Source organism: Lithobates pipiens, unplaced genomic scaffold, assembly GCF_037356315.1.
Source record: "Lithobates pipiens isolate NorthernLeopardFrog02 unplaced genomic scaffold, aLitPip1_a1.2 Scaffold_27, whole genome shotgun sequence".
NCBI classification, from domain to species: Eukaryota; Metazoa; Chordata; class Amphibia; order Anura; family Ranidae; genus Lithobates; species Lithobates pipiens.
In genome coordinates, this window is record NW_027507788.1 from 28,740,145 (window position 1) to 28,884,323 (window position 144,179).

The window sequence follows — 144,179 nt, forward strand, 5'->3', positions numbered from 1 at the left end:
GTCTTTTAGGATCCTGGTAACACCGCTGACCCTTGGGTAGATAGTTACATGAGCTGCTGCCAAAAAAGTAGCTCATTGGCATGCCTTAGGTCTTTTTTATCCTAGCAATACCCGAAACCCTTAGATATACTACACGAGAAGCTACAAAAAAAAATAAAAAAAGAAAGTAGCTTATTGGGATGCTTTGGGTCTTTTAGGATCCTAGGCACACCCCTGGCCCTTGGGTAGAAATACTACATGAGCAGCTACAAAAAGGCCAAAAATGTAGGTCTTTTTGACCCTAGCAACACCCCTTTACCCTTGGGTAGATATACTACATGAGCAACTACACAAAAGTAAGCTCATTAGGATGCCTTGGGTCTTTTAGGACCCTATCAACACCCCTGACCCTTGAGTATACATACTACATTTAGCAACTACAAAAAAGGCCAAAAAGTAGCTCACAGGGCTGCTTACAACAGATGAGGAGAAGGATGATCTTCAGCCATGCTGGACCCTGCTCATAATGAAGGTGAAAGGCATTAGAAAACTGGTATTTATGACCAAGGAGTCAATTGCATCTGAAGATACAAAGCCTGGTATAGTTAATAACACAAAGGCAGCAATGCCAAGCCTGTAAGGCCTTGGTTTATGCAAGATGGGAAAGCTTGGCCCCTCCTGGACAGACATTGGCGCTCTGGATAATGTCTTAGATAGCCAGCAAGCTGGGCAAGTTGGATGCTCCGTTATTTGTGCCAACCCAGGGCTCGGTACATGTTTGTTTAATTAGGCAAAAATCTGCATATTATTATGTGTGTATGTGGTTTCCTCCAGAGTATAGTTGCTTACTCTGTTTGTACTACTGTTCTTGATATCTTTAAAAACAAGCTGGCATAGTTATTTCCAGAAACTTCTGTCCTGACAGGTTCCCTTTAAAAACTCAGTAAAAGAATAAAATGTGTTCTTGGCAGAGAACGAGAAATGCCTTATCATTAGCTTAATCAGATCCTAATCACAGCAAATTTCTGTCTCATTGCTGGGAATTAGATGCTGGGTATTTGTGCTGTTTTCTATATTTTAACTTCCTTGGCTGGTAACACCAGCTAAAATGTTTCATCTTCTTTTCTTTGGATAGAATTGGGAAGGATTAAAGCCTCTGTAGAGTTTTTATTATCCAATTGAAAAGATTTACCCTCGCTCCTTGTTAGGGTGGTGGAAATTGTACTGTACCCCAAAATCAGATTTTATCTGTAGGATTGGCATCATGTCTCCCTGTATACAGTTTTCTGTAGAACATTTTGTTTTTTGAATTTATTGCAAAGTTTCTATCCAGGTGCTTCTTTTTGCAGGCTGAACTACTGCCTCACAAGAAGAAGCAATGGCCTACTGTATGAGCGGCTATCAGATAGGCAGCCCAAAAGCCAAAACTGAAGGCGCTCACAAGGCGGGCCGACAACGCTGCTGCTAATTGTGATCTAATGGCTTAGTGTTGTCAGCCTGCAACAGGAAGTGCTATTATTGCCAGGATCAACAGGTCAAAGAAACATTGCAAGAGATTCAGAAAAACTAAAAAAAAATAATTGTATAAAGCTGAACTCTGGCCATTTGCTCTGTAAAATGAAATGAACACCAATGAAGCATGCAAAATGTGATCAATGCTGTGTTATTTAAAATGATACTAAACACACCCTGTTTGTCCCTTCTTTTTCTGTATGTGGATGAAGGCACTGTAATTATTTTGATAAAAAAATCTATAGTACCTTTTTCCTAATTGATATACAGCTGTCACATGACCCAGCTCTCTCCCAGCCTGTCTGCAGGGAAACATAAGCAGGAGGAGCTTCTATTCCTCTGCTGCTGGTCACATGTTCAAAAAAAAAAAATACTTATATGAAATCAAATCTTTACTATTTTTTTTTGGCAATAACATGGTGTGGGTGGATTTCTGCCAGTCACAGGCTATGTCACACCCCTCCAGCCTGCATCTTAGAATAAAAGAGAGGTGAAGCCTCCATCAATCTACATGTAATATCCCACCCCCATTGTGTTTAGCTGGTTAGTGGGCATGGAGGAGGAGGGAGGGAGTGGTCTGACATTTACCACTGTGTATACACCCACATGTGTGACTCTATAGACACATGGACTGCTCAGATTTGATAGGGAGGAAATGCTCAGCATAGAAATTCACTGAAAACTGAGCATGTGCAGAGCTGCCAACACTGCTCTGCAAAATCCCTCGCTGAATTTGGGACATGGACAGAAGGGGGAGACAGAGAGCAGTAGGATCAACCAGGTTTTTTTTTTGCAGAATACAGAAAACAAATCTCATAGTGACAGAGTATGAAAAGCATGTAATAATGTTGTGGGTTTAGTGACACTTTAAAGAGGAAGTAAACCCTGATGAGTTTACTTCCTCTTTCATTCCCTGCAAAGGTAAATCATAGTGGACAACAATGCATCGCATAGTAGTCCATTATGTGTCACTTACCTGACACAGGAGCCAGCGAAGTAACCGCTGTCCCCTGTAGTCCGGCGCATCCATCTTCTCGGTGGGTCTCGCTGCTCCGCCGCTGTCATTCGCACGGGAGCCGCCACGTGCATGCGCCGTAGACAGCGGTGCCTGTCTTTCGGCAAATATCTCCTAAACCGTGTAGGTTTAGGAGATATTTCTTGTACCTACAGGTAAGCCTTAATCTAGGCTTACCTGTAGGTCAAAGTGTGTTGTAAGGGTTTACAGCCACTTTAACACTCTTACTTTCATTCCCAACCATCCGATGCTGAAACTTAGTTCCAGCTGGAGTACACAGATCACAGCGGGTCACTTACTCTGCAGCTCGCCCATTTAGAAATTGTCCTGCATTGAAAAAAAAAAAACACAAACGCATTCTGTGGTTCAAGGAGGAGAGAACACGGTGTTAATCTTCTTCTCCAATCACAGAGAACCTTGCATTCACAGAAAAAATACAAGACAGTTTAAGAATAGAAGCGCTGCAATAAATGCAAGGCGTTCATTGATTGGAGAATGTTGTGTTTATTGCACTTCCTCCAATCACAGAATGCCTTGTATTTATTGAAAAGAATAGACTGCTTCAGAATGGGCAAGCTGGAGATCGAGTGACCTGCTGACTGTACTGTACAGGGTAAGTGAAAGTAAGAGTATATTACATAATACAGCAGTGCCCACACATTGAACACACTTCTTATGTCTTAATTTATTTTTACAGTGCAAATGGGCAAAAACAGTTTTTTGGCCAAAGTTCAGCTTTAACAAAATGGTATATAATGGGGCATGATGCCAAACATACTGAACAAGGCCTCTTGCATATGGACGCCTGAGCCTGTGCAACATACAGCCTCCAACGGACATGAATGGCTGTGCGTGGCTGTACTTGAGTAAACGCTGGTGCTATCGTTAACACAAGTAAATGCAAAAAATTGAATTTTTTTATTTTTTTGCATACACCCATGTCTATGTGAGCACTGGCATAGACCCGAGTACAGCCCTGTACAGTTATTCATGTTTAAGGACAGCTGTACGCAGTACCTGGGCGTTCCAAAGGGGGGATTTACCTTGCACGGGCCAAAAGGCCTAATAGATTTATGGTTAGAAGGTTCTGACCATGTTTTATTTTATTTGTTTAAGTATTTATTATTTTTGCCTTCCTATCTCAATACCAACTGCAGGTGCCATATCTTGTACAATCCTCACAAGGACAGGAAGTGAAGGGAAAAAGCTAACCAATGGGGTCAGAGAAATTACACCTGATATAAAAATACAACTTTTTCCCATTCTACCCCAAAATAAAAACAAACATTTTAAGAAGCTTCAAAGATTTGCAAATCCTTAACTAATTTTAGAATGTGGGCCTTGTTACATCTATGAATTGAATTAATTAGCTGCACAGTATTAAACAAACAATTGCCCCAACCATACAGAACCTCCCTCGCACATAGCCAGTTAATTTACAGCCTGCCTGAGGCCTACCAACCGCAGAGGCGGCCATTTTGACTGAGCCCAACGTCAGCGTTGACCTCATCCCATTGAGAACGGCTTCAGAAAAATGGCTGCCTCTATACAGCCCAGAAGGCGCTCGCGAACACCGAAGCTTGTAGTGAAGAAAAGATTTTGTTTTTTAAAGGTGTTTTCTTTTTTAAAAAGATTGTCACGTTCTGCCTCGCCCGTGAGCGGTTTATGTTTGTGGTGGCGTTTCTATTTATTGATGGGATATGATGCAGGTTATGTCCAGAGGATGAAATCGCAGTCTGATCCCACGCCTTCTTTATATAATTCATGATATTTATGAGACCGTTGGGAGCCAACAAAACTGCTTTGTAACAGCACTTCCTGTTTGGACAGGAAGTCAGTGACTGGGGCTGTGTTATATTGTCTGTTTCTTTTTAATTTTTTTTTCTTAGTGGGGGGTGGGGGACGGATGTTTTTTTTTTCTTTTTCTTTCCTTGTGCCGTGTTTTTTTTTAAATTAGCTTTCTTACGTTTTCTTTTTACTTGTCATTTTTCTTTTTTTAATTCTTCCTATTTTTAAATTTTTACACCCAGTTGTCTCTTGTTGTTTATTGTTAACTGTAAACCTTTAAAAAAGCCATGAACCTAGGGGAAATTATTATATAAATATATATATGTAAATAATAAATATAGCGTTGAAAAGTCAATTTCTGGAGGCGGGAGCACAGGGGCGCCGCCATCATGAAAGAAAACAAAAAAAGCACCCAGTTAGTGTAACTGTGCCATCTTATTTTATATATTTTTTTTGTTTTTTTTTCTGATCCGTGTATTGCTTTAACTCTTTTGCTGTTGGTAGAGTAACCCCCCCTGTCAGCAAAAGGGCTAACCCGCTTGTATCCGGCCTGAAAGCCATAATACGTTTAACAGCACAATGTCCGGTTCTACAGATCAGGAAACGCAAGGGAGAAGTGGCCATGATGGAACTCTTCAGCCAACCGAGCCTGTGATAGTACAGGACGTTTTGGCAGGAACTCTGAGACCCTTTTTCTTTTTTGTCCCCCCTTTTCTTACGCTGAATACTGTGTACAATCTCACTTGTTTTAAACAGATGTGGTCTCTCAGGGTTTTATTTGAAAAGTCGCTCCCTGTTTAAAAAAAAATAAAATGCAGTTACCGGCCTTGTTGTGGAGTTAGAGGCAGAGGGGATATTCCAGCCCTATTTACTCATTGTGTGTGCGTGCGTGCGTGTGTGCGTGGAGGGTTGGGATAAGGCAAAGTCGAGGGGGCTTTGTGTATTTTTTTTTTTTTTCATTTCTTTTTTTTGGATCCTTTGTGTCCCCTCTTTCCTCTCTCCACCTCTCCCCCTCCATGTTTCTGTCATCTCACAGCTTGTCCAGAGCACCAGTTTTTTGTACACCATGTACCAAAAAAAATAAATGTAAAAAAAAAAAAGGAAAAAAAACCCCACAACAAACGAGCGGACAGATTAAAAAAAAACTAATATGAAAATGGAAAAAAAAAAAATAAAGTTCATGTTTAGTTACATGGCTGTGTTTGAATGTTTTTGAATTTGTTGAAGTCTTCAATGGATGTTGTCACGGAATATGAGGTAAGCAGCCATTTTCTAATGGTGACCACAAGCTCCTGTGCCTAAAGGACTGGTGTTTTTTTGGGCACCCTAATATGATATAATTCTGATTTTGGAGTTGGCCGATTTTTTCTTTAACCAATCTGTGATCTTTGCAATTATGTTTTTGTTAAAAAAAAAATCTGAGGGTAAGCAATAATTTTCTAATGGAGACTACAAGCTCTAGTGCCTGAGGGCCTGTGTTCTTTGGGCACAAAGGTTGGCGTGGTTGGGCACCCCAGTATGGTATAATTCAGAACTCCCAGACCTCGGGGGAGCAGAGTTGAGGAATTGTTTAACCAATCTCTGATCTGTACAATTATGTTTTTGTCGAAAACTCTAAGGGTAAGCAATCATTTTCTAACGGAGACTGCAAGCTCCAGTGCCTGGGGACTGATGTTCTTTGGGTACAAAGATTGGCGTGGTTGGGCACTCCAGTGTGATATAATTATGAAAACCCAGATCTTGGGATATGAAGTTGAGGAATGTTTTAACCAATCTCTGCTCTCACTCCATGTTTTTGTCAAAATAAAATGAAGACATAGTTCTCTTATACCAAATGACCACCTATGCAAGTAAGGGGCTTCTGTAGATAAAAGCAAACTCCGCAGGTTTGACCAAAGTTGAATAATGCCCTTGCTATATAGATGTAGGCCATTTATTTACCTACCCCCTGAAGCCTAACTGATGAACTCCCAGAGATGGCATCTTCCCATCCCGCCTTGTAGGCCATTAACTTACCTCCTGAAGCCTTATAACCTTCCAGAGATGGCATCTTCCCATCCCACCTTGTAGGCCATTAACTTACCTCCTGAAGCCTTATAACCTTGCAGAGATGACATCCAATCCTTGTTGCTAAGACGTTTATAGCTGTTACTGTTCACCCCTACCATCACAAGAGCGAGCTCTCAGCCGCAAAGCTCAGAGCGGCTATGTCATGAGAGAGAGAGAGCGCTCGTGTGATGGTGGAAGTGAACTGTAACATCTGGCAGTCTCTTAGCAAAATCCTAGCATGGGATGATCTCTGGGAGTTTATCAAATAGGCTTCAGGAGGTACGTAGACAGCCTACACATATAGCAAGGACATTAATCAACTTTTTAATAAAAGCTACACTGCTTGTTTTTATCTACAGACACCCCATAGCTGCATAGGCAGTTTTTTGGTAAAGGTTTACTATGTCTAAGGCCAGATGGATCAAACACAAAGTAGAGCAGAATAAGAGCCCATTTATATGCTAGCATTGTGTAATGCACATTAAATAGGTTGCTATGATGATGTGCCATTTATTTGAACGCTAGCCCAACTTGATGATGCATATGTATTGCAGTGTAACACCAATGTGTTGCCCAAAAAATGGTGCATGCAATCATCCATTGCAAGGTGCGTTGTGGTACCTTTTGCAATGTATGGCACCCCATTGTACCAAAGCAGATAGCGTGTGAATGGGCTCTAAAACTTTGTCTTGAACATGCTTGGCATTAGACCTACCAGATCAGCGTTTCTTAGCACAAGTATCCTTTACAGAGGTCTCAAACTGGTGGCCCTCCAGCTGTTGCGAAACTACAAGTCCCATGAGGCATTGCAAGGCTGACAGTTACAAGCGTGACTACCACAGGCAGAGGCATGATGGGACATGTAGTTTCGCAACAGTTGGAGGGCCGAGAGTTTGAGACCCCCTGCTTTAAAGTGTATGTGAACCCAAAATCTATAAATAATAATTTTCCTTTGGGACTAATAAAATATTATAAATACGTTCTCGGTAGACACTGGAAACAGATTTGTGGCTCTGTTGCAAAGTTTCTTCCCTGTAGCTCCTGTAAGTATCATTGCTTTTTGCTACCTTGCCATTGGTATGTGCATTCCTCCTACAGACAGCTAGACAGCCCAATGGTCCACTAAAAGAGCTCACATGGCAAGCTGACCACATTGCTGCCACTTAAAAGGCAACAGAATTGTTGGCTTGCAACAGGAAGTGCTGTTTCTGGCAGATTCTATAGCAGCCGTCAATAAATTGAGGACCATGGTCTGGACACGGACCAAGTGACAGTTCCGTCCAGACCTCAGCCGCACCACTTAGCAGCTTAAGTGGACTCCTCTCCCTTCCGCTGTTAAAAGTCACAGCACAGTAGAGGGCGGAAGGCATGGCAGGGTGGACTTCTCTTTTGTATGTACGCGCCTGGCTGCCATCGATGCTGCTGCTGTTCTCACAGCAGGAAAGAGCGTAGGAGATACAGCAGGTCTACAGTGGGAGCGGGAACTGCCCAACCTTTCATATTAACAAGCCAGTGATGGGTTGCTAGAATGCAAGGTGGTTCAAGCAACCAATCACTCACTTTTTAACAAGACTAGTTGGGCAGCTCCAGCTCCCTCTGTAGACCTTTCATGCCTCCCGCCCTCAGTAGCAGCAGTGTCTATGGTAGGTAGGCAGGCAAGCGAGTACATACAGAAGAGGAGTTCACCCTGCCATGACTCCCACCCTCTGCTGCATTGCTGTGATGTGCAAGAGGGGACTAGGGACACTCATATAAAGGGGGCTGTGGTGTGAAGACCTTGAGTATTGAAAAATTTGATTTGGACCTTTGCAGAAAGACCTCCTTGAATTTTAATTCAGTACCCTTGTTCTAGAGGTAAGAAATTTTACAACAGACTCTGAAAAATAATTTGCTTAACATCACTTCCTGTTTCTGGCTGACCATGCTAAGCTGTTGTGTTTCAAGTTACAGGAATGTGGTAAGCTTGCCACCTTAAGTTGGCCTATTGGGCCTCATGCACACTGGAGTTTTTGCTTGAGCTGCTCCTAGTTGTGTCTGGTGTTTTCTTTTTTTCTTTTTTTTTTCCCCTGCCTCTTAAAAGGATTGTAAATCCTCATGGTTTTTCACCTTAATGCATTCTAGTGAAAGACCTTCTGTGGTGCTGCACCCCCCCCCCCCCCCAGCCCCGTTTTACTTACCTGACCCCGATCTCTCTCTGGCTGGGAACGTGCACAGCAGCACTAGCTGGTGTCTCGTGTTCTGATTGCATATTATTGGCTCCCGCTGCTGTCAATCACTTCCAATGATGTAGCACCAGGGGGCAGGGCTGAGTCCTGCATTCTGTGTGAGTGTCCACTGAGGAGAGCGCTTCTCCAACGTGGACACTCAATGCGGGGGAGGAGCCACCAGCACCGCTGAGGGACCCCTGAACAGGAGGATCGGGGCCACTCTGTGCAAAACGAGGATTTACAACCCCTTTAACTCCCCCCTGCATGTTAGCCTATGTGTCCATGCACATATCCTTTTTTTCTTTTTTTGAGAGACATTGGGGGTTATTCACTAAACCTGGAGAGTGCAAAATCTGGTGCAGCTCTGCATTGAAACCAATCAGCTTTCAGGTTTTATTGTCAAAGCTTAATTGAAGAAGCTAAAGTTAGAAGCTGATTGGCTACCATGCACAGCTGCACCACATTCCAGTTTTAGTAAATCTTCTCCATAGGAGGTAGGAAAAAAAAAACTGCTGCCAGTGCATTCTGGAGTAGCAGCATTTTGGCAGAAAAAAACCCGCAAAAACGTTTGGCGCGCAATAACGCTAGGCACGTTTACCGCTTGAGTGTTAATTCAGGTTGGTGGTCAGCATAAATGACTATTCCAGCCAATTAAATTAATGATTACCCCCCATGTGGTTTTCTGTTGTAACTGTGTCTGATTTAATATATGTATATTACTATGTGCGAAATAAAGCTTTTTGAAAAAAATAAAAAAATAATTATTATCCCAAATGCTTAATGCGCTTAAACACGTTTACAAGCGTTTTTTTTCCTGCCAAAATGCTGCTGCCAGAGGGAAAGGTGTCTAGAAGAGATAAAGAAACGTCCAAAGTGCGTAAAGCCTTGGGCTTTCTATCAGGTCTGTGGGAGGCATGTACATACCTAATACACATTCCAATGACCAACTCAAGGAGTGTCCCTAGCACGATGCAAGTGCTGACGTAACTTGCATGGCCGCGGGTTAATATTTTTAGCCTGAATCAGGATGTGGTGTTACCGGCAGAAGCTTCAAAGAAGAAACATTGCAACAAATTCATAAAAGTTTATACAGTGGGGCATGATGCCAAACACATTGAAAAAAAAAAAAAAGGATTTTGGGTTTACATTCACTTTACAGTCCATTTGCACTTCTGCAATTAAATGTCAGAAACCCCCAACTGTATGTTTGTGTGTTCCCATTCACGCCGTATGCCTAAAAATAATTGGAAAAAAAAATAATCTTACCTTCCTAGTTGTTTCTTTGGTGCAGGATTGATTATATAACAAGACTGCGAGCTACTCTGAACAATTTCAAAGGGCAAACATAGGGAAAGAGCATTACCCATACAATGTACCAACCAGCCTTTTGTTAGAACAGACATATAGTTTACAACTGATAATAAAGGTCTACCAGCACAGTACAGGCAGGGTTATCCAAGTAGTATTTAGAATAACTAAAGGCAAAACTTTTATTTACTTTTGGATAGAGTGGAGAGGGATTAGAATGCTTGCCAGTATATATCGCTCTCTGTGCCCCCCGCTAGGGAGATTCACCATCTCTATTTGTCCTCTTTACCATTAATATTGAAATTAAAAGAAAATCCCCAATTTTTGAGTTGTCCCCAGAAATGTAAGAGCGGAGATCTTCCAATGGGGACACTAGTTCTGGTAACCTGGAGGTCCCCAACGAATTACCTGAATTTGCAGGGATTTCCTCTCGCTTCCTGTTTGGCTATGAGACAGGAAGTAAAGGAAATCCCTGCAATGGGACACAGATGGGGGGAAACTTAATCTGAGGGTTATAACCCTCCCTTGCTCTATCTAAAATGGAAAAAAAAAAAGAAGAAGTTTTGCCTATAGTTCTACTTTAATTATAGTAAACCTAACTCCACAGGCCCCTCTTTTAGAGGGTCACTCCATGTTACAGTCATATTTAGGTGGCTAATTGCTCCCCTCCCCCCTTTGACAGCATGCAGGGGTTTAGCTCTCCTGCAGCAGCTGTCAGATTTAAAATCGGTGCAGCTTTTTGGTGCTCTGCCTGCACACCCATGTCAGTCATTGCACAGAGATCTGCCGCCATGGCAGACGGACTTGTAGTTCTCAATAGGACACAATTGCAATGATTATTGCCTCGTTTCCTCCAGCTCTCCAACAGAAAGCCCGTACCTCCCTACAGATAAGACCCCTTTCACACTGGAGGCATTTTTCAGGTGCTTTTGGGGTAAAAATAGCGCCTGAAAAACACCTCCTCTGCAACCCCAGTGTGAGAGCCAGAGGGCTTTCACATTGGGACGGTGCGCTTACAGGACATTAGAAAAAGGCCGGCAAGCAGCATCTTTGGGGTGGTGTATACCGCTACCACCCCTGCCTATTGAAATAAATTGAGGCACTTTTCGGGAGCTATTAACCCTTTCCTCGACCACTAGCAGGGTTTAAAGGCACCCCACTACTGGCTGAATAGCGCCGCTAAAGCCCCGCCCCAGCGTGAAAGGGGTCTTAGGATCTGGAGGAAGAGACTGCAGGAGCCTCGCATTGCACCTGCACTCCACTGATTGTGGTTGCAATATTATTTTTTTTTTCATTTGGTTTAACCATTACTTAGAGGGAAACTAGGTAAGACCTCTGTTGGATTATCAAATAAGGTAAGGAGAAATTTTCACTTTTTTTTTTTGAGGTATACTATTAGAACATGTAACAAACATCAAGTAGGCAGTATCCCAATTTGCCTACAAAAGCGGAAATACACTTTAATTATTTGTATTATATGCCTTATTTACACCATTGCACTATGATAAAGCATACATTAGCCTGTGTTATATTGCACCCTATTGTCTAAAAAACTGCACCTGGGAACACACCAATTGGTATTAAATGGCAGTAGGTTACCATGCACCGCAGTGAGCACTTAGGGCTCGTTCATAAAGTTTGTTAACAAAAAAAAGTAAACAGTGTGATGCGCCAGTATCGGCACATTAACACTTTGCTGGACTGGACAGCACACCAGCCCGCTGAGTGGCAATGCAGCAGATGGTGTACAGTTCTGCCAGAGTCGATGTTCCTTAGAGCAGTGCTTCTCAACTCCAGTCCCCAAGGTGCCCCAACAGGTCATGTTTTCAGGCTTTCCATTACTTTGCACAGGTGATTTGATCAGTTTCACCGCCTTAGTAATTACTACAGCCAAGGAAAATCCTGAAAACATTACCTGTTAGGGCGCCTTGAGGACTGGAGTTGAGAAGCACTGCCTTAGAGTTCTATTAGCCACCATGTGGTGACCCGCAAATTGCTGAAAAAAGAAAAAAAAGCACTGCATGCAGTACGTTTTTTAAGGCACACCACCCCCGTACACAACTCTAACACAATGCTGTGTATCGGCCACACCAGAGACCAGGCATTTTGCCTTGTTGTGTGGTAGGGGTGCGGTGTGACTGCGCTGGAATAGTCGCCAAACACAGTCCCACCATACTTGGTAAGAATGGACCCTAAGGCTTGATTCACACCTATGCTTTTTTTTTTTTGTGCATTTTGCAGCTTTGTACTACAGTCCATTTAACATGGTTTCCTATGGAACACGTTCTGTAGAGCAAATCTGCAAAAAACACTAAAAATGCCATAGGTGTGATACACATTTTACAATTTTCTTTAGATTTTTTTTTCCCTTTAAATTTACCAAAACCATATAATATGTGGTTCAAACCTAAACTCTTTCAATTTGTATGCAATCAGGCAGGCCCTTTCACTACATAGTTGAAGTCAAACAACAAAAGTTGTATAGTGTGTATCCAGCTTTAGGAGGAATGCATTAAAACTGGTGCGCACAGAATTTGGTGCAGCTGTGCATAGTAACCAATCAGCTTCTAACTACAGCTTGTTCATTGAACCTTTTGACAATTATCCACTAAGGTCTGATTCACACCTATGCATTTTTAGTGCTTTTTGCATTTTGCAGATTTACACTACAGTCCATTTAACTTGGTTTCCTATGGAACACGTTCTGGAGTTGAAATCTGCAAAATGCAAAAAGCACTAAAAATGCACAGGTGTGAATCCAGCCTTAAGCCCCGGACCATTTTGCAGGCCAAAGACCAGAGCTCTTTTTGCGATTTGGCACTACGTCGTTTAACTGACAATTGCGCAGTCATGCAACGTGGCTCCCAAACAAAATTGACGTCCTTTTTTCCCCACAAATAGAGCTTTCTTTTGGTGGTATTTGATCACCTCTGCGGTTTTTATTTTTTGCGCTATAAACAAAAAAAATTATTTACAAAATATTTTACATTTTGCTATAATACATACCCCCCAAAAATATATAAAAAAAGCTATTTTTTTCTCAGTTTAGGCCGATACGTATTCTTCTACATATTTTTGGTAAAAAAAACAAAAAAAAAATCGCAATAAGTGATTGGTTTGCGCAAAAGTTATAGCGTTTACAAAATAGGGGATAGTTTTATGGCATTTTCATAATTTTTTTTTTTACTAGTAATGGCGGCAAGCAGCAGACATTTTTGACACATTTTTGGGACCATTGTCATTTATACAGCAATCAGTGCTATACAAATGCACCGATTCCTGTGTAAATGACACTGGCAGTGAAGGGGTTAACCACTTGTTGGCAGTGTAGGGGTTAAGTGAGTCCTGGGGCGCGTTTCGAACTGTGGGGGGCGTGGCTGTGTATGTCACGTCACTGATTTCTGCTCCCGATCACAGAGAGCAGAGATCAGTGACACTGTCATTAGACAGAACGGGGAGATGCTTGTTTACATTAGCATCTCCCTGTTCTTCCTCCCCGTGAAACAATTGCGGGTATCCCTGCGGCGATCGAGTCCACGGGACCCGTGATCGGACTCACGGAGGTCTCAATCGGCGCGTGCACGTGATGGTATGGCAGCAAATTTAAAGGGACGTACCTGTACACCCATTTGCCTGTCCCTGCCATTCTGCCGACGTATATTGGTGTGCGCCGGTCGGCATGTGGTTAAACCTAAAAGCTGATTGGTTACTATGCACAGCTGCACCAGTTTTTGTAAATCTCCCCCTTAGGCTGGCTGTACATTATACAATTTTTTTTGTATAACATGAGGTCAAACCTAAACACTTTCAATTTGTATGCAGGCAGCACGCAGGCTTGCACTACAGAGTTGAAGGTAAATCTAAAGAAAATTGTATGGTGTGTCAAGGTGCTATTCAAATGGCACCTTCGTGTACCAACATGTGCATTACTAAAAAGCAAAGGTGTGATTCTGGCTTTTATTATATGTAAACCAGAATTTTAAGGATTCTTTCAAATATGACCTGGTGATTCTACAATGAAGGTCCTTGTTCAGGTGCTCCCTGTTATAGGGTGACTGTTATTTTCCAGTTAGACTCCTCCATTGTAAACTGTCACACAGGCTACCAATGGAGACTACAAGCAGCCACATGTAGGGTCCACGGTTGCTGCCATTAGGAAGCTGGCCCAGAGCAATGATGTGGGAGGAGTACAGGAAGTGGCTGAGAAAAACTGAAGGAGAACGGCAGCATCAAGTTGACAAAAGATTTAAAAAAAAAACAGTTTTCTTAAGAAGAAGAAAAGAAAACATGGAAATTGTTTTTGGCACACAGTAGCAAACAAAATTTTAGTGGTTTATATCCAATATGTCGCAAACCTTTGGTCCTGCAGCTCTTGAAGACCTATTTGCACCATGTCAATGGATGTCATGCACACTGGAATTATGACCAACTGTCATCGGACTAAAGCGATCAGATTGTTGTCATTGGATTATCTGTTGACAGACGGTTGTCCTAAAACCTGACCGTTAGTACGCTCCTTCTGACAACTGTTGTCCAACTTTCGGCCAACAAATGTTGGATGGCAGGCTAGAAAATTTTCAGCGGACAACTCTGTTGTATGATTTTCGTATAATCAGTACACAAGTCTGTCACACAAAAGTTGATAGTACAATCACAAATGATCGGAATCAATGCTCACCAAACACGAAATTAGCAGAAGGAGCCCAAAGGGTGGCGTTCAAGAGCTGAAATTCCTCGTAGTACGTCACTATGTTCGTGTTTGTTGAATGACAATTTTGTGCAGCTAGTATGCAAGACAAGTTCCTGGAACAGGCCCCTTAGCCAACAATCAGATCGTGTGTATGAGGCTTTAGCCTTGTTCTACAGGTCATGTATATGTCTTATAATAAGCAGGCTTAAATGTCCATTTTCACATTTATTAAGAAAACAACATTTCACACAAATCAATATGGATAAGAGGCAATCAGTACATTCTGTTTTTTCATTAAGCTTCTGTTGGCATTGCCAAACAAAGCAACGTGACTTAAAAAGCGAGAAAACATACAGTCAAAATTTCAATGGTAGCATATGATCAAACAGATAAAACAACATTACATAACCTGAACTCAATGCTTTTTCTTTATATGATTTTGTGTAAAATAAAATGAATCTCGTACATAAAGCCAATACACTTAAAGCAAAGTAGCCTGCCAACAGGACGGTTTAAAATGTTTTTTTTTACCAGAACCAGCGGCGTTGGGGGACCTCTTGTATTTTGTCTTCCTGGGGTGCTGTTGAATTGACAGGTTACAATCAGCATTTCTAAACTTTTTTTTACCCTAGAAGAACCCTTGAAATGTGTGTCAGGTCTCGAGGAACCCCTATTCATCGGGGGGTTACTGGAAAAAAAAATGTCCCTTTCATTGTTGGTCAGTGGGAAAAATGAATCTTACATTGGTGGTCGGTGAGAAAAATGTCAACCATACAAATACCAAAAAAAAAATGGTGTCATGTTGCTAATGCTGCCCTGGAACTATGCAGGAACCATCTACTGAGAGATCAATCAGCCACAGCTCAAGGAACCCCCCAGCAATCTCTGGAGGGACCCTGGTTGAGAATGGCCGGAATAAATCCTTGTGGGGTTTGCTTAAGCTCATTAAACGGACTGCATTATTTCAATATCCGTCAAATGAATAAAGTAAACCCTCTCGTAAAGTAAAACAGGTTGTGATCAAAGCAGCCACACTAACTCCCAGACTGTACTAGTACGGGAGCAGTGAACCTGAACTTACCCGAGCTTCACTTAAGGTGACATCACAACCATCCAGCATGCAAGACCGGGGGAGAAACAGCAGCTTCCACGTATCTCCTTTGAAACAATTCTGTTACAATTTAGAAAAAAAAAAACGAAAAAGAAGCTACCTGCCAATGGCAATTCTTATAATCTATCTCTGTGGTGGGTGTCAAGCCTAATCTCCACTATCTTCTGGAGCAGAGAGGGCCATACTGTGACCAACAGGAGTGGAAACTTTCCTTACATCAGTGGGAGTAAACATCAACACATTTGGTATTATGGGGAGGAATAATGCCCCGTTGTTGGTGTCATGCTATTGGCATCAGTGGGGGAAATGGTGCCCCATTGTTGGTGTCAGATGGCAGAATAGCATCTCCTATCAGTGGGAGACATAGTGCCCCAGGTTCAGCATAAAGGCAAGCAAAGAGCCGCAGTTTGGAGACCATTAGTCTAGGGCAGTGATGGCGAACCTTGGCACCCCAGATGTTTTGGAACTACATTTCCCATGATGCTCAAATACACTGCAGAGTGCATGAGAATCATGGGAAATGTAGTTCCAAAACATCTGGGGTGCCAAGGTTCGCCATCACTGGTCTAGGGCTACGACTGCCAAAGAGTCTTTAGCAACCAACACGTCAAGGCATGTTGGATGCCTATTCACCCCCTTAGTTCTTTGACTTCATCTACGCCTCCCCAAGCCACTACTGTATCCTGTAGTCAGGTAGGGGCCAGCAGATGGGACCATGGCACATGGTGGGGTAGACAAGAACCTGGCACACCCAGAAGTGCCATATGTTGAAGATTCTGCTGAAGGCCACAGCCCATGATTAAATCTAGGACCAAGAGGTAAGAATTAGAAGATATCTTTTACAGGGAGCTTTCATTTCAATGTTATTGGATAGTAATAGAGTTCCTTTAAGGCATTGTTTTACAACTCCAAGTCCTTGAGAAAACTTCACAGGTCATGTTTTCTTTGTTACTAGTGCACCAAGATGTCACTTGTTTGATTTATATGCCCACTGAAGCAAAGCCTGCAAATATAACATGTTTTGGGTTCTTGAGGGCTGCAGTTGGAAGGTTGGGAAAGGTAATAACTGACTGTATAGTTAGTGTTACCTGTCTTGTTCCCTTATACCTGCACAGTATTTTGAAGTATCCCTTGTGCCTTAAAGAAAAATTGTTTTTTCTGGTCGCCCAAAACCTTTAACTCCATGAAATTCACAGAACTACCAATTTACCCATTTGGCTGCAAATGCTGCTGTGGTCCCTCAGAGTGGTTGGCAAGGTGAACCCCAAGCTTTGGTAATGTTATGTTATCTCTGCTGAAGGCTAAAATCATAGTTGGGCAACGGCATTGACTAGCAGTTTTTGCCTGAAGGTAAGCCAAAGATCACATAAGCAACGCCTAGGCATCTGGCCACGCAGCCGGCTTTTGTGAGAGCCTAAAGCACTGTTTTATGGCAGATGGCAGTTTGAGGTCTTCTTCAAAGATCAAAGGATTCAAAAAATATTTTTTTTTGATACTTAAGGTCCACTTTAAGGGTAGTAAAATATAATAATTACTATTGGCAAAGCTGGTGACACTTGTTAGGATGGGTCAAGCACAAGGTTTTTCTGACTTCATATGCCTTCAACGTGTTATGGTACAAATGTATTAGTACCGATACTTGTTAGTGGCTTAGGCTCAGCTCTTCCAGACTCTGGTTATAGAGTTCTACTGCAGCAGACAGCTAGCGTATGTCCTATGCCAGGACAACTAAAAAACACAATCAAGCCTTTTTAAGAACTATTTGCAAAGCATCAATTCCTAAACAGGTGTCCATTACAGAAGCTGGCAACTCAGGGCAAGACAGATATTCTCATCACTGGTATCTATTGCACCTGGAAAAGGAAACTTTTTTTTGCGGTATGTACGCATTCAGAAACTCCAAAACTCGCTCTCACATTCCTTCTTGGGCTTTAACTGGTAATAAGACAAAAGAGGGATTTGTCTTGATATCAAGGAGGCAACCTTGAAACAACAACACGTCCAAGAAGGCCCAGATTAGGGAATAACTAGAGGGCTCCAGAAACTTCCCCCCATGGGCAGATGTGGCGACACATAACAGGACCAAACTGCAACTGGTACGCTAAAAAAACTAATCCAAAAGATGGTCACCATTATTGGACTCTACCCAGAACCATATAGGAGTTCTCCTGCTAAACGGGGGCTTTATGCAATCCATATCAAAATGAGTATGTCTTCTTAAAATAAAAGTGCCCACAGAGAACCACCGTAAAAGAACAGAACATCACAGTACAATGTTTGTCACCAATCCGAGGGCCATCAAAGGAGACTCTCTCTGCCGTATGCCACATTCAAGGGACATCCACTGAATACTGAGGTGACTGCATACAACCACATATGTTCAAACTGAAGCAGCACAGATCCCTCCAGGATCTAGGTACACCCCAGGTGTCTACATTGATATCAGGAACACCATTTTTAAAGTAGGAGGGGCAAAGCTTCCTAAGTGGTCAAGAGTGGAGCCAAGAAATGTAGCGGGAGACTTCCTATCTCAAACCCCTAAGAAATATAAGATGAGACACACTATAAATAATGCAGTAAATACAATCCAATTAATGCTCGTCTGATGCACTTCATGAGAACATCTACAATACAGATTAACGTTATTTGAAGCCGGAATCCCCATTTAACAAAACAGTTCTGCCCTTTAAGGCCCGTTGCCTGTAACATGGCAAGTGGTATTAATAGATCACAACGCTTTCTATGTCTGCCAAACACTCCATATTTATCATCTGCTGTTAAAAGAAACGGGCCAAGCTGTTCCAGTGTGCTTTTTTTACGCTGACATATTAGTGAGACAAAGGCTGCTATTCCTTATGTCACAGACAGGACTGGATGATAGCGGCTCGGGAAGAGCGTGCACACAGCTATTTAATAATGCAAATCTCAACAGCACAACAGAAAACGCTCTTAAATCTTTGCTACCCAGGCTACCGCTTTCATCCCTGGCCTTTGAAGTTGGCATTGTGAAAACAGCAATTTTCAAGCTATTACACCTGCCTTAAAATAGACATGTCACTACATGGGAGACCAAAATGCTGGAAAGGAGGACTGTAGGGGTAAAACAAGAAAAAAATATTGTTTTCAATAACACTGAATTGTGTTTAAGCAGTACCCTGAATAGATAAAGGTGCATAGGCACTCCTAAGCCTGCTGTAGCTGTATATCTGCATTGTGAGATCTAAGGCACTGTTGCCCCTGACTGCTAGTCTCGAGGGATTTGGAGTATGATTTGGCGGTGTCACTACTCCACTATTCTTGCTGGAGGCTTTGACTAGGGAATGTAAAGACCTACCTCTATACAGACACACTATATGGACCAAGACGCAGTAAATCAGTAAGCTGCTGGCAGACCATAGGCAAAACTGGCCACTAGTCTTTTGCCTTCTACTTCACTTTTTGGCAGACCATAGGCAAAACTAGTCTTCTGCCCTCTGCTTCACGTTTTTGGGCACGGCTTTCGGAGTTTAGCTCCTTTTTAAGCTCTGTTTAATCTTGATTTCATTCTAGGGGAGTAAAGTGATATTAAACCCCCAGTTTTTATGCACTTGCAGCTTCTTTATCCTTTGATCCTGACCTTTGTTTCTTTTTAAGCTGGTTCCATGAACACTGGCCCAGGTTACCTGTCTCAGGATGGCTCCTTTCTCTTGCAGTATTCTATGGAGCCACTCTATCCACGTAGGGGCTAGAGCTGTGCTTCCCTGCACTGTGCGCATCAATAGAAACATATTGTCTAAGATGGCAAGGCACTCCCCTCCTCCTCCCTTCTTCAATCAGACTGGCTTCAGACTGCACTGTCCCACTGTTAACTCTTTCCAGTTTAAACCAGACGTTCAGGGAAGCAGCACTGGGAGGGCCAGAAGCACTGAACATTTCAAACTACACATGCTGGGGTATTTTTACCAAATAATTTACTATTGTTGTGCAACTTTTGCAGTAAAAAACACTGATGGTTTACCTTTTGCTTTTAAAGGAGTTGTAAAGGCAGAAGATTTTTTATCTTTCTATGCATTAAGATAAAAAACCTTCTGTGTGCAGCAGCCTCCCCAGCACCCCATAAACACCTGAGCCCCTGATGAATACCTGATGTCCACAAGTATCTTAGACATCCAGGACTCTCCTCCTGATTGGCTGTAACACAGCATTGGCTCCCGCAGCTGTTGATCAAAGTGAGTGAGCCCATCAAAAAAGAGAGGGGGTGGGACCGGGTCAGGGCTCCGTGTCTGAATGGACATGCGGAGCTGTGCCTCGGCTCGGGTGCCCCCATAGCAAGCTGTGGGGGCACTCGACAGGAGGGAGGGTCCAGGAGAGCAGAAGAAGGACCCGAGAAGAGGAGGATTGGGGGCTGCTCTGTGCAAAACCAACTGCACAGAGCAGGTAAGTATAATATGTTTGTTATTTTTATTTTTTTTTAATAAAAAAAAAAAGGAGGCTTTACAATCACTTTAATTACAGCTTGATAGGAATATGGAAATATTTTAAAGTTTGTAGACTGGCCACATTTTCAATTTAAGGTCCCTTTGTCTTGAATGAAATGTTGTTGGTTTCAGATGGTATTAGAAGGTTAATTATTGGAGTACTGTAATCCTTTTCTGGAATTATGTAAGTCCAGCTTTCAGTAGCTGTAATTTTGCCCATTCAATTAATTCCAGTCAATGCAGCCCATTAATTTAGGTTTGACATTCCTGTCCTAAATCAACAAAAACACCACTAATTGTACTTATCTCATAGTGTGTGGAAACGGCTATGAGCAAATGTAAAAATTTTAAGAAAAAGAAAAAAAAAAAACATTAAAAAAGCATCCCTTTATTATTCTGTTCTCTTATCCAGCATTGTGTCTCCTCTGATAGGACAAGAACATTCCAGTGTACAGCCATATCCTCTAAAATGTAGGTAGCCGGGACCCCAAACGTTTTAATGCATCAGGCTGCTGCCAAAGTGACAACAACATGAGGTTCCAAGTAGCTCAAACTGCAATGATGCGGAGGGTTCACTGCTGGCTCAGCTAACAAAAAAAACAGTTCCATCATCTATAAAATAGCGACAGGTACACTTTAAAGAAAGAAAAAAAATTCTTAACAATTAAAATGATAAAAAATTAAGTTTATGTTCACCCCAAAACCAATTAATAACCTCTTAATCAAAGCGCTAAGCAATATTTGTCTCTGATCTTTGGAGCGTAACGTTCTTTGAATTCCCGTCATCAGATTCAGAAAGCAGGATGTGATATTTGGCGGAGGACGGTTTGGTTGTGTGCAGCACGCGAGCCTGAATAGGAGACAAAAGAGTGACAGATCAGATCACAGGCCGGCTGGAGAAAGATCACAGACGTATGGCAAAGCCAGTGCTAAGATCAGCGAGAATACGGCTTCCTTCCTACATCAAGTCTGGATTTCCAAAGGCTGGACATTCTTTCTGCAATTCTTTGACATCTTTATTACAAGCTGACCAATGTATAGAGGGCAGCCCTGTGCAAATTTCTACATGACTAAAAAAGAAAGAAAAAAATAAACAGCACAATTAACGTGTAGGTAGATATGACAGACCCATGTGGACTTCCTCTGACCATCCATGATGGGCATACAGCACCTCACATTGACTTTGTATACAGAAAAGATCATTGGAGGCTCTCCATCTCTCTGCTGATTTTTACAGCTTCTGTATATGTACCTACTATGTGACCCGCTCGCACAATATTCCTATATTATACAAAGTCGCGGTCTGTTTTGTGGCTTTTTTTTCTTGTGATCCCAGGGGCCCATAGGTTCTTTGCCGGTGTTCCGTCGAGAAGTGCCCAGGTTGTACTGCGCATGCTCCATACGGAACAGCACAACAGCTGATTTTACGATCAGCTGTTGTGACGGCGAGAATACATTTTTCTGTCAGATTGTGCCCCGCACGCCCGTGGTGAGTTTGTCGGTGAGGGGCGGATTTCTGCATATTGTGGCCGAAATGTATAAATGATGGGCAGTTGGGGGCAGAATTTTTTAAAGATGGGCAGTGCTGCAAAACAAATTTTTCTATGCTATTCTTCGAAGAAGATCATAAAAATCAGCTGTTGTGCCGTTCCGTACGGTGCTTGCGTGGAGCATGCGCCATTCGTCTCAGGCACTTCTCGACACAACACTGGTGTTTCGTCAAATATGGCGACCCATCACCTTTGGCCTACAGAAGTGACAATCCGCTGAGAAATTTTGCACCGCGAATGTGCAACTTGCCGATATACGTTCCAAAAGTTTTTACGACAATACAGAGCAGTGAAACCAGCAGATAATGTCACGGAAGTGACGTTACAAGACAAGCTTCTTTTGTATAATTAGACACCACTTTGCAACAGGGCCCCTCGTGGGCTCGCCACAATTTGTGCACGGCCTCGCTTTGCTTGGCATAATTATAATCTGACTCTATGTTGGCTTGGATGGTGGGGCTTGAACCTGGACTTAGGGGTGGAGCCACATAATAACTGCGCAAGCGCAGTTCAACGTCAGCTCCGTCACACTATCTGACGGTTTTAGTGTGCTGTTTTGTCGTAAAAGTGTTGGAACGCATATGGCGGCGGCGCGCATGTGCACTCCAGAGGGTAGCCAAATGTGATGGGTCGCCATATGTGACGATACACCGGCTCTCCCCGTTTCCCCCCGGTGGTCATTGAAGGATGTGTTTCATGATGTTATACATCAGGGATATGCATTTAGCGGTCCTCCAGCTGTTTCAAAACTACAAGTCCCATCATGCCTCTGGGTGTCATGCCTGTAGCTGTCAGTGTCTTGCTATGCCTCATGCGACTTGTAGTTCTGCAACAGCTGAAGGTCCGCTAATTGCATATCCCTGTTATACATAGTTCTATTATGGCTATTCTGACAGTATAGCCATACCACATTGTAATAGCAGGGGGTGGGCAACCTCGGCCCTCCAGCTGTTTTGAAACTACAAGTCCCACAAGACATTGCAAGACCCCTACATTTTGGGAACCATCTCAAGTTGTGACCCACATTTGGTGGAAATATTACATATCTAAAATAAACGATGAAAAGCCTTTGTATCTATGCCACATACACTATATTCCCAAAAGTATTGGGACGCCTGCCTTTACACGCACATGATAATGGTATCCCAGCCTTGGTCCGTAGGGCTCAATATTGAGTTGGCCCACCCTTTGCAGCTATAACAACTTCAACTCTTCTGGGGAGGCCGTCCACAAGGTTTAGGAGTGTGTCTATGGGAATGTTTGACCATTCTTCCAGAAGCACATTTGTGAGGTCAGGCACTGATGTTGGACGAGAAGGCCTGGCTTGCAGTCTCCACTCTAATTCATGCCAAAGGTGTTCTATGGGGTTGAGATCAGGACTCTGTGAGACCAGTCAAGTTCCTCCACCTCAAACTCGCTCATCCATGTCTTTATGGACCTTGCTTTGTGCACTGGTGTGCAGTCGTGTTGGAACAGGAAGGGGCCATCCCCAAACTGTTCCCACAAAGTTAGGAGCATGAAATTGTCCAAAATGTCTTGGTATGCTGACGCCTTAAGAGTTCCCTTCACTGGAACTAAGGGGCCAAGCCCAACCCCTGAAAAACAACCCCCACACCATAAACCCCCCTCCACCAAAGGATTTGGACCAGTACACAAAGAAAGGTCCATAAAGACATGGATGAGCGAATTTGGGGTGGAGGAATTTGTCTGGCCTGCACAGAGTCCTGACCTAAACCTGATAGAACACCTTTGGGATAAATTAGAGTGGAGACTGCAAGTCAGGCCTTCTCGTCCAACACTCGATGTCCGCAGGGATAACCGCGATCGTCTCACGGAGAGGAAGAATGGGGAAATGCTAATGTAAACAAGCATCTCCCCGTTCTGCCTAATGACACTGACACTGATCACAGCTCTCTGTTATCAGGATCGGGGATCAGTGATGTGTCACACACGCCCCCCCCACAGTTAGAATCACTCCCTAGGACACACTTAACCCCTACATTGCCACCTAGTGGTTAACCCCTTCACTGCCAGTCACATTTACACAATAATCAATGCATTTTTAATTGCATCGGTCGCTGTAAAAATATGAATGGTCCCATAATCACACCAAAAGTGTCCGACGTATCCGCGATAATGTCGCAGTTACAATAAAAATCGCAGATGTCCACCATTACTAGTAAAAAAATATATATATATATATCAATAAAAATGCCATAAAACTATCCCCCATTTTGTAGACGCTATATCTTTTGAGCAAACCAATGAAACGCTTATTGCAATTTTTTTTTTTTTTTTTTTTACAAAAAATATGTAGAAGAATACGTATCGGCCTAAACTGAGGGGGAAAAACGTTTTTTTATATATTTTTTGGGGGATATTTATTATAGCAAAAAGTAAACAAAGAATGCATTTTTTTTTCAAAATTGACGTTTTTCTTTTGTTTATAGCGCAAAAAATAAAAGCCACAGAGGTGATTAAATACCAACCAAAAGAAAGCTCTATTTGTGGGGGAAAAAAGAAAGTCAATTTTGTTTGGAAGCCACATCGCATGACCGTGCAATTGTCAGTTAAAGCGACGCAGTGCCGAATTGCAAAAAGTGCTCTGGTCTTTGGTCAGCCAAATGTTTCAGGGCTTAACTGGTTAAGGTTCATTTACGAACTGGTTAAAAAAAAAAAAAACCTTCAATGTATTTTCAGGCTATTTTCACACGGCGATTAGCACACCCTGCGAATTCCAGCAGCAAGAATCTGCTGTGGCAGCAATGACAGGTGTGTGCGACAAGATTTTAGATTCACATACACTTTAAAATGATACTAAACACACCCTGTCTGCCCCTTCTCTTTCTGTATATGGATGATGGCGCTGTAATTATTTTATTAAAAAAAAGTACCTTTTTCCTAATCAATATCCAGCTGTCACATGACCCAGCTCTCTCCCAGCCTGTCTGCAGGGAAACATAAGCAGGAGGAGCTTCTAGTCCTCTGCTGATGGTCACATGTTCAAAACAAAAAAAACAGCCTTTGGAATACAGAGTTAAAATAAATAAAACCAATAAACTGTTTTAAATTCTTATACAAATATATATTTGAAATCAAATTCTTATTATTTCTTGCCAATAACATGGAGTGGGTGGATTTCTGCCAGTCACAGGCTGTGTCACGGCCCTCCAGCCTGTGTCTTAGAATAGGAGGGAGGTGAAGCCTCCATTATTCTACATGTAATATCCCACCCCCATTGTGTTTGGCTGGTTAGTGGGCATGGAAGAGTGGGCTGTCATTGACCACTGGGTATACGCCCACATGTGTGACTCTATAGTCACATGGGCTGCTCAGATGTGATAGGGAGGAAATGCTCAGAATAGAAACTCACTGAAAACTGAGCATGTGCAGAGTTGACACCACAGCTGCAAAATCCCTCGCTGAATTGGGGACATGGACAGAAGGGAGAGAGAGAGAACAACAGGATCAACCAGAATACAGGGAATGAATCTCACAGTGAGTGAGTATAAATAGCATGTAATACACGGTTTATTGATAGGTTTTTATGATGTGGGTTTAGTGACACTTTAACACAGCTGTTTTACAAAAGTAAATTTACTTCTTATTTAATATGTAACTAAACCGTTCTATCCTGTACAGCCAAAGAAGCTGCTATCTTAGCCACTGTTTGATCTGCAGTTGCCGTGGTGCCACGCTTGTGATCAGTTAGGACAACAGCCATTTAATGGTTTGACAGTTCAGAATAGAATGCGAGTAACCGGGACAGTTATCATTCCCGGCATGCCTTGAATGTAACCGTTTTAGGAATACCCAAACCTGCCCGATGACCCTCGAAGCTGAAAATCACTGTAGTAGGAATCGCTACTCCAGTGATCAATACTAGCTTCCGGGCTGCCCTGCTGCATTCTGAACACAAGAGGATGACTGCTCAGCAGAATAGATATTACGAGTTGTAAGCATTTGATCGTCAGGTCGGACATTCCATTCCAAAAACCATGCCCATTAATAAAGCGGAGCTCTACCCAAAAGGGGAAGCTCCGCTTGTTTGCTCTCCCCCCCCCCCCTCCGCTGCCACATTTGGCATCTTTCGTGGGAGGGGGGAGCGGGTACCTGTTTTTGACAGGTACCTCTTCCCACTTCCTGGAGACCGCGTTGTGGCAAGGTGACCCGGAAGTTTGGCCCCCCTCCTCCTTTCCACCACCGCTGGGTTTTTCAGAAAGTGTAGCATGCTTTGCTCATGTGCAGTAGGGAACCAGCTGTGAACTTGCAGGGCTTCACTGCTGGTTTCCCTTGCAAGAAATGGCAGTGGCAGCACTAGAGAGTCAATTGAAAAATCGGCTGGGGTACCGACATTGGAGGATTCTTGGACAGGTAAGTGTCTTAATATTAAAAGTCAGCAGCTACAGTATTTGTAGCTTCTGACTTTTAATTTTTTTGTGGGGGCTGGAGCTCCCCTTAACCACTTCACACCCCGCCCACTATCACATGACGCCCGCAGGAGGGATCTCCCATTCTGGGTGGGTGTTATATGACATCCTGGGCTTTCCGGCCGTCTGGGGGGGGGGGGGTGCACGCTGCGTCACTCGAGACTCGATGTGCATGCCCGGCGACTGCAATGTCCGCCGGGCACCTGCAATTGCCAGTTAACAGAGCACACAGATCCACGTCCTGTCAGGTGAGAGGAGACTGATTGTGTGTTCCCAGTACAGAGGAACAGTGATTGGTCTCCTCCCCTTGTCAGTCCCCTCCCCCCTACAGTTAGAATCACTCCCTAGGTAACACAGTTAACCCCTTGATTGCCCCCTAGTGTTGACCCCTTCCCTGCCAGTGACATTTATACAGTAATCAATGCATTTTTATAGCACCGATCGCTGTATACATGTGAATGGTCCCAAAATGGTGTCAAAAGTGTCCAATCTGTCCGCCGCAATGTCACATAAAAAACGCAGCTCCCCGCCATTACTAGTAAAAAAAAAAAAAAAAAAAAAAATGCCATAAAACTATCCCCTATTTTGTAGACACTATAACTTTTGCGCAAACCAATCAATATACGCTTATTGCAATTTTTTTTACCAAAACTATGTAGAAGAATACATATCGGCCTAAACTGAGCAAAAAGTAAAAAATAGTTTTTTTTTTCAAACTTGTCGCTCTTTAGTTTAAAGCGCAAAAAATAAAAACCACAGAGATGATCAAATACCACCAAAATAAAGCTCTATTTATGGGGAAAAACCAGATAAAAATTTGGGTAGAGTGTTGCATGACCGCGCAATTGTCATTCAAACTGCAACAGTGCCCGAAAACTGGCTTGGAAGGAAGGGGGTGAAAATGCCCGGTATTGAAGTGGTTAAGGAGTCCCCCAAATTTTGTGGCTATAACAGCCTCCACCACTCCAAGAAGGCTTTCCATAAGATTATGGAGCGTCTCTCTGAGTGTGTCTTGTGCCCATTCAGCCCTTAAAAAAGCCTTAGTAAGGTCAGGTACCAACATTGGATGAGAAGACTGGCTGGTTGTCTCACAGGTGTTCAAAGGGGTTGAAGTCCGGGCTCTGTGCAGTTCCTCCATTTGATGGTTTGACACCCAATAGCTGCAAAAGTGGACCAATTCCATATTAATGGCCATGGTTTTGGAATAGGATGTCCAAAAAACTCATATAGGTGTGATGGTCAGGCTTCTGCAAACCTTTGGCCATATAGCCTAACCATTGAAGCGCTTCAGACTCTGACCAGTAGTATAAAATTAAAAATCAAACATGGACTGTAGGACATGGGGGAAGCTGGGAAATCAGATGCAGAGACTTCTTCATAAACAGCACCCTTTAAATTTAGACGGGATTCACTTGTACCGATCGCACTGATCGCCTACAGACACTCTGCATGGAATCGCTGTTGTAGCTAAGAGAGCTCACCAGGCTAAAAGCTTAATATAAACATTTTCCATTATTTATGTTTAGCTTACTTAATATAATTAATAGATGTTGTCTTTGATATTCGGATTTATTGAATGTTTAATTATTTAACATGCTTTATCTCGTGCAATGTAGGAAGGAACCATATAAATATTATATCAAGCAGAAAAACAGAATTAAACCGATTAGTGCTAAGAAACTGACCCGCTCTGGCGATCACATGACCAGCGGCTGGGTGTCTGAGGCGGTGCTGCTCACAGACTGCAGGCTGCCCTTGTAGATAGGAGTCCTCTTCTCTGCATCGATCCTGTAAATAGAATTAAAAAAACAAAAGAGGTGGTGATCGTCAATGCATGCTGAGTTCGGACACAGAGCCCTGGAGGAACCAGAAGCTCGGCAGATCCTACCACTGTTCGCTGAAGACATTCTGGGACTGGTGGTTAATTCAGGCCTAAGGCTGCATTCACACCTGAGCGTAGCGTGCTTGAACGTTTTTACCGGCGTTTTGTCGCGCGACGAGTGTTGTGTCACACTACAACGCGCGACAACGAGCGTTTTGTCACACTACAACGCGCGACAACGAGCGTTTTGTCCCACTACAACGTGCGACAACGAGCGTTTTGTCCCACTACAACGCGCGACAACGAGCGTTTTTAACTTCGGCGTTTTTTTTTCAGCCAATAGGAAAAAAAATTTTCATCTGCTTATTTTTTCTTGAGCAGATACAGCGTCAAAACGCCCGTAGAAACGCTCGTTGTCGCGCTAAACGCTCGAATCGATCGTTTCCATTAGTTTCTATGGGAATGAAAACACCCAAATCAGCCCAATTCGCGCGACAGAAAAGGGTCCGGAACTTGTTTGAGCTTCAGGCGACATGGAGTGGAGATGTGAACCATCTCCATTGAGAATAATGGATTTTTTCCCCTCCAGCGTTTTGTAGCTTCAGGCGTAGGGCTACAAAACGTTCAGGTGTGAACGGGCTGTAAACAAAGAGCACCTGTAGTCTTAAAGAAAACAAAAAAACTTGGCATTTCCCTTTAGGTTTTTTTTTTTTTTTTTTTAAAGATTAAGGTTATTAATAAGGGTGCTTTAGAAGAAAGTCATGCTGCATTCCATGGGTTGATCTCCTACTATTACCAGGCAAGCACTCAAGGACTAGAATGGGTATGGCACTTGGTGTTCTTCAATGGGAGAAAACCCCCAAAAATTGGCATTTCCCATTATATTTGCTTTAAATAGGGGTCTCAAACTGGTGGTCCTCCAGCTGTTGCAAAACTCAGTCCCATCATGCCTCTGCCTGAGGGAGTCATGTTTGTAACTGTCAGCCTTCCAATGCCTCATGGGACTTGTAGTTTTGCAACAGCTAGAGGGCTGCCTGTTTGAGACCCCTGCTTTAAAGATACAGGTTTTAGGGTGCTTTAGAAGGAAATCATGGTACATTCTATAGGCTAAATGGCTACTATCACCAGACAAGCACTCAAGGACCAGAGTGGGTACTGTACTTGGCTTTCTTCAATGGGAGAAAACAAAAAAATTTGACATTTCACGTTAGGTTTGCTTTAAAAGAAAAAGGATTTCGGCTGCTTTGGAAGGAAATTGTGGTGCATTCTATAGGCTAAATGGCTGCTATCACCAGGCAAGCACTCAAGGACTAGAGTGGGTACTGAACTTGGTGATCTTCAATGGGAGAAAACAAAACAATTTGTCATTTCACTTTAGGTTTGCTGTAAAGAAAAAGGTTTTAAGGTGCTTTGGAAGGAAATAGTAGCCATTTAGCCTATAGAATGCACCACGATTTCCTTAGAAAGCACCCCAAAACCTTTTTCTTTACAGCAAACCTAAAGTGAAATGCCAAGTTGTTTTGTTTTCTCCCATTGAAGAACGCCAAGTTCAGTACCCACTCTAGTCCTTGAGTGCTTGCCTGGTGATAGCAGCCATTTAGCCTATAGAATGCACCCCAATTTCCTTCCAAAGCACCCTAAATCCTTTTTCTTTTAAAGCAAACCTAACATGAAATGCCACTTTTTTTGTTTAATATAATATAATAATATAAATATAACATAAAAGGTTTTAGGGTGCTTTGGAAGGAAATAGTAGCCATTTAGCCTATAGCATGCACCACAATTTCCTTCCAAAGCACCCTAAATCCCTTTTTCTTTTAAAGCAAACCTAAAGTGAAATGGCAAGTTGATTTGTTTTCTCCCATTGAAGAAAGCCAAGTTCAGTACCCACTCTAGTCCTTGAGTGCTTGCCTAGTGATAGTAGCCATTTAGCCTATAGAATGCACCACGATTACTAAGCAAGCAGGCAAGGATTAGAGTGGGTACCATACCTAGCCTTTGTCAAAAGGAGAAAACAAAAAAACCTGCCAATAATTTTTAGATTTTCTTTAAAGATGGAAGTTTTAGGGGGCTTTATAAGAAATTCATGTTGCATTCCATAGACCAGGGGTGTCCAAACTTTTTTCAAAGAGGGCCAGATTTGATGAAGTGAACATACGCGAGGGCCGACCATTTTGCCTGACATTCTTTGAACCCTTAAAATTCAGTCTAAGTGTGTTCGTTTGAACACTAATACATGGCCCAATAAGAATTATCTTGCCTTTGTGGCTGTGTGTTGAAGAGATGAGCTCGGGCGCGTTATTTGGATATACCGTATTTATTGGCGAATAGCACGCACCTTCACTTTAAGAGGGAAGTTTCAGGAAAAAAACGTAAAATTTTTAATAAAAAAATGTGAAGCAAAATAAGGGTCCGTGCTCATCTGCGCGCCCACCATTGCTGGGAATGCAGCCCCCACAATTGCCAGGAATGCACCCACTATTGCCAGGATTTCACTCACCATTGCCAGGAATGCAGCCACCATTAGCCAGGAATGCAGCCACCATTAGCCAGGAATGCAGCCACCATTGCCAGGAATGCAGCCACCATTGCCAGGAATGCAGCCACCTTTAGCCAGGAATGCAGCCACCATTGCCAGGAATGCAGCCACCATTGCAGCCACCATTAGCCAGGAATGCAGCCACCATTAGCCAGGAATGCAGCCACCATTAGCCAGGATTTCACTCACTATTAGCCAGGAATGCAGCCACCATTAGCCAGGAATGCAGCCACCATTAGCCAGGAATGCAGCCACCATTAGCCAGGAATGCAGCCACCATTAGCCAGGAATGCAGCCACCATTAGCCAGGATTTCACTATTAGCCAGGAATGCAGCCACCATTAGCCAGGAATTCAGCCACCATTAGCCAGGAATGCAGTCACCATTAGCCAGGAATGCAGCCACCATTAGCCAGGAATTCAGCCACCATTAGCCAGGAATGCAGTCACCATTAGCCAGGAATGCAGTCACCATTAGCCAGGAATGCAGTCACCATTAGCCAGGAATGCAGTCACCATTAGCCAGGAATGCAGTCACCATTAGCCAGGAATGCAGCCAAAATTAGCCAGGATTTCACTCACCATTAGCCAGGAATGCAGCCACCATTAGCCAGGATTTCACTCACTATTAGCCAGGAATGTAGCCACCATTGCCATCAGTGCAGCCTTGGAGGGGACATGGAGGGGGCAGGACGAGCGCCAAAGAACAGGAGAATCTCCTGTTTACACAGCGGCCTCTTTAAGACAAAGTCCCGCCTCCTTTGATGGACAGAACAGTCGTCCAATGGCAGGGACGGGACTTCCTATTACAGAGGCTGCCGTGTAAACAGGAAATACTCCTGTGTGCACAGCGCTTGTACCGCCTCCCATCTCCGAGGCAGCCAGACTGAGACTATATATCTTTTGTGGCCTCGGCGCTGGGAGATCGTCGGGGGCCACAAAAGATATATATGTTTAGATAACTAGGCGGGCCATTCAAAACCGGACCGCGGGCCACGATTGGCCCGCGGGCTGGACTTTGGACATGCCTGCCATAGACTAATCTGCTACTATCACCAGGCAAGCATTAAGGAATAGAGTGCGTATCATATGTAGCCTTCATCAATGGGAAAACTAACTACACCATGAATCAGAATTATGGTCATTGTTAAAAGACAGGTGCTCTTTATCCCTAGCACTATTTTTTCTAAAGATCCAAACTCATCATAGACCTTTGTGAGAGGTCTACTTTAATATGAATACAAAGTTGAACAGATAGAAGGCAGAGGTTGGAGAAAGCAAACACAGAGGCCCCCCTCCAGACTCTTCCACGCCTCTTTAATCTCACTCACAGGCTGATCTGTGGCTTCTTCATCTGCTGCTTGCGGTGACGGAGGATGATGACAAGGAAAGTGATCAGCAGGATGGTAAGCACTGCTACAGGAAGAACGATGTACAGGAGGATGTCTCCCACTTGCAGGTCAGTATTGAAGTCTGTAAAAGGAAAACAATCTAATATGGTATAAGCATGCAGTGACACAGCGGCGATTAAGTACAAGTAAAACCTTTGTTGAGAAAAAAAATAAATAAAATTAAGTCATTTATAAACATTGCATGAATTCCAGCCAACCTCACTTGCAAGTGAGAGCGCTAGGTGGGAGGCTCTGCCTGCTGTGATCACACAATCACTGTCCGTGTCGTACAAAGATAAAAGCAGTGAGCCGGCCACACAAGTAGGAAATTGGATTTCTGGGGACATGGAGAGTGACTACAATTCAAGAGGTGCCTTCACCTACTTTCAGATGTTTCCATCCACCACGGATGCAACCCAAAAGCTGTGGTTTGAGTGGGTTTGCCTGTTGGTAGGCCTTGAGTGTCCCCTACAACCTCTGAGGCTATAGTATGTGTCAGCAGCTCTGGGCATCTTTCATCGAGTGTGGTAGCATCTTGGTTTTCAGTTTCACCTATGATATATGCAGGAGCTTCTCATGAACTCTGATGGCACCTGAGTGCCCAACCACATGCCATGGCCATTACATAGGCAGAATTATTCTCACTGTTGGATTACCCATTAAAGTGGTTGTAAACCCTTACAACACACTTTGACCTACAGGTAAGCCTAGATTAAGGCTTACCTGTTGGTCCGAGAAATATCTCCTAAACCTATACGGTTTAGGAGATATTTACCGAAAGACAGGCACCGTAGACAGCGGCGCGCAGGCGCACTGAGAACGCCGCCGTCAACGGCGATATGCCGTGCGTGTCGGCTCCCGTGCGCATGCGCGGGAGTGATGTCATCGCGGCTTCGCCGAATGACAACGGCGGAGCAGCGAGACCCACCGAGAAGATGGATGCGCCGGACTACAGGGGACAGCGGTGACATCGCTGGCTCCTGTGTCAGGTAAGTGACACATAATGGACTACTATGCGATGCATAGTAGTCCATTATGCTTTACCTTTGCAGGGAATGAAAGAGGAAGTAAACTCATCAGGGTTTACTTCCTCTTTAAATTGTCTGTAAACCCAACAATGATCTTCTCTTATTTTCTTCTTTTTGGTCTATAAAAAAAATACCATTAACAATGTTTTCTTATATCTGTTCAAGAGGACATTACGACACAAGCCCCTGGGGGACCTGAAAAGTTTCATTCTGCATTAATGGACTAAAAGGAGCTTGTGTCATTATATGCTCTTGAACAGATATAAGAAAACACTGTCAATGGTATTTTTAACAGACCAAAAGGAAGCAAATAAGAGAAGATCATAGTTGGGTTTACAAATAATTTAATGGGTAATCCAGTGGCGAGAATAAGTCTGCCTATGTAATGGCCATGTCATGTGGTTGGGCATTCAGGTGCCATCAGAGTTCATGAGAAGCTCCTGCACATATCATAGATGGAACTGGGAACCCAGATGTTGGATTGTATAACCCTTCATGGTTACACACAGCTATGAGGGAATAAGGTATGAAGGTGCTTTAAAGAAGAATTCCAGGTATGGATATTTTTACATTGTTGCAGTGGACGAATGTAACTTTGCATAAATGATACCTGTGGGATCCCTCTAGAACAGGGTTTCTCAACTAGAGTTCCTCCAGAGGTTGCTAGGGGTTCCTTAAGCAATGAGCAATTCCTGTTTCTCAGATAAGTTCCGACTGACACCACTGACCTTTTTAGCTATCTGTAAGAGGGTAAAGTATAAAGAGCATCCTTCCCACTGACCATCACACTGTATCATGAGTTGTAGATATGCAGGGGTTCCCTGAGACCAGAAAGTTATTTCAAGGGTTCCTCTGTGTTGAAAAGGCTTAAGAAGGTTGCCCTAGAACAGGGGTAGGGAACCTTTTTGGCTGAGAGAGCCATAAATGCCACATATTTTAAAATGTAATTCCGCGAGAGCCATGCAATATGTTTAAAACTAATTATTTTTTTTAATCGATTAATCGACTAATTTCAGTTATAACTGTAATATCCACGTCATCTCCCCCACTGTAATATCCACATGTCCCCTACGATTGTCTGCTTGCTTACCACTACACAGGCAGGCAGATCCACGAGCAGTTGAGGCGGGTGATGATGACGTCAACGCGCCACTCACCTAGGCTGCCGCCGGGTGTACCAAGATGGCCGCAGCTCCGGAGCTAGGCCAAAGCTGCAGCCTTTCCTATGGGCTCAACCCATGCATTGGCACACCACGCAATCTGCGGATTGAGAGGTGAGAGCCAGATGCAGCCATCAAAAGAGCCACATCTGGCTTCGAGAGCCATAGGTTCCCTACCCCTGCCCTAGAAGGTAAAAACTCCTGTAGTAGACCCTGAAACTCCTTTGATCTCCACTAGCTTCTAGGGCCCATGCTGCACCGCTGTCTGCCACATAGCGAACAAAAGAAGACAGCTGCTCGACATGGTAGCCATTCAGAGATTGTTTTGCATTGTTTCAATGAATACAAAGCGTTCTCTAATTGGACCAGGTAGAGAGGTGGGTTGCAACATCATGCTCTCTGCCTTGTCCAATCAGAGAATGCTTTTGATTCATTGAGAAAATGCAAGGCATTCTCTGAATAGCGTTAATGTCCAATGGCAGATCGGGAAGCTAGCAGAGATCGGTGTTGTAGTGGTGTCTACTATGGGGATTTTGAGCTCCTCAACCAAACTCTATAAACCTTAATACAGAAGAATCTATAAAACAGCTTTCCAGTCTCAGGGAACCCCTGCTAATAACTATATCTACAGCTCATGGTACATTAGTGTGATGATTACTTGGAAGAATGTTTCTTACATTTGTGATCATCGGAAGAACCCCCTTCCACTTTCCCCATACAGAAAGCTAAAAAAGATCATTGGTGTCAGTGGTCACTAATCTAAAGAGACAGAAATTACTCATTGCTCAAGGAAACCCCTAGCAGCATCTGGAGGAACCCTAGGGTTCCATGGAATCCTGGTTGAGAAAGTTCTATAATGATCCCACAGGTCCGGTATAAGCATAATATCATTGGTACAAGTTAGGTCAATGTAAATATGTAAAAATATCCATACCTAGACTTCTTTAATGTTACTATCATAGCTATGTGTTGTGCACTCATGACAAGCTCTGTTCAGAACAAAAGTACATGGGGGATTGTATGCTGTACATGCACTGATGTGAGCCTGGGCTGTATGGCACTGGTCAATAGCCCAATAGAAAGTTGTATTGCTCACCTACAATCTTGAGCATATCAGGATCCCTGGGAGTAACACGGAGCTCAAAGGATCTTGTCTTGACCAGACTGTACATATCTGGATGACGAGCCTGGCACACATATGTTCCTTCAGAGCCTTCATCAACATTTTTGATGGTGAGAGTGTCAGAGGGTAAAATCCAATCACTGTCCTACAAGGAAAAAAAAAAAAAAAGATATTATACAGCTGCACAAGACCATTATAAGTATACTCCAGGTAACCCTTTTGTGACCATAGGTAACTGAAATTTATATGCCCAGACCAAATTTAGCAGCTCAGTGTGCGTCTCTTTGACTAGAACTCTAACTAACCCTATGACGAATTTGCCATTTTGACAGTGTACAAAGTTGCACATTCCTAGGTCTTGGCTACAACAGGTAATCAAAGCTAAATTTCAGGTATGGCGCTGACCAATCACCTTAAGTTGGCCATATACTGATAGTTTTTTTCATTCGGTCTCAGCTGGCGGCTGTCAAACTACCCAAACAGCCACTACATCTGATTGGATGCAGCTGCTGTTTGGTTGAAAATTTTCCATTCAGCTTCCGTCGAATGATTAAAAAAAAATTTCAAAAAGTTTCTAGAGTGGGGGTGGCAGGGCCACTCACTGAGCGAATTTTGGGCGCTACCTTGGGAACTGGCTAAAATTCACATGGTGTATGGCCAGCCTTAGGCCTGTTCACAATCAACCTTCCAATTCATCTCCAAGGTGTTCAGTAGGGTTGAGGTCAGGGCTTTGTGCAAGAAACTCCTGCTCCTTCAAATCAAACTCATCAAACCATGTCTATATGGAGCTGGCTTTGTGCACTGGGTTAAAGACATGGTGGAACAGTGAAGGACCTTCTCCGAACTGGTAGAAGAGTAAAGTCATGGTGGAACAGAAAAAGGCATTCACCAAACTGGTACTGGGGTGAAGCCATGGTGGAACAGAGATGGGCCTTCACCAAACTGGTACTGGGGTGAAGACATGGTGGAACAGAGATGGGCCTTCACCAAACTGGTACTGGGGTGAAGCCATGGTGGAACAGAGATGGGCCTTCACCAAACTGGTACTGGAGTGAAGACATGGTGGAACAGAGATGGGCCTTCACCAAACTGGTACTGGAGTGAAGACATGGTGAAACAGAGATGGGCCTTCACCAAACTGGTACTGGGGTGAAGCCATGGTGGAACAGAGATGGGCCTTCACCAAACTGGTACTGGAGTGAAGACATGGTGGAACAGAGATGGGCCTTCACCAAACTGGTACAAGGTTGGAAGAGCACAATTGTCTAAAATGTCTGTGTATGGTGTAGCACTAACACTTCCCTTCACTGGAAACACCTGAACTCAATTATTTGGAGGGGGGTCCATATACTTGTGGCCATGCCAACAGTGCTGGAAGAGCTCTTAAATAAACACACTAGGAATTAAGCCTCCTGTTCAAGGGGCAAAAAACAAGCATTAAGGATCATAGTTTGACTCTCGGTGGGCCATGAGTCCAATTTCATTTGGTGCATCTTCTTTCCCTGTTGTTAAGCCACCTTGTCCAACATAATAGTAGATGTAGTAGAACATCTGCGGGTACCAGGACAAACAGAGTCCTCTCTGAAAAAATATCTACGGCTCTTCCTTTCTATTTATACGCAAGTAGAAGAGCAGTTGACAACCAGAAACATCATCTTTGACTTATCGTAATGGCCCGATAAACGAAAACCTGTCTGGCTTCCATGGGTGATGCTCATTCTTACTCCTATTTAGAGGCCTGTCTCAATTCTTCTCACTCACCTCCTGGCTCCACTCATAGAATGGCTGGCGGGAGGAAGCTGCGGCACACTTCACCTCCACCGTAGAGCCCTCTTCTGCATACAAGACTTCAGACATACTGGTGTACCAGGAGTGCATCTTCTGGAAGTAGATGTCCTGCAGATCTGTAGATCGGAAATAAAACAAATAAATGTAAGACAAGACAACAAAGCAATAATCGACAATCCGACACATACGGTATCTCACAAAAGTGAGTACACCCCTCACATTTTTGTCAATATTTTATTATATCTTTTCATGTGACAACACTGAAGAAATTACACTTTGCTACAATCTAAAGTAGTGAGTGTACAATTTGTATGACCATGTAAATTTGTTGTCCCCTCAAAATAACTGAACACTCAGCCGTTAATGTCTAAACCCCTGGCAACAAAAGTGAGTACACCCCTAAGTGACAATGTCCAAATTGGGCCCAATTAGCCATTTTCCCTCCCCTGGGTCATGTGACTCGTTAGTGTTACAATGTCTTCAAGGTGTGAATGAGGAGCAGGTGTGTTAAATTTGGTGTTATTGCTCTCACATATTGGTCACTGGAAGTTGAACATGGCACCTCATGGCAAAGAACTCTCTGAGGATGTGAAAAAAAGAATTGTTGCTCTACATAAAGAGGGCCTAGGCTATAAGAAGATTTCCAAGACCCTGAAACTGAGGTGCAGCACGGTGACCAAGACCATACAGCGGTTTAACAAGAAAGATTCCACTTAGAACAGGAGTCGCCATGGTCGACCAAGGAAGTTGAATGCACGTGCTCAGCGTCATATCCAGAGGTTGTCTTTGGGAAATAGATGTATGAGTGCTGCCAGCATTGCTGCAGAGGTTGAAGGGGTGGGGAGTCAGCCTGTCAGTGCTCAGACCATACGCCGCACACTGCATCAAATTGGTCTACATGGCTGTCCTCCCTGAAGGAAGCCTCTTCTAAAGATGATGCACAAGAAAGCCCACAGTTTGCTGAAGACAAGAAGACTAAAGACATGGATTACTGGAACAATGCCCTCTGTTCTGATGAGACCAAGATAAACTTATTTGGTTCAGATGATGTCAAGCGTGTGTCGTGGAAACCAGGTGAGGAGAACAAAGACAAGTGTGTCTTGCCTACAGTCAAGCATGGTGGTGGGAGTGTCATGGTCTGGGGCTGCATGAGTGCTGCTGGCACTGGGGAGCTACAGTTCTGCCAACATGTATTGTGACATACTGAAGCAGAGCATGACCCCCTCCCTTCAGAGACTGGGCCGCAGGGCAGTATTCCAACATGATAACAACTCCAAAGACACCTCCAAGAAAACCACTTCCTTGCTAAAGAAGCTGAGGGTAAAGGTGATGGACTGGCCAAGCATGTCTCCAGACCTAAACTCTATTGGGCGTTTGTGGGGCATCCTGAAATGGAAGATGGAGGAGTGCAAGGTCTCTAACATCCACCAGCTCTGTGATGTCATCATGGATGAGGACTCCAGTGGCAACCTGTGAAGCTCAGGTGACCTCCATGCCCAAGAGAGTTAAGGCAGTGCTGGAAAATAATGGTGGCCACACAAAATATTGACACTTTGGGCCCAATGTGAACATTTTCACTTAGGGGTGTACTCACTTTTGTTGCCAGCGGTTTAGACATTAATGGCTGTGTGTTGAGTTATTTTGAGGGGACAGAAAATTTACACTGTTATACAAGCTGTACACTCACTACTTTACATTGTAGCAAAGTGTTATTTCTTCAGTGTTGTCACATGAAAAGATAGAATAAAATATTTACAAAAATATGAGGGGTGTACTCACTTTTTTGATTCTAACTGTTCCAAATGCTAACCAAAACTAAATAAAAAATGTTGGCTTTTTTGGCATTTTCAGTCATGAAATCCAATAAAGCAGACCTAAACTGTATCTGAGCACGGCAAAACTGAAAATGCTATTTAAATCTATTTAATATTCAAACCAAACTCCCCCATCCATGCTTTATTTTGTTGAGAAACACCCTAACATTTCTAGCAGCGGCCATCTTGAAGGGCAGATGATCTACGTAGCATTTACTTCCTGGAATCCATTTGCCCTTAGCTCAGGCATGCAGGGTGTCACGTCATATTCGGCTACCCATCACAATTTGCTATCCGCTGGAGTGCACATGCGCGCCGCCGCCATATGCATTCCAACACAGGGCCCCACGTGGGCTCGCTTCGCTCGCCATGCTTCAGGCACAGCCTCGCTTTGCTGGGCATAATTATAATCAAACTCTATGTCCACTTGGATGGTGGGGCTTGAACCTGGACTCAAAGGTGTGGCCACAAAATTCTGCGCAAGTGCAGATTGCCAGTGTTGGAAAGCATATGGCAGCGGCGAGCAAGCGCTGTCCAGCAGGTCGCCATATGTGAAGCAACACAGGCAGGATGGTGTCCTTAAAGCGGTGTTCCAGCCGCAATTTTTTTTTTTTTTAAAGCCAGCAGCTACAAACACTGTCGCTGCTGACTTTTAATAAGGACACTTTCCTGTCCAGGGAGCCCGGGATGTCGGCACCCAGGGGCCAATCTGTCCATCGGATCGGGTGCCGCCATCTTAACGAAGGGAAACAGGCAGTGGAGCCTTGGGGCTTCACTGCCCGTTTCGAGCAGCGCTTTGTGAATGGCCCTGTTGTGTTCTGGGACACACACACACACTGGGTCCCAGAAGACAACAGGGCAGCTTACCGAAGAGGAGGAAGTGAAGGAACAGCGCTGCGGAATAGGAAGAGGCAGATTAGGAAGACTGCCTAGCAACAGGGGTTTCTGGTAAGTAAAAAAACATTTTTTTATATATTTTTTTGTGAATATTAATGAAATTTTTTATTTTAGGGTGGATCTACGCTTTAACTGAAAAAGCCCCTCCTCCAGATGAAAAGAAAAATGGCCATGAAGACTCCTGGGGTGTGTGAGAAAAAAAAAAAAAAAGTCAGATGAAGCCCACACACGATCGGAATATCCGATGAAAAGATTCCGTAGGACTTTTTCTACCGAAAAGTCAGTCTGTGTGTACACGGCATAAGGCAGATCCCTCTAGGGATGGTACAGACCAGGGATATGCATTTAGCAGACCTCCAGCTGTTGCAAAACTACAAGTCCCATCATGCCTCTGCCTCTGGGTGTCATGCTTGTGGCTGTCAGAGTCTTGCTATGCCTGATGGGACTTGTAGTTCTGCAACAGCTGGAGGTCCGCTAATTGCATATCCCTGGTATAAACATTTGGTTTGCCCACGATTTTGTTCTCACACTTTTAAGAACTTGAAATTTCTTTTTTCATTTCCTACTGTGGTAATAAAAGTAGATTGCAAGCTCTTTTGCAGGAACAGCAGTTCAGCACTCTCCGCAAATGGCTGAGGCGGAAAGCGTTAAATCAATAAGTGAAATAAATCATAACAGCCCGTCCCAATGTTTCCCCGATGGCCAAGGGGAAGAAAAAACAAACAAAAAACAAAAAAAAAAAAACTTGTCGTCCCCGACCGCCATGGAGTTGATGAGTTGCTAGGGGCAACCCACATTTCTTCCGCCAGACACTCTGACAGGCGACATTTTATAGCAGAAAATAAACAGAATCCACTCAGCTAATTGCTTTTTTGGTATGCGTTCGATCCGCTCATCATCCTGTCACTCTGTGACTGATCCCTCCCGGGCGAGCGTGTTTCTGGAGACGCGATCAGAGCGTCGGCCCCGCTCAGACGCTCATTATACACGCGGCTCCATCTCAATATTTGATGTATTTCCTGTGGCTCTTTGTGGGGCTTAGTGACATTTTGCGATCGCCCCGTGATATTTTTCTCTGTCTCCCGCTGCTTTCATTTGTTGTATTGTTGTGTTCATCACGTTCCCGGGGCCTCCCTGTGCCCTTTACATGAAAGATGCGGCCTGCGATGTACGGCCCTGTGAGGTGTTCTGAGGGCGCCGCGTCCCCCCGCTAAGCACTTTCGACGGCTAGATACGCTATAAGGACACTATCCCCCTCCTGATAGAGGTCGCTGGGGTTCGCTGTATATCTGGGCCATCGCGGCACATCCATCACTCCTGGCATTATAAAGAACAGAAACCAAAGATTTCAAACAAAAGCAACAATCCTAAGCCCAAAATCGCTTTACTTTTTTTGACAAATGTTCCAAGACTAACATTAGTCCCTAAAAGAAGAGTTTTTCGGCCTCTGAAAATTGACGGTTTCTGTCAAAGAAATATCGGCGCTGTGATTTTATAACACAGGCCCTTCAAGGCCTAAACAGGCCTCAGGCCTCATTCTAGAGTTTCCACCTTTTCTTCAAGTCAAACACAAACACTTTAGCGGCGCACAACAATTTATTTATTTTTTATAGTATAAACTATAAATATATTTTGCTATTAAATAACATTTCTAATCATATGAAGTTAATAACAAGAGTCCCCCTTTACATCAGAGTCCACAGAGTTCCCCTTTTACATCTGAATCCACAGGGTTGCCCTTTTACATCCGAGTTCCCTTTCACTGTAAGGGAGGACTCTGCAGACACTGATGTAAGGGAGATCTCTGGGGACTCTGACATAAGGGATCCTCTGGGAACCCTGATTTAAGGGGGGACACTGAGCACTCTGATGTATGGAGAAGACTCTGATGTAAGGGGAAACACTGTGGCCTCTGATGTAAGGGGTGCTATGAAAACCCAGATTTACCTTAGCGTACTCACTCAGAGGCAGGAGAGAGAAGGGGGAGACTTCAGTTACAGACAGGGAGGGATGGTAAGCTCATTTACCCCTTGGCGGTGCTTACACCTCTCATCCAGATGAATCTGAGGCTGCTGGACTTCAAATTTCCGGCCCCCACATTCCTTTTCTGAGGCACAGTGCCAGGGATTGGAGTGTGGGCAGACACAGAGGGGTAGGGTGGGGGGGAGGGTGCAGATCGCGCCCGCTCTCCTCTCCTGTCTGTGTGTGTTTGGGGGGGATTGTTAGTGTTGGCTTTGGGCAGTGTAAAAGAGTGAAACAGACACTCTCAGCTTAGACAACTGGAGCCAGCAACCCTGCTGGGAAGCCATAGTCCAGTCTAAATAATGTGTTTGGGTTTCAGGCAGTCTGAAACCCAGATGCGCGATTCCAAACCCAAACTGTCCGGGTGAATCCTGGACAGGTGGCAACCCTACCTCATTCACACAAACCTGCATTTATATGGGAAAAAAAGGTCTTGTTTGGACATTCGCTGTAAGGTCTAATGGTGGCCAGACTCGTTTTGATTTTATTAAAGGGTTTCTTCACCTTTAGGCTGGGTTCACACCTATGCAAATTATATGTGGGTTTCCCGTCGCATCCAATTCGCATGAAAGCAGATTGTGACTGGCTCACATATGTCAGTTGCGGCTGTGGAGCCGCTTACACAGGAGTAGGGATGGCTGAACGGTTCGCCCGGCAGTCGGTTCGCAGCGAATTTTGGCTGTTCGCGGTCCGCCCAATTGGCGGACTATTGCCGCTGTTCGCCCGGCGGACTTACGTGTTTACTGTGTAAAAGAACTTTGACCTATGATGACACATCCATCATGTGGTACAGGACAGCCAATTGAGACATTACAGCACATGGACACTTGGACATTCCCCCTAACTTATAAATAGACCCGATCCGGCGGCCATTTTACATTCTTTCGTATGTCACTATAGGGAGAGGTTGCTGTGTGGAGCAGGGAGAGACTGCAGTGACCCAAATCGCTAGCTATTAGCTCCACAAAAGTTCTTTTAAGGACTGGTATGGTATAGGTGTTAGGTGTAGTTCAGGATATAGGTTTGAGGCACTGCTATTCAAGTCATTGTTGCAGCAGCCTGTCTTTTGTCAGTGTAGAGAGAGGGACAGGACGCTGTGTGCAGCAGGGACAGTCAGTTTAATCATTAGCTGTTACTATTAGGTCCACAAAAGTCCTTTTCAGGACTGGTATGGTAAAGTAGTACAGGATATAGTTTTGAGTGCTATTCAAGTTATTGTTGCAGCAGCCTGTGTTTTGTCAGTTTAAATAGGGACAGACAGGAAGCTGTGTGTGAGGCAGTGAGGGTCAGTTTAATCAGTAGTTGTTACTAAGGTTCTTTTCAGGAGTGGTATGGTAATAGGCTTGTACACGTATAATATTCTTTCTTCCAAATATAGAAAGAATATTATACTTGACTGCTGCCCTTCTGCTGCAGTAGTCCTTTATGAGTATAGGGACTGAGGTACAGTCTGCTAATCACAACCTACTAGTTGCACAAAGGTCCTTCTAAGGACTGGTAAGGTATAGCGTACTAGAGTATATAGGGTTGAGTGAGGTACAGTCTGCTAATCCTTAAGGACTGGTATAGGTCCACAATATATAGGGTTGAGGTGCACTACTGCTGACTGCTGCCCTATTCTGCAGCAGTCCTTTATCAGTATAGGGACTGAGAGTTTTGTCACAGGGTCATTTAAAAAATGACAGGCAGAGGAAGAGGCAGGCCCTTCCGCAGGGGTGGTAGGGGTAGGGCAGGAGCAACAGGCTTGAGCCAAAGTGGGAAATTGCAGAAGGTGCGTGCGATTACGTCAAAGGAAGCACCAGAATTGGTTGACTGGCTCACTCAGCCTTACTCTTCTGCACCCTCCTCATCCTCTCGATCCGCACCCTCTTCTTCACTCTCTGCTATGTGCACCCCCAAAGACACTACCACCAACAACACCACCACATACCTTCCGCTTGAGTCACAGGAATTATTTTCCGATCCATATCAAGACATTTATGAGGCTCCCACCATCCCTGTGCTATGCTGACTTCCTCCTGGGGCTACTTATTATGAGGGGCTCCCACCATCCCTGTGCTATGCTGACTTCCTCCTGGGGCTGCTTATTATGAGGGGTTCCCACCACCTTTGTCCTATGCTCATTATGAGGGGCTCCCACCAGCCCTGTGCTATGCCGACTTCCTCCTGGGGCTGCTTACGGTGCAGGTGTCAGTGCTGTATATCACGGTGCTGGTGTCAGTGCTTTATGTCACGCTGCTGATGTCAGTGCTCTCTATCACGGTGCTGGTGTCAGATCACTCTATCACGGTGCAGGTGTCATTGCTGTATGTCATGCTGCTGATGTCAGTGCTCTCTATCACGGTACTGCTGTCAGATGACTATCACGGTGCAGGTGTCATTGCTGTATGTCACGCTGCTGGTGATCATCTCCTGCACCCTCTTCTTTGCCTACCCTGACCTTCCCTCTCCTCCATTGCCTTCATGCACTCCACAGTCCTGAATTGTCACAATTTCACATATAAAAAAAAGAATGCTTGTAGTTGTCGATCCCAGATTCACCTCATACATGTGTTATGTCATTGGCCATGTGGTGCGACTATGTTTGCACAGCTAGTAATTATTTTGTGGCTTTAGAATATAGATCACGATTCTTACGGCGTAACATGATCTTTCAAATTATGCAAAAAAATTGGACTAACATTATGTTTTTTTTTTTGTTTTGTTTTTTTTTTTAATTCATTAAAGTGTATTTTTTCCAAAAAAAAAGACCGCTGAGCAAATACAGTGTGACATAAAATATTGCTACCATTTTATTCTCTAGGGTCCCTGCTAAAAATATACATATTATATGAAAAAAAAATGGAATGTTTGGGGCTCTAAGTAATTGTCTAGCAAAAAATACTGATTTTAACTTGAAAGCAACAAGTGTCAAAAAAAGTTTTTAAGTGGTTAAACTGACCTAGTTTACAGACAGAAGTTTATCCCTTTGATCTAAAAGAACTATGTTACAATGTTTCTCTTTAGCAATGTTGTGAAAAACTTTTCAGGTGTTTTTTTTTTTCCTGACAGCTGTCAGCTTGAGTAGACAACTCTCTCAACTGAATCGCGGAAATGCTTTTTTAAGATCAGGAGGGGGGTAGAATCGCAATCTAGATTTAACGATTAATCATGCAGCTCTACTTGTACCTCTGGCTAAAGTTGGGTAATGCCCTTACTATAGGTATAGACCATGTACGGAAGTTTCAAAGCCTAGCATACAAAATTCCCAGATATGGCATCATGCCATCTCGTCTTGTTGCTAGGATGTTGTTAAGACACTCCCGGAGAGGTCATCATACCATCTTGCCTTGTTCGTAAGACGCTCCCAGCCAACTGCTCACCCCCACCATCACAGAAGCAAGCTCTCAAATCCCTGTACATGTGTGGTGCATTATCTCATTTACACATCTTTCAAAGCCTGGCACAAAATTGTTCAAAGATGGCATCATGCCATCATGCCTTGTTGCTAATACACTTCCAGCCATTACTAACCCCCACCCATCACAGAAGAAAGCTCTCGAACCCTTGCACATATGGTCCACTATCTCATTTACACATCTTTCAAATATTGGCATAAAAATTACCACAGATGGCATTAAATCTTGCCTTGTTGCTAGGACATTGCTAAGACACTCCCAGCTAGGGGCAGACTGACAACTCATGGGGCCCCCGGGCAATAGGAGATTATGGGGCCCCCAGGCAATCAGAGATTATGGGGCCACACAGTATACACAAACACACACACACACACAGTATACAATCACACAGTATACACATACATGTACACACAGTATATACAGACATGTTTTTGTTGTCTGAGAAGGTACTGGAAAGGTGAGGCAGCTATAATCTTGGGATTTTTAGACCAAAAGGATGTCGGTAAGGGACATTTCAGAGACAGATGTAAAAAAAAAAATAATAATTTTACATACTATCCCTGGTTTTACTGAGGCTGGCAACCCTGGTGGGGCCCCCTAGTGGCCCAGGGGTCCTCAGGCAGTGCCCGAGTGGCCGAATGGTCAGTCCGCCCCTGCTCCCAGCTGTTACTGCTCACAATCGCCATCACAGGAGTAAGCTCTCAAAACCGCAACATATAAACCAACTCCTCCATCAGAGCCTCGCTGAGCTCAGAGCTACTGGTCCACCATCCTGTTTACACATCTTTGGAAGCCTGACATAAAAACTTCCAGAGATGGCATCATCCCATCTTGCCTCGTTGTTAGGATGTTGGTAACACCCTCACAGCTGTTACTGCTCACCCCCACCATCACAGGAGCAAGCTCTCAAATGCTTGGTCTACTATCTCATTTACACATCTTTTTGAAGCCTGGCTTAAAATCTTCCAGAGATGGCATCATCCCATCTCGACTTGTTGCTAGGATGTTGCTAGGACCCTCCCACCTGTTACTGCCAACCCCCCCCTCCCCCCCGCCATCACAAGAGCAAGCTCTCAAACCTCTGCACATGTGTGGTCCACTTTCACTATCTCATTTAAACACCTTTTGAATATTGGCATAGAGACTACCAGAGACGGCATCATTACATCTTGCATCCTTGCTAGGACATTGCTAAGACAATCACAGCCGTTGTTGCTCACCCCTACTATCACAGGAGCGAGCTCTCAAACCCCGCACATCCACAATCTCCTTCATCAGAACATCACTGAGCTCTGAGCTACGGCAACAGAGGAGAGAGAGGGCATGAGAGAGTCTTCAAATCACCTGGAAGTGTCTTAACAACGTCCTAGAAACAGGGCAGGATGGGATCATGCCATCTCTGGGAGTTTCTGGGTCAGGCTTTGGGAGGCACAGTATATAAATGGTCTACAAGAGCATTATTCAACTTTGGTCAAAGCTGTACTGTTTGTATTTAAAGTGGTTGTAAACCCTTACAAACCACTTTGACCTACAGGTAAGCCTAGATTAAGGCTTACCTGTAGGTCCAAGAAATATCTCCTAAACCTTATACGGCGCGCAGGCGCACTGAGCGTGGCATCGTCACGAAGATGCCACGTGATGCCACGCGTCTTGGCTCCCGTGCGCATGTGCGGGAGTGACGTCATCGCGGCTTTGCCAAATGTCAGCGGCGGAGCTGCGAGACCCCAACGAGAAGATGGATGCGCCGGACTACAGGGGACAGCGGTGACTTCGCTGGCTCCTGTGTCAGGTAAGTGACACATAATGGGCTACTATGCGATGCATAGTAGTCCATTATGCTTTGCCTTTGCAGGGAATGAAAGAGGAAGTAAACTCATCAGGGTTTACTTCCTCTTTAACTACAGGAGTCCCTTAGCTGTATAGGCAGTTTTGTGGAAAAGGTGAACTAACCCTTAGCCTAACTAATACCTTAGCCTAGTCCAAAATGCTCAAGCCCAAAAACACTTTAAAAGAGATAAAAAATGCCCACATAAAAATTAATGCTCCAACGTCTCATGAAAATATCTCTATTGGAGGCCCAAATAGTATTGAAACCCAACAGGAGTTCTGATCCTTTCCCACAGCTAGAAAAGATTTTGCCTTGACATACACTAAGGAGAATGCTGTTGTTTTTTTTTACATGCATGGCCCAATGTTTGTGGACAACTACCATAATATCTAAATTAAGTTGTTGGAAATCCCATTTCAAAACCATGGGCATTCTTAAGTTGTTGTCCGCTTTTTGTGGCTCCACTCATCTGGGTAGATTTTGGAGTGTGTCTGGGGGGTGGGGGGTTTGTGTTCATTCAACCAGAAGAGCATCCATGAAATCGGGTACTGATGTTGGACAAGACGACCTGGCTTGCAACAGCATAGATGTCAGATGTCCTGTTAGAAGAGTCCTTCATCTTGGACCTCCGTCCTGATAATGGTGTGCCCTGGACCATGTCACAGTGTCCACTTTGTATTACTGTGCAAGCATTTGTTACAATGATCGGGGGCCATGAGTGGGCGTTAGAGTTGGTGTTTGGGTGGGCTACTCTGGTAATTATGTGGTCTGGATAGGACCAATTGGTCCGTAGGTGGGCTTGACCGTGGCCGTGGTCAACTGTGTCTGAGGAACCTGGGTCACAAAAAATGGAATTACGTACCGGTAATGTCCTTTTCCAGGAGTCTTTCAGGACAGCCACCTTTGAGAGACACTGGCTCCTCCCCTCTTAGGAAACACCGCCTTCATTTTCATGATTTAAGCCTCCTCCTCCCTTCGTTCCTCAGTTCTTCCAGAGTACCTCCGGCCAACTGGGGAGACACAAGAACACGTCAAATAAACAAACCTTTAAGTCTTACCTGACGGCCTCATGTAATGAGTTCCCGATGATCTGCAAAAAACTTGGGTGGGAACCGGTGCTGTCCTGAAAGACTCCTGGAAAAGGACATTACCGGTACGTAATTCCATTTTTCCCCAATCGTCTTTCAGGACAGCCACCTTTGAGAGGATAAGCGAGTACCCTGTCTTAGGGTGGGACCTACTGCTTGCAGCACCTTGTGACCAAAGGACTTGGTCTTTGGCTGAGAGAAGATCCAATCTATAGCGCTTCACGAACGTAGAAAACTTGAACCACGTTGCGGCTCTACAGATCTGTTCAGGAGACACACCAGCCCACATTGTCTGCGGAGTTGCCGCTGTCCTGGCTGAGTGTGCTTTAATTCTAACTGGAGGCTTTAATACCCCAACCGCGCAAGTCTGCCCAATGGCTGACCTTAATCATCTGGTTAGCGTACGTCTAAAGGCTTTGGAACCCTTCCTAGCCCCTGGAAGTAACACCAAAGGTAAATCAGACTTCCTGAACTGGCTTTGTGTAACCAAAATAATGAAGGACACGTCCAAGAAGATGTGTTCCTGTTCGCTCACTGGTTTTGAACGAAAAATAGGCAGCATAATCTCTCGGACTCTCTGAGGATTAGAGACTACCATTAAGTAAAAAGGCCAGAATGATCTTAAAAACTGAATGGTCTGGAAAGGGAGTGCCTTAACAGAAAGGGTTTCGAGTTTACTCACTTTCCTTGCCGCAGTGATCGCCACAAAAAACACAGTTTTGAGAGTGATCAACCATAACCAGCCAGATTCCAATTGCTGAAAAAGGTTCCTTTGTGGGAACCTGTAAAACTAATGAGTGACCCCGACTGGGAAGGGGGTGACCAAAGGCTTGGTCTTTGCCTACTTAAGGCTCTAGGAACCTTACTATACCAAGGTCTGATGTTAGATGCCCTTCCAGGAATACGCTAAAAGCGAAAACCTGACTCTTCAATGTTTATGGGGCTAAACCTTTATCTGCCCCTGACTGCAGGAACTCTAGAACGGCTACGAGGCTGTGCACATTGAAGGAGTTCTCTGAGCATCAGCTGTTGAACCGTCTCCATACCTTCAAGAAAATGGTCTGAGTTTCTATTTACCTGCAATTCAGAAGAGTGGCTATTAAACAGTCTGAGACCTCTTTGCCCTTCAGCAATTCCTTCTCAGTAGCCAAGCTGCAAGAATCCACCTGGGGACCGCAGACTGGACCCTGGGAGAAGGGACACTCCTAGACCGGGAAAACCCGGGGGGGGGTTCTACTGACAGGCCCTTCAGAATGGAGAACCACGGCCTCCTGGGCCCAAGAGGTGTGATTAGAAAATAGGTAGTAATCTCCACCTGAAAACTTCCCTGAACCTGCAGGAATCAGAACGGGAGGGGAGAAAGCATAGCACTTAGAGAAACCCTAACTCTGTGCTTTAGTGTGTCTGCTCCCGACCTCCCATCTCCCCTGTTCATGGAACAGGAGATGGCTTCCTTTGCGTTTTCCCTTGAGAAAAAGAGGTCTATCCAAGGAATCTCCCAACTCTGGGTGATCCATTCGAAGAACCTCCTGCTTGAGAACCTGGTTGCTCTGAGGAAATCTAATATCAGGATTTGCTCTCCTTCAAGACAGATCACTGAAAAGACAGGATTTTAATATTCGGCCCATCTGAGGATGGCCTTCGCTAGGACCCATAAGGATCCGCTCCAGGAGTCCCCGTCCTGTCGACGCAAGCCACTGCCAAGGGATTGTTTCCATGACTCTTACATGAAGTCTCCAGAGAACTCTGAGAGGTCCTGAGAACCAGATCTACTGTTCTCAACTCCCTCCAATTTGAGGATCTCTTAGATTCCTTCCTGTACCAAACAGGAGTCTAGGTGTGTACCCCAACCTAAGCCGTTCGTATCGGTTGTAACCACCCTGGATACTGGGAAACTCCATTCTAGGTCTTGTAACAAACGTGCTCCCTTTCCCAAAGGGACCTCTTTACCCGAGTTGGAACCAAAGAGTCCCAAGACCCCTGACTGTGGTCCCAAAGCTTCAAGATGAATAGTTTACAGAGGACGGTAACATGACCCCGTCCACTGAACTGCTAGGAGCGTGGCTGTCAGTAAACTCAACCTGCCTAACTGAGTTTTTGACGGTTGCCCTGGAGAAACAACAGTGCTCTGTCTATCTTCTGGATCTTCTCCAAGGAGGGAAGACCTTTTGTTCTGTTGAGCCCAGCACCTACCCCAGGAAGGTGACCCCCTGGTAAGGAATTTAAGTTGGGTTTCTCTAGGTTCAGAGGCCAACCCAGGCTCACTAACAGGTCTTTTGTTACCTGTTGATCCCAAATCGACTGCGTCAGAGAAGGTACAAACCGGAGAAGATCTTCAGGACACACGATCACCGAGACTCCCCTGAGACGCAGGAATGCCAGAACTTCTACCATCACTTTGGTGAAGACAGGAGGAGGAAAGGGATAGCCCAAAAGGGAAGTGCTTTGAACTGAATGTGTAGCACCCCTACAGAAGTTATCACTGCCAGCCTAAGGAAACGCTGGTGGTTCTCTGCAATGGGAATATGCAGGTATGCATCCATACTATCCATGCCCTGAAACAGTTTTGGTGGAAGAGGTGCCCTCACCCAGTGACCAAAACCAACGAAAGCCATCTGTAGGTGACTAAGACACACAGACGTTTCAGGTTCAGGATGAGCCTGAACTTTTTTCCCCAAGGCTTGTGAACCACAAAAATGTGAGAATAGGAGCCCTTTCTATATATCCTGCTGGGACCTGTATTACCACTTCCTGTTCCTCTAACTCCTGAAGAGGAAAGAAGGGCACATTTTGGCAGCTCAGTGACAAGGAGTCTCAAAAGAGGAGAGTTCTGAAAACTCCAAACGGTAACCTCTTACGATGATCCCCAACACAAACTGATTGGAGGTGATCATCTCCCACTGGGGGAGGAAGACCTCTTTTTTACTGCTCCCCATATTTCTTCTTAAGGGGAAAGGCCTTTTTCTTATCAGCCGTGCGATCTAGCCCTGCTTCAAGACCTGGCCCAAACAGCAGTAAACAGTAGCAGTAACAGCAGCCTCCTGTAAAAAGGATTCCAGAACTTTGCTTTGGACGCCTTGTCCCCCTGCCATGCCTTGACCCCCTGCCATGTCTTCAGCCTTGAGGCCCTCCAGGCTGAGTTGGTCAGAGCCGAAGATCTTGCATACATTCGCCTGGATTGAATCGAAGCAGCGTATGCCAACACCTTAAGCAGCATGGGAAAGGAGGATAGAAAGTCTCCTCTGCCGTCATTGCTTCATGCATTAATCTGGCTAAGCTGACACTTCATATTATGAGCCACCACTGTGGCCGCTATGGCAGGCTTAGATATTTTCTTAAGAGAAAAAGCCCATGCATCCTTCAGAAGTGAGTCCATCATTTCAAACATAGGGTCTGAAAGCATTCCCATGTCCCTGAGGACAGGTCAGTATGCCTGGACGTCTGAAGAAAGGTAGTCTCTAACCTGGGAGATTCTATTCCAGACAAGAGCTTCCTCTTCCGCCCAAGAAAAAACCTTTGCTTTAATGCACCAGAAAAGAAAGGTTTTCCTTCGGGACCCCGCCATTCCTGATGGCATCGATCAAGACATCATGAACCGGGAACACCCGCTTCCCCCAGGTCCTAGTACATCTGATCGTGGGGTGACAATGCCTTCTTCCTAAAGTGGTATGAATAGCTCTCAAGAGCTTATCCACTTCATCCAGGGGGAAGTTTATATCGAGGGGTTCTTTTGGGTTCCCCACCCAAGCCCTCACCTTTATCAGATTCCCTTGGGAGTCTGAGACGGCACTGTCAACTTCTTCCTCAACTTCCTCTCTGGAACCCTCTAGACTCTCCCTTAACCTGCAGGAGGAACATCCATCGGGTTAGGTGGAACACTCTGCTGTGCTGGTGAAAGAGTGCTCTGGAGCTGAGGCCACTGGAACCTTCCCAGAAGCCGCCAGATATGCACCGTGTTTTGCTGCCTGTTTCCTGATGGCGCTCAAACAGGGACCTGAACCCTCTGAGGCCACTGGAACCTTAGGTTAAAGGTCTGACTGAGCTATCCGGTGCTTCAATACACTCTTTACCAAGTGCCTTTGAACCAGGGATTCCCCAAAGAGGCTCTATATGAAGGACGCTCCCTCCTAGAACCAAGGGGAGACTTGCTCATGTCCTTCAGAGACCTAGAGATAAAAGAGCAGCATAAAATCCTAAAAAAAAAGAAACACCAGCACTACTTAAGAGGACCACCGGGAGTGCCCTCCCCTAGGATCAATCTCCATCTGGATCCCAGACGCACTGCCCTTCCCCCCCGACCACCTAGGGGGAAAAAACACCAGTGGAGCTACTGGTTGTAAGGTAAGGGAACCCCTCGCCAGGGCTTTTACCTTTGAGTGGCTGGTGCCGTTACTCCTGGAGCTCCCGAAGCCACTGCTTTGGACATTCTCCTGTTGAGGAAGAGTGGTACGAACGTGCCTCCAACAGCTACCTGTGCAACTGTAGAAAGAGAGGCTGCACCAGCCGAACGCTAGGTTCCCCTCCACGTGCCGCGTCCGGAACCGGAAGACGCGGATCCAACGAAGAGGTCCGCCCACACCGGAATTGACGTCGCCCGCCAACCGGTCCGGCCTCTGGCTCCCAGCCGACTGGATACACAGGGGGGCCTTGGACGTCCTCGTTGCAGCGCCCCACTGGGCGAAACGCAGGGATGAACCTCCCCAAAAACTTCCTGCTTTCCCCAAGCGAAGATTGGAGTGCGTATATAGAAAAAGGTCAGTCAAAAGTTCAGCTTCCCCAGCCGACCGGACTGCCTGTTCCGTTAAAACACCCGCGGGTGAACGGACGGACGACCCTGTAAAACTTCCTGCTTTCCCCAAGCGAAGTTTAGGGTGTATAGACAGTACGAACGCTTCAGCTCCCCGCTGATCCGACTGTCAAGGGCCGACCGATAGACGGTCGGGTAACCGAGTGGGGCCGGGGCTCCGCTCGGATAGCTTCAGTCTCACCAACCGAATTCAGCTAAGGTTCCTTAGCGATGTCTCCCCACCGGAGGAAACACCATAACTGAGGAACGAAGGGAGGAGGAGGCTTAAATCATGAAAATGAAGGCGGTGTTTCCTAAGAGGGGAGGAGCCAGTGTCTCTCAAAGGTGGCTGTCCTGAAAGACGATTGGGGAAAATATGTAAGTATGCAACAGGCATTTCAATGCATCCCAAAGGTCCTCAGTAGGGTTGATCCAATTATAATTTCCTTATATTCACAGATGGAGCACAGTTTGTCTGTTAGTTCAACCTATAGACCTGTGTCTACCTGCTTGAGGAAATATCATTCCCTTATGGCAGTTGCGCTTTTTCAGAATACAAACAATTCTATTAATACACTCATAAAATTTTAAGAGTTTATAATTATGTAAATTGAGAAGCCCAAAATTAAAGGTGAAGTTTAACCTGCTTATATTTTGCCTTCCCTTGTTCCTCCCTTACCCCTCATCAAAACGCTAGTCTCTCAGCTAGGGGGCCAGGGCAGCTAGCAGTAGATCTAGGACATGTGCACCAGAGCCCAGTCCAACCAACGGCTGACCCTAAATGTATTATCTCGTTACATTTCTTTCTTATTGAAATCTCCAGGGAGGAAGTAAACAAAGGAATTCCCAGAAAAGCTTTACAAAAGGAAATTAAAGAGACTTATAGAAACGTAGGACTTTCCAGTCCAAACCACTTCACGTCATACAGCTCAACCTCCTCCACTTCTCCACAGTTCTCAGTAAGATATGTGCATCTAAGTTTCTAGCCCATTAGTCATGCCCATCGACTATTACAAGTGGTCTTCTTCTTAATGAATTCTATTATTATTTTACATTATGTAGAATGTAGCACAATTAGACAGAGAGCACTCACACTGAGCATGGTTGAACTGAATGTGCCCAAATTTGACTGCCCCCCATCCCAACCCCAATCCCTTGCTGGTCTACACTCACATGAGGCTTTAAGCAAGTGTTCCCAAGCACACTTACATCATCACCTCTGCCATCCAGACCACAGTGATCCCTGTGTCTGCGCTCAGTGATCTATGGAGTGTTCTGACCAGACCACATGTAAACCCTGCGCAGGACCACCTCTTCCAAGTGATCCTGGGAATGTTCCCCATCATGGTTCAGAGCACCCAAACTAGTCAAACCAAATCTGGGGGGCGGGGTTGATTGGTGAACCATGGGCATGGTTAAAACACCAGTGCACCGCAAATCTGGGGTCCACAGCCAGGAACTCTGGCACTGGGGTACCCAAAAGATGCAAAAAGCCATCAGGTGCCTGATTTACTGAAGACAAACAGGCTGATCATTTTGCAGAGGGAAGTTGTACCTTGCAAGGGAATTTTCCCCAAAGAATAATCAATGGTGTTAAAGCGGAGCTCCACCCAAAAGTGCACACTCCGCTTATCTGCCTCCCCCCCTCCCCCTCTGGTGCCACATTTGCCATCTTTCTGGGGGGAGGGGAGAGCGGGTACCTGTTTTTGACAGGTACCCACTCCCACTTTCAGATGATCTTGCTGCAGAAATTCTGCCCCCCTCCTCCTCCCCAGCCTCCGGGCCATTCACAAAGCACAGCTCGATTTGCACATTGTTTCCAGCTGTGTGCAATGGCAGCAGCAGCCAAGAGCTGATGGGAAAATTGACTGGGGTTAAGACAGTGCAGGATCCCTGGACAGGTGAGTGTCCTATTATTAAAAGTCAGCAGCTACAGTATTTGTAGCTGCTGACTTTTTTTTTTTCTGAAGGAGGCTGGACCTCCTATTTAAGTTTCACTTTACAAAGAAAAGCCAATCCCATGCAATTAAAATAAAAATAAATTAATATTTGCTTTCACACAATTGGATGATGGAAGTCAACCGAGCTTCATCCCATTCAAATTCACATGCAAAGTTAACAGTTTATCTGCCTTCAGTAAATCAACCCCGATATGCCAATATCCACTCACAACTGAACTACTTTGGTTGGACCAGCCATTTAATTAAAGTATAGTGTGAAATTCAATTAAATGAAAACTTGCACTTGCATGAAAAGCCATCCTTTAAGCTAGCGTAGATTGCTATATCTATAGATATAGGAACTAATTACGAAGGAAAAAAAATTCAAGAGTTAGAATATCCAACAGTGATATTTCACCTGCTGGTGGAGTCAGCTTGGCTGAGTTACCAATGGCCTTCTTATAACTTTTGTGCCCTTCAGTGGCAACCAGTCTTGCCACCATACATTTCTCACCATTGTCATCAGCTTATCATTGCATCTTCCAGCTCCTCCTGCTACATTTTCCATATTAACAACTAAAAATTCCAGCAGGGTTTGTAAGAACATATTAGAACAATGCAGAACCCAGGAACTCCGCACAGAAATCCTACCTTTCTTCAAAAGAAAAAAATCTATTTTGAATGGACTGACCCTTTAACTACCATCATCAAATTTTGGATTTGTGTGAAGTCGTGATGTCCGAAAACATCAGAAATCTTTATACTCACAGATTATGGGAACAGTGAAGTTTTCAGATACTTCTGTGGTGTCATTCCTTGTGCTCACACAGCGGTATGGCCCGGTCTGCCACTCAGAAATGTCATTGAGTTGAAGGAGCAAACGACCGTCAGTGCGAGACATGTTGACATTGTAGAACCAGCATCTGAGATAACGACTGGCGTCCAGCTGAAACCAACTTCTCATCCACTAATGGAGAAGAAAGAAAAACATAAAATTATATATTTATAAACAATATCAATATCTTTATTAAAGTGGAAAATAATGGTTTTGCATTGGACACTGGGACTGGGAAATATTTTGCGCCTCGTGTGCTGAAAAATGTTTGTATGAAATTGAGAGCAGCAGACAGGAGCACCATAAGCCCTTGTACACACGGTCGGACATTCCGACAACAAAATTCGTTGTCGGAAGATCCGATCATTTGGAACGTGGTGACGTAATTTCGTTACGACGGGACTACGTTCAGGCTAGTAGCCAATAGCTTTGGTCTAGGAATTTGATCTGAGCATGCGTGGTACTTTGTCCGATCGGAATTCTCTACAAACGATCGGACAAAGTCCGATCGGATCATGTTGTCGGAAAAATTTTATATCCAGCTCTCAAACTTTGTTGGTCGGACATTCCGACGGAAAAAGTCAGATGAGGCCCACACACGGTCGGATTATCCGACTACATGGTCCTATCGAACATTTTCCGTTGGAATGTCCGACCGTGTGTACAAGGGCTTAGAAATCACAGGGCCCTATGCTGTCTACCTGACAAGGTCCCACAACATTTAAACCCTGCTCATTCTCCCTATGCAAGCAAGAATACATTGCATGCACTCCCTGATAAGTGTGCCATGGTTTGCTGACCCCTGCATTACATCATTACAGTAATTGCCCACAAACTACAAAGATGGAGGTCAGGTAAAAGAAATCACCTTCCCATACACACAGGCACAGTATGAGAGATTGAATACATTTCGTCTAAGGACCGCTAAGGTGAAAAATACTTTGTTCTACAAAACACTCTGTCATGAATATATATATATATATATATATATATATATATATATATATATTTATTTATATTTACGGTATATTTATATTCTCCCTTTTCCATTTTTCCTTCTTTCACATGCCCGTATTTATCATAGTAGTCTCTACATTTAGACCAAAGGTCCACCAAAATTGCCACCAGTTGGAACAAACTATAATGGTGGCCATACACTCTTTGAGAACTGATCACTTTCTTTTCCAATCAGTCTTTTTCTGATAGAAATAATCAATCTATAGAAAATACGGGGCTCGGGTACGTAAAACAGGAGGGCAAGGGGGCCGGTCACTGCCAGGTGTTTTTTCACCTTAAAGCATAGGCTGCATTAAGGTGAAAAAACACGAGGGCTTACAACCCCTTTAACTTGGCCATTCCACTTTATAAATTCACATGTAGCACCCTCTAGTGTGCTACTAGTGGTAGTGCAGGTAAATTATAGTCTGGCTCACGCTAAGTCTGAGCCATGGATCTTTAGAGTTCAGGGCTGGATGACTCATCCAGGTAGCTCTCTGGTGCCTCCCTCTGATTCTAGAATATTGGAGAATGTTCTAGAAATTAGTGGGCGGAATCTAAGAGGGTTTTCTTGCATATTTAGGGACCCTTAGCCAATCCCCAGGAAGTGGACATGGCAGGGAACTAAAGAGCCCTTAAATAGACATGAGTCACGTCAGCAGGGGAGTTGGGTGGAAGATGGAGAAGCAGTGCTGAGGGAATCTGTCCATGGCCCTTGAGGGGCTTTATCTCGGGCTGGAGCTCGGGTGGCTGTCCTGGAAGGATCCTAGCACAGGATGCAGTTGAGAGCAAGCTTTCTGGGGGGAGGCAGCAGGAGCAAAGAGAGACAGAGTGAGTAGATCAGCATGGTGCAAGGATAGACAAGGGGAGAGACTGCCACATGTAGCAGGTCTCTCTTGAAGACAGCTATGTGCCTAAGTCTTTAGCTTTGCCTGGAAAGGTCTCCAGTGTGCCAGTCAGGAGGAATGGGAAGAGGAAGCAGCCAGATGTGCTGGTGAAGCGGCAGCCAGGTGGGCTAGCAATTCTGCAAGGAGTAGAGCCAAGATCAGTGTCTACGGGAAGCAGAAGGTGTTGCATAAAGCATTTCACTTCACATGCACTACTTTTCTATGGGACTGAAAGATTGGGGACATCTGTTCTACACTGGTCATGACTGTTCAAAATTTGATCAAACTCATGACAAAAGCATCCCAATGCTGTCAATTGATACAGAGCGAATAATAATTTTCCTCCCTGAATGATGGACTCTGATAGATGGAATCTGATCAAAAAATCTAAATCGATTGTAATGGAAGTTTGGGCTATTCAATTGATTGACAATGTAACCCTTTGGAGTCACGCATCAATCCATTGATAAAATCCAAGATTGTATGGCCGCCATAACACTGCTAAGGGTGCGTCATAAGGTATGGCAATTTTCCCAATAGTTACATTGGCCCAGCTTGGACCAATCTAAGTATGTATGTGCCATCACTATTTTAGATACTGCTACCCCAGTGATCTCCACTAGCTGGCGGGTCCAATGCCAAGCGGCTGCCCTGTTGCATACTGAACACGGGAGGTCGCCTGATTGGCACACATGCCATTTAGAGAACACTTTGCATTTTGTCAATGAATGGAAACTGTTGTCTGATTGGACGAGGTGGACATAGTGACATCACCACCCTACCTCTCCACTTCATCCAAAGAGTCGGCTCTAGTGTGACTGAAAGCAGCGTAATAAAAGACTGGTGAAAACAGAGGTAGCTAAAAGGAAAAAAAAAAAAAAAAAAGATTACCCTTAAAGATAAATTCTACAGGTAAAGAGTCATTTTGAGTTTCTTCCTCTAGCTTAAAGGATGTACTCTAAATGCCATGCTTTTCTGGTGCCAACACGACCGCATAAATGTGGTCAGCGTGCTCTCATGCCATTTCCAGGAATGGAAAATTACGAGACAAGTATTTTCAGTTTTTTTTTCCTTTTTGTTTTGTTTTTTGCAGTAACAAGCAGTATATTGCAGTTGAAATTACCGAAGCAATTCTACAAAAGACATATTTAGCGCATACCCAATCAACTAAACCAGGGATATGCAATTAGCAGACCCCCAGCTGTTGCAGAACTACAACTGCCATGAGGCATAGCAAGACCCTGACAGCCACAAGCATGACACCCAGAGGCAGAGGCATGATGGGACTTGTAGTCTTGCAACAGCTGGAGGTCCGCTAATTGCAGATCCCTGAACTAAGAGGTCTGATCACCAACCAGACAACCCCAGTTAAGAAAAAGGACCAAGCCATCAATGAATGCATAGAATTCATACAGGTATAGTGCCTTGAAAAAGTATTCATACCCCTTGAACATTTTCCACATTTTGTCATGTTACAACCAAAAACGTAAGTTTATTTCATTGGGATTTTATGTGATAAACCAACACAAAATGATAAATGGTTTTCAATTTTTTTTTTTACAAATAAATATGTAAAAAGTGTGGCGTACATTTATATTAAGCCCCCCTGAATCAATACTTTGTAGAACCCCCTTTCACTGCAATTACAGTTGCAAGTCTTTTTGGGGATGTCTCTACCAGCTTTGCACATCTATAGAGGGACATTTTTTGCTCATTGTTCTTTGCAAAATAGCTCAAGCTCTGTCAGATTGGATGGAGAGCGTCTGCGAACAGCAATTTTCAAGTCTTGCCACAGATTCTCAATTAGATTTAGGTCTGGACTGTGACTGGGCCATTCTAACACATGAATAGATTTAATCTAAACCCTTCCATTGTAGCTCTGGCTGTATGTTTAGGGTCGTTGTCCTGCTGGAAGGTGAACCTCCACCCCAGTCTCAAGTCTTTTGGGACTCTAACAGGTTTTCTTCTGATTGCCCAGTATTTGACTCCATCCAACTTGCTATCAACTCTGACCAGCTTCCCTGTCCCTACTGAAGAAAAGCATCCCCACAACATGATGCTGCCACCGCCATGTTTCACAGTGGGCATGGTGTGTTCAGGGTGATGTGCAGTGTTAGTTTTCCGCCACACAGAGCGTTTTCCTATTAGGCCAAAAACTTCATTTTGGTCTCATCTGACCAGAGCACCTTCTTCCACATGTTTGCTGTGTCCCCCACATGGCTTCTCACAAACTGCAAACAGGACTTCTTATGGCTTTCTTTTGACAATGGCTTTTTCCTTGTCGCTCTTCCATAAAGGGCAGATTTGTGGAGAGCACAACTAATATTTGTCCTGTGGACAGATTCTCCCACCTGAGCTGTGCATCTCTGCAGCTCCTCCAGAGTTACCATGGGCCTCTTGGCTGCTTCGCTGATTAATGTTCTCCTTGTCCGGCCGGTCAGTTTAGGTGGACCACCATGTCTTGGTAGGTTTGCAGTTGTGCCATACGCTTTCCATTTTCGGATGATGGATTGAACAGAGCTCCGTGATATGTTCAAAGCTTGGGATATTTTTTTATAACTCAACCCTGCTTTAAACTTCTCCACAACTTTACCCCTGACCTGTCTGGTGTGTTCCTTGGCATTCATGATGCTGTTTGTCCACTAAGGTTCTGTAACAAACCTCTGAGGGCTTCACAGACCAGCTGTGTTTATACTGAGATTAAATTACACACAGGTGGACTCTGTTTACTAATTAGGTGAAGGCAATTGTTTCCACTAGATTTTAGCTAGGGGTTTTATGCCGGCCATACACGGTTCGAATTTCGAAAGAATTTTCTTTCGAAAATCGTATCTAAGAATTTTCGTATGAATTTCGCACCATTAGTGGGCTGCAGCAACAGCCGATTTTCGTGCGGAAATAAAATTTGAGGAATCGGACATGTTGGAAATTTTTAGAAAAACGAACGATTTTCTAATCAATGATGGGAGAATCGTGCGAGAAACGTAATAAGAAAAGAAAATGTACGGAGATAAAAGGAAATTTACGGAGAGAAAAGAAGATTCCCAGCCAAGAAAATTCTTTTCTGTAGCAACATGAGGTGAAATTGAAGGCTTGGTCAGCCGAATTTCGAAAATCAATGGTGGCATCAACGGATCACAAAAAAAAAAGAATTTTCTGATTTTGAAAAGAAAATTTGTTCGAAATTCGACCGTGTATGGCCTGCATTAGAGTAAAGGGTGCTAAATACAAATGCACGCCACACTTTTCACATATTTATTTGTAAAAAAAAATTGAAAACCATTTATCATTTACCTTCCACTTCACAATTATGTGCCACTTTGTATTGGTCTATCACATTAAAAAATCCCAATAAAATACATTTACATTTTTGGTTGTAACGTGACAAAATGTGGAAAATGCCAAGGGGTATGAATACTTTTTCAAGGTACTGTATCTCTATATTATAGTGTTTTTCAATTTTTTCTATTACTTTCTTTTATTTTTCTATTATTTCATGATATTAGTTATTTGAAGCATCGCTTAGTCATAAGATATATAAGATTACATCTGTATACAAGAACACACATTTTCAATGTAAAATCATTAAATACTTTTCATATGTTCTATCAATGTTGCTTCAAATATCTGTAAGAAATTATTTTTTTCAATAAAAAAGTAAAAAAAAAAAAAAAAAAAAAAAAAAGGCGAGGTCAAGAGTCAAGAGGCTACAAGTTTCATATGATGGCATCACTTCCTAGAAGAACTAGACGACTTTTTATATCAAATAAGCTGACGAAGAAAACAGAGGGGGAGGTGCAACCATAGCTAGGAAAAATAAGAGGAAAGTCTTGCGAAACGTGGCCAGACTGGTAAAACCGCATTGCCGTCACCAATTCAGCTACACTTTCCATGCAAGCAAGAATATGAGAAATTATAAATTCCTCAAAGCCGAACTAGACTCTCTCAATCTACATGAACCATTTCTAGTTTTTATGCTGCTAGCTTTGGTAAATAGATAGGAAAGTATATTATATTCATAGGTGTGCGCACAGGGTGTGCCAGATGTGTCTGGGCACACGCTAATCCCCTCCATGTGGTGCAGATTACCCATTTAGATCACTGATATTTCAGCAAAGCCCATTAATTGGGCTCCTAAAAAAAAATGTAAAATAAATATAATAACAAAAATAAAATTATAAAAAATAATAAAAATAAAATAATAAAAATTACTGACACCAATCTCTGCCCTACTGACACAGTCTATTGCTCTACTGACGCTGTCAGTATATATATATATATATATATATATATATATATATATATATATATATATATTTCATATATATACACACACATGCATATACACGCGTGTTTGAGTTTTGGGGTGCACAACCTAATGCAATAGGCTGTGCACACCTACTTGTTTTAAACTTGTTTTTAAATTATTTTATTTTTTTTCACTTGCTTCTCAGTTTCTGGACTAGACCAAAATGATGTCATACATCCCAGGAGTCTTCAAGAGGGGAGGAGAGGCCTTCTCAGCTTAGTACCCCTTTCCTGTCTGCATGCCTGAGCCAAGGGCAGATGGACTCCAGGAAGTAAATGCTACATGAATCATCTGCCCTTACTCAAAATGGCCGAGGCTAGAAATGCTAGGGGGGTTGTTTTTCAAAGTAATTTCTCAACAAACTAAAGCATGGAGACGTAGATGGATAAATGGATGGGTGGGTTTGCTTTGAATATTACAAATTAATTGAAAAAAGTATTTTCAGTTTGTGGTGCTCAGATACAGTTAAAGTGGTTGTAAACGCAGAAGTTTCGTGCATTCTATGCATGAATGTAAAAAACCTTCTGCGTGCAGCAGAGCAGCACCCCCGCCCCATTATTTACCTGAGCCCCCTCTCGATCCAGCGATGTCCAGGAGAGCTTTACCTCTCTGGGGACTCACACTCCTGATTGGCTTTTGGTAGCAGCGGGAGCCAATGGCTTTTGGCAGCAGTCGGAGCCAATACCTCCTACTGCTGTCAATTACAGCCAGTGAGCCAATCGGGAGACGGTGGGGGTGAGACCGAGCCGCAGCTCCATGTCTGAATGGACACAGAGCATCGGCTCAGCTCTGGTGCCCCCATAGCAAGCTGCTTGCTGTAGCGGGTACTCAGCAGTAGGGGGGCGGCCAGGAGTAGCAATGAAGGAACCGATAAGAGGAGGAACCGGGCTGCTCTGTGCAAGATCACTGCACAGAGCAGGCAAGTATGACATGTTTGTTGTATTTTAAAAATATTATATTAAAAATAATAATATAAATATTATATTTTATTTTAGTTAAAAAAAAATTGACTTTGAGTTCCTCTTTAACCCCCTATATTTAAAAAATCATTGTGCTCACTAAATTAAGTGACGAGGAAACCAAATAGTATAAAAAGCTGCAAGCAATGGTTTGTGTCTGCTAGAAGGATAATTAAATTTCAGCTTCAATTTTATTTCAGTTCTCTAAATGAAATAATCCCTCCTTAACCTTTATCCTTGGGGACCCTTCACACCACTGACGCACATATTTTCTTTCCTTGACATTCAGATGGAATTTTCGGTAAATTCGCAATTTGCCATGAATACATTCCTGATGTCACATTATACAGCAGCAGTGTCATCTTTCAAAAATGTGCCACCTTGAGTCATTAGAAATCTATCCCTGGGGATGCTGTGCAAGGACTTTGCCTCAGCTAAGATGATGCCATCAGTCTGCTGCAGGCAGGAGGAAGCATTTTCTCAGTCTCCTCTCCCCAGGTGATTAGACTGCAACATTGTGACCTTGTAGCAAGTCATAAGGTGAGATGCTGTAGCTCAAGCTCATGATGATCTGTGTTAAGAGAATTGTGAACACCGACAAAAACTCCACAAGCACCAATATTTTTCAAGATTGTGTGATCTCCAAACCAGCCTGGGTAAAGATGGCTCCATCCTTCTGAAGCAGGGGTCTCCAAACTTTCTAAACAAAGGACCAGTTCACTGTCTTTAAGACGTTAGGGCAGTGATGCTCAACCAGGGTTCCTCCAGAGATTGCTAGGGGTTCCTTCACCATTGGGCCATTTCTGCCTCTCAGATAAGTTCCCACCGAGACCACTGACCCTTTTAGCTATATGTAAGGAGGTAATTCTTCCCAATGACTACAGGTGTAAGGACCATTCTTCCCACAGGACCATCACACTAATTTATCATGAGTTGTAGATTTTTCATTTTTAGCAGGGGTTCCCCCGAGACTGGAGAACTATTTCAAGGGTTCCTCTTTGTTGAAAAGGTTGAGAAAGGCTGCGTTAGGGGGTCCGACTGTGGCCAGTGGGAGTAGAAATTGTCCTGGTGTCATTACGAGTAAACAGTGCCACATCATTAGTGAGAGGAATAATGCCCCATCATTGGTGTCAGTAGGTGGAATAATGGCCCATCAGTGGTGTCAGTAGGAGGAAAAATGCCCCATCATTGGTGTCAGTAGGAGGAATAATGGCCCATCAGTGGTGTCAGTAGGAGGAAAAATGTCCCATCATTGTTGTCAGTAGGAGGAAAAATGGCCCATCATTGGTGTCAGTAGGAAAAATAATCCCTCATCTTTGGTGTCAGTGGGCAGAAGGTGCCTATTATTGGTATCAGTGGAAGGAATAGTGCTCCATTGTTGGTGTCAGTGGGAGGAATAGTGCCCCATCATTGTTGTCAGTAGGAGGAATAATGCCCCATAATTGGTGTCAGTGGGAAAAATAATGCCCCAATCATTGGTGTCAGTAGGAGGAATAATGCCCAATCATTGGTGTCAGTAGGAGGAAAAATGCTCCATCATTGGTGTCAGTAGGAAAAATAATCCCCCATCGTTGGTGTCAGTGGGTGGAAGATAACCAATTTTTGGTATCAGTGGAAGGAATAGTGCTCCATTGTTGGTGTCAGTGGGAGGAATAGTGCCCCATCATTGGTGTCAGTAGGAAAAATAATGCCCCAATCATTGGTGTCAGTAGGAGGAATAATGCCCCATCATTGGTGTCAGTAGGAGGAATAATGCCCCATCATTGGTGTCAGTAGGAGGAAAAATGCCCTATCATTGGTGTCAATAGGAAAAATAATGCCCCAATCATTGGTGTCAGTAGGAGGAAAAATGCCCCATCATTGGTGTCAGTAGGAGGAAAAATGCCCCATCATTGGTGTCAGTGGGTGGAAGATAACCAATTTTTGGTATCAGTGGAAGGAATAGTGCTCCATTGTTGGTGTCAGTGGGAGGAATAGTGCCCCATCATTGGCGTCAGTAGGAAAAATAATGCCCCAATCATTGGTGTCAGTAGGAGGAATAATGCCCCATCATTGGTGTCAGTAGGAGGAATAATGCCCCATCATTGGTGTCAGGAGGAGGAAAAATGCCCCATCATTGGTGTCAGTAGGAAAAATAATGCCCCAATCATTGGTGTCAGTAGGAAAAATAATGCCCCAATCATTGGTGTCAGTAGGAGGAATAATGCCCCATCATTGGTGTCAGTAGGAAAAAAAAAATCCCATCATTGGCGTCAGTGGGTGGAAGATAACCAATTTTTGGTATCAGTGGAAGAAATAATGCTCCATTGTTGGAGTCAGTGGGAGGAATAGTGCCCCAAGGGCTGTATTGAGGCAAGCAAAAGGCCATTGTTCTGGAGAGAAAACCAGATGGAAGCATCATCAGAAGGTGCGCTGTTATCTCGTAGAAGGTAATAAATACCTCAAAGTGTTACGTTTACACATTACTAAGTGTAATGGCTTAAGAAGCTTGGTCCACTTTAAGTCAGATGGAGAGAAGTAGCTTGTAGACCAGTGGTGGTCAATGTCTTTGGTCACCTCGTCCCTAACATCGCCAAAAGACTGCAAATATTATTCAGTGACTATAATTCTACAGAAAACTTAGTTTAGACTCATAGACTTTAAATATGGAACTGGAGATGACCATAGACCCTGCTACAAGAGAAGGTCAGAGACTGGGTTCAGGAGGCTGTACACTCCACAGACTGGAGGTACATTACTAGAGACTACTAGAGATGATTGCCCTTCACAAATCCATGCATCCAACATTGTGCTCCCTACAGCCTACTTTTGCTACAGCTAGATCCATGATAAAATAAACAGTAGTAAAACACCAAAAACAAAAAAGAGAACAGGAATGGACAGCACAGAAACACTAAGATGATAGGAAAGCAATAAACCAGCCATGCCACCACTGGAAGGCTGCCTAAAGAAGGGCCGCACGTGGCCCTTGGCCACAGGTTGGGCACCAGGGTTGTATAGAGGTCTTGGTCTTTAAAGACAAGCCACCATAAGCCCCCAAATACCATGACAAAAAGCTGAAAAACAAAAACTAGATGTGTAGCATAGCAGAGCGAACAATAAACAAGCCAGTGACGAAAGCATTTTCCTGTTTGGGCAAGATGCCACGTAGATAAAAGGAACTTTTTGAAGAAAGAAAAAGCAGAAGACAGCCATGTGATCAGCTTTACAACACTTCCTCCAGCAGACTGGTCACGCACATCTCTTGTACTTCTATGACTTGCCTCCTATGACTTTAAACAGTATAGATTGAAGATGGGAGATTCCAGGTCTATTAAAAAGAGGAAAGTGAAAGTGATGCTATATACATTTCTGCCATGTCATGCTTGTTATTAAGAAAAGTATATCGTAGAGGAGGTCTCCAAACGTTTTAAACTAAAGGGATAGATTACTGTCCTTCACACTTTACAGGGGCCGGACTGTGGCCAGTGGGAGTGGAAAATGTCCCACAGTCAATGGGAGTAAACAATGTCTCAGGCTGGGTGGCGAGTGGGAGTAAATAAAATTGCGTAGCATCAGTGGCCAGGCGGAGGAGGAATAGTGTCCTATCATTGCCTCAGGCACTGAAGAAACCCACGTCACAAGTGGGTGAAACATGTCGGTGTGTGCGCCTACACATGCCCTCTGCAGATAGCCAAGCTGGGCTTTTCATCACCCTTTAGCCCTCAGCCTATCTCCGCAAACTGGAAATCCACAAACCACCCGAAAACTGGACGTAAACGGCCAGGTGGTCCCATGCTGTGCGTGTCACCAGGACTAGGAATACAGGGATTCGCATCCTGCACACCTGCGGACCCCTGCAAAAGGACTCTTGATTCACCAACTTGTCGCTGCAATTGAGGACCAATCTATTATCATCCAAACAGTGAATCTCTTTTCAACTGGTATATCCTGCAAGCGATCACGGCCTGAACATTTTTTTAAGGCTCTCTGATTTGACTCAGCTGACTATATTTTTCTATCCAACCTATATGCGGTGCTATCTTTATTGTTTCATTGAAACGTGGTGCTGAATGACTAAGCCCTTGTACACACGGTCGGAGATTCCGGTGGAATGTGTCCGATCGGAGCGTTTTGTTGGATATTCCGACTGTGTGTGGTCTACATCGGACTGTTTCCGTCGGAGTATCCGTCGGACCAAATTTTCCAACTTGCCGGAAATATTTTCCGACAAAATGCTCTGATAGGACATACTCCGATCATGTGTAGAGAATTCCGATCGGATAAAGTGCCACGGATGCTCAGATCAAATTCCTAGACCAAAGCTATTGGCTACTAGCCTGAACGTAGTCCCGTCGTAACGAAATAACGTCATCACGTTATGTACAATCGGATTTTCCGACAACTTAGTCCAACCGTGTGTATGCAACATCACTTCCGGACCTCTTCCGGAATTAATCCGTCGGAATTACTCCGACGGATTTGGTAGTCGGAATCTCCAACCGTGTGTACAAGGTCTAACAGGCTTACTGTGGATCTATTGTTTCTCCTTGACTCAAGTCGCATGCTTACATCGCAGCGTGCTGCATTTTTTTACTGCATTTTACTGTACGATTGACAGTGCTACACACAGAAACCAAACCTGTCTTGTTCACTAACTAGCAGGGATACTTTCTATCCAAAATTGCATTTATTTGTCTGTGATGACCAATGCTTTTTTCAACATTGTAAAGACTTAATGCAGCAACTCTATAGGCATATAGGGAGTCTGGAGGTCCATGGATAAGCACAATACGGGTACCGACTTGTTCTACCAAGGTTTCCAAGAACTCACCTCTCCTAAACACATGAAAGCATTATATATTAAGTCACACTTACTAACTTTAGATGATTGACACGTGTGGATGACTGGGATATGGCTAAGCTCATGGGCATGCGTTTTTAAGTGACAACATTGTCAGTTTTTACCACGTGCAATTTGCTATTGTTTATGCTTTCCTTTCAACGATAAAATTTTTTATAAAAATTCTACTAATTGTTCTAATAAAGTTATATCAGGTTAAACCGTAGTTTGTTCTTTTTCCTTCACTGAAGGTCAGGACACCTTGGGTCCTATCCCCACTCCCCTTTTATTTTGACTAGTTCTCCTGTTTTCATAAGGAACACAACCCTATTAGGTGAGCCGGTAACCTGTTACCTGAATTGACCAACAATACTGGTCATCAGGACCCCACCCATTGCGTTTTTTACTACGACTGGTCACGCACATCTCTTGTACTTCTATGACTTGCCTCCTATGACTTTAAACAGTATAGAAGATGGGAGTTTCCAGGTTTATTAAAAAGAGGAAAGTGAAAGTGATGCTATATACTGTACAACGTTTCTGCCATGTCATGCTTGTTATTAAGAAAAGTATATCGTAGAGGAGGTCTCCAAACTTTTTTTTTAAACTAAAGGGCTAGATTACTGTCCCTCACACTTTACAAGGGCTGGACTGTGGCCAGTGGGAGTGGAAAACGTCCCAGAGTCAATGGGAGTAAACAATGCCTCAGGCTGGGTGACGAGTGGGAGTAAATAAAATTGTGTAGCATCTGTGGTCAGACGGAGGAGGAATAGTGTCCTATCATTGGTGTCAGTAGAAGAAATAGTGCCCCTAATATTGGTGTCAGTGGAAAGAATAGTGCACCATTGTTGGTGCCAGTGGGAGGAAGAGGGTTCCAACATTGAGATCAGTGGGAGGAAGAGGGTTCCATCGTTGGTATCAGTGGGAGGAAGAGGGTTCCATCATTGAGATCAGTGGGAGGAAGAGGGTTCCATCGTTGGTATCAGTGGGAGGAATAGTGCTCCATTGTTGGTGCCAGTGGGAGGAAGAGGGTTCCATCGTTGGTATTAGTGGGAGGAATAGTGCTCCATTGTTGGTGCCAGTGGGAGGAAGAGGGTTCCATCGTTGGTATCAGTGGGAGGAATAGTGCTCCATTGTTGGTATCAGCGAAAGAAATTGTGCCTAATTATTGGTGGCAGTGGAAGAAATGATGCCCCATTGTTGTCAGTAGGAGGAATAGTGCCTCATATCAGCGGGAGAAATAGTGCCTTCAAGGACCACAGTTTTGAGACCACTGCCATAGAGATATCATGCAGACAGATGGAATTTATATGCAAGTTCATCAAGGCTGGACTTTGCTGCCAGAAGCTGTAAAATGTTGGCTGTAGGCATGTCAACTTTTCTATAACGCTCACATGCAAGTGTACAGAGCAAATGTATGCTATTGGTTTGAGCCACCTCCGTCCTTGCAAAGAAGGATGCTACGTAACCCTAAGGCCCCATTCACACCTGAGCGTTTTGTAGCTTGACGCCTAAAGCTACAAAACTCTGGAGGGGAAAAAATATATTATTCTCGATGGAGATGGTTCACATCTCCACTCCAAGTCGCCTAAAGCTGAACGCCTGAAGCTCAAACAAGTTCTGGACTCTTTTTTGTCGCTCAAATCGGGAAGATTTGGGTGTTTTTCTTCTTTTTACATTGGTGACCTTTTGCCCTGCACAAAATCGCGGGTAAAAACAGGGTAAAAAACGCAGCAAAACTCAATTTTCTGCCTGAAAACACTATGCTCAGGTGTGAATGGGGCCTAAATGAGCATGGGCAGAATTACCTTCAATCATTCACGAATGAGTGAGGGCTGGTCATTCTACCCTCACTCATTCAGTTGAGCAGTTGCCAATGATCTCATCAAGAGCACTACCATCAATGACTCATCCAGGTTTGACGTGCAAACATCAATAGTGGGTTACCAGTGGCAACGCCACTTGCTGATTACACGTGATTATTGAAATGTTGGCCTCAAGCAGAGGTCCCCACCAATGATGCGTACTGCCTCCTAGCAACAGAGAACGCAAGGTGGCTCGGACCGCCTGCCTTCTAGCTCCGGACACCTAGTGCACTTTGTTGTTGGGAGGCAGGTGGCTGGCTTCTAAATGCTACCACAAATATATAGATGCAAGCAGAAAATACAAGAAAAAAAAAAAGAAAAAAAAAAAAAAAGGTTGTACAGATCTAAAACCATCATTTTTGGTGTCCATGTGCATGAGGCTTAAATCCCAGCTCCAGGCCATTAACAAAATGCATAGCCCCGGACTTAGTTTTGTGAATGTCCAGGACAGCCTTTCTCAACCAGGATTCACTGGGACCCTAGGGTCAGGGCGTCTTTAGTATAGATTGGACCCTGGGCAAAATGTTTCTTGGGGCCCCCCCATGCAATTTCCCTCTCCACCTACTCTGAGACATACAATAAATAGCAGCTAGACTTAAAATCAGTTTTCAGTATCAGATCAGGCAGCAATTGAGATTGGTTGCCAGCAGTTACAGCATATCATTACTGCTTATTGACTAGTTGCTAGAGGTTACAGCACACATTACGGCTCACTGCTTAGTTGCTAGAGGTTACAGCACATCACCTCCTCACAGCAGGGGAGCATGATATACATAGGAATGCTGCCTTTATTTGCATACCAATGCCGCAGACCGCAGCTATTTACTTAGTATTGTCGCCGCTATTTACATACGAATGCTGGTTATTTACATGTAAACACAGGATCTGCAGGTGAGTCATCCGCACACAACAATAGGGCAGAGCTGGGCAGCATTAGTACCAGCACTTCACACTGAGATATTGGGACACAGCACAGGAATAAAACTTAAAGGGATAAGGGAATTTAAACCTGGATAGTTGGCAAGTATGAGGCAGCCGTTTTGGGCCCCACAACAATGACAGGGCCCAGGGCAGCTGCCCCTTTTGCCCTGCCTTAAAGACGGCCCTGCCTAGGGATCCTTCAAAGGTTGCTTGTGCACTGATCAATTTCTGCCTCTCGTAGAAGTGACCACTGACACCAAGAATCTTTTTAGCCACCTGTAGGGCGATCTTCCCACTGACCACAAAAGTAAGAAGCGCTCTTCCTACTGAACAGAATACAATGTACCATGAATTGCAGACATAGAAATTATTAGTGGGGATTCCATGAGATTGGAAAGTTAATTTAAGTGTTCCTTGGAGTTGAAAAGGTTGAGAAAGGCCGGCCAACAGGTATGGAAGGTGGAGACACAACCTCAGCACTGCGGTCTATGAGACCTGCACTGCTTACATCCAATCGGCCAGGAAGTACAGCAGGAGCTCTACTAATTCCATCTAGTAAACTAGATGTAAAATAAAGTCTGCATGACAGGCGTTTTGCCCTAACCCCGGCTAAGTTTATCACAACGGAGTTGGGCTTTAATGTTCCGCAATCAACTCGTCTTTTATTGACGTTTGTTCAGCAAGTCATAGAAAAACGTGCACCTTTTTTGTTTGACTACTGAATAAGCGTCAAAAAAGACGAGTTAATTGCAGAAGATTAAGGTGTGCTGGCAACATATTCTTATCTGAGAAAATTATATGTCACCATCACGTATTCAACATCAAAAATATGCAATAAATGTAAAGGAAATCTTCCCTTTTGTTTAACAACAAAAAAACGGATATGACTACACAGCATTAATATTTTTCAAATATACAGTATCTCACAAAAGTGAGTACACCCTCACGTTTTTGTAAATATGTTTATTATATATGTTTTCATGTGATGGGTGGATGGGCGAGCAACCGGGGGGGGGGGGGAGGGTTTGTTCGCCGATCGACCAAGCAACGGGGGGGGGGGGTTGTTTGCCATGGAGCACCAGCCGCCACTGGTCCCTAGCAATCTATTAAAGCAGCCTCTCTCTACTTTTTCAGATTGCAGACTTTTTTTTTTTGATAGAAAGTTAGGGATGCAATCCCACGCTAACACCTCCCAGCCCAATCAGGCACAAAATAAAAATAAACATGCACGCACACCCCTGCTCAATGAGCCTTCAGTACGGTCAAACATAGCAATTTTTTTTGCAAAACATAAATGGCTTTATTATTATAAAAATAAAAAAATAAACCTGTTATAAAACCTGAATACATTCCAGTTTGTATTCAGCAACAACACTCAACATTTTCAGAATGAGTAATCTGCCAGTCTACAGCTCTTTTAATGTTTTCTATTGAGGTTATATGCTGAGGCTGACAGCAACTCCATGGAAACCTATGTAACTGCTGTAAGATCACTAGCTGCAGATGCTACCTGAATTTTTCTGGGCTTAGTTCTACTAAAGTGAACCCATGAGAAGCATAAAAGTTGGAAATGTACAAATACCACTGATAGGTGACTGCATAAGGTGCCAATGCGTGCCTTTCTTTTTATGGTCTATCACTGTTATGCCCAAAGCCCTCCCAAAATATTGCTATGCCAATACCAACTTTGTCAAACTAGGTATTTGCAGTGTGCAAGATCATAAGTTGGGCTCACCTATTCAAGACACTATGCCACTCTATGCTATGGGGGCACACATGCTTTGCCTTATCCAGAGTATCAGTAGCCAGAGATGGTGAACCTGGAAGCAAACCAGAGGTGCTGATTGCATGTAACAGAGGGCAGGTGCAACGTCGGCATACCAAGTGACAGTGGCTTAAAAGACAGTTTTGCACTTCCCAAAATCGAATCCCCAGTGTGTGGAGGTATTCAGTGGGTCCCCTCCCCCCAGGGTCTGTGTGCACTTTACACATTAAGAACGTGCAAGTGAGGACTACCCCTTTCCTACCCAAGTCTGTTAATACATAATAGACTAGCTGGCAACTCAGTATCTTCCAGAATAGTGCAATTTTTATTAGCTACATTGTCAGTACAGGATGGCCAACATATTTCAGCCATCAAGCCTTAGTCATATGACTAAGACTAAGGCCTGGCAGCCGATATGTGTTAACATATTTTATCCTGTGCAGACAATATAGCTAATAAAAATTGCCCTATTCTGGAAGATACTGAGTTGCCGGCTATCCTTTTATGTATGCGGCAGTAGTGAAAGCTGAAGCCTGGACACCGTTTTTTCCTTTTCCCCACTGGTCATGTTTGGGTGGTGTAGACTGGATTTGTTCTGCAACTCTTCCAATAGGTTAAGGCACTGGGTATTGCATGGTAGGCTTGTCAAATTACACACTCCACTACAAGATAATATAGACAGAGGGGATAGCTCCTAGCAATATGGGAGAGACAGATAAGAAATGGAAAAGTATGTGCTGGGAGCTTTTGGGGTTATCCTCTGTATGCTACTTTAGTACTAATTTGTTTCCCACAGGTTCACTTTAAAACAACATAGTCAAGCTAAAAAAAAAATTAAACCTAAAGATAGTGTTCCTGCAATATTAGCGGCCATATATTCATCTCTATTATGTTCTCTGTCTTACCTTATCTCCATTCAAGGTCAGACATTTGACACTTCCAGGAGTGTCGGATGCCTGTGTTGCCTGCCAAGACCTATGGTAACACCCGCTGACCCTTATGCCAGTACTGATACTGAGGGAAATGTTTCCAAAACCCGCTCTTAGTTGTCAATGGAACAGATGATTATTGGAAGATTTCCCTTCTATGCCTCTTCTGGTGGCAACTGCAAGAATTTGGATTTGCCATGACTTTCTGCCCCGGTGAAAATGGTTACTAGGACAGATAGAGGGGTAGAGTCTTCCCAGCTGAGACACAGCCAGCTCCATAAACCTTACACATAGCAGAAGTCAGCACACCAGAGAAACATCCAAACATTTTATTAGAGTTGCATATCTGAAATACAACATTTCAGAGACACATAGGTCCCCATTATCAAACTGACAAAGTATCCTTACTGGCCTACCTTTACACAGGCTATCCCCCCCCCCCCCCTTCAATCTACTATGAATGCTGCTGCTAGACCTGAGCACCTTACTAACTGATCCGTGACTGCTGCCCCTCTCTGCAAATCCCTTCACTGGCTTCCCCTAGTCCAACATATAAAATTCAAAATACTAACATACAAATTCATCCATAACACTGCCTCCAGCTAAATCACCAACCTCATCTTGATATCGCCCAAATCGTCCTCTCCTCTCCTCCCAAGACATCTAGCTTCCTTGTTACCTCCTCCTATGCTCACCTTCAGAACTTCTCCAGAACCACTCCCATTCTCTGGCATTCCTAACCCCAGTACATCCAGCTGGCTCCTATCCTGTCCAGCTTTAGGCAATCTTTGAAAACTAATTTAATCAGGAAAGTCCACCCCACCCAGGGCCATCTTTTTGCATGGGCATGCTGGGCAGTTGTCCGGGGACCCCACTTGCCTGGGGGGCCCCACCTGCCCAGTGACTCCAGCCAAGCATCATTTGGATGTCACAAAGTTCGCTGCCGCATTGTGACAGTGCTGTGTGGTGCGACTCCCTCACAGAGTCAGAGTGCCACGTGATCAGTCCCGACGTCAGTCAGGGATTCAGTGACGGGCAGTGTGAGTCAGCTGTCACTGTGAAGAACGAAGCTGATGCTTTCTGTGTAGTTTTGGCTCTTCACAGGTGGAGTGATAGGAAATGCACTCTGCCTGTGACAGATACAGGAAGATACAGGAAGCATCGGCTCTGCTCTCTACTGCAGCTGCATGCAGGGCCGCTGATAGGCCAGTACAACTGGCCCTGCTGTACTGGGCCTGGCCAGCAGGGGGGCCCGGGCAACCTGAACAGCAAAGTAAATTTTCATGTAAAAAAATAAATAAATTATTCTCCAGCCACCGATCATCCCATACCCGATCCTCTCTCTCTCTCTCTCTCTCCGCGTGAGAAGAAGTAGCAGAGCGAGAAGTTCAACTTCTACTACTACTCTGCAATACATACACTGCCAATACTCTGCAATACATACCCTGCCAACACTCTGCAATATTTACCCTGCCAATACTCTGCAATACATACCCTGACAATACTCCGCAATACATACCTTGACAATACTCTGCAATAATACCAAAAATACCATTTTATTTATTCATTAATGGTTTGTATTACATATAGATATTAAAGAGGTCTGTTCTCATCTGAAAACAGTATTTCTTTTGGATAATCAAACCTATAACTGGCTGGAGAAAAACAAATGTCACTTGTAGGCAAACCTACACTTTGTTTCAAGGCGGGGTCTGGGGAGGGGCAATGGGTGGAGCCAGGGGTGGGGCTGAAGGAAGGACCAGGGGCGGGGCCAGGGAGGAGCTGAGGGGGGCCCTGTCAGGTAGGCTGTATGGGGCCCCATGATTTCTATCAGCGGCCCTGGCTGCATGCTGCAGCTTCCTGTCACACTTCCGCATCTCAGAGGAACCAGGCAGCAGTACACATGCCAGCATTAATACCCACCAGCCCACCAGCAGTACACATGCCAGCATTAATACCCACCAGCACCAGCTGTACCCACGCCCGCATTAATTCACACCAGTAGTACCCATGCCAGCATTAATACCCACCAGCACCAGCAGTACCCACCAGCACCAGCAGTACACACGCCAGCATTAATACCCACCAGCTGTACCCACGCCAGCATTAGTACCCACCAGTAGTACCCATGACAGCATTAATACCCACCAGCACCAGCAGTGCCCACGCCAGCATTAACACCCACCAGCAGTACACACGCCAGTATTAAAACCCACCAGCACCAGCTGTACCCACGCCAACATTAATACCCACCAGTAGTACCCACCCCAGCATTAATACCCACCAGCAGTACCCATGCCAGCATTAACACCCACCAGCAGTACACACGCCAGCATTAATACCCACCAGCACCAGCTGTACCCATGCCAGCATTAATACCCACCAGCAGTACCCACCCCAGCATTAATACCCACCAGCAGTACCCATGCCAGCATTAATACCCACCAGCACCAGCAGTACCCACGCCAACATTAACACCCACCAGCAGTACATGCGCCAGCATTAATACCCACCATCACCAGCTGTACCCACGCCAGCATTAATACCCACCAGTAGTACCCACGCTAGCATTAATACCCACCAGCACCAGCAGTACCCACGCAAACATTAACACCCACCAGCAGTACACGCGCCAGCATTAATACCCACCAGTAGTACCCACGCCAGCATTAATACCCACCAGCAGTACACACGCAAGCATTAATACCCACCAGGCAGCACCAGAAGCACCAGAGTGTGAGTGTGTACATTTATATATATTACATATTATAATTTATTTCATTTTTTTTAGTTGTATGATTTAGTGGTGAAAGTTATTAGTGCCCAGGCCCCCCCAAGTTTAGACTGCAATATCTTATGTGTCCCCCTTATATATCAATCTTAGAGTTGCCACTAGTTCAAGGAAGTGTAAGAAAGGTGAGGAAAAAGAAACTATTACGTGTTGGTGAAAATAACCTTTAGAGCAGAAATAAAACGTAATGTTTTGAGTGGAGCACAGAAGAGGAAAAGGCTGCAGATGAGAAAGAGAAAATATGCAAACTTTGCGCAATCGTGCATGATTGTGTAGACAGGGCCCTAGTGCACTGTATTGCCCGGAGGGCCTATAATGCTCTCAAGATGGCACTGACCCCCACCTCCACCTAAAAACTGTACATGGGCCACCTTCATCATCCCCTGCAGCTATTACCTTTTGTACAACCTCTCCCTCGCTTTAGATTGTAAGCTCCATGAGCAGAGCAATCCCTCCTATTCCTTCTGTATCGAAGTGCATTGTAAGTGCACTGTTCCACTTTATATTGTAAAGCACTGTGCAAACTGTTGGTGCTATATAAATCCTAAATAATAATAATGAAAATATGCATGGCTTGGAACTTATGCCTTGCAGCACTGGGGTCCTTGGTTCAAATCCCAACCAGGCCATTATTGGCATGGAATTTGCATGTTCTCCCTGTGCTTGTGTAGATTTCCTCCAAGTGCTTTATTTTCCTCCCACATTCCAAAGACATGCTTGTAGGTTGATTGTCTCCCGACCACATTGGCTCTAGTATGTGCATGTAAGATAGGGACTTTAGATTAGATGCTCTTTGAGGGAGGGGACTGGTGTGAATGTTCAATTATGCATAATTGGTTGGTGCTAAATAAAATGCCTGTAATAGATAATAAAAGTCTGATCCATATGTGTACAAACACCAGTGGCGTAATTAGGGTTGGTGTCACCTGGTGTGGGCTCTCTCCTGTCTAGCCTGCCACAGAGTCCTGCAGGGCAGTCTAGTTTCGGGCCAACAGTAGGCCGGCACCAGCCCATGTAAATAATGCGGCCAGTGCCGGTGGGCCAATCGGTATGCTGTCATGGATGGGATGGGAGGGGGTGACACCATCGCACTTCCTATTTGACAATGTCACTCCTCTGGTGCAGTAGGCACCCCCATAGCGACGCCACTGACAAACCCAACACCAAACATCCAAAGAGGTTCACATATGACCATCTCCAAAAATCTTTTTTTTAACCTCTTTTATGGCATGAATAGCCAAATACACAAGCTGATACTGAATAAGAAAAAAGGAAAGAGAAGCCTTGTTCTACCAGTATAAAGCCTAGGACTCGGGATGGGGAGCAGAGACATACTGGCAGTGTGCACTCCGTTAACCAGACTCCTCTTCTTTGAGGGATATAATTGCTGCTCTTTCTTCTTTTGTCAAGGTTCGAAAAGGATCTTTTCTGACTGGCTGGCTGTATAGTGTGTCTCTTTATGGTTTTAATAAAAGTCTCAATTGAAGCAAAATTGCCTGGAGGAACAAAAGTACTTTTCAATTTAAATTGTGTGGCCATTGGTCTAGCTGGGCTGTGATAAGAGGAAAAATTTTGCTTAACTTGTAACTGTCTCTCGCACTGCAAAATCTTCACAACCAATTTAAATGGATTGAGGTGGTTAATGGGGCAAAATGACAATCCTTCGATTAAGAAGCCTGTGTTCTCCCGTTGTAAGTTGCAAGTCTACCGCTAGCTACTGTACATTTATGTTTTGCTTGTTGGGTATCTGGGTGTTATTGGATGACCTCAAATTGTCTGGTTTGTATTTCCTGCCACCCCCCAGACCTGTGTTGTGATAAGTAGATGTGAGGTATCTGTGGTCGAGTAGCAATGCTTTTAAAGATAATATTTTCTGTATGCAAGAGAAAGCAGGTGGTTTCTTCTTTTAAAAATGGTTACTTCTAGAGCTTTAGAAGTGCATGGACGCACACCGCAGCATTGCCTTGGGTTAACAGAATGCATGTCAATAGGTCTCTGTTCCACATCCTGATTTCTAGCTGCTTTACATGGGTAGGATAAGGCTTCTCTTTCCCTTCTTACATGGTACCAGCATGTGTAATTATTTGGCTACCTATACAAAGGCACAAGGCAAAGATTTTATTGGGTGGCACCATGTAGACCATATCGGATATCACTTTGGTGTTGTGTCTATTGATTTGGATCATATTGTCTTTCAAACTTTGTCACCTTGATAAAGGGGACCTCCATGTCCCCAAAGCATTTTTCTAATATGGGACATCAGTAAAACTTTTGGATGTGACTCTGGTATGCAGACTTCTTCTACTTTGTCACCTTGATAGAGGGCAACTGTACAGAAAAAGGCGCCAAACCAAAAGGGAAGCGACAAAAGTAATTCAAATTCTTCGATGGATTACACAAAAACAGTGAGGTGTAAAATAAGTTTACATCTGATCTAATATTTATCAATTGGATAAAGTCCTTTCAAATTGTAGTCTACTTTTTCAGGCCTGATGAAAGGGGGGGGGGGGGGGAGTGGCCCCTGAAACATGTTGACTCCTTTAAAATTATTTACGAATTATTGGAAGACGACGACCACTCCCCCATTGTCACGGTGGGTGTCGATTATGAATGACACTATGAGAATGGAGGAGATGTTGGCACTGGACAATGACACTTACGCCAAATTTCTTTCTCAATGGTCGATCTGGCTCCGCTTCTCTTCCTCTGACACTTTAATGAACCAAATCTTGAACGCATGAGGACACTGTGGGCTCTTCCTTACCCTACCCCCTCCCCTGCCCATATTCCTTCCCCCTCCCCCTTTCCTCTCCTCCCCTCTTGCTATTTAGCTTTCCCCTATACCGCCTTGCTCCTTTTTACTTTGCTCCTCTCTCTTCTCTCTTTCTTTCTATCTTTTCTATGTTATTGTTTAAATATTGCCTCATGTAGTAACCCATGAGTATTTCTCACTACTGTGGCCTCGTGGATCGGTGAGCAGGCCATCTTCTCTACTCTCCAAGCTTCCCGTCAGGGACCGGCTATGGCCAATAGTCGTTAGCCGGCCTCCCGTAAATGTACTCCTGTTAATGTTCCTGTCTGCATTTGCCTCATGATGGTTACTGTTTATTGTTTTTACTTGAAATGTTTCAATAAAAATATTTTCAACACTAAAATGATTTACGAATATTTCAAATTTGACTTTTTCACCTTTGGTTTGGCACCATTTTCTATAGAGTCAGATTTTATCAAGGTGACAAAGTAGCACTTTTGAGTTGCTTCAAGGCACCCATTAGGCGAGACCTGTTTTTTTTTTTTTTTTTTGTAGAACTGCCTTACAACTTCTTTGAAAATGTTCTTGTGTTTGATGGTTTGAATAAGTATAAAAAATCCCAGACCCCCTAATATATGTCTTTTTGGAGTCCACAAACCACAGGGGGACTTTCTTGTCTCCGAAACGTTGGATGTCTGATACAGGTTCTCAGTAAAACGTTTGGGTGTGTTGACTTCTGCTATCTGTTGGATTTACACTGTACCACTTTTTTGCAATAGACCCATTTTCATGTTTAGTAACACATAGTAAGTGCGGAACAATTTATGCAGAGTGGCAATAAAAACCTTACATGACTTAGCCACTAACTCTTCCCTACTCTATCCAAAACAAAAAAAAAAATCAAGTTTTGCCTTTAAATATACCAGATTGTTACACCTCTAGCTGCTCCCTATAGAGGTATTTAAAATGGGAGAAATCCCAAACATTCTGTTCCATGAATAGGCTTTCAAAGGAAAAAAAAAAATCTACAGTATTTTCAGAAAGAACACATTTATCATTGCAACATAACCCCGAAAGCAACTTTTTATGTGCTGCTCACATTTTTCCCTGCTTGCTGTTCCGTATTTTGACTACTGTATTTCAGTAACAGATGGATAGATTCTTCCATTCATCTTGGGGGGATAATGATGATGACTGACTTATTAATCAAGTTGAGCCTGACTCAAATGGTGTGATAAGTGAAGTGACATGACGTAAACTCACCCCATGGTCACTTCAGACATCCAATCATGGATGGCAAAAAGCTTAACGTATATGTAAAATCTCATAAAGGCTTCACCAAGTTATTGTTCTTACAAAATCATTTTCAATCCTTTAAACTTGTTGATTTTCTTAAATATCCGGTGAGCCTGCCATGAAGGTTCTTCTTCTGGCTCTTCCTTCTGTAAGGTGACAACTTTTTGTTCCCTGTCTCCCATACTCCTGTGTTGTCACCCAGTTACAAAGATTTCTGATGGAGAGTGGCTTGTTTTGAAGACCATATGTGTACTTGTTCTCTACTCTATTGCATTAAATAATTTTGTAAAAATTTTAATAAACAATTACTATTAAAAAAAATGTAAAAACATTTACGTAACCTCCAACATAGTTGGATCCTTAGTAACTGCCTGTAAATATGTCTTAAGATTAAGGCTTAAGATAAGTCTTCTTAATAGCACCTACAGCCATAATTCAAGGTATTTGGGATCCCCGACTCCCCCACTACTCACTGTGTGGATTATATAGAATGTAACCAGTTGATTAGGATGGAGGGAACTTACTGCATGGCTCAAAGATACTCATCAGAAATGTATTGCTGTTTGGAACGCCTGGCCTACCTACATTTTGGTTACCTTCAGACCTACTTTGGATGTAGATGACCGTCCCTTTCTCCTAGCTCATTTACTGCAGATGCGGTGGAGGCTCAGGTAGGGAGTGGGGGTTGCTGGCTCCTCGGACCAAGCCTCACCTACCCTTTCCCTTTCTTCCTATCCTTCCCTGTCACTCCATCTTGACTCCTTAATCCATCTTCCCGTTCTATCCAAACTGTCCCAAGGACCCCTGTTCCCACCTACCTTTACACATTTACGTTCTCAGGGATGGTACCCCTCCTGAACCGCTTATATTTATTGAGCAATAAGCTGTTGTGCTGTTTTTGACTGCTTGCGCCACACGTGTGCTTAGTGGCTTTTTCTGAAGGCCATATTTGTATTTGTTCTCTATCCTTTTACTGTGTTAAATAATTTTGTGAAAATCTAAAACATTTACTATTAAAGATAAATCATACATTAATGTAACCTCCAACATACTTGGATCCTTAGTAACTTCCTGTAAAAATATCTTAAGATTCTTCTTAATAGCACCTACCTAGGGCCCCTATTTTCAAGGGATTGGAGATACCTAGCTCATTGACCACAGATGCAGTCTTGTGTTGAAAATAGGGGTTTGCCGTACCCATGGATGGAGCTGCACCTACCCTTCTCCTTCCTTCGCAACCTTTGCTGTCTCTCCCTCCTGCCCCTTCATCCATGTCTTGGTCTCTGTCTTTTATCCTGACCTCTTTTTTTCCTCGTTCTTTTTCCAATGCAGTCCAAGTACCCAATTCTTTATTTCTACTTACCTTCAATCGTTGATGTTCTCAGGGATGGTACCCCTCCTGAACTGCTTATATCCAAAGATCTATTGCTCTATTTTTGGCTACTTGCACCACATGTCATAGTGGCTTGTTCTGAAGGCCACTTGTTCTCTATCCTTTCATTGTGTTAAATAATTGTGAAAAACTCATTAAACATTTTCTAGTAAAAAAATGATACATTTATGTAACCTCCAACATACATTGAATCCTTAGTAACTTCCCATAAAAATGCCTTAAGATTCTTCTTAATAGCACCTATGGCCCTTATTACCAAGGTATTGGAGATACCCGAATTCCCCACTACTCACTGAGAGGAATATAGAATCTAACCGGTTGATGAAGATGGAGGAACGTGCAGCATTGCTCGAAGATACTTACCAGAAATGTGCTGTGATTTGCACCTGGCCTTGTTACCTACATTTTGGTTACCATCACACCTGCCATGGATGTAGATAACCTCACTTTTTCCTAGCTCAATGACCATAGGTGCAGTCAGGGCAGGACTTAGGGTGGTGGGGGACCCTGGGCTTGAGTCACTTTTGGGCCCTACCTTCTATACATTACCATATTTATCGGCGTATAACACGCGTTGGCGTATAACACGCACCCCAAGTTTAAGAGGGAATTTTATCAGTGTCCAACTGCAGCCTTGCCCATCCATCTGCAGCCTTGTCCAGTGTCATTTGCAGCCTTGAAGTTTAAAAATGGCGCCACCGAGATACAGATTCCTGTGTATCTTGGCGGCTCTCGGGTCCTCTCGCAGTCCCGAGTGGAGCCGAGTGTACTCGGCTCGGCTCACAGTCATGCCCAGTCCCTGTGTTATGTCCATCATGGGGCGGGACTGGGAGTGACTGTGAGCGGAGCCGAGCCGAGTACACTTGGCTATGTATCTTGGCGGGGCCCCCTATTGGGCGGGCCCATGGGCTTGAGCCCAGTCAAGCCCAATGGTAAGTCTGGCCCTGGGTGCAGTGGGGTATTGGGTGGGGAATGGGGGTTGTTGAGCCATTGGATGTAGTACCGCCTGCCCTTCCTCTTTCTTCCCAACCTTTGCTGCCCTCCTCCCTCTAGCTTCCTTCCTAAATGTCTTGGGTCTTTTTCTTCTATCCTGTCCTCTTTTTCCATCTTCTCCCTCACATGTGGCCCCAGGACCCTAGTTATGTGTTTCCCTTCATTGATATTCTCAGGGATGTAACTCCTCCTGAACTTCTTACGTCTAGAGATCTATTGCTCTACTTTTGGCTTCTTGCTCCACAGGTCATATTGGTTTGTTCTGAAGACCATATGTGTACTTGTCCTCTATCCTTTTACTGTGTTAAATCGTTTAAAAAAATAAATAAAATATATATACGATTTGAAAAATGTTATTTTACGTAACCGGTGCTCCCATGATGCACCATGCTCTATGCTACCTGTGCAGTCAGTGACCTAAAGGAGCGGGCAGGGTGGAACATTAAATGTTTTAAGAGACCCTACGCTGTGCTTTAGCTTTATTCCTACTGCACAGAATGCGGGTAAAAAAAAATTTCTTTGAATTACATAATTTTCCCAGTAATGGGTTTGCAGGTTATCTCTTCCTAAAAGCTTAGATGAAGATAAAATATTTTTTCTTTTTTGTCAAATCAGTGCAGGGAGACAGATAATTCCGCAGAGTTCACGCCCTCCGCCGTCACTGCTGTAATCCTTTTCCATTAGAATAAAATAAACCTGGCTTGTCAACAGCGTAGATTGCGCCTCTAAGTACTCTTATTCAGCGACGGCGCGAGCGCTCCTGTAAGCAGCTTTATAGACCATCCATCACTGATCGCCCGGCATAAACAAACACGGTGTGACGTTTTGTCGAGCTGAATCAGAGCAGAACGCCGTCGCCGAGCGGGTCCTCAACACTCCTATAATTGTATTTGCTTTTCATTCTTACAAGTAAAAGTTGGTGTTCGGTCTTTGTTTAGTGAAGAACAAACACTCCTAACAAATTAATTTTCTTTTTTTTTTCTCTCGCGTACACAGATTTTTAAAAGACAAAATGAAGGTGTACCACTGATTTTTTTTTTTTTTATATTACAAAGCAGTTGTTATCGATAATATGGCTGATGTATGTAGCTGCAACATATGCTGTAGCGCAGTACATGGTGAGGATAATCATTTTTATCTGGGCAGATGTGTGACCAGCTGTAAAGATGCACATGTCAATGGCTGGATGGCAAACACAGGTGACTGTGAATGGAAAACTAGCTATAGGGGCTCATTCCCACCAAGTGCGTTGGGCTGCATTGATCAACGCAAGGGTACATAGAAAACAGCAGCAACAACACTTCCTAATAGGGTTGCACTGATATCACTTTTTTAAGACCGAGTACAAGTACCGATACTTTTTTTTTCAAGTACTCACCGATACCGATTCTTTTTTTTAAAGTTCCTTAGTTTCTGTCAGAATATGATGTAAATGAGTATTTTTTTCCCCTTCACTGATGTGTGCTAATGAGGCTGCACTGATGGGGCACTGATAGGCTGCACTGAAGGGCACTGATGGGGGGGCACTGATGAGGAGGCACTAATATGCAGCACTGATGGTTACTGATATGATTAGCTGGCACTGATGAGGCAGCACTGATGGGGTGGCACTGATTAAGCAGCACTGATAGGCAGCAATGATAGGCACTGATGGGCACTGAAATGCAGCACTGATTGGCAATTGCCGGCCTGGTATAATAAATTAAATGAATGATGAGAAGAAAGGAAGAATTTTGCAATGCTACATGCTGCGACGCCCATCTTGGTACACCTTGCACTCGGCCGCAGTAAGCAGCAGCGGACATATTGTTGCACTCAGCCCGAACTATATGGGCTGGGTGTAACAAGATGTCCGCTGCTTGCTTACTGCAGCCGAGTATAAGGTGTACCAGGATGGGCGTCGAGGTGTTCAACCTCTGACGCAGACACGGAACACCACTTCTGTTACAGAATGTGCTGACCCAGGTCACCGATTCTGATGGAACATGCTGCTGTGCCCTACACCCCTGCCAGCTTACCTTCCACTGCTGCCAGCCTGTTGAGGACTCGCTTTCCGCTCCGCACTCTCTGCCCACTGACTTCCAGTTGAGAGCATCGTCGCCTCTTCATTCCCAGGTATTGGATTAGGCATCAGGAGTATTTGTGCGAGTACAAGTACTCGTGCAAATGCTCTGTATTGGTGCGACCCTAGTTCCTAATGACCTAGCCATGTCCCCTGAACTACATTTCCCAAGAGCTTTTTCCCTGCACACCATGGGGTTGATTTACTAAAACTGGAGAGTGAAAAATGTGGTGCAGCTGTGCACTGTACTCAATTGGCTTCTAGCTTCACCGTGTTCCATTAACCACTTGCTGAACGTATAACTTATATGACAGCAAGGTAGCGCTGCTGTGCTGGATAACGTACCCAGTATGTGATCCGATACTTCCGGGTTCAGTGTGCACATGCGTGCCGCTGGCGGCCTGCTCCTGCTGTGATTATACACAGCGAGACCTGATCTGCGGGTATCGCGGACTCAATGTCTTCTGGCACCCACCGATTGTCCAGCACAGAGGCAGAAGGGCAGTCTGCCTATGTAAACAAGTCAGATGGCCGTTTTGTCAGTAGGTAAAGCATTGATCCTGCGTTCCTGCAAAGCAGGGAAGGCGTGGATCCATGTCTTCCCCTAGTAAAAACACCTCCCCCACAGTACACTAAAGAACACAGTTAACCCTTTGATCACCCCTGATGTTAAGCCCTTCACCGACAATGTCTTTAGTTCAGTGACAGTGCATATTTTTTTAGCTCTGATCACAGTATTAGTGTCACTGGTCCCCAAAAAGTGTCAAAAGTGTCAGTTAGTGTCCAACTATCTGATGCAATATCGCAGTCCTACTAAAAGTCACTGATCGCTGCCATTACTACTAAAAATAAAAAAATAAAATCCCATAGTTTGTAGACACTATAACTTTTGCTCAAACCAATCAATATACACTTACTGGGATTTATTTTACCAAAAATATGTAACAGAATACATATTGGACTCAACTGATGAAGAAATTGCTATGTTTTATACCAGAAAGTAAAAAATCGTCGGTAAAAAAACCCAGAGGCGATCAAATACCACCAAAAGAAAGGTCTATATGAGGAAAAAGGGGAACATCAATTTTATTTGGGTACGGTGTTACACGATCGCGCAATTGTCAGTCAAAATAGCGCAGTGCCGTATCGCAAAAAATGGCCTGGTCAGGGGGGGTAAATCTTCTGGAGGGCAAGTGGTTAAGCTTTGACAATAAAAACCTGGAAGCTGATTGCCATCTATACACAGCTGCATCAGATTCTGCACTCTCTAGTTTTAGTAAATCAATCCCTGTGTGTAGGTAGGCTCTCAGGAGTCAAGGCAGCAGAATTGTTTTGCAGGGAAAGAAATCAATGTATGTATGTGGAGACAGGAGGAAGAGGTGAGGTGGGGAGGTGGGGGGTCAGGTTAGGTGGAGTTCTGTAGTTGAGCAGGCAGTGCTGTAACCAGTGGTGGCCTGGACGCATGGACTCCTATGGTGGGGGCAGGAGGGGGTGTATTTTTTGAAGCACCTGATTAGAGCCAGAGGCTCTAATAGGCTTCTAAAAAGGGTGAGCTTGGGGTGCAGAGAGTGCGCCTCTGATCCCACCCAATTGTCCATAGCAAATGAATATTCGCTATTTTCACACCACATTTCCTCCCCACCAATCTGGAAGCAGGTCAGTGAGACCTGTTTCCTGATTGGCCAAAGCATCAGGCGTCCCTATTGGATAAGGAAGTGGGACAGAGTGGAGGACGCTGACTGGAGAGGAGATGCAGAAGGACACCAGGTAAGTGCCAGACCTCTTGCATGGGAATCCATCCATAAGGGTGGGGGGTTGCTGTGTGTGGGGTGTCCCGCAATCCATCTGCCGGTAGGGGGGGGGGGGTTGTGAGTGGGGTGTCCCGTGATCTATCCACAGGTGGGGGGGATGTGAGCAGGGTGTCCTGGGAGGGACACCTGTAGCATTTAATGGGCACACTGGCAGTATATGATGGGCACAGTGGCAGCATTTGAGGGAACAAGTGGCTGCAAATGATGGGCACAAGTGGCTGCAATTGATGGGGACAAATGGCTCCAATTGATGGGCACAGTGAGGCTGCAATTGATGGGCACAGTGAGGCTGCAATTGATGGGCACAGTGAGGCTGCAATTGATGGGCACAATGAGGCTGCAATTGATGGGCATTGAGGCTGCAATTGATGGGGGGGGTTCAGTATTTTTCAGTTTGTTTGCACCCCTCCAAAAATTCGGAGCACCGGCCATCACTGGCTGTAACGGCAGCCCTAACAGGAAGGGAAGGGCACACTGGATTTCTGGCAGATCGATGAGTATTTTTCTGTACTTTTTTCCCCCTAGCATACAGTTACAGGATCCGGTAACACCTTGCAGTGCCCATGCTTTTTTGCACATTCCTGCGTGATGCGTCTAGGGCAGCCCATTAGTTCCATTGGGCTGCCTTATCCGAGAAACACACAAAATAAATCTTTGACGCATTTTAAAAATGATGCCACACCAAAACACATAGTACCATGCGTTTTGGCACTGCTGCTAGTCTGCAAAGGGGCAGTGTGTTTTTGTGTGGAAGCAGGAAAGTGCACAATTTTGTGTGTGTACCCACAACACGCTGGTGTGAACGAAGCAGTGCAAATAAAAAAAACACTAGCTTGCTGGCCATCTCTGGCTTTGTTATTTTCAGGTTGCTAACCCAGCGTTAGCACACACTCAATAAATTCAGGAAAACACAGCGGCTTAGTGGTTAGCACCGGGTTCCTTGGATGAAATACCAGTCAGGACACTATCTGCATGGAATTATGTTCTGGCTGTGCCGGCGTGGGTTTCCTACAGGCACTCCACTTTCCTCCCACACTCCAAAGACATGCTGGTAGATTAACTGGCTCCTGTTTAGATTAGCCCTACTACATAGCTCCCAACCGTCCCCGATTTCAAGGGACTGTCCCCGATTGGGAGCAATGTCCCTCTTTCCTCCTTATTTGTCCCTCATTTTGGTCTGATGTATATAAAATGCACTTTTTATCTTTAAAGTGTTTTCCAGTGCTAAACTTTTATATCCAATTTCTAAATTGCTGCATATGTAAATCCCAAAGACCAGTATAAAGGAATAGTAGTGTTAAAAACAGCACTTGTGAGTTTAACCAATCTTGTTTTTTTTGTACAATTCTCCTTTAAGGGGGCGTGGCAAGGGGTTTGTCCTATGCCTGCATACTTTTGCCGGTAGGTGTCCCTCATTCCCATCTCAAAAAGTTGGGAGGTATGCTAGTATGATGTTCTACTAAGCATGCCCAAGATGGATACCTCTCAATTTGATGAGCACTTTGAGTCGCCTCCATTTGCAACAATCTTAATTGTTATGTTCTCTTTTGATAAAATAAAAAATGTATGGATAAAGAAAAAAAGAAAACCTCAATAGAAATGGAAATGAATTAATTAAAAGAATAAAAACTTTTGATCTCAATGCTTATTTCAGGTCAACGTCTCAAAGCGTTGAACACAGAGGCAGCCAAGAAATAAGCATTGTGCAAAAGGAGCGATCTCCAAGGGCGTTTTTTATTCTGAACAAAAGTGGAGTTATGCTTTAAGAGAAAAATGTATATTCTATATTTATATAAAATATATATATTGTATATTTCTCTTAAAGCGTAACTCCACTTTTGTTGAGGAAAAAAACATTCCCCTCTGGGTGATCTATGTACATGTATGTTGCAGGGATTATAACAACCTTTGTTGTAGATTCCTACCTTTTGTTATTCTGAAGAAATCACTGTTTGTTCCTCTGTGCTAAGTGGGTCTAATGGGAGTGGTTTCATAATTATCTATCAGGTGTGCACCTACTGGCCTTTGGAATTTACCACTCCAGCAATTTAGAAATTGGATGAAAAGTTTAGCACTGGAAAACACTTTAAAGATAAAAAGTGCATTTTATATACATCAGACCAAAATGAGGGATAAATAAGTAGGAAAGAGGGACATTGCTACAAATCAGGGACAGGTCCTTGAAATCGGGGACAGTTGGGAGCAATCTGCTGGGCCTGCATCCCTTTAGACGTGTTCCTATTAAAAAGTATCTGTCAGGGCTGGGCTCAGCCCTTCCTTCTCTGAGCTGGCAGCTCAGCTGTCGGCTAATTGCCAGCTCCTATCTCTCCACAGTTACTCAGCTGTTGAGGATATCCTGCTCGTCAGTCCTGCCACTTAAGCCGTCTAGTCCAGAGGAGCTCTGCTTTTGCCTTGGTCAACATCACAGAGTCGACTGCGATCCTATTCAAGACTTGCTTTGCTGACATCCCTTTTGGCTCCAGATCCTGCTTGCTGTTCCTCTACATTGACCCCTGACTTCTGGCTTGTCTGACTATCCGTTCCGGTTACTGAACTTTGGCTATGTTATGACTACGTTTGTCCTTTTTACTTTTATTATTAAACAAGTGTGATTTAACTGTACTTCTGTCTCGGGCCGATTTCATGGTTTCTGACAGTATCTCACCAAAAAATCCCTTTTTGTTGCAGGGGATGCCTGAAATCCGATTTGTATCTTAGTGTAGGCTTCTGGGAAAATTGGTGAGCCAATCACACAAGCAGGAAAATATGTTTCTGGGGGGTGGTCAGTAGACATTCTGTGTACAGAACACCTCCATGTAGCCATATTGCATTTACAGAAAATGACAGCGGCTGCAGATTGAAAATGAAAGGTCATTCTTAATAAAATTCAATCACAATATGACTTGTGTTGCAATTGTGTACACTATATTTTTTCTTTAGCTTCTATTTTTCCCCCCCATGAAAGTGGAGTTACCCTTTAAGGCCAGTTCACACCGGATTGCTGTGCGTTGCCATTCAGTCTGGTTTTGACAGCCTGTTCATTTGAATAGGTTGCAAAATGCACCGGACCGCTGAATAATAACAAAAACAGTGCAAGCAGCAAGCATTACTTTTTCAGATTGCACTGCACCAAACTGCATTGTACTGCAATACCATGCGATCTGGAAGCTGCAAAAGCACTATGTTTGGTCGATGCAATGGGGGTGTCATTAACAATTCATCGGCACCCACATGCATCTCGCAAGGATAGCGCGTTCACCTGCGGTGTGAGAAACGCACATGAGACAGGTCCTTTCCACACCAGGTTTTGACGTGCACAGCAATCCGTACGGGTTTAGTTTAAACACGCTCGTGATCAAAACAAGAGCAATTAAAGACCTGCTAGACCAGATTTCACATCATAGCTCCACGTGACTCGTCATGGTCATAAGATACCATGCAATCCTATTTACAATGCTGAGGATAAAGGATAAGTGTCTGTGATGCCCATGGCAACAAATCAAATGGGAATTTATTTGGACTGGTTGCTATAAAAAACAATTCTGATTTTTTTTTTTTATGTAATCAGTAAGCTTTTAAAGCAGAACCCCGGACATAAACTTTCATTTAAATATATTCCTTAATAGCCTCAAAGGATGGAAATCCACTTGTGTGTGCCAAACGCCTTTAAAAAAACACAGCTGTTGCCTTGTAAAAATAGTAGTGACCACTGTGTTGTACATAGACTGTGCAGACTGCAAAGCTGTGGGAGTGGCCCAGCAGGCTCCACCCACTACATACTGCCTGCAGGAAACTACAGGAGTGGGCGGAGACGAGACCAGTCACCCTGCACAAGGAGAGAGAGCAGCAGTGAGTGGTCTTTAATACAGGGAAAAAAGCTTCACTCTGTATTACTGCACAGATCTTGAAGAAATCAATAAAGCACACCAAGATTCAAGGAAGAACGGAATAGGTCAGCAGCACTTACAGTACATAGTTATCAACATTGTGGTTATGATCTTGGGACACTGTTAACCCTGCCCGCGATTTGCATTTCACTTGCCCATATCATGCTCACTTTACGGTAGGGCTGGAGAATCCCAGAAGTCGAGTAGCCAAAGCCCCTTAAAATTCATACCTGGTGCCTAACTTTTGAAGTTTTCTCAAGTGGTTGTCAATAGCGCCAAAAGAAAAAAATATCCTGTTGGCATCTGGATTGGAGAGATTGGCTCCTAAATTCTATAGTAATTTAACATGGCTAAGTTCCTTGGGGACCATCTGGTCCTGGTGATTTGTCCGCCCCTGCTTTATGTCTTGGTTCCACCCAGATCACACCTCTAAATATGTGAGGATTGCCCATCATGCTGACTTTGTGGGTTGCCTCAAAATATGTAAAGACCAACTATTATGTCCCCTTAATGGGTTGGCCCCTGCACAGACTACTTTAAATATGTGGGGACTACACATCACAACCACTTTACAGGTTGATCTCACCCAGACACCATCTCTAAATATGTGGGGATTGTCCATCATGCAGACTTTATGAATTGCCTCTAAATATGTAGGTACCACCCATCATGCCCACTATATGGGTTGGCCCCTGCACAGACATCACCTCTAAATATTTGGGGACCACCCATCACAATGACTTTACAGGTTGGTCCCACTCAGACCCTGCCTTTAAATGTGTGGGAATTGTCCATAATGCCGACTTTATGAATTGCCTTTAAATATGTAGGGACCACCCATCACACCCACTACGTGGAATGGCCCATGCACAGACATCACCTCTAAATATGTGGGGATTGCCCCTGATGCAAACTTAATGGCTTCTTCCCACCAAGACTTTGCCTTGATATATGTAGAAAACCATCCTTCTTGCCCATTTTTATGAGTTGATCCCTACACAGACACCACCTCTAAATATCTGGGGACCATCCATCAGAAAAACTTTATAGGTTGGTCCCACCCAGACCCTGCCTTTAAATGTACAAGGACTGCCCAGCATGCCAACTTTATGGGTTGCCTCTAAATATGAAGGGACCACCCATCATGCCCACTATATGGGTTGGCCCCTGCACAAGCACCACCCGTAAATATGTGAGGATTGCTCATCATACCTACTTTACTGCTTCTTCCCACCTTGATGTTTCCCCAAAATATGTAAGAAACCACCCATCAAGCCCACTTCATTAGTTGGCCCCTGTACCACCTATAAATATGCGGGGACTGCCCATCACCACTACTTTAAGGGTTAGTCCCAACCAGACCTCACCTCTAAATATTCAGGGACTACCCATTTGCACTCTCACTCCCTGCATTGAATCCCCTTTTGAGTTACTGTGCATGTGCAGTAACTCAAATAAGGTTGATCCTGTGATCCTGGGATACGGCCCAGGACACATCATAGGCAGGACAGAAGCATCCAGATACGAGGCCTTCCCCAAGTTGTTTTTTTTTACAGTAAGGCTGGAGAAATCCTAGGAGCCGGGTAGCTGTAATATTACAGCTGGTGCCTAACTTTCGAGGTTTTCTGAAGTTGTTGTCACATTGTAACGCTGGCTCCAAAAGAGTCCCGCAGGGACCTGGATTGGACCGATTGGCTTCTGCATTCCATATTCATTTAACATGGCTAAGCTCCTTGAGAACTCTTGTGTGTAAGCCATCTGGTGCTGGTGATTTGTCCAACCCTATTTGATGGGTTGGTCCCTCCCAGACCCCATCTCTAAATATGCAAGGACCACCCACTTGCACCCTCAATCCCCACAATGAATCCCCTTTTGCATTACTGTGCATGTGCATTTACTCAAATAAGGTTGATGTTATCTCGGAACACAGCCCAGGGCAAAGCATAGGCAGGCCAGAGGGACCAAGATGGGGAACCTTGCTGGCAAATCTGGGAGAGTTGGCATGTACTGTATGCACCTAGATGCAACCAGTATTGAAATGGTGAAAAACTAAACGAAATGTTATCTAGTTGGGGTGTAGATCTATTGTAGTGGCGATGTCATGTGACACCAAGCGAGGTTCTGTCAGTTTTGTGTCAGCTGCATATCACGAGTTATCTGATCTTGAGTACATACAACAAAACAAGCTGCATAACAAGCAGCTCCACGCTGACTTCGTTTATAAGCGGGTCTGTTACATCCTGGCACAGAAACAGGTTAATGCTTCACTCAGTTACCGTCCTGCAGCTCTAAATCTTTGGCTGAGAAGCCCAAATCCTAACGCGAGACAAGCGAAGCGTAACACTTATCGGCAGCCTGCTGACACACCTGACGCGGCCATTATACGACATCTGACAATGCGGCTTAATAACGGCGGCATAATGACTGACTGAATGAACAACACAGTCTCCCGGTATGTGTACGCAGCAGACTCCTCGCAAAACCTATTAATAGAGACCGAAGCCAGGTCTATGTACTGCCCATAGCAGCCAAGTTCAGGTTGTTTTTTTGCCTATGTAGCTTGGAAAAAATAAACTTGCCCAGTTGGTTGCTTAGGAGAGCAACCGAGGAGGAAGCTGCTGTTAGTGTTCCTAAAGGCCACCTTACATGGCTCGGTTTTTTTCTCATTCGGCCTGCAAGAGAACTTCAATAAATTGGGCCATCCACTGCTAACAGCGGGGAGAATTGCATCTTCACTGCAAGCTATTGTAGTCAACAGCTACCGCATCCTCTGCTACCTGAATACCTGAACAGTGCTTCTGATAGGATGCAGACACTGCTGAACCACTCATTTTCTGCCTAACTCATTCGATTTTTTAATTGAATTTTGTCAAGCCAGGTGCTGCTTTCAGCGCCACCAACTGCTCGAATTTCAAACATTGGGTAGGGTTGCCCCCTGTCCAGGATTCACCCGGACAGTTCTGGTTTGGAATCATGCGCCCGGGTTTCAGACTGCCTGAAACCCGGACACATTAGTTAGACTGGACTATGGCTTCCCAGCAGGGTTGCTGGCTGCAGTTCTCTAAGCTGAAAGTGTCTGTTACACCCTTTCACACTTCTCAAAGACAGCACTAACCCCCCCCCCCCCCCCGAAACACACACAGACGGGAGAGGAGAGAGGGCTCGATCAGCACCTCTTCCCCCCCACCCCTACCCCTCTGGGTCTGCCCACACTCCAATCCCCAGAGCTGTGCCTCAGAAAAGGAAAGTTGGGGCCAGAAAAATTTGAATTCAGCAGCCTCAGATACATCTGGATGAGAGATTCTGACTGCCAAGGGGTGAGTGAGCTCACCATCCATCCCTGTCTGTGACTGAAGTCTCCCCCCTTCTCTCTCCTGCCTCTGAGTGAGTACAGTAAGGTAAATCAGGGTTCTCAGAGCACCCCCTTACATCAGATTTCCCCTTTAAACCAGAGGCCACAGTGTTGCCCCTTACATTAGAGCCCTCTCCGTACATCAGAGTTCTCAGTGTTCCCCCTTACATCGGGGTTCCCAGAGCATCCCTTATGTTAGAGTCCCCAGAGTTCTCCCTTACATCAGAGTCTGCAGAGTCCCCCCTTACAGTGAAAGGGAACTCAGCGAGTTCAGATGTTAAAAGGGGAACTCTGTGGGCTCTGATGTAAAGGGGGACTCTTGTTATTAACTTCATATGATTAGAATTTAATAGCAAAATATATGTATAGTTTTTACTATAAAAAAAAAATTGGTGTGCTCCGCTAAAGTGTTCGGATTTGACTTGAACAAAAGGTGGCAACCCTACCATAGGAACCCTAAGGGCCAGTATTGACATGCTTTGGTGCAAGTCTATGGGAATGCAAAACCTGCTTGAAACAGGTGAAATGCAGGTCAGGAGGTCAACTGCAGATCAAGTGTACCTGTCGATGAATTGTGAAGGATCTCAGAAGCATCTCAAACCAATGTCATTTTGACACCATTGACACAAGATCAAAGCCTTTCAACCCATACCCTAAGAGTGGTCATACATATTGCAATCTGGATGTAAAATTCCATTTAGAGCTACAAATAACGATTGGGGCAATAGCCTGCCTGCTTGGATACAAATTGCATGGTATGCTATTACATTACATGGTTTGGGTAAATATAAAGGTGATCGTTTTGGGTAAGGCCAGCTTTACCATTGCAGTCTCCGTTAGAATAAGCAAAACTTGCCAGTCCTTGTGTGGTGGATGCATTAGTTTTCTTTTCTTTCCTTTATTTCACCTGGTAATCCTGCCAGTAACACACCTCCCATCCTAGGGTGAAAACACACCAACTCACCACACTATCTATGGAGGAAGCCATGGTTGTCACCGACCCTTGTCAACTCCATTACATAGGAAGGCATTCTTTTACAGTACAGTTCACACAAGATACGGTAGCTGGAAAGTCTGGTGTTTGATATATTAGTGTATAGGAAGTTACAAGGCTTCTGGAATTCTGCAAAGTATTTTCTCTACTTGCTGAAAATATTCTTAGCCTGAAATAAAGAAAACAAATCCCCCTGCCATATCTAAGGACTGGTATGTGTAGGTGGCCATCTTGGTAGAGGTAGGGCTTTGCTTAGAGCAGCAATGTAGAAACATAAGCAAATTTTACTCCATAACTCCTAAGATAAGCAGTCGGAGGCAGCAGTGCCTTAGCTCTCACACTGCAGATATAAATCCATGAGGATCTAGGTACTTGAGTGCTTAGACCCACTCACATACTGTACATAACATTTCTAAATGTTCCCTATAGTATACCCCTTTTTTTTTACTTTCTGAGCTGGGGTCCACCTCAGTCTATGATGTTACTATCACTGATCTACTTCTACTTCTGACAATGCTAACAGCTCAGCTGTCATGTTGATCCTGTTCGGTGCTGCAGATCAGGAAGGTCACAGAAAAGTTCTCATCTGTATATATTCTGTATTTGCGACTTAAGATTTAAAAACAGGAGACTTGGCTTGACAAGCAGCCAACTAGCTTCTTCAAAAAGGTAATGGGGCAGGTTTTCTTAAAGGAGGAAGTTTGGTTGAGTGTTTTGGGTTCCCTTTAAGTTTCAGAGTTGTGTCAAGTTGAGGATGCTTGCAGCATAACTATTCAAAGAAATACAACATCTGCACCTATTAGTCATACTTACTGTGCTGTATTTTTGGAAAGTGTAATTTTGCATATCCGATTGAGAGTCTGAGAGACATTCCAATGCCACAGCATCCCCCTCCAGCACTGCAGACGTGGGTCCCGAGATATACAATTCAGCAATAACTGCAAGAGATAGACAGACATTGTTCATCTTCTACGTACTCATTAGCATCATACAACATCCTCCATCACCAACCCCCCAGTGTCTGCAAGGTCACCCTACATCATCCATCACTAATCCCACAAGTGTCTGCAGCATCATTCTATATCCTCCATCACCAACCCCACCAGTGTCCTCAACATCATCCTACATCCTCCATCACCAACCCCACCAGTGTCCTCAACATCATCCTACATCCTCCATCACCAACCCCATCAGTGTCCTCAACATCATCCTACATCCTCCATCACCAACCCCACCAGTGTCCTCAACATCATCCTACATCATCAACCCCACCAGTGTCTAAAATGTCATCCTACATCATCAACCCCACCAGTGTCTAAAATGTCATCCTACATCATCAATCCCACCAGTGTCTAAAATGTCATCCTACATCATCAACCCCACCAGTGTCTAAAATGTCATCCTACATCATCAACCCCACCAGTGTCTAAAATGACATCCTACATCATCAACCCCACCAGTGTCTACAATGTCATCCTACATCATCAACCCCACCAGTGTCTACAATGTCATCCTCCATCACCAAACCTCATCAGTGTCTGCAATGTCATCCTACAAACTTCCTCCATCGCCAATCCCACCAGTGTCTGAAAGTCATCCTACATCCTCCATCACCAACCCTATCAGTGTCTGCAACATCATCCTACATCCTCCATCACAAACCCCCACCAGTGTCTACAATGTCATCCTACATCCTCCATCACCAAACCTCACCAGTGTCTGCAATGTCATCCAACAAAGTTCCCCCATCACCAACCCCACGAGTGTCCTCAACATCATCCTACATCCTCCATCACCAACCCCATCAGTGTCTACAACATTATCCTACATCCTTCATCACCAGCCCCACCAGTGTCTGCAACATTATTCTATATCCTCCATCACCAACCCCACCAGTGTCCTCAACATCATCCTACATCCTCCATTACCAACCCCATCAGTGTCTACATCATTATCCTACATCCTACATCATCAACCCCACCAGTGTCTAAAATGTCATCCTACATCATCAACCCCACCAGTGTCTAAAATGTCATCCTACATCATCAATCCCACCAGTGTCTAAAATGTCATCCTACATCATCAACCCCACCAGTGTCTAAAATGTCATCCTACATCATCAACCCCACCAGTGTCTAAAATGTCATCCTACATCATCAACCCCACCAGTGTCTACAATGTCATCCTCCATCACCAAACCTCATCAGTGTCTGCAATGTCATCCTACAAACTTCTTTTCCATCGCCAATCCCACCAGTGTCTGAAAGTCATCCTACATCCTCCATCACCAACCCTATCAGTGTCTGCAACATCATCCTACATCCTCCATCACAAACCCCCACCAGTGTCTACAGTGTCATCCTACATCCTCCATCACCAAACCTCACCAGTGTCTGCAATGTCATCCTACAAAGTTCCTCCATCACCAATCCCACCAGTGTCTGAAAGTCATCCTACATCCTCCATCACCAACCCTATCAGTGTCTGCAACATCATCCTACATCCTCCATCACAAACCCCCACCAGTGTCTACAGTGTCATCCTACATCCTCCATCACCAAACCTCACCAGTGTCTGCAATGTCATCCTACAAAGTTCCTCCATCACCAATCCCACCAGTGTCTGAAAGTCATCCTACATCCTCCATCGCCAACCCCATCAGTGTCTGCAACATCATCCTACATCCTCCATCATAAACCCCCACCAGTGTCTACAATGTCATCCTACATACTCCATCACCAACCCCTCCAGCGTACATTAAGATGAAAAAGTGGAGCTTACTAAAATGGATAAGGTCACATTTTGTAGAAAAGTCTGAGCAGATTAAGTCCCCTAGTTTTATTCTACAATATAGCGAATTAACGGGTATGTACACTCTGACGATTAACTTATCTTATTTGGTCCATGTGGTCTGTTAAAGCTGAACTCTAGCCCTCCCCAAATTTTGTACAGTCTCCTCTCCTGTACTGGACATTAAAAGCTGCATCAAGTCAGACAGAGCCTGGCTGGAGGACATACGGCATTATCTAGGCCTGTCCTCCCCAGCTTGACTGTTGCTGGCCCACCACCACATTTATTCATTGGATTTCAGCTCTTTCAGTCACGGAGGCTCAGCAGGCTCAGGTTGGAGTTACCTAGGGTGGTCTGCATGCAAAGTCAGCCTGCCTAGGAACTCCCGCTCATTTTGAAATTTGCATATGTCCTCCCAAGAGCCAACCCACTGCTTGCATCAGGAGGAGGGAGGCAAGGTCCTGTGCTGTTTTCAGGAAGCTATGTAAAGCACCCTGCCGGCCCCTCCTATCAGCAATGATCTGTAATGCATTTCCCAAAGAAGGCCCAGTGGTGATATCACTGGGACTATAAAAAAATTATACTTCAGTTTTCTATCTAGACCATTAAAAAAACATTTTGTTACATTTGTTTTAGATGTTCAAAAAATACATGTTGATCCCGCCAGATAGCATTCCGCGTTCTCTGCCTGTGCTAACCATTATCAATTACATTGTTTTCAGCTATCTCTGAGGACTACAGAACAACACCTGTTTATGTTATGGGCAGAAATGGGGAAAGGTTCAGTAGTCCTGTCTACTTTTTGATACAGTAAGGAGAGTGAGCATAGTCACCATGGGCCTAGGCATGTGTTAAAGGTGCGATCATAAGGTGAAAATAAAATGGAATAAAGCCCGAAAAAAGAAAAATAACGCAGCCACCACATCAAAGGTCTGGTAAGCTTTTTATTTGGTGTGGGGGGGGGGTCTTTTGCCAATAGGACAGGAAAGGAAAGGATATCTCCTCAATAGGGTTGCCACCTGTCCAGGATTCACCCGGACAGTTCGGGTTTGGAATCATGCGTCCAGGTTTCAGACTGCCTGAAACCCGGACACATTATTTAGACTGGAAAATGGTTTCCCAGCAGGGTTTCTGGCTGCAGTTTTCACTGCTGAGAGTGTCTGTTACACTGTCTTTCACACTGCCCAAAGCCACCACTAACAAACCATACCCTCCACCCCCCCACCAACACATACAGACGGGAGAAGAGAGAGGGCTTGAGCTGCACCTCTTCCCCCCCCCCCCCCCCCCCCAATCCCTACCCCTCTGTGTCTGCCCACACTCCAATCCCCGGCGCTGTGCCTCAGAAAAGGAAAGTTGAGGCTGGAAATTTGAAGTCCAGCAGCCTCAGATCCATCTGAATGAGAGGTGCAGACTGCCAAGGGGTGAGTGAGCTCACCATCCATCCCTGTCTCTGAATGAAGTCTCCCCCCTTTCCTCTCCTTCCTCAGAGAGAGTACACTAAGTCAAATCAGGGTTCTCAGAGGACCCCTTACATCAGAGTTACCGTTTACACCAGTGTTTCCCCTTACAGCAGAGTCCTCTCTGTACATCAGAGTACTCAGTGTTCCCCCATAAATCAGGGTTCACAGAGCATCCCTTATGTCATTTATATATATACCTACTTTTAGTCATTTATATATATATACCTATATTTTATATATACCTACTACTGTCGAATGCCATATCGCATTTATTGCTGCTGCCTATTTTGTTAGTTTGTTAATTTTACACTATTTTTCCTAGCGCGGTTTACATTTTTCCTACCTTATGTCAGAGTCCCCAGAGTTCAGAGGTAAAAGGGGAACTCTGTGGACTCTGATGTAAAAGAGGACTTTTGTTATTAACTTATATACATATGATTAGAAATGTTATTTAGTAGCAAAATATATGTATAGCTTATACTATAAAAAATAAATTTCTGTGCGCCACAAAACTGTTCGGGTTTGACTTGAAGAAAAGGTGGCAACCCTACTCCTCAAGAGGGAACATATTAGTAATAAGAGAGACAAGGATTCTAACCCTTCTATACTCCACCCTAAATAACATGACGTCTACCAATAGACTGACCCAAAGTGACTGACAGTTAACGTTCAACTCCATGCAGATATAATGACAATGAAATATACACTAGTTATTTATTAAATAACATAAATCATTACATTTGTTTTAACCTAGAACAAGAACAAGAACCTGATTGTGCAGGGATACCTGCCTCCTGCAGTGTTTTGAACTACTATGTCTATAGGAGACTGAAGAGCAGAGGGATGACCACATAAGTGTGCTGCTATTCCTTTGGAGCTTGGTTACATTCTGAGGTGGGCCCTAGACAGGGCTGTTTTGCCTATCTGTACAGTAGTTTGCATGGAGGCCTAGAACCAAGCGTTTTACCCAACAGGAACCCCTGAAATATTTTTCACGTCTAGGAGAATCCTTGTTAAAAACAAATCATTGGTGATCAGTGGATAGAATGTCACCTTTACTAACAGCTAAATAGATCATTGGTGCCATGTCTCTGGCTCTACCAAACAGCGTTGGCACTGGAACAATGTAGGCATTATAATGGGAGGTGAATGATCCACATCTCAAGAAACGCCTCTTGAAGAAAAACAATTCATTGGTGGCCAGTGGATAGAATGTCCCTTACAAAGGAAGTCATTGGGGGAGAATGTCCCTTGCTTTGGTGGCCATGGAAAATAATGCCCCTTACAAACAGCCAAAAAGATAACTGGTGTCATGCCGCTGGCTAGGCAAGTAGCACTGGAGCCAGAATTTTCTGGTACCATCAGATGGGAGGTCAATGATCCACAGCTTAATGAAGCTCTAGTAACCTCTGGAGGAAAAACAATTAATTGGTGGCCAGTGGATAGAATGCACCCTTACAAATAGATAAAAAAAAAAAATCATGGGGTTCATGCCTCTGGCCCTACCAAATGGTGTTGTCCCTGGAATGATGAAGTCATCATCAGATTGGGGTCAACTACCCACAGCTCAAGGAACCTCTAGCTACCTCTAAACAGAAGCCTGGTTGAGAATGACTGGTCTAAGGCCCCCTGTACACAGGTCCATTTAGTTGCCGTAAGTCTACTGAGCTGGCCAGAACCACCTCTGGAGGGAGTCTATTCCAAATTTTCACAGCTCTTACTGTGAAGAAATCTTTCCGTATTTGGAGATGAAATCTCTTTTCCTCTAGGCGTAAAGAGTGCCCCCTTGTCCATCCTCAACTCTATCCAAAAAAAACAAAAAAAAAAAAACTATGGCTTGGGTTTAGATATATTTTAATTTGCAGCTGGGCTGTGCCTTCTAGCCAGCAGTAAAACTGTGCCCGTTAGCCAGCAGGAATATACGGTACATCAGGGAAAAGAAAACCTCAAAACGGTGCACCCTGGCTATTAGGCTTGTTATAAATAAACTACAATTTCAAAAGAAAGTCTCTTGAAACCACCAAAATCCCCTCAAAACTGACCCGTGTTGCCTATGTAAGAAGATACTTATTGAATGCAGAAGAACAGCTGTGAGAAAAAGACATTATCTCCAAGCAATATAACACCAGGGTTCCAATGAACTCTGGAGTTTCTCCAGAGTTTCTTGGGGGTTCTTTGAGCTAAGGCTGATTGATATCCCATCTGATGGTGCCTACATCGTTACAAAGCCAATGTCACTTAGCAGAGCCAGTGGCATGACAATGATGATCTTTTTTAGTGTAAGTGTGCGTTGGTGGGGGGTATATAAGGTACATTGCGAGTAATGTAAGGGAAATTCTTCACGCTGACCACCAATGTAAGGGGTATTTTTCCCAATGACCTTAAATGAGGGGAACATTCCTCCTACTGTCCATCAATGTAAAACGTATTCTTCCCCCTGGACCACCAACGTAAGGGGCATTTTTCCCCATTGACCATCAACCTTTGGTGGTCAATGGGAAGAATGTCCCTTACGTTGGTGACCAACATAAGGGACATTCTTCCCATAGACCACCAACATAAGGGGCATTCTTCCCATAGACCACCAACATAAGGGGCATTCTTCCCATAGACCACCAACATAAGGGGCATTCTTCCCATTGCCCACCAATGTAGGAGACGTTTTTTACACTGTTCTTCTTCCAACTGTAACTGTCTCCCCCGGGAGCAGAAATATATTCACAATTTATGTTGGATGTCTTAAAAGCATCCATGTGCATGAGGCCTTCTGACCTTTAGCTGCATCATTTTATGTGAGATCTTGATGCCAGCAACATCCCGCATAGATATCAGTAAATGAATTATGGCCATGTGCGTGAAGCCCTACACCTCGGTGAATCAATACCCATGAAATGCTACAATAAGGTACAAGGATGTCCGCAGAATACTTTCACACATTTTGTGTCAAGAAACCCCTTCATCAAAAGAAAGTCCCTCGAAAAAAGCAGTTTTACGCTAGTTACTAATACACGGAAGCCCCCTTTAAGAAGTCATCATTGTGTGCCAAGATAATTCTGGGATGTGACATCAATCGGGAGGAATGTCCTTTTATTTACAATAGATCTGTAGCAGGAGATGGACTCGGAGCTCCTTTATCCTCTTACTAATAACTCCCAGCTAGTAAACCTGTCTTTTATATCCCCCAGTCCTCATGAAAGGTGCGGCAGAGACTCTCGTCGCAAGGCAGCCGATCCAGACAATATCGCTCACAGTGTGATCCTGTAATGTTCACCGTGACTTACACGCCTGATAATTGTAGCGTCCCCAGAGGGGGGCCCCAATCCCGGCAGGATCTTAGACACCTTTATAGATCAAGTGACAAGGCTTCACAGATGAAATTAAAACCGAACAGAACAAATCTTGTCTTTGCTTTGTATGGGATTAGCTCTCATCCGTCTTAAAGGAAATGTACGACTGAAGGGCAGAAAGCTCGTTCAGAAAAAAATATCTAGATATTGTTCAAACGTCCATGAATGCTCTGAAAGGCATGCTTCATTTTACGAGTTGACTCATTTTGAACTCTGTGGGCCTTAGGTATGAAAGCGACTGTAAAAGGAGCTGCCGGTGTTTTCAACCAATTCTACTTTTAAAGGGTCAGTCCATCTGACAGTGACATTTTCCATTTAGGTGTAATTTGTTGGCTGTGTTGTCCCGTGGATTCTTATAGGTCTGGGATGCTCCCTGCCATCATTTTTCACTCTGTTTGGGCTTGCTTACACTTGCGTTTGCCCCTTTTAAGAGCGGTGGATCATTTTTCAGAGGGTGTTTGACAGGTGGTGGGGAGGTGATATGTTTCCTCCTCACCTCATAAAAGCCTGCACCACAACTGCTTTCACTGCACATGGTTGCAGGACAGGCCAATTCACTTGATGCCACCAATGTAAGGAGCATTCTTCCCACCAACCTCTAATGCAAGAGACAATCTTTCTACCGATCTTCAATTCAAGGGACATTTTTCCCACCAATCTCCAAAGTAAGGGATATTCTTCCCACCAACCTCCAATGTAATGGACATTCTTCCCACCAACCTTCAATATAAGGGACATTCTTCCCACCAACCTCCAATGTAATGGACATTCTTCCCACCAACCTCCAATGTAATGGACATTCTTCCCACCAACCTCCAATGTAAGGGATATTCTTCCCACCAACCTCCAATGTAATTGACATTCTTCCCACCAACCTCCAATGTAAGGGACATTCTTCCCACCAACCTCCAATGTAAGGGACATTCTTCCCACCAACCTCCAATGTAAGGGACATTCTTCCCACCAACCTCCAATGTAAGGGACATTCTTCCCACCAACCTCCAATGTAAGGGACATTCTTCCCACCAACCTCCAATGTAAAGGACATTCTTCCCACCAACCTCCAAAGTAAGGGATATTCTTCCCACTAACCTCCAATGTAAGGGACATTCTTCCCATCAATCTCCATTGTAAGGGATATTCTTCCCACCAACCTCCAATGTAAGCTATATTCTTCCCACCAACCTCCAATCTAAGGGACATTCTTCCTACCGACCTTCAATAAAAAGGGACATTCTTCCCACCAACCTCCAATGTAAGGGACATTCTTCCCACCAACGGTCGGACAAAGTTGTCAGAAAATCCCATCATACGTAACGCAATGACGTTATTTCATTATGACGGGACTACGTTGAGGCTAGTAGCCAATAGCTTTGGTCTAGGAATTTGATCTGCGCATGCGTGGCACTTTGTCCGATCGGAATTCTCTACACACAATCGGACAAAGTCCGATCGGATCATGTTGTCGGAAAGTTTTATAGCCCAGCCCGACGGAAACAGCCCGATGGGGCCCACACACAGTCGGATTATCCAACAACAAGGTCCAATCGGACATTTTCCGTCGGAATGTCCAACAGTGTGTAAAAGGGCTAAGGGACATTCATCCAAAGACCTCCAATGTAAGGGACATTTTTCCCACCAACCTCCAATGTAAGGGACATTCTTCCACCAACCTCCAATGTAAGGGACATTCTTCCACGACCTCCAATGTAAGGGGCATTCTTCCCACCAACCTACATGGGAAATTCTCCCCATCGACCTTCAAAGTAAGGAACTTTCTTTCCACTGGCCTCCAATGTAAGGGATTTTCTTCCCACTGATCCACGAATGTAAGGGACTTTCTTCCCACCGACCTCCAATGGAAGGGACTTTCTACCCATCAACCTCCAATATAAGGAACATTCTTCCCACCAACCTCCCAATGTAAGGGATATTCCTCCCATCAACATGCAATGTAAGGGAAATTCTTCCCACTGAGCTGCAATGTAAAAGTCATTCTTTCCACCGACCTCTAGCCTAATAAACATTCTTCCCCCTGACCAATGTAAGGAGGATTCTTCCCATTGACCACCCATGTAAGGAACATTCCTTGCCCTGACCACCAATGTAAGAAGAATTCTTTCATTGTCCTTTGAGGAACAAATTTTAGCAGGGATTTCATGAGAAACCAAACCATTGCGTTCTTGTCATGTGCATATCCCCCCAACCCACAGCTGCCTCTGCAGTTTAAGGGGAGCAGTTGTAGGGCACTAAAAATGTGGTTCAATACCCCCCTCCCCCAACAGCAAGCCCTGAGCGAGGAGCAATTTGCACAGTTTTGCTGCAATTCTCGCACATTTTGAAGATCAACAATCATGGCAAAATCGTGGCGCATTTAGGTTGCCATTCAAGATGCATGGCACCCAAACGCATGTGGATTTGCCCAAAATTACAAATAGAGTATATGTAAACGGGACCTAAAAGCTTGCTGTTCACACTTCTTCTTATATAAGCTGAAGTCTGGGTGTAACAGGTCTTACTTGGGAGGGGCACTTCATTATAGCTGCATGCAGCAAACAAGTTCCCCAGCACTCCGCTTTGTTGATTAACAATTCACATTCCAGCCGGCTTTTAAAGCCACAATAAATGCAGGGGTCTCAGTTGCATACAATTGCAAATTCCTGTGGAAGCCATGCACCGCTTTGAAAGAGTATGCGCAAATACAATGAAAGCCTTTGTTTTGTTACATCCAAAAGACCTGATCTTGTCCTTTATAACGGCACAACAATGGTCCAATTGTCAGGAGGCTGGCATTGCACTGCTCTGCTTATAGGCGACTCGTTTTCTTATTCTATTGTCATTAAGAATAAGGCAAGTCTCCAACATCTAAAACACTCCCTTGTCATTAGCAGAGATCTATTAGCAATCAGCAACCATAACAATCGGTTGGCAATACCGTTATAATAACGTTGTTTTCGGTCACATGACCGACCTACAAACTCCTGCTTGGGCTTCAAGGAAGCTCCCATATCAACTTTAATGTTGAATTACATTCTAAGCCGATAGCAAAGGAGGAGCAGTCCCAGCCAATGACACCTGCATTGTGATGGACGTGATGACATCAGTATTTAGGTGAATGGGAAGGGACCGATCTGAGGGCCGACAACGCTGCAAGTTCAGCAATAGCGTTGTCAGCTCAGCACAGAAAATGAGGCCACAATAAGAAGACTGGCAGGATCAACAGGTAATTTTTTGACAACTAAAGGACAATAAAGGGTAGCTGATTTAAAGTAACATTGAAGTGGTTGTAAACCTCAGACATGAAATGTGAACAAAGCAAATCCCTCTATATCCCTCTTGTTTCAATCCAGAGAGCTAAGTGTAATTTCCGTCCCCTGCTTTATTCCTCTGCTATTAGCATGAGATATTTCTGACAGCCGAAGGGTGTGGCACAGGCATATAAAAGGTAAGGAAGGGAGTGGCACAGGAACATGAAGGTAAGGGCGAAGTGAGTGGCACAGGAACATGAAGGTGAGGGTGAAGGGAGTGGCACAGGAACATGAAGGTGAGGGTGAAGGGCGTGGCACAGGAACATGAAGGTGAGGGTGAAGGGAGTGGCACAGGAACATGAAGGTGAAGGGAGTGGCACAGGAACATGAAGGTGATGGTGAAGGGAGTGGCACAGGAACATGAAGGTGATGGTGAAGGGAGTGGCACAGGAACATGAAGGTGATGGTGAAGAGAGTGGCACAGGAACATGTAGGTGAGGGTGAAGGGAGTGGCACAGGAACATGAAGGTAAGGGCGAAGTGAGTGGCACAGGAACATGAAGGTGAGGGTGAAGGGAGTGGCACAGGAACATGAAGGTGAGGGTGAAGGGCGTGGCACAGGAACATGAAGGTGAGGGTGAAGGGAGTGGCACAGGAACATGAAGGTGAGGGTGAAGGGAGTGGCACAGGAACATGAAGGTGAAGGGAGTGGCACAGGAACATGAAGGTGATGGTGAAGGGAGTGGCACAGGAACATGAAGGTGATGGTGAAGGGAGTGGCACAGGAACATGAAGGTGATGGTGAAGAGAGTGGCACAGGAACATGAAGGTGATGGTGAAGAGAGTGGCACAGGAACATGAAGGTGAGGGTGAAGGGAGTGGTACAGGAACATGAAGGTGAGGGTGAAGGGAGTGGCATAGGAAAGTGAAGGTGAGGGGAGTGGCATAGGAACATGAAGGTGAGGGTGAAGGGAATGGCATAGCATAGTGAAGGTAAGGGTGAGGTTAGTGGCACAGCAACATGAAGGGAGGGGTGAAGGGAGTAGCACAGGAACATGAAGGTGAGGGTGAAGGGAGTGGCACAGGAACATGAAGGTGAGGGTGAAGGGAGTGGCACAGGAACATCAAGGTGAGGGTGAAGGGAGTGGCACAGGAAAGTGAAGGTAAGGGTGACGTTAGTGGCACAGAAACATGAAGGTGAAGGGAGTGGCACAGGAACATGAAGGTAAGGGCGAAGTGAGTGGCACAGGAACATGAAGGTGAGGGTGAAGGGAGTGGCACAGGAACATGAAGGTGAGGGTGAAGGGCATGGCACAGGAACATGAAGGTGAGGGTGAAGGGAGTGGCACAGGAACATGAAGGTGAGGGTGAAGGGAGTGGCACAGGAACATGAAGGTGAAGGGAGTGGCACAGGAACATGAAGGTGAAGGGAGTGGCACAGGAACATGAAGGTGATGGTGAAGGGAGTGGCACAGGAACATGAAGGTGATGGTGAAGGGAGTGGCACAGGAACATGAAGGTGATGGTGAAGAGAGTGGCACAGGAACATGAAGGTGAGGGTGAAGGGAGTGGTACAGGAACATGAAGGTGAGGGTGAAGGGAGTGGCACAGGAACATGAAGGTGAAGGGAGTGGCATAGGAAAGTGAAGGTGAGGGGAGTGGCATAGGAACATGAAGGTGAGGGTGAAGGGAATGGCATAGCAAAGTGAAGGTAAGGGTGAGGTTAGTGGCACAGCAACATGAAGGGAGGGGTGAAGGGAGTGGCACAGGAACATGAAGGTGAGGGTGAAGGGAGTGGCACAGGAACATGAAGGTGAGGGTGAAGGGAGTGGCACAGGAAAGTGAAGGTAAGGGTGACGTTAGTGGCACAGAAACATGAAGGTGAGGGTGAAGAAAGTGGCACAGGCATATAAAAAGTGTCAAGGAGTACTGCAGAAATGTCCAGGTAAGGATTGTTGCAGGTTAATAGGATAAAGGGAGTGGCACAGGAACATGAAGGTAAGGGTGAGGGGAGTGGCGCAGGAACGTGAAGGTAAGGGTGAGGGAAGTGGCGTAGGAACGTGAAGGTAAGGGTGAGGGAAGTGGCGCAGAAATGTGAAGGTAAGAAAGAAGGGAGTGGTGAAAGTATGGGTGAGGGGAGTGGCGCAGGAATGAGAAGGTTAGGGTGAAGAGAGTGGCGCAGGAATGTGACGGTAAGGGTAAAGAGAGTGGCAAAGGCATATAAAATTAAGTGTCAAGGAGTACTACAGAAATGTCAAGGTAAGGAGGGAGTGGTGCAGGAACATAAAAGGTAAGGGTCAAGGAAGTGGTGAATGATAGCGAAGATTGAAGAAACCTGCGAGCTTGAATCTTTCCCTACTCTGTAAAGAACAAAGTTTAGCCCATACATATACTTTCCCTCCATCTCCAGCTGACACATGGGATCCGGTTACTGTTTACCTAAACCGTGTTCTCTGGAAAGCGAGGCGTGATGTTTTATTATGGTGACAGTTTTGTTCCTCTTTGTGAAAAGCTTCATCTCTTTTAAAGGATAAATTACCCATGGACATCTATAGGGTTGAGTCCTGATCAATGATTGTCCTATAGAAGTCTATGGGGCTGTAATATGCATGAGTGGCCAGGGCAGAAAACAAACAGCGAAACCAGAACCCCTGGATTACGGTAAGTATGCATCTGTGGGGGTGGAGGAGGGGACAAAAACTCTAGACAAGGAAAAATGTAGATAGGCTGCATTTTTTGCACATTACAATCCATGTGCTTTCATTTGGAAGTAAGGTAAGATGAAATGGTGAAAACAAAAAAAAAAAGAAATGCAGTAAAAAAGTATTTTTTTTTAAAAAAGCACTTCGGCGCACAGTGCAGTAAAAAGGGCACAATGATACGCGTGGGTTTTTCAGGTGTTTCTATATGCCCTGTCACATGAATGAGCGCTACCTTTTTTTTCCTTTGAAATTTTATCAAGGGGCGGTATAAACAGGTGGTTGATCAGCACTTTTACCACCCTCAACCACTGAGCCATGTTAGTACACGTTGTGCTGGTTGCTGCACATGTTGCATTTGGAAGATCCAACCCAATTCAAGGGAAAGGGACTATGGCATGACCACGTGTAATCCCCATGAATGTGGCATGGTGGGCTTTTAATGGTTAAAACGGGAAGTCGGGAGGCAACAAACTGGCTGTTAACCACCTCTAAAAAGCAGCCCACTGCAGAATGCTTTTTAAAGGAGCAGTAAACAAGGGCTAAAAAAAAACAAAAACAAAACAAAAAAAAAAGCGGCAAGCGTGCCGCATTTTTCTTCACGCACAGAAATGCATTTGGGCGTACAACACCAGTATCTCTTTCTGGGTCTGGGAGCCAGAGGCATTTCCACATTTTTTGGGACTTTATTCAGGAGTTTGTATGGGCATTTTTGAAGCGTTTTTAGCACGTTTTTAAGCTTTGGCGTTTTGTTTTTTTTTAATGGCTAATAGAAAAAAAAATATCGATTTCATCATTTGTTGCTATGTTTTTCATTTTTTCATCCACTTTTAATTAATTATTATTTTTTTAGTAAGGGGTTAAAGAATATGGTTTGGGTTTCATTTATTTATTTTATTTTTGTTTATTTACTTACTATTTAGTCAGGTTAGGGGTTAGAGCTTAATATTGGGGTTAGGGGTTAATATTAGGGTAAGGGGTTAAAGGTTACAGTTAGCGGTTAATGTACTTATTATATTTATTTTGTTGGCTTAGGAGTTAATATTAGAGTTTGGGGTTAAAGGCTTTGATTAGGGGTTCATGTATTTATTTTATTTACTTATTATTTATCTTGTTGGGTTAGGGGTTAGGAGTTAATATTAGGGTTTAGAATAAAAGGTTATAGTTAGGGGTTCATTTATTTATTTATTGACTTTACTTATTATTATCTACTTTGTTGGGTTACCTTAGGGGTTAGGAGTTATTATTGGGGTTTGGGGCTAAAGGTTTTGGTTAGGGATTCTTTAATTTTATTTACTTTCTTAGGTTAGGGGTTAATATTAGGGTTTGGGGTTAAAGGTTTTGGTTAGGAGTTAATTTATTTTATTTACTTATTATTTATGTATTTATTTGTATTTATTTCTTAGATTATGGGTTAATATTAATGTTAGGGATTAATTTATTTATTTATTTTGTTAGGTTAGGGGTTAGAGGTTAATATTGGGGTTAAAGGTTTTGATTAGGGGTTCATGTATTTATTTTATTTACTTATTATTTATTTTGTTGGGTTAGGGGTTAGGAGTTAATATTAGGGTTTAGAATTAAAGGTTATAGTTAGGGGTTCATTTATTTATGTATTGAATTTACTTATTATTATCTACTTTGTTGGGTTACCTTAGGGGTTAGGAGTTATTATTGGGGTTTGGGGCTAAAGGTTTTGGTTAGGGATTCTTTAATTTTATTTACTTTCTTAGGTTAGGGGTTAATATTAGGGTTAGGGGTTAAAGGTTCATTTATTTACTTATTATTTATTTGGTCAGGTTAGGGGTAAGGGTTAGGATTAGTGGTTATCATTAGGTTTGGGTTAAGGGTTAGAATAAGGGTTTAATATTAGAGTTAGGGTTATTTTATTATTTACTTTTACTTATTATGTTAGGTTAGGGGTTACTATTAGGGTTAGGGGTTAATTAATTTACTTATTTATTTATTTTGTCAGGTTAGGGGTAAGGGTTAGGATTGGGGGTTAATATTGGGGTTTGGGTTAGGATTAGGGGTTATTATAAGGTTTGGGTTAGAGGTTAGAATAAGGGTTTAATGTTAGGGTTATTTTATTATTTATTATTACTTATTATCTTAGGTTAGGGGTTAATTTATTTACTTATTATTTATTTTGTCAGGTTAGGAGTAAGGGTTAGGATTGGGGGATAATATTGGGGTTTGGGTAAGGATCAGGGGTTATTATTAGGTTGGGGTTAGAATAAGGGTTTAATATCAGGGTTATTTTATTATTTACTTTTACTTATTATTTATTATGTTAGGTTAGGGGCTAATATTATGGTTAGGGGTTAATTTATTTACTTATTATTATTTATTTTGTCAGGTTAGGATTAGGGGTTAATATTAGGGTTTAAAGTTTATGGTTAGGAGTTAATTTATTTACTTATTATTTATTTATTTTGTCAAGTTAGGGGTAAGGGTTAGGATCAGGGGTTAAGATTAGGGTTTGGGTTAGAGGTTAGAATAAGGGTTTATTATTAGGGTTAGGGTTATTTTATTATTTACTTTTACTTATTATTATGTTAGGTTAGGGGTTAATATTAGGGTTTAAAGGTTATGGTTCGGGGTCAATTTATTTACTTGTGGGGTTTGGGTTAGGATTAGGGGTTACTATTAGGTTGGGGTTAGAATAAGGGTTTAATATTAGGGTTAGGGTTATTTTATTATTTACTTTTACTTATTATGTTAGGTTAGGGGTTACTATTAGGGTTAGGGGTTAAAGGTTATGGTTAGGGGTTAATTTATTTACTTATTTATTTTGTCAGGTTAGGGGTAAGGGTTAGGATTGGGGGTTAATATTGGGGTTTGGGTTAGGATCAGGGGTTATTATTAGGTTGGGGTTAGAGTAAGTGTTTAATATCAGGGTTATTTTTATTATTTACTTTTACTTATTATTTATTAAGTTAGGTTAGGGGTTAATATTTGGTTAGGGGTTAATTTATTTACTTATTATTTGTTTTGGCAGGTTAAGGGTTAGGATTAGGGGTAAATATTAGGGTTTGGGTTACGATAAGGGTTTAATGTTAGGGTTAGGGGTTAGTATTAGGGTGAGGGTTATTTTATTTATGTATTTATGATTGTTATTATTGATGTATTTTATTATTGCATTTACAGAAGCGCGCTACAAAATGTGCCAACACACTAAAAAATGCACAAATCAAGCATTTCCATGGAACAAAAAATGCTTCAAAAACGCACCAATCTGCCCGTTGGAGCTACATTTAAAGCTCCGGAACTTCTTTGAGCTCCAGGCGTTTGGTTTCAGGTGACTTTGTAGTTGGAGATGTGAACCAACTCCATAGAGAATATTAGATTTTTGCATTTTTGGAGCTTCATCGTAGTCCAGGCTGCTGATCACAGCTGAATGCAACATCTGAGGACTACCGGGCGCAAAAAAATATGCTGGGCGCCGGCGCTGTACGCCCCCAAAAGCACCCCTATGCGTGATCCTTGAAATGTTCCCTGCTCTACCCTATACAAATAATAATATTTTGACTTTACATCTATTTCAGATCCTCTTTCTATAAATAAAGGAAACAAAATAGTTCCTGTAATCAAAACAAAAACAAGTAACAGGAAAACAAAACGATTAGATCAAAAAGTACGAAGGAAGCTACGTGCGAGCGACCTCCCGCTTACATTGATTGCAACGACTTCAGACAACGCTGAAGTTTTAAACAAAGTTAAAAAAAAGAAAAAGTTCCTGTAAAAAGTTTTATACTAAGACCCAGAAGTTTGTAAAAAGTTGAATTAGAAGATTGGGGGGGTTCTCACCTTCGTTCCCAGCCAGGGCGCAGATCACAGAGATCAGGGAGAAGCACACCACATACTTCATCTTGCTGCTGCTTGTTGGGCTCCTTTGTTTTGTAATAAGTTTCAGCTTCCTGGAACAAGAGATGGCAAACACAATCAGTACATGTGACACCGCAGGAGGAGGCGTAACCACAGCTGAGCACACTCCCCGGGCAGCAGAATATATACAGTCGCACTGCTGGCCAATGGGAGGGGCAGCCTAATCCCAGCATCACTTGTCGCTAGGCAGACATTACAAGACAACGTACAATGTATCTAAACTAGGGTTGCAACGATACTAGTATCGGTGCTGATACCGAGTATTTGCACAAGTATCGGTACTCGTGCAAAAGCACCGATACCTGAAACCGATACTTTCAGGCTCGGCTCTTTGAGCTGTCAGGGGGTCTCCCCAATGTTAACCACTTAAAATGGAAGTAAACCCTTCCAAACAACTTTGACCTACAGGTAAGCCTAGATTAAGGCTTACCTGTAGGTCCAAGTAATATCTCCTAAACCTATATGGTTTAGGAGATATTTGCCCGAAAATGGGCACCGCTGTCTACGGCGCATGCGCCGTAGACAGCGGCGCGCAGGCGCACTAAATGCGGCAAGTCCAAGAATGGATTTGCCAAATTTGTCTACTCCCGTGCGCATGCGCGGGAGTGACGTCATCGCGGCTCCGGCGAATGGCAGCGTCGGAGCTCCGAGACGCGACTCCCGTGCGCATGCGCGGGAGTGACGTCATCGCGGCTTCTCCGCTGTCATTCGTCGGAGCTGCGAGAGACGCCACAACCAAGATGGATGCGGCGGACTACAGGTAACAGCGGCGACTTCGCTGGCTCCTGTGTCAGGTAAGTGACACATAATGAGCTACTATGCGATGCATAGTAGTCCATTATGCTTTACCTTTGCAGGGAAAAAAAGAGGAAGTAAACCCATCAGGGTTTACTTCCTCTTTAAGGACCGAGCCTCTTTTTGAGATGTGTTGTTTACAAGTTTTTTTTTTTTTTTTTTGCTAGAAAATGACTTAGAACCCCCAAACATTATACATTTATTTTTCTAACACCCTAGAGAAAAAAATGGCAGTCGTTGCAATACTTTCTGTCACACCATAGTTGCGCAGCGGTCTTACAAGCGCACTTTTTTTTGGAAAAAATACATTTTTGAATTAAAAAAATAGGACAACAGTAAAGTTAGCCCAATGTTTTTATATTGTGAAAGATAATGTTTTAAAAAAAATTATTTTAAAAATAAAAATAAATACTGCGCTAAACCTAAATGTACACTAGTACAACTAAATATCGCTGCAGCTCAGTTTTACAAGATACACGTAAACACAATAAGATAACAAAAAGGAAAAAGGCGCGCACATACATAAATACTATAAATAAATTAAATATAAACACCTATGAGTGATTAATTAACTGATTGCAATAATAGTGAGAAAAATTGATCTACCCCTCTAATAAATCAAACATAACATAATTTATAAAAAGAATTATAAATAACAAGTGTTAATAACGAAATTCGAAAAATACCCGGGGAAGTGATTAAAAAAGTCCAATAAATGAAACATAGTCTAGTGAGAACTTAAAGCGGGACTCCACCCTAAAGTGGAACCTCCGCTGATCGGACCCCTCCCCCCCTCCGGTGTCACAATTGACACCTTTCAGGGGGGAGGGGGGTGGAGATACCTGTCAAAGACAGGTATTTACACCCACTTCCGGGCATAGACTCCCGTGGGAGTCTACGCCATTTCCTGCCCTGCCGCGCTGTCTGCTGGGACACACACGGGTCCCAGTGACAGCGCAGAGATTTCCTATTGCGCTGCGCGACTCGCGCATGCGCAGTAGGGAACCGGGAAGTGAAGCCGATTCGCTTCACTTCCTGATTCCCTCACCTAGAATGGTGGCGGCAGCAGCCGAGAGCCGAGCGATCGATCGGCCTCGGCTGCCGGCATCGCTGGAACCCGGGACAGGTGAGTGTCCATTTATTAAAAGTCAGCAGCTGTAGTATTTATAGCTGCTGGCTTTTAATATTTTTTTTTTTTTGGTGGAATCCCTCTTTAAAGAGGAGTGCACCTTTTAAAAAAAAATATTAAAAGCCATCAGCTACAAATATTGCAGCTGCTGACTTTTAATAAATTGACACCTACTTGTCCCAGGGTCCAGCGATGTCGGCGGCAGATGACAAGCAATCGCTCGTCTCTCTGCTCCCCCCTGCCTCCATCCTCTGTCAGGGAATCGGGAAGTGAAGCATTGCGGCTTCACTGCCAGATTCCCTACTGCGCATGCGCAAGTCGCGCTGCGCGTCTCCACTGGTCCCCGCTGTGTCCTGGGAACTGTGTGTTTCCCAGAACACAACGGGGGGGGGGGGGGGGGGGGGCGATCTTGTCCTGGAAGTGGGTGCAGATACCTGGATTATCCCGGTATCAGCACCCCCCTCCCCCCTGAAAGGTGCCGATTGTGGCACCGGGGGGGGGGGGGATCGGATGAGTGGCACTTCCACTTCAGGGTGGAGGTCCGCTTTAATATATACCTGAATTGATAAAAAGTAAAAATTCATAAGAATTCATGAAAAAAATTGAAAATATTAAGTTAATAGTAACACTAAAAATAAAATTGAAAAAAATATATATTAGTGATAATAATAAAAAAAATAGTGGTAATAATGAGTGTAATAATGATGTAAAAATAAAAAATAATACATTTAAAAAAAAAAGTGTTCAATCTTCTGTGCAACCGAAAAAACACCAAGGATCGTGACCACCAACACACAAAATATGCGCTTACCAAAATCAAGCGATTTCATGCCCATAGTCAATCTCCACAGCACCTCCTCAGACCATGATCACAGTAGGCTCCCTTATTGGATAAAACAGGCCAGGACCATTAACAGCGGCCCGTGAAGCAGAAAGGCAGTAGTTGTATCACGATGGCGTCAGCATGTCTGCCACCCGACGTACGTTTCCGCATAAAAAGAGTTATTTGTGGGGACCCTTTCTTGTTTATTTTACCTTTTATTTATTTTTTAACAAAAAAAAAACACTGAATCACTTTTATTCCTATTACAAGGAATGTAAACATCCCTTGTAATAGAAAAAAAGCATGACAGGACCTCTTAAATATGAGATCTGGGGTCAAAGAGAACTCAGATCTCATATTTACACTTACAATAAATGCAATAAAAAAATAAAAATTTGTAATTTAAAAAAATAGTTTAAAAAAATGGCCCTGTGGCTGTGGGCGGAAGTGGCGTTTTGACATCGCTTCCACCCTGCATCATTATGGAGACGGGTTTGGGCCATCTTCCCCTCACTAGTCCCCATGCCCAGCAAGGGTGAAGATCCGATTGCCTCCGCTGCTGCTGATAGATCCGGTAAGCGGTGGAGAGCACCAGAGTGCAGCGGGAGGGGGGGGGCCCTCTCCGGCAGCCGATAAAAGTGATCTTGCGGCAAATCCGCCACAGAGACCACTCTTATCGGAAACCGGACCGCCAGCCGAACACAAGGATATTGGGGTTATGACAGTTAGCTGCTGCCATAACAACGATATCCCCTGTCAAAGTTAAGACGTATATCACGGCCACACAAAATATTGACATTTTGGGCCCAATTTGGACATTTTCTTTTAGGGGTGTACTTACTTTTGTTGCCAGCGTTTTAGACATTAATGGCTGTGTGTTGAGTTATTTTACACTGTTATACAAGCTGTACACTCATTACTTTACATTGTAGCAAAGTGTCATTTCTTCAGTGTTGTCACATGAAAATATATAATAAAATATTTACAAAAATGTGAGGGGTGTACTTACTTTTGGGAGATACTGTATAATGTTTGGGGGTCCTAAGAAATTTTCCAGTGTTATGACGTCATCGCTTCCAGGTTACTACATCATAGAGCCAGACAATGCCTATCAGGGCTTTGCTGGGCTCTTTGATCAGCCGGTGGAAGCGCCGGCTGGTCGATTGAGACTCCCGATCAGGACTAGCTGCTAGCTAGTATGCAAGCTCTTGGAGGGGATGATAAGGGACTATACACAAGATTTTAGTAATGAGAGCGGTATCATTATCAGTAATCAGCATGGATTCACGAAGAATCGTTCCTTCCAAACCAATCTAGATAAAGGAAGGCCCGTAGACGTGGTGTATCTGGAGTTTGCAAAAGCATTTAACACAGTTCCCCATAAACATTTACTGTACAAAATAAGGTCCGTTGGCATGGACCATAGGGTGAGTACATGGATTGAAAACTGGCTACAAGGGCGAGTTCAGAGGGTGGTGATAAATGGGGAGTACTCGGAATGGTCAGGGGTGGGTAGTGGGGTCCCCCAGGGTTCTGTGCTGGGACCAATCTTATTTAATTTGTTCATAAATTACCTGGAGGATGGGATAAACAGTTCAGTCTCTGTATTTGCAGATGATACTGAGCTAAGCAAGGCAATAACTTCTCCGCAGGATGTGAAAACTTTGCAAGAAGATCTGAACAAATGAATGGGGTGGGCAACTACATGGCAAATGAGGTTTAACGTGAAAAAATATAAACTAATGCATTTGGGTGGCAAAAATATGAATGCAATCTATACACTGGGGGGAGAACCTCTGGGGGGAATCTAGGATGGAAAAGGACCTGGGGGTCCTAGTAGATGATATGCTCAGTGTGACGGACTGGGGTTTATATGGTCACAAAACAGACACCCCAAAGCAAAGTACATATTCATTTTTTTTTTTATATTTCTAAACATCTCCCTTCTATTCTATTAATAACCAGTAGATGGCAGAGAAGGTACACAGAGTCTATATAAGGCCACACACCATGTGACTGGAAATTAAACTACTTCCAGCCATAAAGTCAGTGGTCATATCTCATGCTGTTTGTGTGATTCTTTGCAGGTATGTACTCTAAATTGTTCCTAATCTGTATTAACCTGTGATAGAAAGATTCCTAAACATCTTGAGCAGATGCAGAAAAAGTCTCAGCAGATTTTATGCTATAGTTTTGCTGTAATTAGAAGTTTAGAACAGCATGTGTCAGAAACAAGTGAAAAGGGCATAAGAACATGAAAATACTGCATTAGTCAGAACAAATGTCTATGATAAACACTAAACCATTCTAAATAGGTATATTTAAACCTGATTTATTGGAAATTTCATAGATTTATAGAAGCACATGTTTTCTGTTATTTAATATAGAAAAAAAACCTATTGTATGTAAAGCTTATGTATTGCATCATACAGACATGCAATGTGCACCATCTAGTGGTTAAAAAAGAGTACCACAATGATAATATTTGTATTAAAGCAATGCATTGCTAGTATGATTATTGCACACTTAAAGTGTACCAGAGAGATAAAGATAATTATCTATAACACTGAATAACAGGGATATATATGTTATTAAATTTAGTAATGTTCATTGTTATAACTACTTTCTAAAATACTTTAGTTAAAATCGGTATTATATATATTGTTAATGGTTATAAACATGTGATTATAAAAATGTAAAAGATGTATTGTTATGTAAAAATTAAACTACTTCCAGCCATAAAGTCAGTGGTCATATCTCATGCTGTTTGTGTGATTCTTTGCAGTCCATGCCAAGCTGATCACCTTATCTCATCGCGTCTACAATCATCGGCTCTCTTAATTCACATTTTGAGGCCGGTAACATCAGCAATGGCATGCAATGCCAAGCTGCTGCTAACAAAACAAACAGAATATTGGCATTAAAAAGGGGATCAACTCCAGAGATAAAACGATAATTCTCCCACTCTACAAGACTCTGGTCCGGCTGCACCTGGAGCATGCTGTCCAGTTCTGGGCACCAGTCCTCAGGAAGGATGTACTGGAAATGGAGGGAGTATAAAAAAGGGCAACAAAACTAATAAAGGGTCTGGAGGATATTAGTTATGAGGAAAGGTTGCGAGCGCTGAACTTATTCTCTCTGGAGAAGAGACGCTTTAGAGGGGATATGATTTCAATATACAAATACCGTACTGGTGACCCCACAATAGGGATTAGTGATGGACGAACGTTTCGCCCGGCGGTCGTTTCGCGGCGAATTTCCGACATTCGCGGTCCGCACGTTCGAACGCCTTTTTCCGTCGTTCGCCGCGGCGGACTTACGTGTTTAATGTATACAAGAACTTTAACCTTTGGTGACACGTTTATCATGTGATACAGGACAGCCAATTGAGACATGACAGCACATGGACACTTGGACATTCCCCCTAACCTATAAATACACCCGATCCGGTGGCCATTTTACATTCTTTCTTCTGTTACGATAGGGACAGGTTCCTGTGTGGAGTAGGGAGAGATAAACCACTAGCTATTTGGTACACAAAAGTTCTTTTCAGGACTGGTATAGGTGTTAGGTGTTGATAGGTTTGCTGTGCTGCTGATTCTTGCAGCAGCCTGAGTGTCTTTTGTTAGTTTAGAGAAAGGGAAAGGACGGTGTATGCTACAGGGACAGCCAGATTAGTCTTTCATCATCATCATCATCATCATCATCATTAGCTGTTACTATCAAGGTCCACAAAAGAGCTGTTCCAGTAACCACTAATCGTTCTCTTTTTTTGCCAATTTGTATAGGGACAGGAAGGAAGCAGTGTTGTCAGGCAGTGAGGGTAATTTTAAAGACTTGCTGTTATTATTAGTTCCACAAAGGTTCTTTTCAGGACTGGTATCAGTGGTACAGTAATAGGCTTGTACATGTATAATATTCTTTCTTCCAAATATAGAAAGGATATTATACTTGACTGCTGCCCTTCTGCTGCAGTCTGCTAAACATTCACAACTCACTTGTTCCACAAAAGTTCTTATAAGGACTGGTAACTTGGTATAGGGTGCTACGGTACATAGGCTTGAGTGCGGTACAGTCTGCTGTTCTGTAAGGACCGCTATCGGTCCACAATAGATAGGGTTGACGTGCACCACTGCTGACCGCTGCCCTATACTGCAGCAGTCCTTCAGCGGTATAGGGACTGACGTACAGTCTGCTAATCACTAACACACAACCTGCTTGTTCCACAAAAGTTCTTATAAGGACTGGTAACTTGGTATAGGGTGCTACGGTACATAGGCTTGAGTGCGGTACAGTCTGCTGTTCTGTAAGGACCGCTATCGGTCCACAATAGATAGGGTTGACGTGCACCACTGCTGACCGCTGCCCTATACTGCAGCAGTCCTTCAGCGGTATAGGGACTGACGTACAGTCTGCTAAACACTAATACACAACCTGCTTGGTCCACAAAAGTTCTTATAAGGACTGGTAACTTGGTATAGGGTGCTACGGTACATAGGCTTGAGTGCGGTACAGTCTGCTGTTCTGTAAGGACCGCTATCGGTCCACAATAGATAGGGTTGACGTGCACCACTGCTGACCGCTGCCCTATACTGCAGCAGTCCTTCAGCGGTATAGGGACTGACGTACAGTCTGCTAAACACTAATACACAACCTGCTTGGTCCACAAAAGTTCTTATAAGGACTGGTAACTTGGTATAGGGTGCTACGGTACATAGGCTTGAGTGCGGTACAGTCTGCTGTTCTGTAAGGACCGCTATCGGTCCACAATAGATAGGGTTGACGTGCACCACTGCTGACCGCTGCCCTATACTGCAGCAGTCCTTCAGCGGTATAGGGACTGACGTACAGTCTGCTAAACACTAATACACAACCTGCTTGGTCCACAAAAGTTCTTATAAGGACTGGTAACTTGGTATAGGGTGCTACGGTACATAGGCTTGAGTGCGGTACAGTCTGCTGTTCTGTAAGGACCGCTATCGGTCCACAATAGATAGGGTTGACGTGCACCACTGCTGACCGCTGCCCTATACTGCAGCAGTCCTTCAGCGGTATAGGGACTGACGTACAGTCTGCTAAACACTAATACACAACCTGCTTGGTCCACAAAAGTTCTTATAAGGACTGGTAACTTGGTATAGGGTGCTACGGTACATAGGCTTGAGTGCGGTACAGTCTGCTGTTCTGTAAGGACCGCTATCGGTCCACAATAGATAGGGTTGACGTGCACCACTGCTGACCGCTGCCCTATACTGCAGCAGTCCTTCAGCGGTATAGGGACTGACGTACAGTCTGCTAAACACTAATACACAACCTGCTTGGTCCACAAAAGTTCTTATAAGGACTGGTAACTTGGTATAGGGTGCTACGGTACATAGGCTTGAGTGCGGTACAGTCTGCTGTTCTGTAAGGACCGCTATAGGTCCACAATAGATAGGGTTGACGTGCACCACTGCTGACCGCTGCCCTATACTGCAGCAGTCCTTCAGCGGTATAGGGACTGACGTACAGTCTGCTAAACACTAATACACAACCTGCTTGGTCCACAAAAGTTCTTATAAGGACTGGTAACTTGGTATAGGGTGCTACGGTACATAGGCTTGAGTGCGGTACAGTCTGCTGTTCTGTAAGGACCGCTATCGGTCCACAATAGATAGGGTTGACGTGCACCACTGCTGACCGCTGCCCTATACTGCAGCAGTCCTTCAGCGGTATAGGGACTGACGTACAGTCTGCTAAACACTAATACACAACCTGCTTGGTCCACAAAAGTTCTTATAAGGACTGGTAACTTGGTATAGGGTGCTACGGTACATAGGCTTGAGTGCGGTACAGTCTGCTGTTCTGTAAGGACCGCTATCGGTCCACAATAGATAGGGTTGACGTGCACCACTGCTGACCGCTGCCCTATACTGCAGCAGTCCTTCAGCGGTATAGGGACTGACGTACAGTCTGCTAAACACTAATACACAACCTGCTTGGTCCACAAAAGTTCTTATAAGGACTGGTAACTTGGTATAGGGTGCTACGGTACATAGGCTTGAGTGCGGTACAGTCTGCTGTTCTGTAAGGACCGCTATAGGTCCACAATAGATAGGGTTGACGTGCACCACTGCTGACCGCTGCCCTATACTGCAGCAGTCCTTCAGCGGTATAGGGACTGACGTACAGTCTGCTCACTTCCTTGACCCAAAAAAGCACACCGTACTATATGCCCCTACCCTCCTCTTTGAAGAGGTTGAGCGGTGTCATATTTCTACTGGGGCTGCTTATGATATCCCTGTGCTGTGCTGACTTCCTCCTGGGGGTTCTTATTATGAAGGGATCACACTATCCCTGTGCTGTGCTGACTTCCTCCTGGGGGTTCTTATTATGAGGGGATCACACCATCCCTGTGCTGTGCTGACTTCCTCCTGGGGCTGCTTACGGTGCTGCTGTCAGTGCTGTATGTCACGGTGCTGCTGTCAGCGCTGTATGTCACGGTGCTGCTGTCAGCGCTGTATGTCACGGTGCTGCTGTCAGCGCTGTATGTCACGGTGCTGCTGTCAGCGCTGTATGTCACGGTGCTGCTGTCAGCGCTGTATGTCACGGTGCTGCTGTCAGTGCTCTGTATTACGGTGCTGCTGTCAGATGCCTCTATCACGGTGCATGTGTCATTCCGGTATGTCACGCTGCTGGTGATCATCTCCTGCACCCTCTTCTTTGCCTACCCTGGTCCCTGACCTTCCCTCTCCTCCATTGCCTTCATTAGCTCCATAGTCCTGAATTGTTAGAACAATTTCCCAAATAAAATAAAAATGCTTGTAGTTATCGATCCCAAATTCACCTCATACATGTATTATGTCATTGTCCAGATGGTGGGACTACGTTTTACCCCCTAATAATTACCACGTGGCCGCAAATTCGACATGAAGGTTTGCAAAGTTCGCCTCCCATTGAAGTCAATGGGGCCCGCGGCGAACGTTCGGTTTCGCGAACGTTTGGGTCCGTTCGCATTTCGCTTTCGCGAAACGTCCCGTCGGAAGTTCGTCCATCACTAATAGGGATAACACTTTTTTGTGGAAGGGAGTTTAACAAGACTCGTGGCCACTCATTAAAATTAGAAGAAAAGACTACGTAAAGGGTTCTTCACTGTAAGCCCTTGTACACACGGTCGGACATTCTGACAACCAAATCCGTTGGATTTTGTGCGAAACTGTTGCATACACACGGTCGGACAAAGTTGTCGGAAAATCCGTTTGTACATAACGTGGTGACGTTATTTCGTTACGACGGGACTACGTTCAGGCTAGTAGCCAATAGCTTTGGTCTAGGAATTTGATCTGAGCATGCGTGGCACTTTGTCCGTCGGAGTAGGCTACACATGATCGGACTATGTCCGATCAGAGCATGTTGTCGGAAAATTTTATAGACAAGTTGGAAAACTTGGTCCGTCGGATATTTTCCGATGGAAACAGTCCGATGGAGACCACACACAGTCAGATTATGCAACAATACGGTCCGATCTGACACATTCCGTCGGAATCTCCGACCGTGTGTACAAGGGCTAAGAGCGGCAAGGATGTGGAATTCCCTTCCACAGGTGGTGGTCTCAGCGGGGAGCATCGATAGTTTCAAGAAACTATTAGATAAGCACCTGAATGACCACAACATACAGGGATATACAATGTAATACTGACATATAATCACACAAATAGGTTGGACTTGATGGACTTGTGTCTTTTTTCAACCTCACCTTCTATGTTGCACTGCAGGGGAGGCAGAAGAGGATCAGTGTCAGTAATAAGACAGCCAGCCCCCTGGCTCAGCAGATCCCGGACCCCCCTTTTAAACAGATGGGGACCCGGGCCCAGTACAGGAAGGCTGACTGTACTGCTTTATCAGTGGCCTGCACCTATTCTCTACAAGGATCCATTTTAATTTTCCCCAGAGTTCCGCTTTAAATTTTGTCCATCTATGGCACCGCTTACAAGTGTATTTTTTGAATGTATTAGCGACATTCTTCCATCCAGTAACACATTAGTCCTTTAAGCCTTTTACGTTACAATGAACGAACAGCTTGCCTGTTAAAAGATTGTCGCCAAGAAAACAGGTTAGAGAAGTAACATTAATTCTCAGACTAAAACGAATAATCAGTCATGCCTGCTTTGTGTTTTAAAAAGCGTTTTGTGCTTAAAATACATCTAGAGTGCAAAACATATCATTTTCAGCCCTACAGTCGGCCTTTTATAGCGATTTTCTGGCGAGCCCTAAAGACAGAAGATTAGGGTACTTGGAAGTTGGTTAAATAGAAATTACCGACATAACATGATAAATTATAAGACAGGCGACCTACTTTAGAAGAATGAGCCGTTATAGGTCCCTATAACATTTTTATGGTGATGGTCGCTCGGAAGCGAACGCACCGTACTTGCGTTACGAGGGTAATACTTTCCAGATTATAAAAGTGGGGGAAGGGTAGACACGTTTAAAGTGTAAATCCAGGAAAAACTATTTTTTTTGGAGTGGAAAAGAATAGAATCGAGAGTTCCTTTAGAGGGATTTCCCCTCACTTCCTGTTTTCGTAAAACAATGGTTTTAGTAGACAGGAAGTGAGGTTAAAAATATACATTAGGTGATGGGCAGAAATAAACAACCACCTTTGTAGAACGTAAGGAACAATGTGGTGCCTATATTTAAAAAGGGATCAAAGTCTTTACCAAGTAACTATAGACCTGTTAGTTTGAAGCGGAGTTCCTCCCAAAAATGGTACTTCCGCTTTAAGCACTCCCCACCCATTCACATGCCACATTTGGCATGTAATTTTTTTTTGGGGGGGGGGGGAGTGGGGGCTTCGTTAGGAGGGGGTATTCCTATTCCGCATCCTCCTTCCTCCCAGGGACCGCCAAGGCGACTCCTCCTTTCGTCTTAGGTGGCCCCTCCCGCTAGGCGATCTCCTGGGGCACGTGACAGGTCCCACCCTGTCCACTACTCGTGCATGCCCGGCCGTGAAAACTGGCACGGCTGGGTGCCTAAAGTGGCAATGGATGCACCGGCGGAGAGGAGGGGGAGAGGAGCGACGCTCCGTTTGGCCGCATACCTGGACCATGCAACAGGTAAGTGTCTGTTTATTAAAAGTCAGCAACTGCACTTTTTGTAGCTGCTGACTTTTAATAAACATAAAAAGCCTGGAACTCCTCCGCTTTAACTTCTATAGTCGGGAAGATACTGGAGAGTTTAATAAAAGACCACATAGATGAGTTCTTGCTGGAAAAAAATATTTTAAGCAGCAGACAACATGAAAGACAATAGCAGGGCCGGGACAAGGGGTGGGCAGGAGGGATGGCTGCCCCTGGTGCAATGCTTTATTGCAGGGGTAAGGGGCACCCTAACCGTAAGGGAAAGGGGGGGGGGCGCAGTTTGGCGTCTTTGCCCTGGGCGCTGGATGACCTTGTCCCGGCACTGGACAGAAGTTGTCAAACATTTCTTTTTATGAAGAAGTAAAACCTTGGACAGAGAGGTGGCTGTGGACGTGGTAAAGGTAAAGTCTACAGGCTTAGAAAGATCAGTTTGTAAATGGATAGAAAACTGGCTAAAAGACAGAATTTAGAGAGTAGTGGTTAATGATTCTTACTCTGAATGGTCTAAGGTTACCAGTGGTGTACCCCAAGGTTCAGTGCTGGGACCCTTACTTTTTAATATCTTTATAAATGATATTGGGTCTGGGAATAAAAGTACAATTTCAGTCTTTGCAGATGACACCAAGATATGCAGTGGAATAACGTCCTTACAGGATGTCTCCAACTTACAAGCCGACCTCAATGCACTGTCTAATTGGGCGACTACAGTATGTGGCAAATGAGGTTTTATCACTTCAGCCACCGAAAAGGATTTACCCACTTCCAGACCAGGCCACTTTTTGCAATACGGCAATACGATTTAACTGACAATCACGCGGTTGTGCGACGTTGTACCCAAACAAAAATGATGTCTTTTTTTTCTAAAGAAGCTGAGGGTAAAGGTGATGGACTGGCCAAGCATGTCTCCAGACCTAAACTATATTGAGCATCTGTGGGGCATCCTCAAACGGAAGGTGGAGGAGCGCAAGGTCTCCAACATCCACCAGCTCTGTGATGTCATCATGGAGGAGGGGAAGAGGACTCCAGTGCCAACCTGTGAAGCTCTGGTGACCTCCATGCCCAAGAGGGTTAAGGCAGTGCTGGAAAATAATGGTGGCCTCACAAAATATTGACACTTTGGGCCCAATTTGGACATTTTTGCTTAGGGGTGTACTGACTTTTGTTGCCAGCAGTTTAGACATTAATGGCTGTGTGTTGAGTTATTTTGAGGGGACAGCAAATTGACACTGTTATACAAGCTGTACACTCACTACTTTACATTGTAGACAAGTGTCATTTCTTCAGTGTTGTCACATGAAAAGATAGAAGAAAATATTTACATAAATGTGAATTAATGTGAAATAAATATATAATATTTACACTAAATTACCAAAAGTAATGATGCCTGCTTTAACCACTTGGCGACCACCTAACTGTAAATGTACGTCACGATTTTGACATTAAATACCGTCGTTATGGCAGCACTGCAGCTAGCCATAACCCGGCATCGTTTGGCAGCCAGCTTCCACATAAAAGTGGTCCCGTGGGTGGCCCACTTTTATAGGTGGTGGGAGAGATTCCCCTCCCACCGCTTCCGGGTCGTTTCCAAGCTTATCCGTCGGTAAGCCCGGACTGATCAGCTGCAGCTGATGGCTAGGCAGGAAGTCGAGCGAGGGCAAGCTAGCCCCCAATCAACTCTATGCCCTTGGAGGACCAGAGTGACCTCTAACATCACTTCCTGTTCTATGGCTTTAAGATATGTTTTTCTTTTATTTTTTATTGCTTTTTTATTTTAATTTTTTTATTGCTTTTGATCCCAAATCTCTCTCTCTCTCAAAAAAAAAAAGGACCTGTCATCCTCAGTGTGAGCAGCCCATTTCATTAGGGTGTGCAACCCAAAGCTGTGTTTACTATGCTTCAGTTTGTGAATGAACACAGTGAGCGAGTGTGTTCACTGTGTTCATTTAAAAAGGTCAGGTCAATGACAAATTAACTAGCCTTTTTCCCCGCTCCCCATCCATAAACATCCCCGGGGAGAGGGCAGTAGGGGGCACCACACAGAGTGATTAGGGTGTGCCAAGGCACACCTGGCACACCCCCTGCGCACGCCTATGCCTGTCATGTTTATTGCTATTACAAGGGATGTTTACATTCCTTATAATAGGAATAAAAGTGATGAAAAAAAAAATAAAGGCACAGTGTAAAAATAAAATAAATAAGAAAAAATAGAAGTGCCCCCATCCCTCCATTCCCGCACACAGAAGCGAACGCATATGTAAACGGTGTTCAAACCACACATGTGAGGTATCGCCACGATCAATAGAGCGAGAGCAATAATTATAGCACTAGACCTCCTCTGTAACTCAAAATGGGTAACCTGTAAAAAATGTTAAAGCTTCACCTATGGAGATTTTTAAGTACCGTAGTTTGTTGCCATTCCACGAGCATGCGCAGTTTTAAAGCGTGACATGTTAGGTATTTATTTTCTCGGCGTAACAACATCTTTCACATTGTACAAAAAAATTGTGCTAACTTTACTGTTTTTTTTTTAATTCATATTTTTTTAAAATGTTTTTTGAATTTTTTTAATTCATGTTTTTGAATTTTAACCACTTGCCGACCTCCAAACACCGATATGTGTCGGCACAATGGCAGAGGTGAGCAAATGGGCATACCTGTACGTCCCCTTCAATTTGAGGGGCTAGTGGGCACGCGCCCAGTGTGTACAACGTGACCGTGGCTCCCGTGGACTCAATATTTGCCGGTCTCCCACGATTGTGTCACGGAGCAGATCAACGGGGAGATGTCTATGTAAACAAGACATTTCCCCGCTCTGCCTAGCAACATGATAGATCTACTGCTCCCTGTGATAGGGAGCAGTGATCGCTGTCATGTGAATGGTAGCCCACCCTCCCCATAGTTAGAATCACTCCCTAGGACACACTTAACCCCTTGATCGCCCCCTAGTGTTTAACCCCTTCCCTGCCAGTGTCAAAAGTGTCGGCCATAATGTCGCAGTCACAATAAATATCGCAGATCGCCGCCATTACTAATAATAAAAAAAAATTATATATAAAATGCCATAAATCTATCCCTTATTTTGTAACTTTTGCACTAACCAATCAGTAAACGCTTATTGCGATTTTTTTTCCCCCAAAAATATGTAGAAGAATACATATCGGCCCAAACTGAGGAAAAAAAAATGTGTTTTTATATATTTTTGGGGGATGTTTATTATAGGAAAAAGTAAAAAAAATGTTTTTTTTTAAAAAAAAATTCTCTTTGTTTTTTTATAGCGCAAAATAATAAAAAAATAAAAACCGCAGAGGTGATCAAATACCACCAAAAGAAAGCTCTATTTGTAGGAAAAAAGGACATCAATTTTGTTTGGGTGTAATATCGCACGACCGCGCAATTGTCAGTTAAAGCGACGCAGTGCTGAATCGCAAAAAGTGCTCTGGTCAGGAAGGGGGTCAAATCTTCCCCGGGCTGAATCGGTTAAAGTGTATTTATTTTTTTTAATTGCCTTTCAAAGACCGCTGTGCAAATATATAAAATATTGCTGTAATGGTATCGGCCCCCCGTTCACACCAAATTTGACTTTGAAATCTCACAATTTCAAAGTCACATGTCAGTACAACTTCATGTACAGATGTATATGCAAGTCGCACCTGAAGTCGCCAAAAATGCGACATTGCTGTGGACAAATTGGACACTAAGTAACACTTTTTGGGACCAGTGACTAATACTGTGATCAGTGCTAAAAAATATGCACTGTCACTGTACTAATGACGCTGGCAGGGAAGGGGTTAACATCAGGGGTGATCAAACGGTTAAATGTGCCCCTCAAGGGGTTCTTTCTAACCGTGTGGGTGGTAGAGCTTCCTGCTTCCTGCATGTGGGTGGGTCCTACTTAGTAGAACACACGAGATCTCTGTCTTCTCCAGTCACAGAGCGGCAGACCGCCCTTCTGTCTGCCTTGGGAATGGTAGGCGGGTCCAGGTGGACATCGGTGTCCGTCGGACCCGCTGATATGCTCCCACTGTGGCCAGTCACAGCGGGACGTGTCGCTTGTGCATGCACCAGACCAGGATGAGTGAAATCACGTGCACTGAAGTCAATGGGATGCAATTTTACATTGAAGTCTATGGGGGAGAGAGCGTTTTTGCATTGAAGTCACTGCAATGTACGTGGGGTGCTAATTAGCTCCCGCTGTGTCCAATCACCATGGGACTGGTCGCTTGTACATTCCCCAGACCAGGAAGAGCAAAATCACATGCACTGAAGTCAATGGGATGCAATTTTTCATTGAAGTGAATGGGGGGGGGGGGGGGGGGTGATTTTGCAATTAAGTCAATGGGATCCAATTTTGCATTGAAGTCAATAGGACACGGTTTTGCATTGAAGTCAATATTGGGGCGTTTTTGCATTGCAGTAACTGCAGTTAATGTACGTGGGGTGTTAATTGGCTCCCGCTGTGTCCAATCACAGCGGGGCCGGTTGCTTGTGTGTTCCCCAGACCAGGAAGAGCAAAATCACGTGTACTGAAGTCAATGGGATACGATTTTGCATTGAAATGAATAGGACATGGTTTTGCATTTAGGACAATGGGAAGAATTTTTGCATTGAAGTGAATAGGATGCGGTTTTGCATTGAAGTGAATGGGGGGGGGGGGGGTCATTTTGCATTTAAGTCAATGGGATACGATTTTGCATTGAAGTAAATAGGACGCGGCTTTGCATTGAAGACAATAGGGGGGCGGTTTTGCATTGCAGTCACTGCAGTTAATGTACGTGGCGTGTTAATTGTCTCTCGCTGTGTCCAGTCACAGCGGGACTGGTCACTTGTGTGTGCCCCAGACCAAGAAGAGCGAAATCATGTGTATTGAAGTCAATGGGATATGATTTTGCATTGAAGTGAATAGGACACGGTTTTGCATTTAGTCAATAGGGGGAAGTTTTTTGCATTGAAGTCAATAGGGGGCATTTTTGCATTGCAGTCACTGCAGTTAATGTACTTGGGGGTGGTCCAGAACCGGTTAAACAAAAAAAGGTTTAAAAAAAGGTCATTTTGGACTGGGAGTGGGAGAAGCAGCACAGAGTGAATCTGTTCGCAGTGCTAACAAGTATGTTGGTAGAAGGAGAGAGCAGAGTGACCGAGAGCTGAGCCCAACAGTCTGCTGCCTCACTGTCCAATCCAAATATCTGTCCACTATCTACAGCAATCAGGTCGCCCCCTTAGATTGGACTATGTGATGTGGCAGAGCTGTGTCAATCTCAGGACTGAATGGACAGAAATACAAAAATCGCTCTCCTATATGTATGTCATGTGTGTGTTCAGCTGTTGGCCGAGTTCCGCTTTAGCATACTATACCGTATAGGATATGATCCAATTGTGGTCACAAGGCGTGGAAACTTTTTTTTTTTTTTTTTATCGCCTTTTTGAACGCCACAAACACGAGTCACCTGTCTGTATTCCCCTAGAATCACCGCTAATAATTTCACATCTCGTACCAATCCGTCACACATGAAACAAGAGCGGAGTGTTGCAGAATAGACTGAAACAATGTAGAAATTGATTTACGTTTAGACGTTATGCTGCCGGCGGCGACTAAGCGGCAGAAAAATCATCCCATTTTGGCACCTTTTGTTTAAGAGAATCCTGAACTGCGCTGCAGAAATAACGGACGTTTTTATTTATTTGTTTCTAATTTTGGAGAGCAAACTGTTTATTTTTATTTTTTTGCCCATCTGTGTCCCATTGATGAGATTCCCCTTCATTTCCTGTCCCAAAGTGGAAACAGGAAGTGAGAGGAAATGCCTCCAAAGTGAAGGATTCCCTGGTGGGTCCCCATTGGAAGATTTTCAAACATTCAGCCCCATTCACCACGAGGAAGATTCCTTCTCTCCGTCCTGTGGGGGTCGAATGTTTGTAAAGACGGCAGGAAGGAGAACTTCAGATGAAAGGTCGGGGGGTCAAAATGCCACTGACCACCAATTTTTTTTTCTTTTGGGGGGGTTTAAAGTGATAATGACCACTAGTGGTGAAATGAATGAATAATGAAAATTCAGGATGCACGTGGCCAAAAAACGAAACCAAAATAGACGTTTTTAATTATTATTTTTACATTTTATTTATGTGGCTGGAGTTTTTGAAGTCAACGGGGTGCAATGTTGCCTGGAAGTCAACGGGGCGCAATTTTGCATGGAAGTCAACGGGAGGCGATTTTGCATTGAAGTCAACTGGAAGCGATTTTGCATTGAAGTCAATGGGAGACGATTTTGCATTGAAGTCAATGGGAGGCGATTTTTGCATGTTAGTCAAATGGAGGCAATTTTGCCTGGAAGGCAACGGGACGCGATGTTGCATGGAAGTCAACGGGACGCGATGTTGCATGGAAGTCAACGGGGTGCGATGTTGCATGGAAGTCAACGGGATGCGATTTTGCATTAAAGTCAACAGGACACAATTTTGCATTGAAGTCAATAGGATGCGATTTTGCATTGAAGTCAACAGGACGCAATTTTGCATTGAAGTCAACGGGAGGCGATTTTTGCATGGAAGTCAACGGAAGGTGATTTTTGCATGGAAGATAATGGGAGGCGATTTTTGCATGGAAGACAATGGGAGGCGATTTTGCATGGAAGTCAATAGGACACAGCATGCCGTTATCGGGGGGGGGGGGGGGTGTTAAAGTGCCATTGACCACCAATAATTGTGGCATTATTTATTTATTTTTCTTTGGGGGGGTTCAAAGTTCTACTGACCAATGATTGTGACATTATTGTTATGAATATTAAATAATAATTAAATAATATTATTTTTCTTTTCTTTTTTTTTGGGGGGGGGGGGGGGGTTATATGCCATTGACCACCATTAAAAATTGGATTCTATTTTTTTTTTTTTTGGGGGGCGAGGGACGGGGGTTAAAGTTTTACACACCACCAAGGATTGTGGGATAATTGAAAAAAATAAAAAAAAATTACAATATAATTAAAAAAAATAAAAACGGTGATAAAATGAGAGGTAAATGTAAGCAATCCCAAATTTTTTTTGCTTTATATAGTAAAACATAAAAAACACAAAAAAAAACTCCAAAAATTATATAAAACTCACTTGGGTCCAGTGTTGCATGACAGAGTACTTGTCAGTCAAACTATCACAGCACTGAACAATTGCCTTGTAGCGAAGGGCTATTACAGGATGTTACTTAAGAGTGGAGGGCCACCCTGAAAACAAAAAAAATATAAAAAATTACAAAAAAATATAAAAAAAAAAAAATGAAAAAAAAATTTTTTTTTTACTTACCAGAAATGCCTGTTGCTAGGCACTTTCTCCTAATCTTCCTCTTCCTCCTCCGCGGAGATCTTCTGTCTTCTGTCTTCGTCGCGGCGTCTTCTGGGTAATGAGTCGCGCTGGGAACTGTGTGTTACACAGCGCGTCCCATTCAGAAAGCGCTGCGGGACTCGCGCATGCGCAGTAGCTGCGGGACTCGCGCATGCGCAGTAGGAAACGGGCAGTGAAACCGTAAGACTCCACTGCCTGTTTCCCTTACAAGGAATGGCAGCACCGGGACCCGAGAGCCGAGGGACGGGTCGGCCTCGGGCGGCCGACATCGCGGGCGCCCTGGACAGGTGAGTGTGTTGATTAAGTCAGCAGCTGCAGTGTTTGCAGCTGCCGACTTTTTTTTTTTTTTTGTATAACCGGCCCTCCTCTTTATGAAGGGGGGTTCTTCTTTTTTTAAAGGGGAAAAAAAAAAGAAGGTAAAAGAGATTTCTTTTATTTCCTTTTCTCTCTCTGTTTTTTTCCCCTTCTTTTATACAAATGTATGTGAATGATGTTTGTTTTGTTTAAATTGAAAATAAATTAATAAAGATATAAAGTTAAAAAACGCCCAACGACCCACCCGATTGGTTGCTATGGTCAAGCCGCTATTTTTCATTGGTCGGCACATCTATCCAGCTCAACAGAACTGTGTCTTTTTCTTGGGAACACTTGCTGAGAAAAATGACAGCAGCCGGCCGCCTCATAATGGTTATTACCATCGCCTAAGAGTAAATAAGCGCCTCCGAGTCTCAATGAGTCTGCGATTAGCCGGTGACCCGGAGTGATCAGTCCTCGGGATCTGAGCGCTCCCTGTGCACTCGTTGTATCGATTACATAATGCAGGATTGGACACTTTCACTTTCTTTAGCAAAATCCCCTCCGTCTCCGTCATACTTTCCAGGAAGGACGTGGGGACTTCACAGCTCCCTCTGCGTAATATGACTTTGTTATCAGCACCTGCAACAGTGGATGTAGAACTACAAGTCCCAGCATGGGGGTATTCAGTGACTGGCATTGTATAGGGTCAGGGCTGCCATTAGAAATCATTGTGCCCCAAACCACCGAATAGCCTGGGGTAAATAGTCCCCTCTCTGTCCCTGGCCCCTTGCTGCTAAACTAAGGGGGCCCCCCCGTGGACCTTTTATTTATTTACAGGGAGCCACGGCCCATGGGATTACTCTGCATACACCCAAATGTATTTAAAGCGGTAATCAACCCCAAACCAAAAATGTAATATATTGCGGCTTACCAATCATTGGACGTGTTGGCTGCATCAATTTTCTTTTCTTTGGCTCCCCCCCCTAAATAGGGGGGAAATAGGGGGGAGGAGATTTGTGTTGGAAAAGGGGATTTGGGGGGCAGCAGGGAGTAAGTATTGTTCTAGGAGGGGAAATTTGGGGGTATGCTAAAATTTAGGGTGAGAAGGAATGGGGGAAGAAGATTTGTGCTAGGAAGGATGATTGGGGCGCTTTGTGCTGGAAGGGGGGATTTGCAGTGGGGTTATTGGGAGGGGTAATCTTAGGGGTAGATAATTTGTGCTAAGAGGAGTGATTTTTTGGGGGGGGCACTTGAATTGGGGGGGATTTGGGGGGTAAGATTTGTGCTGGGGGGGGAATTTCAGCAGGGGAACAGATTTGCACGGGGAGGAGGGGGAATTTATGCTTAGGGGGTGAAAAAGATTAGTGCTCAGTTATTTTTTTGGGGGGGGGGAGGTTTGATGACGCATAATGCTCATACACCTTGGGGGCAGGGGGTGCAGTTTGGCATGTTTGCCCTGGGCTCTGGATTACCTTGCCCCGGCACTGCAGGAAACACACCAGGATTGTTAGCCTGGGGGAAGGGGAGAGTTATACCTACTACATAGCTCCCAACTGTCCCTTATTCCTCCTCATTTGTCCCTCATTTTGGTCTGATCTATATAGTTATGTATAAAATGCACTTTTTAGCTATCAAAAAGTGTTTTCCAGCGCTAAACCTTCCATCTAATTTCTAAATCGCTGCATTTGTAAATCCCCAAAGCCAATATAAAGGAATAGTAGTCGTAAAAAAAAAGTACTTGTGGATTTAACCAATCTTATTGTTTTGTACATTTCTCCTTTAAGTAAGCATGGCAAGGGGTGTGTCCTATGCCTGCATACTTTTGCTGATAGGTGTCCCTCATTCCCATCCCAAAAAGTTGGGAGGTACAGTACCTGACCGCGAGATTGTGTTTCCAGCGACAGGGTACTGTACATCTCGCGCTGACTGCGGTAGGAAAATGTCAAATTTTCCTACTGCAGAGAGCGCGAGAGAGAAGTGACAATGTCGCCTCTCTAATAGATCCGGCATGGCTTCCCCTCCAGGGGCATACCAGGCCCTTAGGTCTGGTATGCATTTCAAGGGGAACCCCCCTACACTGAAAAAAACAGCATGGGGTCCCCCCAAAATCCATACCGGACCCCTATCCGAGCACGCAGCCAGGCCAGTCAGGAAAGGGGGTGGGGACGAGCAAGCACCCCCCCTCCTGAACCGTACCAGGCCGCATGCTCTCAACATGGGGGGGTGGGTGCTTTGGGGAAGGGGAGTGCCATGCGCCCCCCCACCCCAGGGGCATACCAAGCAGGGGGGGCGTTCCGCCCCAGGTGCCACACATTGAGGGGGGTGTAAGTGGCTGGGTGCCATTGCTATGGGGTTCACTCTGCACTCAGACAGTCTGACATAATCCTGAAGGGAATCCCTGGCTCTGGCTGCTCCGTTTTTTGTGAGTTTTTCGTGAGCTGGAACACCCCCAGGACTGCGGCCGAAATAGTATGGTCTAGTTTCTGTTTTCCCCTGCTAGCTCCACCCACCACTGCTGAGCAGCGGAGCTGAGTGTGTCATCATTCAGCGCAGGGGTGGTTGCTGTTACAAACTGTGTCCACATCATCTTCCAGAGTCTAAACCTCCCTAGCTGAAGCTGAGAGCCGAGGTGAGCTGGTGATTGGGGATGTGTGAGCTGTGAGAAGACGTTGGAGGAGTGTGTCTGTCCTGCCATCCTTACTGTGCTGGCCTGTCATAGAAGGGGGGGGGGGTTGCTGTGTAGTAGGTATAGTGTAGCTGACCTGATGGGGGGGGGGGGTGCAGAATCCAGGTGTGGGCTATGTACAGGTTGCAGAATGCAGGCGTGTGCTATGTACAGGTTGCAGAATGCAGGTGTGTGCTATGTACGGGTTGCAGAATGCAGGCGTGTGCTGTATACAGGTTGCAGAATGCAGGCGTGTGCTGTATACAGGTTGCAGAATCCAGGCGGGTGCTGTATACAGGTTGCATAATCCAGATTTGTGCTATATACAGGTAGCAGAATACAGGCGTGTGCTGTATACAGGTTGCAGAATCCAGGCGTGTGCTGTATACAGGTTGCAGAATCCAGGCGTGTGCTGTATACAGGTTGCAGAATCCAGATTTGTGCTATATACAGGTAGCAGAATACAGGCATGTGCTATGTACAGGTTGCAGAATGCAGGCGTGTGCTATGTACAGGTTGCAGAATGCAGGCGTGTGCTATGTACAGGTTGCAGAATGCAGGCATGTGCTATGTACAGGTTGCAGAATGCAGGCGTGTGCTATGTACAGGTTGCAGAATCCAGGCGTGTGCTATGTACAGGTTGCAGAATGCAGGCGTGTGCTGTATACAGGTTGCAGAATCCAGGCGTGTGCTGTATACAGGTTGCAGAATCCAGATTTGTGCTATATACAGGTAGCAGAATACAGGCATGTGCTATGTACAGGTTGCAGAATGCAGGCGTGTGCTATGTACAGGTTGCAGAATGCAGGCGTGTGCTATGTACAGGTTGCAGAATGCAGGCGTGTGCTGTATACAGGTTGCAGAATCCAGGCGTGTGCTGTATACAGGTTGCAGAATCCAGGCGTGTGCTGTATACAGGTTGCAGAATCCAGGCGTGTGCTATGTACAGGTTGCAGAATGCAGGCGTGTGCTATGTACAGGTTGCAGAATGCAGGCGTGTGCTGTATACATTTTGCAGAATGCAGGCGTGTGCTGTATACATTTTGCAGAATGCAGGCGTGTGCTATGTACAGGTTGCAGAATGCAGGCGTGTGCTATGTACAGGTTGCAGAATGCAGGCGTGTGCTATGTACAGGTTGCAGAATGCAGGCGTGTGCTATGTACAGGTTGCAGAATCCAGGCGTGTGCTGTATACAGGTTGCAGAATGCATGTGTGTGCTGTATATTGCTGTGTGTCTACCACCCACCTATAGTAGCTGAGCTGTGATCTTACCTGGTAAGGGGGAGGGGGGGTGGTGTTGCTGTGTTCACAAACCAGGTATAGAGTAGATGAGCTGGTCTGATAAAGGGGGGACTTACACCCACATCTTGCAGCCATCAGATTCATCCAGCAAGCAGCAGGTCACAGCAGCATCTTGCCATCTTCCCTGCGGCCATCAGATCCCATCCACGGTCCAGCAAGCAACACGCCTTGTCAGAAGGTCAGTTCCCAAATCTGAATCAAATCATCAATGCCAATGCTGTCCTCAGGGACAGATCCGATCCAGAGATCGCCATACAGTGGGATATCTGGATCAGATCTGTCCCTGAGGACAGTAGACATGGGCCATACTTTGTATTGTCAGCTGTATCACTCTGATGTCTCCCTCATAGCAGCTCCAGTCCAGCTCTCCACTTTCTGGACCGCGGCACAATCTGTCCAAAAATGTGGCATCTGCTAACACCTGAGTGAGTGACACCTCTGTCCTGTCCTGTCTATTGTCACTGGCTACCATGGATGAACAGCATCGGCTGTTATTACAAGGAGCGGGAGGGGACGTCCCCATCCCCCCACAGCTCCGCCCAGGTCTCCCATCCCACCCGCAGACTTGAGCCACCAGCCAGCTGGCCAGAGACCCGAACAAAGCCGAATTTGCCTTTGATCAGGTCTCCGATGTAGAAAACTGGAAGCGACAGCACAGTGTCACTTCCAGTTTACTCGGTAGCCAACAGCGCCATTTAAAATAGAAACACTGATCTTGGCAGAGGAGGGTGTTTTTTTGTGGGTGTTTTTACAGTTGGGGGGGGGGGTGCCAGATATAGGATGGGCCCTGGGTGCCAAATGCTCTAGGTACGCCCCTGCCCCACCCCAAAGCACCTTGTCCCCATGTTGATGAGGACAAGCGTCTGTGAGCAGGGGGCTTATCGGGATCTGGGAGCCCCTTTAATAAGGGGGCCCCTAGATCCCGACCCCCCACCCTATGTGAATGAGTATGGGGTACATCATACCCATTCACCTGGGGAAAAAAGTGTCAATAAAAAAAACACACAACACAGGTTTACAAAGTAATTTATTAGGCAGCTCCGGGGGTCTTCTTCCGACTCCTTTGCGCTCTCCCGCATCTTCTCCACTCTCTCTGGCGTCTTCTGCCGGCTCCTTCGCTATCTTCTTCCAGCTCTTTTGCTAGCAGTGGCCCAGTCTTCTGCGTCCTTCTTCCCTCTTCTCTTCTTCAGATGTTGACATGATGCTCTCTCCCGCTGTAATGCCGTGTGAGCGCTGCGCGATCACTTATATAGGCATGGGGCGTGTTCACCTGGTGATATCACACAGTGACCCCGCCCCTTATGACGTCACAGTCCCAGCAAGCCCCGGGACGTCATAAGGACTGGACGCTGCCTACACAGGGGACATCGCTGGATTCTTTTGTAGGTAAGTGGCACATAATGGGCTAGTATGTGATGCACACTAGCCCATTATGCTTTTTATTTTCAGGCTTTGCAGTGAGCAAAAGAGGAAGTAAAATCCACCAGGGTTCACTTCCTCTTTAAATTTGGTGTTATCGCTCTCACTCTCTCATACTGGTCACTGGAAGTTCAACATGGCACCTCATGGCAGAAGAACTCTCTCTGAGGATCTACAAAAAAGAATTGTTGCTCTACATAAAGATGGCCTAGGCTATAAGAAGATTGCCAAGACCCTCAAACTGAGCTGCAGCACGATGGCCAAGACCATACAGCGGTTTGACAGGACAGGTTCTACTCAGAACAGGCCTCGCCATGGTCAACCAAAGAAGTTGAGTGCACATGCTCAGCATCATATCCAGAGGTTGTCTTTGGGAAATAGATGTATGAGTGCTGCCAGCATTGCTGCAGAGGTTGAAAGAGTGGGGGGTCAGCCTGTCTGTGCTCAGACCATACGCCGCACACTGCATCAAATTGGTCTGCATGGCTGTCATACCAGAAGGAAGACTCTTCTAAAGATGATGCATAAGAAAGCCTGCAAACAGTTTGCTGAAGACAAGCAGCCTAAGGACATGGATTATTGGAACCATGTCTTGTGGTCTGATGAGACCAAGATAAACTTATTTGGTTCAGATGGTGACAAGAGTGTGTGTCGGCAACCAGGTGAGGAGTACAAAGACAAGCGTGTCTTGTCTACAGTCAAGCCTGATGGGTTTACTTCCTCTGTCTTTCTGTAAAGGTAAAGCATAATGGGCTACTATGCATTGCATAGTAGCCCATTATGTGTGACTTACCTGACACAGGAGCCAGCGAAGTCACCGCTGTCCCCTGTAGCACGGAGCGTCCATCTTCTTCCGGGTATCGCTGCTCCGGCCACTCACAGCGCCGGAGTAGCAATGACATCACTCCCGCGCATACGCACAGGAGCCACCACTAACGGCATATCGCCGTTAGCAGCGGCATGCTCAGTGCGCCTGCGTGCCACTGTCTACAGTGCCTGTCTTTTTGTAAATATCTCCTAAACCGTGTAGGTTTAGGAGATATTTCTTGGACCTACAGGTAAGCCTTAATCTAGGCTTACCTGTAGGTCAAAGTGTTTTGTAAGGGTTTACAACCACTTTAACACACCTGCTCCCCATTCACACCTAAGACCTTGTAACACTAACGACTCACATGACATCGGGGAGAGAAAATAGCTTATTGGTTCCAATTTGGACATTTTCACTTAGGGGTGTACTCAGTGGCGTAACTAGAACCTTCAGGGCCCTGATGCAAGAAGCCATGAAGGGCCCCCCTGAACCCCAGCCAGGCCCTTCCCTCCGAGTCCAGCGGTAGAACTCCAGGGCGTGGTCACAGGTATGCCCTTTGTGAGCCCTGTAGTTCCACCACTGGTATCAGTAGTTTTTTTTATTATTTATTTTTTTATTTTTAGGTGCCCCATTGGGGGACTGTCCCTAGGCAGGATGGGGTCCCCGTCCCCAGAAGAGAGGAGGTCCTTTTCTCCAGGGCAGATGAATTTACTGCCCCCAGGTGAGAAGGGGTCCCTGTCCCCAGGGGAGGTGGGGATCCCTGTCCCCATGTAAGAAGGGGTCCCTGTGCCCAGGGGGAGATAGAGGGGGTATGTAATGGTGTGTGGGGGATGGGGTCCTCTCACTCACCATGACCAAGCTGCAGGCCGCGCACTCATCCATGTTGGCCTGGGCTTCATCCAGTGTGCTGGATGGGTGATCAGCATATCTCCCAGAAAGACCTTTCATCTTCTGTGTATGACGGGGGAGGAGGGGGGCTGGCAGACAAGCCTGCAGTGTCCTCCAGGGAGCTCTCACAGGGCTGCACTGCATCTGTGTGCTTAAAGTTTGTTTACCCGGGAGTAGTATGCAGTGCAGTGTACTGGACTCAGGGGGGGGGCGGGACTCTGGCTGGGGAGAACAGACATCGGACTGAGCGGCAATGCATGGAGCAGGAGAGGGGCACTCTGAGGAGCCGGCCGAGGACACAGGTCATGCGGGAAATGCACAACTAAAGAGCAGCCAGTGCAATAGTTGAGCATGGAGCTCTGCTAGTCACCCTCCAGCCACCCCTGTGCATGGTGCACTGGTACCCCTAGCTGCCTATGCTGCTGCCGGCCATATGTAGAGGGGGCTGCATGGGCCCCTGCATCACAGGGCCCGGTTGCGGTCGCGACTGCTGCACCCCCTATAGTTACGCCCCTGGGTGTACTCACTTTTTTTGCCAGCAGTTTAGACATTAATGGCTGTGTGTTGAGTTATTTACACTGTTATACAAGCTGTACACGCACTACTTTACATGTGTTCTCACTTCTGTGAGATACTGTACCTGCTCCGTGTAATGGTTTTGCACAGAGCAGCCCTGATCCTCCTCTTCTGGAGTCCCCTCCCCCCCAGTGCTCCAGGCTCTTCCTCTTTGGCAAGTGCCCCCATGGAAAGCCACTCCATTGACACAGAGCAGTTGCCTCTGCCCCACCCCCCCGCTCACTCGGCACAGCATTTGATTGACGGCAAATCTGCCCAGGGAGGTGGGAGATGGGGAAGAGAGCCGCTGCTTTCATGCACATCGCTGGCATCGGATCGAGCTCAGGTAAGTAAAAGGGGGGCGGGAATCTGCAGCACAGAAGGTTTTTCACCTTCATGCATAGAATGCACGAAGGTGAAAAATGTTAAATCTTTAGAACCACTTTAAGGGTCCTGCCCATAGCACCGAGTAATCCTGGATGACTCCAGGGGCAAGCAGCCCCCTGAAGACTCAGCAATCCATTCTCAGGCAGAAAGGACCAAACACTGACTAACTCCTCCATCCATGCCTCAGCCTATTTACCCCCTTCTCTGACCACCTACTGGGCACACCCTCCCAGAGATTAGTCAGAGGGTAATAAATATTCATGCTAAGGGCACCCAAAGCTCCCTCAGTTTCTCAACAGAACTAGGGGGAAGCAATCAATCCCCACAGCCTGTGGAGACCAAAGCAGACAGTCCAACTGGCAAAATCCAAATTTCCCTAGCAACCTAACTAGGAGGGTGCTACAGTTACGACTGGAAAAGGTCATTAGAAAGGAAGCTGGACTCTAATTGGTTGCTTACTACACCTAACTGGATAAGTGTAACTGCCATGGCATGAGTATACGCCATCAAGGCTACCATACTGTATATATAACTGCAGCGGTAAACAGCTTGGTCAGTTTAGCAGTCGCTCTTCACTGACAGACAGCAAGATGGCGTTTCTCGTGCGCTTTGCAATATTTCTTGTGCTTCTTCTAAGCGTGGTTCCTTCTGGGAGGGCTGAAGACAGCATCCTTCAGTGCCCAGCTCATGGACCTTGCCGCAAGGCATTTTTGACCAGCAACCCCATGACCTTAAAATGTGGCGAGCGACCAGAGGATACCCATGTTTACTGGCAGTTCCTTGATGCCAGGGCTCCTTATATTGAAGCTGTGACCTTCATATCCAGCAGCGGACCCGTGGACCCTATCGAAGGCCTAAACACAGAACAGCATCTTGCTATCACCAGCTTAATGTCCCGTGCCAAGCTGGCCTCTGGAGATCTCACCATTAGATCTCCCAGAGTTGAGGATACAGGGGTATATATTTGTAAAGATGGGGAGAAGAAGCTGGCCAGCTACGAGGTTGATTTCCAGGACGCCAGTCGCATTCACATCTCCCATGCCGGGCTAATGCAGAACGTCCTTCTGAACACGGTCATTGATCTTGGAGAAGAGGTCATGTTGCAGATGTTCACCGCCTGGAGTGACTGGCAGCCTTGCGACCGATGTAGATCTCCTGGAGAAAGGAAGAGGATCGGCTATTGCTACGGCCAAGTCTCCACATATGCCTTTCTGCTGAAAGGACCCCTGCCATGTGGCTTGTTACGAATGACTTTAAAGGAGGTCCCTTTCACCCGTCCTCCAGAATTGCGGATTGAGACGTGTCACGAGGCTTGTACAGCCAATCTATCTGCAGAGGCCATAGTTATAGATAACTACCAAACCTTGCTCCACGCAGATGCATCATTTAAGTGCCCAGAATCTACCATCTACAAGTATGTATCTACATAGCAACTGATTCTAGCTGCGCAAGAATGATAGTAACTAATGCCCCTTACACACGATCGGATTTTCCGACAACAAAACCGCAGATTTTTGTTCGGCGGTTGTTGGCTCCAACTTTGACGTGCATACACACGGTCACACAAATGTTGGCCAACAATTACGAGCATGAGAACGCAGTGGCGTACAACACGTACGACGAGCCGAGAAAAGGAAAGTTCAATAGCCAGTGCGGCTCCTTCTGCTTGATTCCGAGCATGCATTGACTTTTGTGCGACGGACTTATGTACACACAATCAGAAATTCCGACAAAAAAGTTTTGTTGGCGGAAAATTTGAGAACCTGCTAGCCGACATTTGTTGGTGGAAAGTCCAACAACAAATGTTGGATGGAGCATACACACGGTCGGACTTTCAGCCAACAACAAGCTCACATCCAACGTTTCCCATCGGAAAATCCAACCGGGTGTACGCGGCATTATATTCAGGGTAGGATAAGCCAGCGACCATTTTGTTCTGTAGCCATCTGGGTTTTTTTTTATGGATAGATCCTGCCTGGCAACCAGCAAAATTTGCAGAGTGGGCGGGGACTGAAGTACGCAGCATAGGCAAGCGGTCATAAAAGTCTTGTTCACAGCAGATGCACTGAGCTGCATTGATCAACGCAACAACACATGCTCAATGCAAGGGTGCCAAGAAAAATATTGTTCTCCATATGCTCTGTTCACACCGTGCATGTACATGCTGTGGTGCATAAAGTTGAATTATTTGCCTTTTTAAATGTAAAAACATTATGTAGTGCTACCCCCGCAGGAGCCGCTGGTAATTTGGGCCTATTTCCCCCATTCACAGCATGCACAGCAACTTTGGCACTCTTCCAGTGGCTCAAGAATCAGTCGAGTGTTTTTTAGCTTTTTTTTTTATTGAACAGGAACTTGGATAGGGATGGGGGAGCATAGGATACCCCAAACTGTAGTACTTGAGGACTTGCTAGGCTTCTGGCTGTATTACACAACCTTAGGCAGTAGGCTTGCTCTTGGCTATCTTGCACAACTCCTGGCTGCACTGCCCTGGCCTGTAAGGTAAAGCACAGTCACTTCTCCTCTGTGGTGCAGGATTAACCACTTGCCGATCACTGCACGCCAATATACGTCGGCAGAATGGCAGCTGTGGGCAAATGGGCGTACCTGTACGTCCTCTTTAATTGACAGGATTATCAGGCGCACGCTCGCCGCGTACAGCATGACCGTACCTGCGGACTCGATGTACGCCAGTCTCCTAGTGCTCACGGAGCCGCAGAACAGGGAAGTGCCTATGTAAGCAAAGCATTTCCCAATTCTGCCTTGTGACATGACAGAGATCACTGCTCCCTGTCATCGGGAGCAGTGATCGCTGTCATGCGAGTGGAAGCTCATCCCCCCACAGTATACTACCTAGGACGCACTTAACCTCTTGATCGCCCCCTAGCGTTTAACCCCTTCCCCGCCAGTCACATCTACACAGTAATCAGTGCATTTTTATAGCACTGATCGCTGTATAAATGACAAACAATGGTCACAAAATAGTCTCAAAAGTGTCCGATGTGTCCGTCATAATGTCGCAGTCACGATAAGATTGCCACCATTACTAATAAAAAAAAATAATAATAAAAATGCCATAAATCTATCCCCTATTTTGTAGGTGCTATAACTTTTGTGAAAACCAATCAATATACGCTTATTGCGATTTTTTTTTTTACCAAAATATGTAGAATAGAATATGTATATGTAGAAGAATACATATCGGCCTAAACTGAAGAAACCAACATTTTTTATATATTTTTGAGGAATATTTATTATAGCAAAAAGTAAAAAAAAAATTGCTTTTTTTTTCGAAATTGTAGCTTTTTTTTGTTTTTTAGCGCAAAAAAAATATAAAAAATAAATCGCAGAGGTGATCAAATACCACCAAAAGAAAGCTCTATTTGTGGGAAAAAAGGACATCAATTTTGTTTTGGTGCAACGACGCATGACCGTACAATTGTCAGTTAAAGCAACACTGCCAAATCGAAAAAACGCTCTGGTCAGGAAGGGGTTAAAATCTGAAGTGGTTAAGTACTCACTCAGTCCCAGAATAATAGAGCTTCCCTACTCCTGCTCTCCTGGCTCTATCCAGACTCGGACCCAGGCGCTCTCTTTCTCTTCCGTAGACCCCCCCAGCTAAGCCTAGCTAGGACCTTGATGTCTTCAAAAGGGACTCTATTCCTCTGTCTCTCTGCTTCAGGGACAGAACCCCCATCACAGGGGTCTCCTCCAGAAGGCTGAACCCTGGAACTCTGCTCCATGGCTGCCAGGCCTCAGAACGTTTACAGGCTCTCCCACCACCTACTGGGCACACCTTACAAGGGATTGGCCAGAGATCTATAAATATTCAGGCTGCCTGTCCTGCTCTCTCTCCCACTATACTTCTACAAATCTCCAGAAGAAAGGGGGAAGTAGCAGAACAGCGGCCTGTGAGACACCAAACAGCCCAAAGCAATCAACCCCTGCTACTATGGTTACAGAGGGGCTAATTAAATATGCCAAGCAACCTACGCTGAACTAGGAGGGTGCTATGGTTAAAAAAAAACACTGAGATGCATTGTAACAGTGTACTAAACTGCTCCCATACAATGCACACCAGTGGCCATGGTTTATATGGACCATAACGTTTGCCTGTTGGTTTGAACGGGCCCTAAAACAGAGAACATACATATCTGATGCACCATCGTGTCACAACATTGTCAATAATAATGCATTTTTCACCCACAGACCTGTCTACTGGACGCATGGAAGAAAATCCATCACACGCCTGCAGCAGATGCTCAACAAGACGCCTTACATCTTGGATGACGCGACCGGAGGAGGGACCTTGTCCATCCATATGATCAATGAGACTGAGTGAGGGGTCTTCGATTGCTATGTGGACCGCCAACTGACCGGACGCTTTAATGTAACATTTCCGGACGTAACGGGTACACTGGAGCCAGAGCCGTACAACGCGATCGAATATGTCATCCTGGGCTTTGGGTGGTTCATGATCGCTGCCATGTTTTTTGGTACTATTCAGATGTGCATGACATCAATGAAGCGTGTGATACATTAAAGCAGCAATAAACTCCCTCCACCCGCTAGGTTTTTTTCCCCACATACTTGTACTGTGATGTTCTGTTCAAAGCATACACCTACCCACACAGTTAGTCAAGCATTGTCCTGCTGAAATACTCTGTTCAAGTGCCACATCATCTCTTGCCACCATCTTGGTCCTCTTCTCTTCAGCTGCCCGCCTCTTCCGGGTGAAGGCAGCTGGTTCCAATGGTGTGCTGGACCTGCCCCCCGGATTGCCCCCTGGCCGCTTTGTGTGCCAATCCTGCAGACTCCTTGGAGAATTTGATGTTGTGTGTATCCTAGGAGGTTGCAAGACCAGGTCCACATTCTGGCTTAGGCAGGAATGGC

General features: G+C 44.5%; 1 protein-coding gene across 2 annotated transcripts; it reads right to left on the reverse strand.

Annotated features, from left to right (window-relative positions):
* Window positions 1–14,760: 14,760 nt before the first annotated feature.
* LOC143933701 (basal cell adhesion molecule-like) lies at window positions 14,761–111,860 on the reverse strand. 2 transcript variants are annotated; one of them, XM_077456690.1, is made up of 8 exons: window positions 111,695–111,860; window positions 95,152–95,276; window positions 55,488–55,686; window positions 36,920–37,062; window positions 35,132–35,303; window positions 31,788–31,929; window positions 27,782–27,884; window positions 14,761–20,966 (listed from the first exon to the last, which is right to left on the reverse strand). In XM_077456690.1, the coding sequence occupies exons 1-7, from the start codon at window positions 111,753–111,755 to the stop codon at window positions 27,794–27,796; spliced, it is 933 nt and encodes a 310-aa protein (XP_077312816.1). In that variant the 5' UTR covers window positions 111,756–111,860; the 3' UTR covers window positions 14,761–20,966; window positions 27,782–27,793. The 2 variants fall into 2 exon arrangements, with proteins under 2 accessions (XP_077312816.1, XP_077312815.1); XM_077456689.1 differs by having other exon boundaries at window positions 31,788–31,947.
* Between the last annotated feature and the right edge of the window lie 32,319 nt (window positions 111,861–144,179).

Coding starts and splice junctions, on each gene's coding strand:
- LOC143933701 (XM_077456689.1), bottom strand. CDS start 111,755: ATGAAGTATGTGGTGTGCTTCTCCCTGATCTCTGTGATCTGCGCCCTG. Junction 37,063..55,487: donor CTTCACTGTTCCCATAATCT/GTGAGTATAAAG, acceptor TCCGATCTACAG/ATCTGCAGGACATCTACTTC. Junction 35,304..36,919: donor TCTATGAGTGGAGCCAGGAG/GTGAGTGAGAAG, acceptor TTTTCCTTGTAG/GACAGTGATTGGATTTTACC.